Below are 139,932 nucleotides of genomic sequence, written 5' to 3' on the forward strand. Positions count from 1 at the left end.
CAGGCCTCCTTGCACATATACAGAAGTGAAGTGGACTGTGGGGAAGGACCCACAGCCCTCCTGCTCACCACTGTGTCCCCACAACACACACCACAGGGCTCAAGCTGAGGCTCAGGCTGCCAGCATTGTGGGTCAGCAGGACATCCACTGGTTGACCTCTGACATCTGCTAGCCTGGGCTCTGAGAGCTCACAGCTTGGTTAGACGTCATTCTGACGCCAGTGTCTGATAAAGCCCAAGAACAGCATGACCATGAGTGTAGGTATTCTAAAAATTTCTTGCATAACTGAGGTGCATGAAGCTAGCATAGTGGCACAGTGATCCAAGCTATAGCTTGTGACAGGGCATCCATATTAAAACTAGTTTGAGTGCTAGCTGCTAACTTCTTCTCAACCCCAAGTTGTAGGATCAGAGACCCCCAAGATCTCACACACTGGTTTCACTTTCACTCACTGACCTAAATCATTAAAAGCCTCCAGCTAAACGTTCTCTGTGTGAACTCTTTCCTATGCATTCCTAGAACAACACTGGGGCACAGTATCATCTACTGTCCTGTGATGGAAACAGGTAGACAGAGGTTGGGTAACTTAATCGAGAGATTATCAGTGCCCATATGGGATGCCAGCTCTAGCAGGTGAAGGATTAGCATGAAACAGCACTGAACCAACCCAAAAACTAATGTTTTACAGCAACAACCAACATTTATCTCTGACAGTCTTCCTGTAAGTCAGGGACGTGTCCACAGCCTAGCTGGATGGCTGTGGCCCAGGGTCTCTCCTGAATTAGCAGTCAGGTGTCAGCCCAGGCTGTAGGCACAGAGAGACCAGATTAGCGCTACAAGAACTGCCCCCCTCGTGGGTCACTCACCCCAGGCTGGTTGTTGGCCACAGACTCAGGTCTTCCCTGTGTGTGTCTCTCTTCATCCCTAACCACAACACCTAGCGTGGCACCCCTGAGAGAGAGCTGGGAGGGGACTTGAGCACCTTCTATGACCCAGCCTAGGGAGTCACACCCAGCACTGTGCTGTGGGTGAGAAGCCAGGCCCCAAAACCAGCCAGGCTCAAGGGGAGGGCCTAGGCTCCACCTCCTGCAAGAGGAGTCTCTAAGACTCTGTATGATTCTCTACAGATTCACCTATTTAGGTAAAAGACACAGGAGACAGAAAGAGAGCTTCCATCCACTGTTACTCCCCAAAGACAGCTGTAGCAGGGCCTGATCAGGCTCAAGGGAGGCACCCAAAACACATCCTGGTCTTCACATGAGTGACAGGACATGATGCTGGAGACACTGACCATTGCCTTCTCAGGGGCATTAGCAGGAAGCTGGATGAGAAGCAGAGCAGCCAGTGTTCCCAATGGGATCTCATATGGGATGTAGTAGTACCCAGAGCATCAGACACACAGCTGAGCCTCGGAGCCTTACGTAGGGAAACTGTGACACTGTTCTGGGGTACCCCTGTCTCAGGGCCACCTGCAGCCATGGCAGGGCCAGAGCAGAGAAAGGAGATGCCAAACCACTGCCTGAGGCCAGAGTGTGAAATGAGTGGCATTTTTCACTGTGGGGAGGAGCAGGAGGAGGAGTTGGAGGAGGGCCAAATGGGTTGGGATAAAAAGTAAAAAGTTCTGGAATTTTTCTGCTGCACCTGGCAGTCTCATTACACTGGTCAGAAGAGGCAGGGTTTGGGGACTCCTTCACACCCTCCTCCTATGCTACAACCACAGCGCTCCTGTTCCAGACCCTGTCTGCGGGGAAGACTTTGCTTCGCATCTCTCAGACCCAATCAACTCTCCTATTGGAGATCAAGACCATCCACCTACTGGTAACACAACTTGCACATCATCATCTTGGTTTTCTTGTGGGTCCCCACACTCCTCCATCAGGGCCTCCCCATGCTGCCTTCTGGGTTATAGATGCTGCTGCTGTGGTTTCTACTGTGGATGCTCAAATGGGGGCTCTCCAGTCCCCTAAACCCGGGGGACATGATGACCAGTCCAGTGCATGAGGACAGGCCCTCCCTGCACAACAGAACCCTTCACAGAGTGACGAGGGAGACCACTGACGAGGATACAGATATCGATGAATTCTACAAGCATGATCTCACCTTTGTGCGAATGGTGGACATCAAAAATGGTGAGCCGGGCAATCTGGGAGCATTACAGGACAAGCAGAAAAAAGGAAAAAAAAAAACAGAAGGAAAGAAAAACTAGCAGGAGGAGGGTCACTCCTCCAGAACAGGAAGCATGGGGGGCATGGATATCCTATACAAGGCTTCTGAGCTCTCTATCCCTTAGCAATGTGGTCTGGGACAGTGAGGCAAGTGGACAAGACCCACCAGGTGCTGGGGGAGGGTTCAAGGAGAAGCTGTGGGTGCAAGGCAGTGGCCTGCCTTAGGGCGCTTAAACTCCAGGGTCACCTGGAGGGAGCTGCACAGAGGAGCACCCTGTGGGCACAGGAGGAGCCCCTAAGTTTTGGGGAAGGGAGCTGGTGCAGAAAGCAGATGCAGAGTTTGAGGATTGCAAAATGGGAAGATTAAGGAGCAGAGCTGGGTGAGGGACCCCAGCAACGTGAAGAGCTGGGTGATGAACCCCTAGCAACGTGGACCCACCTCCAGGACGCAGGGAACCTGCAGCATGGCTAGCGCTGAGAGGAGAGAGGCGGCAGCCTGGGTGATGAATGCAAAACAAGGAGCATGAGGCAGGTGGGAAGGGGGAAGCTGGGGAGAAGAAACAAAGACCCAGGACGGGTGCCCAGGATGCCTGCCGGGGGTCAGGGTGTTTTGCACCAGGACAGCAAGGCACAGAGTTGGGAATTCCAGGAAATTGAGAATCCTGGCATGGGAAAGTGTTTCCAGGCAGGGGACCAACATGGGAAAGGGACAGTCTGGGGTCCAGAGGGAGGTTGTGGAGCCATTGGGACTGAATGGGTCCAAGGTAGAGCAGTTGGAGTAGGTCTGTGTATGCTGGGAGAAGTGAGTCACACAGCACCCCTCTGGGCAGATGGAGAGGGGTCCTCAGGCAGACGTGGTGTTAGGAATTATCCTGCAGGGCAGGGGGCACCCCAAAGGGGTCACTACAGCCACTCCCTAAGGCCCCAAGGTCCCTCAGCCAAGTATGAGAGTTCAACTCCAACCCTCTGGGCACAATCCTGGCCAGGGACGAACTGCTGCTTCCACCTCTGCTGTTCACCTGATGCCTCTCTCTGCTCCTCCACCTTCTAGAAATTTACAAACAATTCAGGAAGAGGCGGCACAGTGTGTACATGGTCTTTAACAAAATGGAGCTCCGAGAAGCCATGCCTAACCCATCGTTGCTGTCCCGGGCAGAACTGCACCTGTACAGGCGCAAGCAGCACCAGGAGCAGACAGTGGGGCTGTATGAGGTAAGAACGGAGCCTGAGCTGAGGCCAGGATGGGAGGAAGGTGCTGCCCTGCAGAGGGTGCAGGAGCTCAGACCAGGGTCTCCTGGGGACTTCAGAACTCTCAGACTCTCAATAGGATGTTTCAGTGCTCACAAGGTTGAAGGTGTAGGAGTTGGACCTTTAAAGAAGACAGGAGTCTCAAATGTGAAATCTCTGGAAAGCCTGGAGGCTCCAAAACCCATCTGCCCACTAGGGGACCCACTGGCACATACACTTTGCTTCACATGTAAATGGATGAGCAGGAAATGTTTTCAGGGCTCCCAAATCACAGAGATATTGCATATTATTTTGTAACTCATACTCTTTGAGGTTTCTGAAAAGATGTGCTTACTTCTTTGAGCAACTAAAGTATTTCTGAGTGACAGAAATAGAGACAGAGACAGAGGTAGGGGCAGAGCTGGAGGCAACAATATAGATAGAGATCTTGCACCTGTTGCTTCTCTCTCCAAATGGCCACACTGACTAGGACTGGGCCAGGCCAGAGCCAGGAACCTGGAATGCCCCCTGGGTGTCCCACATGGGTGCTAGGAGCCCAGGTACTTGGACCATCTAGTGCTGATTTCCCAGGGGCATTGTCAGGGAGCTGGAGCACAGGTAAGTAGCTGGGGCTCTCAGCTGTGTCCAGGGGGATGCCTGAGTCACAGGCCACAGCTCTACCCTCTGCACCACAACTCCAGCCCCTGACTTCTCTTGTCTGATTATGTGTTTGGGAGACAGGAAGATATGGATGGAGAGTGTGCCTGTGCTGGTTCACTCCACAAGTGTCTACAATGTGCAGGGTGGGGCCAGGCACAATCCAGGAGCTTGGGCCTCCATCCTGGTCTCCACCGTGTGTGGCAGAACAAGTTGCACATATTCCATTGCAAGCCCAGGCTCATGAGCAGAGAGCTGGATCAGAAGTAGAACAGCTGGACTCACACTGGTCCTAATATGGGATTCTGACATCACAGGCTGTGGCTTAGCTCTCTGTAGCACCACGCTGTCACCATGTCCTTGGAGCTGTACAGAATTGTTCTAGAACTCCTCAGGCTCCTAAGTGTGTCCTTCTTGGTCCTCATTAAGCACTGGGGTCATAGAATAAGGAATAACATAGCAGTGAGCTCTCAGGTACAGGCTGTCAGAACTGCCTACTATGTCCCCTGCAGACCCAGAATGCTGGCCCCAGGTGCCTGGCCTAGGAGGCTGTGCAGGTGGAGAGGGTTTAGCCTGGTAGTGGTGCCTGTGGTCTCAAGGGTTTATAACACCCCACAGCTCTAAGCCAGTGCAGTAGGTGAGGCAGCACCAAGGAGCCCAGGCCTCTTCTTTCTGGGGCACTGCGGGAGAGCATACCACATACTACAACATAGGTGTGAGGGTCAAGGGCTTGAGGCTTGCCTGGTGGCAGGTAGATTTGGGGTGCAGATCAAATGTTGTGTGTGTTGGCAAGTCTCTTCCATCTCAGGGCCCTCTTTTTGTCTTCCAGAAATATAGAAAGATTTGCTGGCACTACGTCAGCTATCGTCACCTGACCCCCAGCAATACAGCAGATTGGTTGTGGTTTAATGTCACTGAAGTTGTCCTACGGTGGCTGAACCAAGATGGTAAAGATCGTGGTCTGTCCCATCCTTGCTTCTCCTGGGAACCCCTGCCTCACACCCTGACCACTCTCCTCCCTCCGTGTTGCTATTAGACAGGGCAGAATGACACTGAGGGTCTGTTAGTGGTGACTCCATCCCAGAGCACCTGCTGTGCCTGCCCTGGGATGGGAGATGAGGAACAGACACAGCATGACCACCACAGCCCAGTCCTTGCTTTTGTCCCACACGTGCAGCATGGACTGTCCTGGTGTAGTTTTGTTTTTTACTCTTGGCCCTTGTCCCACAGCCAAGCCACTTCCTTTCCATGTGTATCAGGTACCAGCTCTGTAGGAGGGTCAGGGTGACTGAGTGTTCAAGGTGATGACAGCACAGATGAAGGGGCTAGGACACAGCATCTGGTCCTGTGGATTCTGCTGTTGATAGGCAGTTATAGGCAGTGGGGATGGAGACAGGTACTGTCCACTGGGTCTCTCCTCTAATGCTTCCTAAGATGCTTGTTTACTCTCTGAAAGTTTATCAGAGTCAGCACCGTTGCACAGTAGACTAAAGCTACTGCCTGTGGCATAGGTAATCCATACGGGTGCCAGATCAGGCCTTGGCTGTTCCCCTTCCAATCCAGCTTCCGCTAAATTGCTGGAAAAGCAGTGAAAGGGCCCATGTCTTGAGCCCATGCACTGACTTGGGAGATGCACAAGAAACTTCCCTCACGACACTGGACCGGCCCAGGAGCAGCACACTTTCCAGCCACCCCCGCCATTATGGAATGAACCGGTGGATGAAAGACCTGTCTCCTCCCCTCTCTCTTTGTGTTACTCTGTTTCTTTGAGATCCAAATAGAGACAGTAGCAGGAGACAGAAGGAGAAATCTTCAACTTGTTTGTGTACTCCCCAAGTTTTTGCCATGGCTGGGGGCTGGGTCAGGCTGAATCCCAGAGCCTGGAATTCCATCGGGGCCCCAGCACATGGTCATCTTGTGCTGCTCTTGCAGGTCCACTACCAGCAAATGAAGCTACCTTTGGGTCAGCATTCAGGCATGGTGGTTTAGGCTGCCTCCTGTGATGCCAGAGTCTTGCAAAGGGCTTCTGTCCAATTCCAGCTGCCCCTACCCCAGCTCCCAGCTCCCTGCTGACATGTCTGGGAGAACAGCAGAACTGCCCCCAGCTGGGAAATCCTGAGGATGTTCCTGCTTCAGCCTGGCCTAGTTCTGGCCTTTGAGGCCATCTGGGGAGTAACCAGCAGCAGGAAGGTGTGTCTCCCTTTTTTTTCTAGAACTCTGCCATTCAAATATAACACAAATAGTTAATATTTTTAAAAAGAGGAAATGGACCAGCTGGAAGGTGAACTGGTGCTCTGTGGGGTGCAGGCATCAAAGGCAGTTGGTATTCTGCTGCACCACACACTGGCACACAGGACTAACATGTCTAACAAGACACAAATAAGATATTTAAGTATGTCTACTCCGGTACATCATGTGTTGCACTGACATCAGGAGAGACAGAAACAGCCACATACCCATTCCATAGGTCACATGCTCTGGAGAAAACAGTGACATCATGGCCAGGAAGAGGATTGCACCCTGGAGGGCCCCTGTGAGGAGGTGACATGGGAGCTGAGACCTGAAGGGGGAGTTGCTGGCATGGCATGGCAGAGAGCTGGAGTGTGTGTGGTGGTGAGGGGTGTCCCAGGCAGGAGGAGCCCCCCTGGAGTGTGCTCCTTCCCTCCTCTTCCTCCAGGGGCCTGCCGAGCCTCACACTCACACTGGCGTCCCTCTCCTCACTCCCACAGATGAAATCGAGGTCTTTCGCCTAAGAACCCAGAGGTCTGCTAATAGCAAGAACAATACCCTCCAAATGGACATCACTGGTGAGTCCATGACCCTGGCCCATACCGTGGCCTTAATGATCTCTATGTGAGCACACATGTGCACATATACATGGCTGTGAAGCTGAACTGCTCCATTTATCTGAGAGTCCCAATGTCATGCAGGAATCACACCCAAGAGCCATGGTGACCTTTCTGATAATGACAGCATGCTCCGACCCATCCTGCTCCTCCTGACCTATCCGCCGGTGAAGCCTGAGAAAGTGAGCAGCCCCTGGTACTCCTGACCTGAACACCAACAGCTCATCAGGTGAACACAGCGGTCCTTGTCTGTGAACCTGCTTGGGGCTACCCTCTGCTGAGCCTCTCTTCAGAATGCTGGTTGTGGGACCTTGGTGGCCTGCAGGGTGGGTGGGTCTCAGGAGAGTCAGACAACAGCAGAATGTGGGGTGGAGACCTGGAACTCCATGTGGCAAGATGGCCCTATCACAGGGGACATTCTGAATGCTGGGATTCCAGATCTCTGGAGTCAGGGTCTGTGACTGGCAGTGAGGCCACTGGGGAGGAGGAAGCTGCAGTGTGGGGAACCTGGAACTAGAAGATGGTGCAGTTTTGGGTTCCTGTTACATTGCCAGATCAGAAAACCAAGGCCAGCCCCCCTGGCCTCCTGGGACACAAGGAACTGAATGGTGAGACCCTAGGCTGAAGTGGTAACACCCTGTGCCACTGCCATACACACATACAGGGCGCAAAGAAAATAGAAATGCTGACCCTGATGCTGCAGGGCTCCATGCTGGCATGTGGGTGTCCTGCTAGCTTGAGGTGGGACCTTGCATGTGCTGCTACCAGTGGGCAAGGCTGGGATGGAGGGTTGGATCATGGGATCTCAGGACAACCAGGTGCTGGAGCACCGGCAGTTAATGGATGACCAGGTTAGCAGTGTGCTGGGATACTGGAGTGCTATGAGCTCAGAGAGCTGGAAGTCAGCTAGGCCCGGAGCACTGGAATTCAGTGAGAATGGTGGCAGGAGTGTCACTGAGCAGGCCCTGGGACTGCACCCCTCCTCTGCTGAGAATCCCACAGTGGTGCCCTGGACTTTCAGGGTGTTTCCAGGGTTAGGAGTTGGCACCTTCCCCATGGCTCTCTCACCACCACATCTGACTCCCTGAGCCTGCACTCCCAGGGAGGAAGGGGCTGACATCCTGAGGGTTCTCCCCTCAGCAAGGCAGGCCAGGGACTCAGCACTGAGGCCATTGCCAAGGGCCAGACCTGAGTCTCATCCTGACAATCAATGCACCTTACTAAATTATGCAGCAAGACCACAGGGATGCAGCCCGCAAACTCCTGACCCTGGGAGACCAGAGCCAGGGAAGTCCCAACACACAGAGAGCAGGGATTCAGAAAGTTAACAGAGTAATGAAATGAAAGGCCTGAGTTTTTCAGATGCAAACAGAGTCTTGAATTCTATGCATAAACTATTTAAAATATGAACTTCCTATGCATTATGAAAAAAGGTCTGCAATTACTTTTTTTTTTTTTTTTTGCCCTGGATAGTGATCTATGTGTAGATACTCTAGGGCCCAGCTGTGTGGTGTCACAGGTAAAGCCTTCCCTCCTGCAGTGAGCACCTGCACCCCATATGGGCACCTGCTTGAGTCCTGACTCTTCCCCTTCTCATCCTTCTCCCTGCCACCAGGCCTGCAAAGCAGCAGAAGATGGCCCAGGGCTTGTGCCTGAGCACCCACGTGGGAGAGCAGCCTGAACTCCTGGCTCAGGCCTGGCCCAGCTCTGGCCCTTGTCTCCATTTGTGGAGTGAACCAACGGATGGAAGCTCTTTGTCTCTCTTTGTCTCTCCCTGTAACTCTTTCAAATAAAACAAAATAAATCTTTAATGCAAATAAATGAGTTAGAGAGCAAATGAATATTCTGTTTCACATACATGTAATAGTTATAAAGATGTAGATATAGAAATATATGTAGAACTATATATTTATCTCATATATATACATAAAAGACTAGAATAATTATACTTGCATCTAATTATACATATCAGTATATAAAGCATATTTTGAGATGGATGTAAACACATTATTAGAAAACCTGTTAAATATACATTGTTTATATACTACAAATGGATATTATGCTATGTATTATATAGAAATATAATGAGTTATTAATACACATATTAACTATAAGAGAACAGATGCTAGAAATTAAACTGGGATATTGTGTGCACATAGATATTATATATAAACAGATATTCTCTATGAAGGGAATTGCGGCAGAACTATACTTTTGCACGAATAGATGCCACCTGCTCCGTGGGCATCACATTGGGGTCTGGTTCAGGTCTGGCTTCTTCCCTGGAGATCATCCAGCTCCCTGCTCAGGGGCCTGGGAAAGCAGAGGAAGGGGGGCCAGATCCCTTGTCCCTCCTCACCCCCACCCATGTGGGAGACCCGGATGAAGCTGAGGCTGCAGAGCTGGAGTGTCCCAGCGAGTCCATGATGGACTTTAGGGTGTGAACCAGCTAATGTAAGATCTCTGTCTCTGTGTAAGTCAAATAAATAAATAAATCTGAAGAGAAAAGAAATGATCTGATATATATTTAACAAAACACAGATATGATATTGGATCTTTATGCAACTTAAAAAAATACAATTGAGGCAGTTGAGGCCTGAACCCTTGTAGGTGATGACATGAAGAAGCCTCAAGAATTCTCACCAAGTTCTGCCTGCTGTAAAATGCCTTCCATTTCCCCAGGTCCCACTCCATGCCACTTGCAAGGAAGCCTCGAGGCCCTGAGAAACTCCAAGGAGGGGCCCGCTGCCTCCCACAGCTGAGCGTCCCTGTCCCTGTCCCTGTCCCTGTCCCTGTCCCTGTCTGGAGGCTCCACGGTCTGGGATTTCAGGTGTCGCATTGGGCAGGCTCAGCGGGAGCAGTCTGAGGGAATATTCCCACCTCAGAACACCTCGGGCGCTTCCCACTACAGCTGCCATGGCTTCTGTGCCTGTGTGTGAGCCTGTGTCATGAAATGTCTCCATGTCCACACAGCTCTGGGCACTTGTGGGGAACAGGCAGTGTCCACTGTAAGTTTTTGACTGGATACAGTTTATAAATATATCAATTATCCACACTCATATATCTGATTTTGAGCTTATAAAATGTAAACTACTCTTCATGCATTTAATCAAAAAAGACCTCTGATTTTAAAAGATACTGCCTGAAATGCCTGCTCCAGTAGCCCCCTTTCACTTTCTGTGGTCCTATTCCCAACGTTACCCTCTCTACTCTGAAGTGGCCTTTTACTCTGAGATCATCACCGGTTGGGGCACCCCCGCTTGCACCTGGGAACCCTTGAAAATGAACGGGAAGCTTGGGGGCAAGCAGGACTCTTCTTGGAGACAGGAATGAGGCTTCCCCTAAAGGCACCCAGGGGACAGAGCTCTAGCCCGTCTGTCTCCGTAGGGTACTGGTAGGGGCTGGATTTGGGGGCTGTGGGGAGTACAGCAGGTGGGGGAGGTGGTGACCACAGGTGCCCACGCAGGCCCCTCCCACCAACAGGACAGTCCGTGAGAGTGACATGGTGTCCGGCAACGGTGACTCAGACTTGAGTGGGGACGCCCTCCTCTTCCCACTCTACCTCCCGAACACCTGGGCCTGGCTGGCTTCTCCTTGGCCTCCTGCTTCAGGAGGCAGTAGTGCGTGTCCCAGAAGGTCACACAGTGTGTGAGACCAGGAGGGGAGTGGGCACAAAAGGAGAAAACGCACAAAAGCCCCAAATTAGGAGTAGCTGTGGCTAGGGGTGGAGTGAGGGAAGGAAGGGGAGGGGACCCATGCAGAAATCCCAGGAGTGGAGTGAGGTGCATTTCAGAGGCTGCCTTGAACCAGAACTCTGAGCCTGGCTCTGCCCTCCAAGAGCTCAGGCAAGCCCCTTGTTCTCCCTGTGCCTCAGCTTTCCTCAGCTGTGTAATGGGAATGCCTCAGTCAGGGTTGTTGTGAAAATCATAAGAGGTCAAGAATAATATGCTCCTGTCAGTTTCCAGTGTTGGGCAGGCAAGCCCCATGCTGAGAACACAGGAATGAACGAATGAATGAATGAATGAATGAGTGAAGTTGGGTAGTGCAGGGCAAGGGCAGGGCCTGGAGTTCCGGGAAGCAAGGGGTTTGAGGTGATGCCATCGTCACCACTGCCCTCTGCCTCTGCTGACATCCAGGGGCAGGGGTTGCTTCCTGCTGGGATCCTGGCAGTGGGGCCAGAACTCTGCATGTATGTGGTCACTTTGGAGACCCTGGCCTCCCAGGACCCACACTAGTTGCCTCCTGTAAGCAAAGGCCAGCAGGGCAGCGCATCCTCAGGCAGGGTGGAGAATCCTGGTGGGTAAGATCCAGCGACAGTATCTTCCAGAAATGGGAGTGAGCGGGCAACCTTCCCTTCCTGGCCATCGTCCACCAGGTGGCAGCACTGACACTGGTTAAAGACCAGACAACTCCAGCCCGCTGTGCACAGAGGTGGGACCTGCGGGATGCCAGAGTCCAGGCAGGGACCTCACAGGTAGAGAAGGGGGGCAGCAGGCAGAGGCCCTCCTGGGATGGCAGTGGCTGGTGGGCAGTGGCTGACTGCCCGTTAGCTTGGCTCAAGCTCTGAGCCTGACTCTCTGGTGCAAAGTGGGATCCTTTTGCTCCAACCCTGGGCTGTGGTAAGGATTAAATGCGTCCCATGAAGGTATGAAGTCCACGGTGGGAGGGCATTTGTCCTGGTGGCCAAGATGCTGCTTGGCATGGCTGCATCCCGTATCACGGTGCTGGGTTCAAGTCCCAGCTCTCCACTGCGGGTCCCAGCTTCCTGCCAATGTGTGCCCAGTGAGACGGGGTGACGGTTCAAGTGCTGGGGTCCCAGCTTCTGGCTACTGTGTGCGTGCAGTGTGCCAACAGATGGGAGATTTGTATCTCTGCCCCTCTACCTTTCAAACAAAAACCAGCCTGAACTAAATGATTTTTCAAACTTTGTGATCATGAGATTTTTTTTCTTAATATGAAATTGCACCAACACTACACATAGAGATTTTGAAACTTTTTGCCCCTGGGATTGGCAACATGGCATAGCAGGTTAAACCATCACCTGTCATGCCAGGATCCCATATGGGTGCTGGTTCATGACCCGACTGGTCCCCTTCCCATCCAGCCCCATTGTGACAGCCTAGGAAGAGTATGAGCCAAGTAGTTGGGCCCCTGTGAGACATGGATGGAATTCCCGTCTCCCACCTTTGGCTGGCAGCTGGAGATCAAAGTGGAGACAGGAGATCTCTCTGCGCTGCCCACATTCTGTACCTGAGTGCCTGGTTCAAGTCTCAACTTCGCTGCTGATTCTGGTTGTCTGTTAATGTGCACCTGGGAGCATTTGTGTTCCGTCACCCATATGGGAGACCCCACTGGATTCCTGGGTCCTGGCATTGGTCTGGTCCAGCAGAGGCATGGGCATTTTGGAGGTTTATAAGCAGACAGACCTTTGTTTGCTTTTGAAAGAGCCCAGGGGATACAACAGCGACCGACGTCACAGGCAGTGCCAGGTCCTCCCCTGGCCCAAGGCCCCATGTGTACACTGTGCCCTCCCACTCGTCTCCCAACTCCCACCTCTCGTGCCCCAGCTCCCTCTACTTCAACCACACTGGCCACTTGTGGGTCCTCAACCCCAGGGGGATTTTCCCCACATACTCAAAGGGCTTACCCCATCCCCCTTGGAGTTCCCTCTGCCATCACTGCCACCTGTCCCACAGCCATTTCTTCGGGCCCTGCCACCTCTGGATGGTGTTGTGTGGGTCTTGCTCACTGCCTACATGTGGCAGGTGCAGCACAGTCACGGTGACTAAGGAGTGAGACCAACCGACTTGGTGACTGCAGATCTTTTTAATTGGACCCTGGCTAGGAGTCTCTGTCCCAGGGCCTGGGCGCTGAGGCTGCGCTGCCTCACCCCAGGAGTCCATGTGGCTGCAGGGCGGAGACTGGCCACACAGGGTTTCTGGTTCAATGCGCAGCCAAGGCTGTGAGTGGTGGCGGTGGCAGCAGCAGTGGAGGGCACCGGCCCCAGGTCCCTCAGCTCTTGGAGTAGCGCTGCAGCAGCGAGTCCCGGTAGAAGCGGAAGACGTGTTGCGAGGCGGCCTGGGCCGCAGCCAGGCACTGCTGAAGCTGGGCAGGGAGAGACAGGTCAGCGCCCAGGCATAGCTCAGCCCCCAGCCACAGCCTGGCTGCCTCCTCCAGGCAACGCTGTAAGGGGCTGTGTGCTTCTTTCCTTCTACGCCCTGAGTTCACTTAGTAGGAGGACATGGTCTCCCGGGGAAGACCACAGCCCCAGGGGACTGGGCATCCTGACACCTGGGCGGGCCCCCAGCCTCATAGGGGCCGGTACCTCAGCGTTCACAGTAGGCTGGGAGTTCTCCGCCCTGACCCTCCAGAGCCTGAAGTTAGCCCCCTCAGTTGCCAAACTATTCTTTTAAGATCAGGTAGAGCCAGGTACAGGGATCTCAGTGCCTTCACCCCACCCCACACAGGTACCTCAACATCTGAGTAGAGCCCCTTGGTGGTGGACATCAGCAGCTTCCGCTCCACGCTGTCAAGTGCGAAGGTCAGGACTGCCCGGGCCTCCTAGGGACAATGGGGAGAGGGTGGTGGGGGTACCTAGGACCCTCCCATGAGATAAAATCCCAGCGGGTCCCCAAGTGGGGGCTCCTGACCCCTTGGCCTCAAGGTCTCGCCTTCTCACAGTTAGACGCCCTGGCTACAGACCACGCTCTCTCCGCTCTCCCCTGGGCAGCAACTCCCACCTGCTCCCCACACTCCTCATTGCACCCCCAGATGCAATGAGGCCAGGTGCCTCTCCCCGACCTCTCCATGCTCTGTACTCAGGGACTGGAGCTGCAGAAAGACACTTCTCAGGATGCCGTGCTGGGGAGTGCTGCCAGGCGCCTGGTGTGAGACGGGGGGCAGCAAGCGCTGCGCCTAGGACTCCCGGACACAGTGGCGGCTGTCCTGCCAGCAACAAGGGGAGGATGGGTCCTGAGCCTGAGCAGCCAGGGCAGGACAGGGACATCTTTGCGCATCCAGGACTAACCGTGACGTCTCCAACGACTGAACAGGACCTGGCTCGCACAAGCATCAACACAAACACAAAGAACAGGGAACTGGAGCCAATGAGGGACGCTCTCTGTCGTCCCTTTTGCTTTGAGCCTCTTGCATGGACGCATGAAGCTGAGCCCCAGACCCAGAAGATGCTGAGCACATGGAACCCAAGGTCAGGAAAAGAGCAGGGGTGATAGGGCCAGGGTTGTCATGCAGCAAGACAGGCTGCCACCTGCGACATGGGTGTTCCACGTGGGTGCAGGTTCTGGTCCCAGCTGCTCCACTTCAGATCCAGCCCCCACGTGCAAGCCTCAGATGGAGTTCCTGGCTCCTGGCTTTGGCCTGGAACATCCTCAGCTGTTCCGGCTACTTAGGGAGCGAACCAGCAAAGGAAGATGTCTCTCTCTCTCTTTACATAACTGTCTTTCAAATGAATACATAATTAAATTGAAAAAAAGAGAGGCTCAACCGTCGGGGAGAGATAATACCAGGCAAACCGACAGGATCTGCGGCCCAGGCTCAGGCTAGGTTCTGCTCTCTGTCCATTTGCCAACAATACCCAGTACATTCCCTGCTTCGCTGACGCAAGGCAGCAGTGGGCTTCTAGCACCTGCAGCTGAAGGGACCCCAAGCAGCACAGCACGGTCTGTGCAAAGGAGTGAGGTGGCAGGGCCAGCGGATGGACAGGAACAGAGGGAGAGCTGTCTGCCCACAGCCCTTCCACCACCCCGTCTTCCCACTTCCCACCTACCTTCTCTTGTTTGACTGTGGGGTCCAGCACGAGGGTCCCATCCGAGTCCAAGGCACAGGTGACCCCGCAGAAGAGAGCCCGCATAGGCACACCCGCGTCCACCAATGCCATGCAAGCCGCATTCAGGCAACAGGCCAGAAGCTGACGCCACAGGGGGGCAGCGGTTAAAGAAGAGTTTCTACTGAGGGCTGGCTGGCAAGACACGCCCCCGCCACCCCCCAGCCTGCCCATGCCTAGGCAGACGTCACCAACGCTGGCAGAGGGCTTCAGAGTGGTTCCGGGATCAGGAAAGCCGGACCTGGCTCTGTCATCTCAGCTGTGTGATCTTCAACAAGCGACCCCCTGTGAGAGTCCCTGGATTGAGTGCTGAGGGGCTTCAACCAGAAAACAGAATAGCGTCTCTAAGGTGATCAAACGACAACAGCACGGTCCCAGTCAGCTAGTGCCTGTCAAACGTCTGGCAGAAGGTGTGTAAGGGACCCCAGAGCAGGGGCAATCAGGGAGGTCCTGTAGGAGGCGTCTTGGCAGCAAGGATACGGAGCCAGCATCACTGACGACCTGCAGCACCACCGTGATGGAGGTGCGGGGGTGCAGCGCCCCCAGCACCACCGCCTCGCACGTGCTCCGGATCAGCTGCTCCCGGCTCTTCTCCGCGACCCCTGGGGCAAGCCAGGGCACCTGTCAGGCACCTGCCCTTCCACCCAGGCCCTGCGTGATGACCCCCATCACACCCAGGGATAGAGTAGGCACTGACGTGGGTGGCACAGCAGGTCCACTATGAGGAAGGCAGGGCGCAGCTTACAGCTACCCACCCCACCCTGCCTTCCCCAGCAGGCAGCAAGGGGGCCACCCGTCCCGTGGGCAGCGGGGGAGCCAGAGGGCAAAAGGGGGTAGAAGAGGCGAGAGGGAGTGGAGGAGACTGGGCAGCAGGCAGGGAGAGGCGGGGCAGTGGGAGGTCAGCCCGGCCGGTTACCAGGCAGTCCGATCTTCGGCCTCAGGATCACCTCGAGCGTGGCTTTGTTGAAGATCTCTTTACTGACCTTCACCTCGGCCGGCCCATACACCCCGGCCAGGACAGAGGTATCACCTGGGGGAACAGAATCCCGTGGGTAACAGGGAGCACACAGGCCCTGTTGTGGCTCTGCCAACCCCTGGACCCCATTAACCACTGCTGATGGAGCCTGCCCCTCCCCTCCCACCTGGGGGGTCCACAGGGAGCTTCCCCACGCCCAGGACTCAGCAGTGGGGTGGGGGCGCAGGCCACAGCAGAACCACAGCAGGAGTGAACCGACAGCGAGAGGAGGGCCTAAAGGCTGAGCTGCGGGAGCGTCCATTAGAGAGAAACAGTTTCAGTTGGAATGGGTTGAGGTCGCTATAGTTTTTCTACACTGTGAGAGGGTCTGAGACCAGATGAGCCTGGGACCCACTTTGAAGCATATACATACTACATATAAATACATATATGTTATAAATATTTATATAAAAGGAAACTGCTAGCCAGAAGCCAGGAGCCAGGGCTTTCTAACAGGGCTCCCCCATGGGTACTTGGACCAGGTGCTTTCGCAGGGAACTGGATGGAAAACAGAGCAACCAGGATTTGAGCCAGGGCACATATGGGGTGCCCGCACAGCAAGCAATAGGCTAATGCACTGTGCCCCAGCCCTGATCCTCAGAACACACTCCTTGAAGGTTTGCCAGAGCTCAACCTTGTTTCACAGGGTCATGTGGTTTTGGAGTTTTATGCAGGGGACTGTGCAGTAGGTGTAGATGGCACGAAGGTGTGAAGAGAACAGCTCCCCTGCTTGGCAGGGCCCGGGGGAGCTTCCAGCTGTTTGGCAGGGCCAGGCGGATTTCTCTCTGACCACCTTGATGCAGTCTCACCACCCTTTTGCATAGACACTCAAGCACCCCACTAAGAATCCTGTAATCTATTGAGGCATTGTTTGCCCCTGTGAGATGGCTTTGGCAAGTAATATGAGCTTGAGAGTTAATGTTACTGATAATGTCTTGGTGAGTGGGCCTTTAACTGCGCACAGGAGTACAATTAAACCCATGCCATTTCTGGACACCTTGTTGTGTACCTACCCATTGTCCTGAAATCTGGCCCAGAAATATAGCATGCCTTCTGGGAAATGGCTTAATAAGAATTTTACAAACTAACAGAATTGGTGGGAGTATGAGTGGAAACTGCTATGGCAAAAAAAATATAGTTACTGTGACCTTAAAGGTTAGCCTGTCCTTGCAACTTTTAGAGCATAGAAAATGCAGCTGTTTTAGCCGTTTTTATAATTTTTTAACTAGAGGAAATATAGGGCAATTCTACTAACATCACAGAGATATACTTTTGATTATTGTTTAATTGTTTATGGGGTTGTAGGGTTTGCAGTTGTAGGGGGATTTAACGTTTGGAACTTTTTGCCTTAGATCCTTATGTTCTTTTTCTTTTGATGTATCTTTCCTATTATGTGATAGATAAGTTGTGAAAATAAAATGTAGTAGGTAGGAATGTTTTACTGATTAGTAGGTAACCATCTGTGCCTCGGCCTTGGACTTCTGGCTGTCACCTAATGGCTACTTCTGAAGAATGAATAATGGTTTACTTTAAAGAAACTGATTATAGTAACTTACAGAATTATCTTTAAGAGCACCTGGTTGACCATGAAGTAAAAATTAATTGAACATCTGTGTATGCTGTCTTAGTTCTAAAGTTAAAGATAAAAAATCAAACGTTTGTGCAGAGGCTAGTGATGTGTCTAAGTAAATAAAAAGGACAGCTTCTTTTGGAGAAAAGAGGCATATAGCAAGAACACACCAAGTGTCAGTGTCTGTGTCTTTCTTTATCGCCGACGCCACGCACCCTTCCCGAGCTCCGAACTCTCGGCTGGAGCTGGACTCCGGCAGTTTTAAAAGCATTTTTTAGATTTTGTGTATTTATTTATTTAAAAGGGAGAGATTTTCCCTCTGCAGGTTCTCTCTCCAGGGCTGGGCCAGGCTGAAGCCAGGAGCCACGGACTCCATCACGTCCCGCTCCTCCTCCCAGGCACATGAGCAGGAAGCTGTATCCCAGCACGGTGCAGGTGGGAGAAGGGGGCTGTGCGTGCACACGAGGGCATCATCTTGCAGCCCCAGGAGAACACATGGGGGATAGTATTTGCCCCCGTCTCGGGAGGGATTTCAGCACGGGGCCACGACTGGCTCCTCTACGCGGCGTTGATGCCAAGGGGCAGCGTCCACCTGGACCCCTGGGGGTGGGGGTGGGCGGACACTTTTCCCGCCTCCTGGAATATTCCTTTGTGGAGCAGACACCGGCCTTGTGGAGGGAGTGTGTAGCGGTGGATCTGCTACCACCACCCGGGAAACACGGCGTGCACCCGTGCCTGAGCTGGCACTGACCCGCCAGCACTGCACAACTCAACCCTGGCCCGGGTGCACTCACCTTGCTGGAACGACGCAGAGCCATCTGGCCGGGACAGCAAGCTCTGTTCGCAGACAAAGTGCCGGAGGCTGCAGCCGTGGCCCCGGGAGCCAGACTCCGTTCCCGTCTCGGCGCCGCCGTCCAAATCCGCAAGTACCGCCTCCTCCATGGCCCCTAGACCCCCACGTGCCAGCCCGGCCCGCAGCTTCCGCCCCGCACACTGCGCCTGCGCGCCAGCGGCCCGCCCAGTGCGCACGCGTACCTCTGCCGGAGGGCTCTTCCGACACCTGCACGTGGCCTAAGGTTTACAAACAACATGGCTCCGCCCACTCCTGCTTCCCAACGTCCGCAACGCCGTTGGACAACAGTGGAAAGGAGGCGGGTCTTGGCAAGGGCTCGTGCTCGTCCTACCTAAGGCCCCCGGGCCCTCCATCGCTGGGGCTAATGTTAGGTTGTCCTCTTCTTTGCCTGACGACAGGAACAACTACAATGAGGTGATGTGACTAATGTTGGCAACAGTGCCTAGTCTTTCTCACACATTTATGCGTCTGAGAGACAGAGGGACTGGAAGCAGGTGTTCTATGCCAGTGTCGCGTCGGCATTTGAGTCAGGCTCCTGACAGGGCAGCCCTCAGTCCAGGCCAGGCGAGGGGGCGGATCGATCACCAAGTGGGTAGTGAGTCAAAATGGCAATGGCGGCGGTGGCGGCACAGCGAGGCCTGGGCCAGCTCGCCCTGTTGTTCCTGCGCCAGCGTGGGGTTCGAGGACTGGCGGGATCTGTGAGTGCTGGGGGACCCTGCAGGTTTTTTCTCCCCGTAAAAGGACCGTAAAAAGTGGGGCATGCAGCCAAGGGCAGTCGTCAGTCACAGAAGCGAAAAAGATGTGGGAGACCGCTTGGAGGGTCGAGTGAGGAGAAGGGACGTGGCCGCTCCGTGAGCCTGAGGGAGGGTGGCGTCCGTCCTCCTGGGAGGCCCCACGGCGGGACGTGTCCCCTCAGGACTGACGGACATCGGGGCGGGCTGGCAGACCACCATGTTTACCTCAGTTCTACTTATTATTATTTTTTTTTTTTTAATGAGTTGTGTGAGGAAGTCCTCGGTTTCCTGTGTGCCCCGATCGAATGTTCGCAGACGGGAACTGGGTGCGCTTTGGACGCGGACAGAGGAGGGAAGGTGTTCGTAGAATGAACGAGGGACGAGAGGGCCGGACGGCGCGTTCTGCCCATGTTGAACTTTTATTTCGTGTCAGAAGGGTCCGCGTCTGCTCTAGCAGCAGCTGCTTCTAGATGAGTCGTGATGAAATGGGGGAGGGAGGGTGCCCGGGCCTCTTCGGCCGCTTGCTTTCTGGTTGCGAGACCCTCTATACAGCCCTACATTTTAGGGGTGTGCAGGTAGCTGACCTGCACCCTCGGGGCAGGAGGAGAGGGGGCACAGACGCCCCCCTGGGAGATGCGGGGAAGGAAGGAGGCGCCTTGATGGGGGAAGCTCTAGGGCTGGCGAGGCGGGGTCCGGTCTCCGCTCTGCAAGGGGAAGAGGGGTCTGCAGGAGCAGCCCTGGGCAGGGGGAGACCCAGGAGGGGGTCGCCCAGCTGGGGTGGGCACTGGGCAGAGGACAGCCGGAGCTGGACGACGGAGCTGCACGGGGGCGGAGCAGCCTCCTGTTCTCCCATGCCTTTTGTGGATTTTTTTTTTTTTTTTAAGCATACAGAGCCTCCAGTGCTGACCTCATTCTTGAGAGCCGGTTGACTGGGGCAAGTGGGAAGTGAGCTGCCCAGGACGGATTGGGGAAAGTGGTTAATTTAATCTGCTTCTGCTGGCACAGTCTCTCCCTGTTACCTTTACTCCTTCTGTTCGGCTTTTTTGGGGGGGAGGGGAAGGGGACCGGGAGAATGCTCCTATTTTTATTTCTAAATTTGTAACTTTTTAATTAAATAGTTAACCATATATGAGAGAGTTATAGAGGGAGAGATCTTACATCTGCTGGTCCACTCCCCACATGGTTGCAATGATGGGCTGAGTCAGGGGAAAACCAGGAGCTTCCTCCAGGTCTCCCACGTGGGTGCAGGGTCCCAAGCATTTGGGTGGTCCTCCGTTGCTCCCCCGGGCCCTTTATCAGGGACCTGGTTGGAAAATGGAGCAGCCAGGACTCAAACCTATATCCACATGAGATGCCAGAGTGTCACAGGCCTCAGCCTGACCCCCTGCACCGCACCCTGTCCCCAAGAACTCTCTGCAGCAGTTGGAGTGTTCTGTGCACCCGTGTGACATTGTAGGAAATATGGCTGAGGAACCTGTATTAATCCCTTATCTATTTTCAATTATTTGAAAGACTGCAAGATCTTCTATCCACAGATTCACTTCCAACTGCCACAACAGCCGGGCCAGGGCCAGCATGAGGCTGGGAGCCCCAGAATCCTGTCCCACTAAGTGCTTGAGGCATTGGCTCCAGCCTCTGTGGGCGGAGTCGGTAGGTCTGATACAGGATGCTGAGAGCAGTTGGCGCGTTCTCAGCCCCGACTGTGCCCAAGTCCCAGGACGTGTCTTAGCTGCTCTGCCAAATGGGCGCTCTGTAAGTGTGACTGTTAGCCACCTCAGTGACTGAAATACCTCATGTGCAGCTTTATGGTAGTGAGGATGAAGATAACATCTTAGGGGAAAGAATGTTGATGGGTGGCCCGGATGGGGCAGTAGGGGCAGTAGGGGGCACAGGCTGCCTTCTTGCCCTCCTCCCTCCACCCCTTTCCCAGCACACCTGCTGCCCTGGATGAGTTTGCCTGCTTTCCACCATCCTCTTTCCTCACTGCTCTCTTGGAGCATGGACATTTTAGTGGAAACAAATTATCAGGGAGTCCTGTGGCAGGTTCTCAGCCCCCAATCCCAGGCCAACTCTGACCCAAGCCAGTGGGGTGAGAATGGCCCTGTCCTGCTGGAGATGAGGGGCGGCTGGGCCGGGCCTGCGCCGTGACCAGAGCGGGACTTGTCACCGGGCTGCTGGGGCGGGTGGTGCCCGGGATGCATTAACTGCACTTCCCAAGCACTCGGGAAGAGCTGCAGCCGCAGAGCTGCGTGCTCCCCAGGGGCGTTAACGTGGAGCCATGGGGTCCAGTTCAGGCAGAGGTGAGCTCTCCTTCAGGGCCTGTATACCTGTGAAAGCCCTGGGTCCCTGAGGTTCTAGAAGCATGGTGCATATTCTCACTGCCATCCTGGGCACGGGAGGCCTTGTTCTGCCCGTGTCGGGGCAGCGTCCTTCGGGGCCTGGAAGGGAGCAGGCCTGGGCAGCCTTGGCTGACCTCAGGGCAGAGCACTTGTAGCCCACTGGCTGCACCCACTAGCTCCCATCTCTGGACCGTGTCTCTCTACCAGCCTCACCAGCCGCCTGCCACCACCATCATCACTCGTGATCTCTGTGCCCTTTGATAGGCCTCCTAGCCTCTCTGAGCCCCAGGTACCACCTCCCTTTGCCCAGGTGCCATGGCAGGGCCCGCTTCCCTCAGGCTGCACAGGGTCAGTGCGCAGGAGAGCGTCCGGCTGCGCCTGCACAGTGCCAGGCCGCGGGGTTTTGCCAGCCTGGCATGTTCTCAGCCCAGACTGTGCCTGCCACACCCCCGCCTGCCCTGCAGGGCTTGGCGCAGCACCCCTTCTCCAAGCAGCTTTTCCTAGTGCTCACTCTGCTGCTGGTGGTGCAGGGGACCTCCCAGCCCCATGGCAGGTACCTTGCCTGCCTCTCCACCAGCCTGGAAGTGGATGCTACCCTCTCCACAAGGGGAAGCGAGTTCACAGAGAAGGGCTCCTGCCCAGCGTCACATGGCTGGGAAGGGATAGAACTGGGATCAGATGCAGGCAGTTTGGCCCTGGGCTCCCTCATCCTGCCCTGCCCCACGTACTGTGTCATCCTGTCCCTCCTGGGGTCACCCTCTGGGTGGCCCCGCTCTCAGTCCCTCCCTCCCTCCTCCGGCCAGGGCCTGACTCGAACAGCTCTGCAGTGTCTGCCTCTCGGACAGCAGCAGTCACAGTTGCACCTGCCAGCCTGAGGGCTGGGCCAGTGCTTGCTCCGTCAGTTCCCTTGACCCTCCTGAGGCCTGTGGGGTAGGCACTCGTGCTGCCCCGGTGCCCGGGGAGTTCTCGTCACACAATGAGGCAGGTGCCCATGACCCTGGAACCTTAGGAGATGACTGCACAGGGGCCGCCCCAGGACCTGCTGGTCAGACCAGACCTGCCAGAGCAGGCAGTGGGAAGCATGTGACTTCCAGGCTTTGTGTAAATATGTGTAGCTCTGCCATTGTAAGTCAGCAGCCACAATCCCCTCAACCTCTCACAGGCAGAGGAGAAAGTGGGCAGGGTTGCAGTCGTCCTCTGCCTGGAGCTTGGCTACACTCTGCCACGGCCGTACTCTCTGTTGAGCCCTTCCTGGATCAGAGCAGTAACCCCAGGGGCAGAGACACCATGGACTCCACAGGCCAGGAAATCGGGCAGGAGGGCCCAGCCGTGAAAGGTGCCCAGGGGCGTTGTAGCCTGCAGAGACTCAGCCCTGCCCTGAGCCCTCAGACCCTGTGCTCACCCCTGTCGGCTCCCACCGTGTGTCTCCTCTCTCCGACACCTGCTCGAGCTGTGGACTGGTGTTGAAATAGAACATTCTGGTGCAGTCAGCCCTCCCCAATGCCTCTTCTGACCAGTGCTGTTTCCAAGAGGCAGTCACTCTCTCCTCCCACTCCCAGCTCCTCTGGGTTTGGTGTTCCTCCCTGCTACCCATTTCTTGACACATGAGAGAGACATCCTGGCCTGCACAGAACGCCCATGCCTTGTCTAGGCAGCTTCCCATCCAGCCCCATTGGCTTTGTGCGGGTGAGGAAACTCAGAGAGCGGTGTTGGGCAGCGAGCCACTGGTGACCTTTAGCATCCGGGTGGCCTGGCTGTGGAGCTGGCAAGCATCGTGGCTTGTTCACCCGTTCCGTCTGTAATGACTTGTGGCGTGCCTGCTGGGCAGGCCACCTGGACACCGTCCCTGCTTCTCTGGAGACACACATAGAACAAGAACTCTTCTAGACAGCCGGAAAGCTCTGGCCATGCCACGCCCGAGAAGGGGGAGACAGGAGGCTGCCGGCCTCCTCACCCGGGGAGGGCGAGTCTGTGCGCTGTGCGCAGGTCTGAACCCGCCCCGCCACTGAGAGTGTAATTTCCTCACAGCCACGAGGGCTGGCCGGCTCACTGAGCACGCAGTGTCAGATGGGGAAAGACTTCCTGTGGCAAACCCCAGCCTCCTGGGCTCCCACGGAAGCCAAGCCAGGGTCAGCTGCCTGACAATGGCCTGGGCTCGGCACTGGAGAAGGTACAGGTGTGTGCCGAGCAGGCAGGTGGGACCCTGAGCCCCCGAGCCCGGACCTGCCACGGCTTGGCGTTGTAGCTCTGTGTCCTGGTGCACCTCCCCTCCGAGCCTCATCTTCCCCGGCCAGACCAGGGCAGGAGCAGGCAGACACGCCTCACAGACGGCACACAGAGGAGCCGGCGAGGCTCTGCACACGTTGGCCTTGCACACGGGACCTGCCCTTGCACATGGTGTCCTTGCACATGGGGCCTGCCCTTGCACACGGTGGCCTTGCACACAGGGACTGCCCTTGCACACGAGATGTCCTTGCACACGGGGCCTGCCCTTGGACACAGGGAGACCTTGCACATGGGACTGCTCTTGCAACAACACTGCTACCTGGTCAAGGCTACTGGCTCAGGGCCAAGCATTCTGATTCCCTCACCCTACCCCCACTGAGTTTGAGGCCTCCACAGGCCTTCTGGGCTATCCCAGCCTGTCTGCTCTGATTGGAGGAAGTATGATGCCCCCATGGGCCTCTCCAGCTACTCTGAGCTCCTTCCGGAAAGTTCCCACAAAGGCCTCACTGTGTTCCCCTGCCCCAGCTCCACTGCCCCTCTGTCTCATGACTCCCATCGCTTCCTCTGAGAGGCCCCCACTGCTGCCCCCAGCACCCCTTACTCAGCATCTGCCCACCCTGCTAGGCGGCAGAGACAGATGTCCAACCTGCCTCAGGTTCCCAGAACCCTGCACAGGCCTGGAGCAAAACAGGTGCTCAAATATTTGCTGAATGACTCAGCCAGGGCTGAGGGGTGGGGGTGGGTTGGGGGAGGTGGACAGGCTTGGAGCCCTGGGGAGGAGGCCTGGCGACAAGGCAGGACAGAGATGGGGAGAAGGGACGCAGCCTGCGGGTGAGCGTTCCACATGTGGTCATGAGCTGTGCTCCATTTTACGGACAGGAAGGGGCCGCATGAATACACAGGCAGAGCTGCTTCCAGTGCCGTCCAGCTGGGGATGGAACCCAAACAGGCAGAATCATTTTTATTAGTTCATTTATTTGGTCCTGGCTAAATCCTCGCCCGTGCCAGGATCCCATGTGGATACCAGTTCATGTCCCAGCTGCTCCGCTTCCCATCCAGCTCCCTGCTTGTGGCCTGGGAGGGCAGTGGATGGCCTGAAGCCTTGGGGCCCTGCACCATATGAGAGGCCCGGGGTGGGCTTCTGGCTCCAGACTGGCCCGGCTCAGCTGTAGCCATTGCAGTCACTTAGGGAGTGACTAGTGGACAGAGGATCTTTGTCTGCCTCTCTCTGGATTTGCCTTTCCAATAAAAAAGTAAATGAATCTTTTTTAAAAAAAAAATATTTGAAAGAGTTAGAGAGAGAGAGCTCTTCCATCTACTGCTTCACTCCCCAGATGGGCACAATAGCCAGAGCTGAGCCGATCCGATGCCAGGACCCAACCCCCTGGGGTATACTTTCCTAGGGTATAATGTGCCTGCCTTCCCAGCCACATTAGCAGGAAGCAACCAGGACTCTAACTGGTGGTGACTTTTCTTGCTATGCCAGGCACCAGCCCTGCAGGCAGACTCTTGAATCCTGAAAGACTCAAGCTGTACCCTGGAGGCCCTCTGTCGGCGGCCGTGTGCCCGTGGCACTGTGTCCCGGTGGCCCTCTGTCGGCGGCCGTGTGCCCGTGGCACTGTGTCCCGGTGGCCTTCTGTCAGCGGCCATGTGCCCGTGGCACTGTGTCCCCGTGGCCCTCTGTCGGCGGCCGTGTGCCTGTAGCAGTGGTAGGGTGTTGAGCAGGGGGTGTATGTCACCATGCTGAGGGCCTCAAATGCCAGGATGAGTGTGAGTCCCTGATGGTAATGGGCAAGGGTGCCACAGCTAGTTCATGGGGGGCAGGCCGCTGGCCCAGCGGTTACAGCAACTTCCCTACTCCCACAGTGGGTGCCAGTTTGAGTCCCAGCTCCTCCACCTCAGACCCAGTTTCCTGCTAATGCACACCCTGGGAGGCAGCAGAGGGTGACTCGAGTATTCAGGCCCCTGCCGCCCATGGGGGACACCTGAGCTCCATTCTAGGCTCCTGGTTTTGGGCTGGCCCCACCCTCTCTGGCCGTTGGAAGGCGTTGGGAAGTGAGCCCTGGGTGGAAGATCTCTCATCTCTGTCACTACCTCTGATAGTAACGTGTCTTTGCAAAGCAGGAGGTATGTGGGAGCAGTCATGTAGCCCAGCAGGAGAGGTGCCCACCCCTCACATTGGGGTGCCAAACAGGAGAGGCGCCCACCCCTCACATTGGGGTGCGCAGCAGGAGAGGTGCCCACCCCTCACATTGGGGTGCGCAGCAGGAGAGGCGCCCACCCCTCACATTGGGGTGCCCAGATTCATTCCGCAGCCTGCCGTGAGTGCAGATGCTGACAGGCAGCAGTCACCACCCACCAAGTACCACCCCTGCCACCCTCAGGGACACCTGGTGGCGGTCCTGGCTCCTGGCTCCAGCCCTGGCCACTGGGGATGTTTGCAGGGTCAACTAGCAGGTGGACATCTGTCATTCTGTCCGCCTGCCTCTCGAGTAAAGAATAGCTAAGTTTATCTTGGTATAAACTTTTGTTGAAATCCAGTGCGTATTTTTTTCCAAAGTATTTTCCATGATTTTTGAAGGCCTCACTTTATGCATGGCTTTCAAATTTCTTTTGCAACCAATAAATGTTTTTTTATTTTCAGTTGGGTTTTTTTTTTTCTAAGAAATTTATTCGTTTTGAAAGTCAGAATGCTAGAGAAAAAGAGAGCAAGAGAGAGATCTTGCACCTGCTGGTTCACTCCCCAAATGGCTGCAGTACCCAGGGCTGGTCAAGGCTGAAGCCAGGAGCCTGCAACTCCATCCAGGCCTCCCACATGGGGGCGGCAGAGGCCCAGGCACCGGGGCGGCTTCTGCTGCCTTCCCATTTGCAAGCTGGGTAGGAAGCAGAGCAGCCAGCACTTACATGGGATGCCTGCATTGCAAGTGACTGCTCAGTACACTGTGCTACAAAGCTAGTCCCCCTCAAATCCATTTGAAGTCCCTCGTAGCATCCGGTTGTGTCACTGGGTCTTCCTGACAGCCATGTGGTGAGGAGGTGACTGTTTCCTCCCTGGTTTTAGAGGAGGAAACTAAGCTGAGTTGTAACCCAGAAGGCAGATAATGTGGGGTTAAGACTCATGGGTCGGGTCCCAGCGGTGCCCAGGGGCTGGGTGGCTCACTCAGGTGCGTGCTGTCCAGCTGCCTGGGGGGACCGCAGGAGGCTTGGAGCGGCTCCTGACACAGGCGTCCCGGCCTCCCGGCAGGTCCCCAGGCGGCAGCAGCAGCAGCAGTTCTCCTCCCTGGACGACAAGCCCCAGTTCCCAGGGGCCTCGGCCGAGTTCGTGGACAAGCTCGAGTACATCCAGCCCAATGTCATCTCTGGCATCCCCATCTACCGCGTCATGGACCGGCAGGGCCAGATTATCAACCCCAGCGAGGACCCCCACGTGAGCAGCTGCCCCCCATGCCCACATGGCCCTTGCCTGTGTCCCTCTGAGCTCAGCAGGCCCATATCTGTGCTTCCCTCTGCAGCTGCCCCAAGAGAAGGTGCTGAAGTTCTACCAGAGCATGACGCTGCTCAACACCATGGACCGCATCCTCTATGAGTCCCAGCGGCAGGTGCGTGGCCAGCTGGGGAGGGGTTGTTGTCCCACTGTTGAGGCCAAAGAAAGTTCCCAAGGAGGGAGGATGGGAGGGGGAGGGTGTGTGTATTGGGAGGGGGTCCTGCCCAGGGCAGGAAGGTGGGCCCGCTCACTGAGGACTGCCTGGGTGTGGGGACAATGTCCAACCCAGACTACTATGGGGCTCACTCACAGCTCTGAGAATCAGAAAGCACCCGGAGCCCATACCAGCTGGGATCTGATCTGTAGAGGGCTTGGGCTCAGGGGACCAGGGCCCAGGCAAGCCAGCGTCCCCAGGGGACCCGCTGACAGTAACCACGAGGTCACAGTGCCCCACCTTGAGGCGCAGCTGCTTCCAGAGGCTCAGAAGGCCCCCAGGCCTGCCCTGTCCGCCTGGCTGTGGCTTCCTCTGCAGGGTGGAGGTGGTCCCTGGGCACCCTCGGCCTGGGGAGAAGAGTGGAGAGAAAGGGCTGGGTGCAGGCCTGTGAGGTTCGGCTCCAGCCCTGGGAGAGCTGCTCCACAACCCCACCCCCGTAGCCCTGAAAGCCAAGGGTGGGGTTATCCCCGTGCCGCCAGCAGCCTTGGGGTGACCTCTCGCTGCTGCCAGCCTTGGGGTGACCTCAGTGCTGCAGTGGAAGCAGGACAGTCCCTCATGGGCCCGCGAAGGCCCCCAGCTGTGTTCACAGAACAGTCCCTCGTGGGCCCACAGAGGCCCCCAGCTGTGCTCACTGGCCAGGCTTTGACCACAGTCCCTGTACTGAACCAGTCATTGCAACAGACGGGCCAGCAACCGCACAGACTGAGAGCAGGGCAGGGCTTCCTGTTGGAAAGGGGGAAAGGATGCTGGGCAGGCAGCCGCCAGGTGCCACCTTCCTGCAGACCAGAGGCATCTGCATTTACATCAAGCCCCTGAGTGAGTCCCACTAAGGCACGACACCACTAGCAGAGGACAGGGCTGGGTGAGGCAGGCAGGCAGGTAGCCCACTCCCGACTTGGCACTCACAAAGCACTTGGTGTGGCTTCTCTGAGCCAGAAGGCACATGAGCTGGCCCCTGCTGTCCAGTGGGTCAAAGCCAGCCCTTTCTCACCACTCAGCCCCCTGCACTGTGGCCTCTGCTTGGTCCCCACCCCACTCCTCAGTGCTGGGCCCTGCCACTCCCCACCCAAGGACTCCCTCTTGCCGCTGCCTGGGTTGCACAGGCACAGCTTCCAGCCCAGTGGCCTCTGATCCATCACAGGTGTGCTGGGGGGCAGGTGCTCTCTGCTGCCTGCTTCTGCTTTCTTCCCATTAATGAGTGGGCCTCGGGGCAGGCCTTTGGTGCAGGCAGCATTGAGGTGCTGCTTGGAACCCCGTGTCCCATGCTGGGGTGTCTGGATTGGACTCCGGCTGTTTCCCATCCTGGCTTCCTGCTGATACTTGCTCTGGGGGTGAGCGGTGGGTCCCTGCTGCCAGTATGGGAGACCCAGAGGGAGCGCCAGGCTCCTGGCTCAGGCCAGGCCCATTTAGTGAACCAAAATGGATGGTAGATGACATTCGGTCTTTTACGCTTCAAATAAATTGGAAAAGTTGTTTTTGTTTTTGTTTTTGTTTTTAATTGATGTGTTTAAGGCAGAGATGCAAGGAATGAGGTCTTCCATCCGCTGACTCTCCCAACATGGCTGCCACAGCCAGGGCTGGCCCAGATGGAACCCAGAGTCTGGGACTCCATCCAGGGTGCGCACTAAAGCCACGGGGAGGCTACTGCTAGAATGCGTCCCGGGGCTGCGTGGAAGGTGCTTGGCTGACAGGACCCCCACAGTGGGACCCGCTGCCGCCCTCACTGCCCGGCCTGCTCATGGTTCTGGGGTAGCAGACCTCCACCCCGCTCCAGAAGAAGATCCCAGCAAGCAAGCAGATGGCTGTCCTAGGGACTCCTAGAAACAGCTGGGCTGGGCTGGCACTGGGGGACAGCTCCCGTCTCCTGTCCTTGTCTGCCGTCCCCAGCGCTGCCTTCTACCTTGAGGTTTCTCTGACTCCCAAGTGGCTGCTGGGGCTCCCTCCATCTTCTCTCATTCCAGGCAGGAAGTTGAAGAAAAGTGGGAGGTCATTCATGGTGCATCCTGGCCATGTGCACACTCCACATTTCTAGAACTTTCCAGGAGGTCCCACCCAGTGTGCCTGCCTGTCATTGGTCACTGCTAGCTGCAGGGGAGCCTGAGGAATGTGGTCTTTCTGTCTGGCAGCTGTCGCCTGCCCTGGAGGGAGCTCTGTTGGCAGAGGAAGGGGCTGGTGCCTTGGTTGCACCAGTGGGGTCTGCCGCTCTCTCAATCCTATTTCCTCAGCACGGGCTTCCTCAGGCCCCTCTCCACACTCACCTGACAGCCTCGCCAGCCCTCAGCACCCAGCCTCCACCCACCCACTTGGCACTGGAAAGCCAATTAACTTAATTGGCTCCCACTTAGAAAAAGTACTTAATCATCGGTTTCCCCCCAGGAAACTGCAGAACCCATGGGGGACACAGCTAGGCCTCAGGTGGACTGGCCACGGGGTCTTGCAGGGCCACCCCAGCACCCCACCTCATCTGATGGCGTGGGTGATGCTGGTTTCTGTTTGCTGTGGCCTCTACAGGCCTCCAGCCACACTTCTCCGAGCCCCATACCCTGGCGTGCCCTACATGCCCCACAACATGCTCAGCTTGTCTAAACTCGACCTTGAGTCTTCCTCCCAGACCTGCTGCTCTTCCTCACTGGGTCTTTTTCTCAGAGAAGGGCACTGCCATCCAGTCCCCCGCCCCCGACCCCAGCTCTCCCCCCATGTATTCCCGAGGAATCGCTCAGAGCCCGGGCCTCTCTCCTTGTTCTCTTGGCTTGCATTCTCTGCCTGTTGCGGTGTAGACAGGAGGCAGCCGTGGGCCCGGCTTTGTGGCCAGGTGTGAGCGGGAGGAAGGCAGGTGGGCAGGGACCCCAGCTCAGTGGTCCCTCTCACCCAGAGAGCAAGGGCAGACTTCCAGCAGAGCCTCTGGCCAGAGCGTGTCCCACGGGAACCTCAGCGGGGTTAGGAGGTGCAGAGGAAGGGGTCTTGCCTGGGCACCCCAGCACCCCAGCCCCCTGCTGCTCCTTGTCCCCTCACACTGCTGTAGCCAGGCCCTGCCCTCCTCCCTGGCTCTTCTGTCTCCTAAAACCCCAGGCTGCCCACGACGCTCCCTGGAGACCCGTCGCAAGGGCACAGCTGCAGCCTGCCCTGCGGTGTGACTGCCGCCTCCCTCCCGTCCCCGCCCCCTTCACCCCCGGCCTTTCTCAGGCCTCTGCCTGGGACCCTCCACCCACACGGCCCTTGCTCACTTTAGGCAGCCCTTGATGCCCTCCCTGGTGGGACCGGTCCCTCCTTGGCCGCTGTCCCAGAGACGCCAGCACCCAGGCTCTGACTAACTCGGCAGCTCCCCTGAAGGCAGCAGGCAGGCCCTGGCCCTGGCTGGCTTCTGGGGAGAGCTGGTAGTGGAGCCACCAGGAGTGGGCTGCTTGGGTTGGCTCTGTTACTGCACAGGGTTAACCAAGCACTCCCACACACCCCCAGGGCCGGATCTCCTTCTACATGACCAACTATGGCGAGGAGGGCACACATGTGGGCAGTGCGGCCGCCCTGGAGGACACGGACCTGGTGTTCGGCCAGTACCGGGAGGCAGGTACGTCCACCTGCACCTCGTCAGCCCACACGCCCTGCCAGGAGCAGCGGGCGCCATGAAGGTCTGACAAGCCAGGAGTGGCCGTGTGGAATACCGGGGTCAGCTCAGGCGGGGCGCTCACACCTGCAGTGGAGTGCAGTCCTAGCTCCGCCACCACGTGGAAGACCCCAGTGGAGCTCCGGGCTCCGGCTCTGGCCGTCGCTGGGCCTTGGGCATGAACCGAAGGTCGGAAAATCTCTTTGCTTCTCAAATGAAATGAAAATAAACACAAACATTTAAAAGAGAAAGCTCCACTGCTCCTGCAGCTTCTGGCACAGGTCAGCGCTGTCCCCCACCCTCTCCAGCAGGCCGCCTGTGGGCAGCCCTGGCACAGGTCAGCGCTGTCCCCCACCCTCCCCAGCAGGCCGCCTGTGGGCAGCCCTGGCACAGGTCAGCGCTGTCCCCCACCCTCCCCAGCAGGCCGCCTGTGGGCAGCCCTGGCACAGGTCAGCGCTGTCTCCCACCCTCCCCAGCAGGCCGCCTGTGGGCAGCCCTGCATCAGGCCTTGTCGCCCTCTCCAAGGACAGCACCCACCTGTCTGCTTTGCATGCAGCGTGGCCACCTTGGACCTGAGCATGTCTCCTGTCTTGACAGAGATCCCAGAATTGTGACATTTTCACAGCCATGTCAGTGACACCGAGCCCTGCACGTGTTGACGCCTCGGGGCCCAGTTAGCTGCTCAACAGGAGCGCGCCCTGCTCGCCCACCTCCAGCTTGGCGCTGACTTGTGCGAGTCTGCACTGTGCCAACTCCCTTTGCACCCTCGCTGCTTGCGGGCCATGGAGCCTGCTGCGGGAGCCTGCTGCGGTTTCCCCACCTCTGACCATAGAGCTGCTGTCTGCCTCCGAGTGTGGAGGTGACACTGGTGAGGTTGAAGGGGGTTCTGCGGCGCCCCAGCTGCCACTCAAGGAAGGCACCACTCACGGCTCTCCAGGTGTCCCCTGGCGCCACCCACAGCTGGCCGGCTGTGGACTCTTCCCCGCTTCAGGGAAAGAAAGGTGACAGGGCAGTTGCAAACACCCCCGCCTCAGCTTGGGGGCCCCTTCCCACAGCAGGCCCCGCGGCAGCCAGGTGGGCGCCCCAGGAGGCTGGGCCGGAAGGAGAGGCTTGGCTGCCATCACCAGCCTGGACAGTGTCCCGTCCGGGGCAGCCTTGGTCCGTCATGAGGGTGGAAGTGGATCCACTGGCGACACCTCAGGGTCTCGGAGTTTGTCATGAGGCCAGAAAGAGGAAAGGCGCTGTCTGCTGCTTTTTAACAAGAGCGCCCATCTGCTGGCTCACTGCCCGAATGCCCACCACAGCCGGGAACCCACTCCGCGCCTCGTGGGTGGCAGGGATCCGAGCGTTAAAGCCGCCGTCGCTGCCTCCAGGGTGCGGGTCAGCAGGAAGCTGCGGTCAGGCTGCAGCGGGGACTCGGGCCCAGGCACTCTGACCGGGCCGCAGGTGGCTGATCGGTGGGCCTAGCACCCACTCCCTCCACGTTCTTTGAGAAACGAGAAGGGGCTGAGCCTCGACCTGGCCCTCTGGCCTGCCCTGGTCATGAGTCTCCTGGGACCATGTGCGCTGGGCTCCCACCCCAGGGCCACTCCCTTGCTGTGCAGACTGGGACGTGGAAGCGGGAGGCTTGGCCCCCCACACACACTGACCTTAGCCTTTCCCTTCCCCCCCCAGGCGTGCTGATGTACCGGGACTACCCCCTGGAGCTGTTCATGGCCCAGTGCTATGGCAACGTGAGCGACCTGGGCAAGGGGCGCCAGATGCCCGTCCACTACGGCTGCAAGGAGCGCCACTTCGTCACCATCTCCTCTCCACTGGCCACACAGATCCCTCAGGGTGAGGACGCCCACCCCTACCTTGCCAGCCTTGTCATGCGCCATCCAGCCAGAGCTGTGCTGCAGACTTCACAGGGACCCTCCTGAAGAGGGTGATGTCCACACCCAACCTGGGCCCCTGAGCTGATGCGACCACACTCGAGCTTTGCCATACCTCTGCCCATTCGTGTGTTCCCGGCACAGCACCTTGGTCTCCAGCATTTGCAGACCCTGGGCACCCAGTGGTCCCCACCATCTGCCGGGCTCCGAGCACCCAGGGGATCCCCCATCTGCCGGGCTCCGAGCACCCAGGGGTCCCCACCGTCTGCCGGGCCCTGGGCTTGACAGTCTAGCTGACAGTCATTCATGACTGGAAGAGCAGGAAACAGAAGTCACTTGTGAGAGTTCCCCTTGGGATAGAGAACTGCAGGCCATGGACGGGGTGACCCCAGGGCCTGGCCCTGGCCCTGCACCCCCCACCTGACCCAGTGGCCCTGTTAAGGGGGTTTTCTTGGGATGTCTCTCCCTCTCCTTTCGAGAGGCACCCCACCTCCCGGCTTTCTCTGGGAGGTGCTTTTACCTTCCCTCTTTCTCCACTCACCTGGTCCCTGTGCAAATAAACTTTTCTGTCTGCAAAAAAAAGGTCAGGGGGTTGGGGGAGGACTGCTTGGGAAGCTGACCCACTGGGTGCCAGAGCTGTGCGCATTGTGCTTTGGGGCCTGCAGCCCTGTTGTGGGTTGATACAGCTGCTGCTGGCCCTGCCCCAGGGGCCAGCGGTGTGCCCCCACGCACCAGGAGGCCGCCAGGGGCGGGCGGGGCAGGAGCAGGGCAGCCTTCTCAGGGGAGGTGGCAGTCGAGTGACAGATGAGTAGGTTCCCAGAACCAGTCCTGACAGAACTGTTGGGGGGCCCACAAAGTACCTCCTTGAGCAGATTAGGGGTGCCCTCTTGCTTGGTGCCCCGCCATGAGCGGGGAGCACTGTGGCTGGGACCAGCCAGCACCTGGCATGGAGACGGCACCCAGAGATGGGCGTGAGTGCAGGTGAGGGGGTGTCATCAGCAGGTCAGGGAGGGACCCCCGGAGTGGGTGTCATGAGGCGGGTGGTGCTGAGGGTGTGAGGAGCCCAGCCAGCGTGGAGGCCGTGCCGTGCCTCTGGCAGCTGCAGCTTGCCCGGCGTGCTCTGTGTGGCAGGGAGTGAGCTGGCCGCCGTGGCTGTATTTTGAAGGCAGAATAGACCCCAAGACAGGCAAGGGGTTTGGTCTGAGCTCGAGCCCGGTGTGTGGAGCTGGGCTCAGGGCAGGGCAGAAAGGCCGCATCTTGCCTCCCTGGGAACCTGCGCAGCCCAGGGTGCCGGGGCCTGAGCTCTCCGTGTGCTGCTGCGTGCGCCCCTGCGTGCCCCTGCTCACCCCCGCTTGTGCCCGCAGCGGTAGGGGCAGCCTACGCCGCCAAGCGGGCCAACGCCAACAGGGTCGTCATCTGCTACTTCGGGGAGGGGGCGGCCAGCGAGGGGGACGCCCACGCGGGCTTCAACTTCGCCGCCACGCTCGAGTGCCCCATCATCTTCTTCTGCCGCAACAACGGCTACGCCATCTCCACACCCACCTCCGAGCAGTACCGCGGGGACGGCATCGGTGAGCACCCCGCATCCCGCACCTGCGGCCCTCCCCGCCCCGCCTCTGGGCGCCGGGCCCTGAGCAGCCACCCCTGTGCCCGCAGCGGCGCGCGGCCCCGGCTACGGCATCATGTCCATCCGCGTGGACGGCAACGACGTGTTTGCTGTGTACAACGCCACGAAGGAGGCCCGGCGGCGGGCCGTGGCCGAGAACCAGCCCTTCCTCATTGAGGCCATGACCTACAGGTGCGCCCCCTTCCGCGCTCTCCACTTCACGTCCCTCAACCTACAGGTGCCCCCACTTCTGCTCACTCCACTTCCGCCCCCTCGCTGACCCTGCCCTGCTCCCTGGGCAGGATCGGCCACCACAGCACCAGCGACGACAGCTCCGCGTACCGCTCGGTGGACGAGGTCAACTACTGGGACAAGCAGGACCACCCCATCTCCCGACTGCGGCACTTCCTGCTCAGCCGCGGCTGGTGGGACGAGGAGCAGGAGAAGGCCTGGAGGAAGCAGTCCCGCAAAAAGGTGGGCCAGGGCTGGGAGGCCTCGCGGTGACCCCGGTGCTGCGACCCCCGTGCGGCCTGGGCCAGTTGTCTGACGGGTTCCCAGGTGGTTAGGGTCTGTGGCCTGACCCCAGGAACTGGAGGGGTGGTGTCTGGGGTCAGGCAGCTGCATGTCCGACCCAGCCCTTCCTCGTCCCCAGCGAAGCCACATCCTGCGGGGGCAGCAGCCTGGGGCCTGCAGCGTCCCCGAAGGCAGCACAGGCTGGGGTGGGTTAACCCTCACGGGGCCTGCTGGGTGCAGGGCTGCCGCCCACCGTCCCACTTCCCGCAGGTGATGGAGGCCTTCGAGCAGGCCGAGCGGAAGCTGAAGCCCAGCCCCCGCCTGCTCTTCTCCGACGTGTACCAGGAGATGCCCGCCCAGCTCCGCAAGCAGCAGGACTCCCTGGCCCGGCACCTGCAGACCTACGGGGAGCACTACCCACTGGAACACTTTGACAAGTGAGGCCCGGCGCCCTGGCCCTGAGGCCATCACATGGGCAGCTGTGCCCGTGCCTTCCCCTCCAGGCTGTTACACTGGGGCCTTTCTGCCCCGGCAGCCCCTCACCTGCTCTGACGGTGCCTTCCTGGTGGGGCTGGGAGGGGCACCCCCAGGAGGGAAGCCCCTGCGTGGTGCAGGGGCAGAGAGGGTGAATAAAGCGGCTGTGCCCTGGCTCTGCCTGCTCTGCCCTTGCGGGGAGGCCCCCTTTGCACTGCAGATAAGTGAGGCAAGGCCGGAGCCCAACTGCCCAGCTATCTGCTTCCTCTCCCGCCCCTACTTCCCCCACCTCGGGCTTTCACAAGCTGGGGGAGGGGGGCTGCTGAGGCGGTGAGGCCGGCCTGGGCTCCATCCGCAAGTGTGTGAAGGTCAGGGTGCCTGTGCCGCTGCCAAGTCCCCCAGACGTAGACACAGCCCAGCTGGTGCGGGCAGCGTGTATTTATCAGCCACAGAATGAGGGCCGGGTGGTGCCCCAGCCTGCCAGCCAGGAAGACCCAAAGCAGCTCATGCTGTTCCAGTTCTAGCGGCGTGTGCGCACCCAGGCCTGGAGGGAGGGGGCTCAGCACTGGAGCTGCGGGTCGTGCAACTGCTTCCAGAGCCCGATGCCGTCCTGCGGGCTGAGGGGCTGCACTAGCAGCAGGTCACGGAACAGACAGGGGTCCAAGGCACGCTGGGCCGGCCAGGCAGTGTGGAAGCCTGGGTGGGCCCGGGGCACCAGGCCTAGGGCGCGGAAGCAGAGGCCAGTGTAGACGTCATCGAAGGGGAAGGGGGCCACCCGGGCGGCCGCCCGCAGCAGCCAGGGGGCCAGGCGCCCTGCAATGACGTAGCCGCCCCCGCTGGCGTAGGCTGGGTAGTGGCCTTCAAAGAAGGAGTTGGGCACGTAGAAGGGCCCTCCAGGTTTGCGGAGGGGCCTGGCCTGGGCAAAGATCTCACCCAGGTAGAGGCCCCGGGCCCAGGAGGGCGGCAGGGCCCGCAGGTGGCCCAGCAGGGCAGGGATGTGCACGAAGGCGTCATCCTGAACCTGCAGCACAAAAGCCACGTCGGGGCAGTGGCGGTCCAGCCAGGCCAGCAGCAGCAAGTCCTTGAGCGTCCGGTTGAAGGGGACGTCGAGGAAGTCCCAGAGCAGCAGGTCATGGTGGCGATGGCTCTCCCAGGCGACCAGCGAGCCTAGATCAGGCCCCCCCTGTCCTGCCGGAGACCCCAGCAGGAAGAGCAGCCGGATGCCAGGCGCTGGGCTGCCCCACGTCTCCCTCACGGCCTGTCGCTCTGCAAAGTGCCCTGGCTCCGATTTGACAGCCAGCAACAGGTAGGGGACGTCCTCGGCGGAGCAGCCGGCCACATGGCCGACACCGCCTTCAGGCAGCCACCGTGGGAAGCTCCGACAGGTCGCGGACAGCAGGAAGCGGCGGAGGTCCTCCGGGTAGGAAGCAAAGTCGGGGATCTGGGCAGCTGCGGCGGCCCCCCAAGCATGGCAGTCCCCGGCCTCAGCGCTGTCCCCACTGGGCAGGGCCCTCAGCCGCCACTGCTGCTGGTTCCAGTAAGCTGGGGACAGCGGGCCAGGCTGGCCCAAGCGGGCGGAGAGGTTGGCAGGCAGGGTGGGCTCGGAGCTGGCCGAGGTGGCGTCTGGCAGGGTGCCCCTGGGTCCCGGGGAGTCCTTGCTGAGCTGGGCCTCGGAGGTCCACTCGATGTACACCTTGAGGCCCAGGAGCGTGAGCAGCGCTGACAGGCAGAGAAGGCACTTGGGGCAGCGCATGACCCGCCCGTGGCAGCTGCAGGGAAGCCACAAGGGAGCCAGAGGCCTTTAGGGTGCAGGGCGCAGCTCCCAAGGCCGCTGTCTCCCCAACTGCTCCTGCAGCCAGCGACCCAGCTGTTTCCCGTTCCCACACCTGGGAGCCCCCACTCCAACCTGGCCTCCCTCCACCTCCCAACAGCCCACTCCCCAGCTCACCCAGGGACGGCCCACCATTCCCATCTCTTCTCCATTCATGCCCCCAGTGCCTTCCTGCCACCAGGGTCAGCTCCTCCAGGGTCTTAGAGACGCTCCCTCTCTCCCGCAGCCCCACCCGGTAGGGGGAAGCAGGGGTCCAACCCCCCTTACCTCTGGGTCCAGCTCCCACCAGCCCCAGCACGGCCGGGCGCTGCCCTGCTGCCTCTGCTCTGCCCTGGCCCTAGCCTGCGCCGCCGTGGGTCTCAGCCCGGCCCAGCCCGGCCAGGGGCGGGGAGAGCGGTGCCGCGGGAGGCGGCTGGGCCCCTGGGGCCGGGAGGAGCCGGGGCGGGGCGGGGCGGGGCGAGGCCGACCTGGCGGGGCGCTGGCATGTTAGGGCCGGTTTGCTGGGAGGCGGCCGGGAAGGGTGCAGGCGGGGTCACAGCCATGGATGGAGGACCATGCGAGGGAGGGCGAGGCCGGAGGCCCGAGCCCAGGCAGGGTGGTGTCAGGCCGCGGGCCAGGGAGACACGGGCTGGCGCCGGGCCACCGGGAGGCGGGTGGATGCGCCGAGTGGGAGCAGATGGGAGCCACAGATATGGGGGAGGGGGAGGCAGGAAGGTGGACAGGAGGGAAACGGAGGCAGGGAGTGCTGCCCTGGCAGGGGGTGGGCGCCCCGGGGGAGACTGGCAGATGGAAGGCAGAGGGAGTCAGAACCCAGCAGCAGATCCAGGAGAGGCAGAGGGCAGCCGGGGGTCTGCAGAAGGGGCAGGTGCATGGGGTGATGGGCTGGTGGGTGGGAACCCACTCCTACCCAGGTGCCCACGCCCCACGGGGGCTGCAGTGACTGGCGCACCAACCTGTGGCCCCCTGGGACAAGCCAGGGTGTCTGTGGTGTTTACGGCATCGCCCTCGCCCTCCAGGGACCCGCAGCAGCCGAGGATGGGGAGGCATGCCGACCTCCGGGGAGGAGCTGACCCTGCCCTGTGCTGGGGTGTGTGGAGCCCGGTCAGTCAGCAGCTGTTTGTCTGCTCAGCCCTGATTTCCTCCCAAGTCTGAATAATGGAGCCCTGGGAACAGCTGGGGGAGGAGGGGAGGAAGTGGTGAGAGCTAATGGCCTGGAAGCTGGGCTGGGAGTGATGGCAGGGCCTGGGGGCAGGGACAGGATCACCACCTGGACCACAGCACAGGCACCCTCCACCAGGGCCCACACTGCCCCTCCCCACAGGCCGGGCGGTTTGGGTGTGAAGGGGGAGCCACAGATCTGACTGCCCTGGCGTCTGTCTGCTCCACCCAAGGCCCCCATGCAGCAGCCGGACTGGGGAAGTTTCCACGGATGCCTGCGGGTATGTGACCCAGTGGTTAAGCACTCTTTGGGTTCAAGTCTCCCTCTGCTCCAGCTTCCTGCTGACACGCACCCTGGGGGCAGGGTGACCTCACCCACGGGTGGCAGCTGGATTGTGATGCCAACAGTGCAGACACAGCTGCACAGTTCAGGCTGAGCCGGGCCAGAACCAGGAAATGAGCATCCCACACATGAGTGGCAGGGACTCAAGACCTTGAGCCATCCCTGCTGCCCCCGAGGGTGCCTCCCTCTGAGCCACTGCACTGGACAGGCCCATGCCCGCCAGCGGTGGGACCACACCAACCCCCAGTCCCAGCCTAGGTGACAGTCTGCCGGGACACTCAGGCACATGCTGTGTTCATACGGATGCAGTCAGAGAACACCACACAAGCTCCACCAGAAAGGGTTTAATGTAAATGACACTGAATTAGAACAAGACTGGGGTGTTCCCTGGGGGTGCTGCCCAGAGCCAGCCACAGCAGTCCCTGGGAAGCCACTCGGTGGGGGCTGCCCGGGAAACCCCGTGCTGGGGGACGCAGACAACAGGTGCATGGGGGCACAGCCGGCTGGCACCTGCCGTCTGTCCCACCGTGTCCTCCAGCGCCCCCTACTGACAACAGGGAGCACACAGAAGAGCTGAACTGGGAACCCAAGCCAGTAACTGCCCACACCAGGCACCCAGCCATCTGAGCCTGGTACCACAGCACCTGCTGTGTGCAGCAGGAGTCCTCGAAGGAGTGGGCAGTTCTGTGGGGCTACCAAAGGGCAACGGACACCCCAACCTCACGCCTGCCTTCTCTGATATGCCAGTCACTGCCCAGCCCATACACATGCCCAGGCTAAGGAACCCCAGCAGCCTTCCGGGAGCCCTAGGTGGGCTGGGGCTGCAGGCTAAGCAGGGATGGGGCTGGCTGCGTCCCGGGGCTGCTCCTCAGACCCCAGCCTCAGGCCCTGGGCCCAGTCAGCCCCTACCACCTGGCAGCCAGGCAGCATCTCCTCCACCAGGATGCGCGTGAGGCCCGGGTTGGACACAGCCGGGAGATCCGAGATGTCCAGCCAGCGGAGGTTCCTGGAGGGCGGGGAGAAGGGCAGGAGGCCGCTGCGAGGGCAGTGGTCAGGTATGCGCGGTAAGGGGTTCTGACCCATTTCAACCCCCTGGCTTTGTGAAATAAGTCACTCCAGGAACGTGAAAGAAACCCTGTGCTGACCAGACACCCAGCCATGCCCATGTCCTTGGTCCCAGTAACGGAGGAACCAGGCGTCAATGGTCCTGGCCACTCACTGTGACCCTGGCCCACCCACCACCCACACCCAATTTGTGATGGAGCGGGAACCCCCTCCCTATGTCTCCTGCACCTGGGCTGGGTGGGGGACACTACCCAGGGCCCGGCCTGAACCCAGGTCTCACTGGAGGTGGTGGAGGCAGGCAAGGCCTCGCTCCGAGACCCGAGGGCAGCCGGCCAGCGAGAGCTCCTCCAGGGACGCGGCCAGCGGGTGGAGGCGGCTGAGGCACCAGTCGTCCACGTGGGGGCAGCGCTGCAGCGACAGGGACCGGAGCTCCCTCAGGGGCACTGCAAGGGGAGAGGACATGTGGCCCAGGGCCGTCCCCCTCAGCCCTGCAACCCCCCAGCCAGCACCCCACGCACAGAGACTGCCCAGGCCCTCGTAGTTGATGGCACAGCCGCTGGCATCCACAGCCTCCACAGACACGTTCTGGGACTTGAAGAACTCCAGGGAGAAGCGGCCGTGTTTGCTGGGCCGGATCCACTCCTGGTCCCGGAACCTGGTGGGGAGAAGGGGTGTGAGCGCAGCGCCCCCCGTGCCCCAGGATCTGCCTCTGAGAGCCCACCCAGCCCCGTGTGACAGCAGGCTGTGGGAGCCCACGCTGAGGGCTGGGATCCCGACAGCCTCCCTCACTGGAGGTGTCACTGCTGTACCAGCCTGGGCCCGACCAGAGCGCACAGCCCAGAGGCGCGATGCAGGGTCCTGTGGGTGGGCAGTGTGGGGACAGCTCACACACACACAGGATGAGTGCCTGGCGGCTGGTTCACTCCTGAGTGCCCTCGGGCTGGGACTGAGCCAGGTCTCTGCCCGTGGTGGGAACCCAATTACTCAGAGTCTGAACGAGCAGGAAGCTGCAATGGGAACAGCCGGGAATCCAACCAGCCAGGGTGTGGGCATGCTGACTGGCTGTCCTGGCTGCCCAGATGCAAGCTTTAACTGGCACAGCCGGTTAAGCTGCTGCCTCTGCTGACGCAGGCATCCCATACGGGCGCTGGTTTGAGTCCCAGCTGTGCCACCTGTGATCCAGTTCCCTGCTAACAGCCTGGGAGAGCGGCGGTCTCAAGTGCCTGGCCCCGGCACCCCGGGCCGCTTCCCGGCTTTGGGGGAGTGAACCAGTATAAGAGTCTCCCTCCCTCTCGCCCTCACACTGCCTTTCACGAAAACAAAAATACAGAAAGAAAGAAAATGAAATGTGTGGGAACAGGGTCTCATCAGGAACATCCGGGGTAGTGAGGTGCGGGCACCACCCCTCGGTGGCACAGACCCGCGCCTGCCCCACCCCGCCCGACACCTGCCGCCATACTTGACTGCGCCTCCCTGCTTCAGGACGAAGAAGGCGCCCGCCACGGACGGACCGTAGCGCTCCTCCAGGGAGGTGAAGGATCTGCAGGGAAGAGGGTGACGGAGGTGAGGCCCTGCAGACCCCCAGGAGGCCCACCCCACCCCGGCCCTGACACTGCTGAGGGGCACACGCCCCCCGCTGAGCACTGTCCAGTACCACAGCGGACAGCACCCCAGGGGCACCGACTGGGGAGGCCAGGGGAGTTCAGGTGTGGAGAACTGCTTCCCGGGGAGGTGATACCTCAATGGCGGCAAGGAATGTGAAGCCAGAGGGCGGGAGAGTGGCGACTCAGAGCCTCACGCTGGGGCGGCTGCCAAGCAGGGGGTGTCCCTGATAGGGGCAGCACGGCTGGAGGCTGTTAGCAACGTGACAGGAAGTCATGCTACTTTCCTAAGTGCCTGGGTGCTCTGCAGACCCCCAGGAGGCTGGGGGTGGGGGCTGAATGCTTGGACGTTCCTGGATTTTATCAGTGGGCTGGGAGGGTGTGGAGGGCAGAGAAAAGAGGAAACCAGAATGGCTCCTTTGGAGTTGGCGCTGGAAAGCAGGACAGCGGGACCGTCGCTGGGATGACGGTCGGGGGGGAACTGGCCATGCTGGGCTCCGTGTGCTGGGGGGCTTACGAAGGCGGCGGGGAGAGGGACCCCCCACGGCTGCTCACCGATTGTCCCGCTGCACTTTGAGCACCTGCTTCCGCAGCAGGTACTGCCTCAGAGCCTCCACGTCATAGAAGTGGTCGGTCAGGAACTGCAGCAGCGCCCGCCACCTCTGCTGGCTGCCCCGTGGGGGCCCCGTCCCACTCAGGCCGTGGACGCCCCTGACGCTGCACACAGGGCCCACCAGGCGCAGGGGCTGGGGAGGCCGAGAGCGAGGGAGGGGATGCTGGAGCCCCAGGTCTGTCTGCTTGAGCCCAACCCTGCCTCCCAGCTCCCCCAGAACTCCCACACCCTGTCTCTGGGATCCCAGAGAGGTCCGCATGTTTCCCCCAAGTCCTTCAGTGGGCACTGACATCTCTCCTTGGTTTACCCAACATTCCCTGGTTCCCGCCTTCTTCCCCAACCCTTCTCTTCCTCTCAAATCCTCCTTTATCTGACAATCTCCCACATTTACCCTCTACTTTAAAAATAAATTTCATCAAAAATATAAATTAAAAAGTAAAAGCTATCCATAATAAACCATTTTTTGTTTATATAAGACAGGAGCTACAGAGAGGGGCGCCGGTTCTAATCCCAGTGGCCCCAGTTCCATCCAGCTCCCTGCTTGTGGCCTGGAAAGCAGTCGAGGACGCCCCAAGGCCTTGGGACCCTGCACCCGCGTGGGAGACCCGGAAGAAACTCCTGGCTCCTGGCTTCTGAAATGCTCGGCTTCGACCACTGCGGCCGCTTGGGGAGTGAACCATTGGGTGGAATATCTCCCTCTCTGTCTCTCCCCTTCTCTGTATACCTGCTTTCCCAATAAAAATAACTAATTTAAAAACAGTTATGGAGACCGAGATCTCCCATCCGCTGGTTCACTCCCCATGGCCACAGCAGCCAGAATGGCCAGGGGGAAGCAGGGAGCGTCCTCCGGGTCTCCCCGTGGGCGCAGGGCACCAGCCCTTGGCTCACCCTCCAGGCCTCCCGGGAGCTCAGAAACTCGGTGCAAACCGCACGGACGCGGGTCGCCAGCGCTGCAGGCGGAGCTGAACCTGCTACCTGCACTCCGCGGCGCCTCCCGTTCTCCCCAGGGCGCTCCTCTCCTCACGCACCCACGCCGGCTCCCGGGAGGCCGCTGCCCTGGAGCCCAGCACCGACCCAAGCCGGCTGCTCCCTGCCCGCCCTGCCCGGCGCCCTGCCCGGCGAGGCCGAGGGGCGAGCCCACGAAGGGGCCCGGGCCTCCATCGTCCACTCGGCTTCACGGGGCCGGCGGGGGCGGCCATGAAGAAACCCCAAGAGCGCCCAGCTCCTCTCCCAACCCTCTTCCTCTGCCTCAATCTCCCCTTTGGCCAAATTCTAGAATCCACACATTCTCCTGGTAATGTTCGCATTCCCAACCTCCCTTCCCGGTGACCTCTCACCCCTGGCCTGATTGGCTGGGCGCCCTCCAGTCCCGCCCCCGCCCGGTCCCACTCCCGGCCCGGAAGAGCCGCGGGTCCGCGCTCCCGGCGGGGCGCCTGGCGGGGACGCGCCTGCCCTGCCCGCTCTGCGCGCCCGGAAGGCGTTGCAGGAGGACCTCGATTCCGGGGGCTGCAGCAGCTCCGGTCACCTACCGCCCTGGGCACCGCCATCTTGCTACCGGGACGGAACCGGAAGAAGCCGGTCTTTTTTCCAGGCCACACACCTGGTTCAGGCGTGAATTTCTTCCCCCTGGGGCCACGCCCCCTGTTCGCCATCCCTCCTCTTAAAGGCGCACACACTTTTTCTTTGGCTTCTGGGACCTGGGGATTAACCGGACGCCCTGGGACCGCGTGGCCAGTCCTTCCTGCGCGGGGACCTTCCTCTCTGGCTGCAGTCACGGAGCGTCCTCCGGCTCTCATGCCATACTCATATTACGAAGGACTGACTTATTGGAAAGGCGGTTAGAGAGCGTTCTTCCCCCCACAGGCTCACTTCCCAAATGGCTGGACTAGAGCTTCCTCCGGGTCCCATTCCATACTTTTATGATTATTTTTTTTTATTTTTTAAAGACTTATTTATTTTTATTGCAAAGTCACATATACAGAGAGGAAGATCTTCCGTCTGATGATTCACTCCCCAAGTGACCGCAACAGCCAGAGCTGCACCGATCCGAAGTCAGGAGCTAGGAGTCTCTTCTGGGTCGCCCACGTGAGATCAGGGGCCCAAGCACGTGGGAAGTGGAGCAGCTGGGACTCGAACCAGCACTTCCATGGGATGTTAGGGCTGCAGGTAGAGGTTTAGCCCACTACACCACTGTGCCAGCCTCAAGTGCTTTTCTGGTCACACAGCTGGGTCACCTTGACAGGGATGAGGCTGGACAGGTGCAGGGAGGGCAGAACTGCTCACGGGGCCAGCAGCCTGCCCTGCCCCCTGTTGTCCTAGCACCTGGAATATGACCCTGGACCTCGGGGCTGCTGCTGAGGAGAGCCTGGGCTAGACTGAGCCAAAGAAGACAGGCAGGGATGGCGCTGAGGCCAGGCCAGCCTCAAAGGGAGCCCAAGAGAGACGGCGGGAGTGGGAGGGACGCAGGGGACAGCAGGCACCAGCACACGACCTCCACGAGAGCTAGGCTGGGCCAGGTGAGCAGAGCTGAGGTTAACCTTCAGAGAGAAGCTCCCTGCTCGGCCGCGGCTCCTCACCCTGGACTGGACTTTGCGATGCCTTGACCCGGCCGCCTTCCCCTCCGTGCTGCCCTTTACTCCCCTGGACCTTGCCACTTCCTGCTCCTAGCGGCCAGGACTCCGACGATGGAGCTGTGGAAGCGGCTGGAGCAGGCTGGCCTGGCCCCCCCGGGGCTGGGCCCACCCCCCAGGGCCCTGAGGGGCGTCCCCCCGGTGGAGAGCCCTCGCCAGACCCTTTTGTCCCCCACGGAAGACCCTGGAGGTGCCAGCCAGAGTCTCCTGTGGATCTGGGAGGAGCTGGTGAGTGAGGGGTTTGGAGAAAGAGAGAGAGAGAATGAATAAAAATAGAACAGGCTGGAGGTTGAAAGACAGGAACAGAGGAAAAGACAGCGCAGAGATGCAGACGTGGGAGCCAGATCAAGAGAGAACACAGATATTAACAAGAACGGGCTGTGGTGGTGCAGCAGGGAAGGCCGCCACCCACACACTGTCCATGGGTGCTGGTTACTGTCCTAGCTCCTCCACTTATTTTACTTTTTAAGTGTTGTTTATTTTTATTGGGATGGCAGATTTACAGAGAGAGAAGGAGTGACAGTGAAAGAGAGAGAGGTCCTTCATCCACTGGTTCAATCCCCAGATGTCCATAACAACTGGGTCTGGAGCTGAGCCAATGTGAAGCCAGGAGCCAGGAATATCTTCCAGGTCTCCCACGTGGGTGCTATCCTCTACTGCTTTCCCAGGTTACAAGCAGGGAGCTGGATCAGAAGTGGAGCAGCTGGGACTAGAATTGGTGGCTATATGGGATGCCGGCACTTGAAGCTGGAGGATTAGCCTGTTGAGCCACAGTGCCAGCCCCCAGCTGCTCCCTTCTAGTGGCCTGGGGAAAGCAGTGGAAGATGGCCCGACCGCTGGGCCCCTTTGGCTTAGCTCAGCCCTGGCCTTTGCAGCCACTTGGGGAGTAAACAAATCGATGGAAGATCTTTTTGTGTCTCTCCCCCTCTCTCTGAAACTCTTACAAATAAATATTTAAAAGAAAAGAAAAGAAAAACAGAACAGAGGCAGATGCCGTCTGAATGTGCACGGGAGAGATGGAGCCAGCCAGGGGCGGAGCAAGAGGAACGGGGAGGCTGAGATGGGGACGAGTCGGTAACGGGAGATGAAGTGGAGGGACAAGGACAGGAGACCCGAGGGTGCAGGGACACAGGGCCCTGCTCCCACCCAGCCCCGGGGGACCCCTTGCCCTCGGTGGCGACGTGCCTGTGACACCCCCTCCCTACCGGCAGGAGAACATGCGCCGAGTGGATGTCCAGCTGCTGGCCCAGCTGTGCAGACTGGGAATGGAGATGGGCGCACTTTGGGAGGAACTGGCGGCCATCGTGGAAGAAGAGGAGAGCGGCGAGGAAGAGGAGGAGGACAAAGAGCCCCAGGAGAAGCAGGGGCAAGGACACCAGGGACCCTCCTGGGTGGACTTACGGACGCCTGACTTTGAGATGATAATCTGAGGCCCTGCCTGGGCGGACACCTCAGGGTGACACACAGATGAGATGCAAGAGGGGAGGTGTCCCGGCCAAACCAGGCCTGACAGAGTCTGCAGGGGTGAGACTGGGCCCTGCCGTGAACTGGGACGGGGGGAGGGGCAGGGGGTGGGGAGAGGGGTGTCTGCCGACAAGGAGGGGTGTGTGTGTGATGAGGGAGGTGCAGGGGGAGCTGCAGTGGGGTGTATGTTGCCCACAGATGTCTGCAAGCATGGTGGGGACACCTCGGGTGAGGTCTGGCTGGGGTGGACGCTGTCCCGTTGGCAGCCGCCACCTGCACATGGCTCTGGGCACCTGAGACAGGGTGAGTGTGAATGGGATGTGCTGCGGAGGTGGGATCCAGCCCGAGTCTCAAAGGCTGCACGTGAGAAAAACAACGGAAGGCTTTTCAATACTTCCATGCTGAAGTGGTCGTGTGTGTGGTCGTGCACTGGGATAAAGTTATTGCTGAAATCAACTTCACTTGTTTTTAGCTGAGGTTCTGTCTTGTCATTTTAACCAGTTTAAAGCGTGATGTTCATGGGCATCCATTGCAGTCACACGGGCAGCCACCCCCCTCCAGGGCTCCCCACCTGCAGAGCTGAGACTCCCCTGAGCTCCCCGTGCCCGCCCTCGGCCCTGGCGCCCGGCGGGCTGCTGTCTGTGTCTGAGCACGCCGGGCTCACAGAAGTGGCGTCACAGGGACCTGTCCTTTTGTGCCTGGCCTGTTTCACTCAGCATAAGGTCTGCGTGTCCATCCGTGCTAACCTCAGGTCAGAATCCTCTCCCCCCCTTTGAAGGCGTGGCACATGTGCCCACGCTTGGTGGGGCTGGCTTTACCCATCCCTGGACACTCAGGCTACTCCCGCCCTTTTTGGGACATGTTGTCATGAACATGGGTGAGCAGATGACTCGGACAGGCCCTGCTTTTGATTCTCTGGGTTGTGCCCAGAAGTGGAACTGCCGGGTCAGGTGGAGACTCCAGGTTTATAGTTTCAGGAGTGGCCATGTCATTTCCTGTAGGAGCTGATTCAGTTCACATTCCAGACATACTACACAAAGGCTCCAATATCTCCCTCTCCTCGGCGGCATATACATTTCTGACATCTTTAATAATTTCACTGATTGCGGGGCTGGTACCATGCTGTAGTAAGCCTGTAGCACTGGCATCGCATATGGGCACTGGTTCATGTCCCAGACACCCCACTTCCCATCCAGCTCCCTACGTGTGGCCTGGGAAGGCAGTGGGGGACGGCCCAGAGCCTTGGGACCCTGCACCCGTGTGGGACACTGAGAGGAAGCTCCTGGGTTTGCATCCGCTCAGTTCTGGCCGTTGTGGCCATGTGGGAAGTGAATCAGTGAGTGGAAGACCTCTGCTCCTCTCTGACTTTCAAATAAAAATAAACCAAACAATTTTACTGTTTTAAATTTTTAAAATTCACTTTTTGATGAAAGGAAGGCAGAGGGAGAAGAGGGGTGAGAGAAAAAGGGAGATCTTCGATTCACTCGTACACTCTCCCATGCTACCAGCAGACAGGAGCCCAAAACTCAACCCAGCTCTCCCCCATGTGAGGCGGGGAGTAGCTGGACTAGAGTGGAGGAGCTCTCCCCCATGTGAGGCGGGGAGAAGCTGGGCTGAGTGGAGGAGCTCTCCCCCGTGTGAGGAGGGGAGAAGCTGGGCTGAGTGGAGGAGCTCTCCCCCGTGTGAGGAGGGGAGAAGCTGGGCTGAAGAGGAGGAGCCAGGACTCAAACCAAGTTCTCTGGCCTGGAGCGCTGGCATCCCCATGGCATCCAACCACTGTGCCAAATGCTCGCCTTTTTTTTCTTGTTTTAATAAAAAATGCAGAATTGTCGTGGTTTTGCTGAGTGATCTGAGCATCTTCTCTTGGGATTACTAACCTGCTGTCTAAAATACAGTGTCTAGGGGCGGACCTTTGGCCTGGCAGCCGGGATGCCGATCAGGACACTCGTGTCCACACTGAAATGCCTTGGTCCAATGCCCAGCTCTGCCGGCTCCTGGCTCCAACTTCCCGCTGGTGCACACCCTGGGAGGCACCAGTGACGGCTCAACATGCTCTCTGGTTATAAAATGAATAAAATAATATTTTATATTATTTTATATTTGGCTGTCAGAACATTTAAGTCATAAATGTGACTCACCTTGTATTTCACTTCAGATGTTCACCTCATTTGAAAACAGAACGTGACGGGGAGTAGATGAGCAAGGAGGGGTTACAGGTGGGTTCCGGGGTGCACCGCAGCCTGTCACAGCGCCACCTGCAGGAGACAGGGATCCCCACAGGTCTACCTTCAGAAGAGACGCCCAGGCAGCAGGTGCCCAGAGGCAGAAGTGTGGGGTAGTAGGCTAAGCCTCTGCCTTTAGCACCAACCAGTGCTCATACGCCAGTCTGAGTGCTGGCTGCTCCACTTTCAGCCCAGCTCCCTGCCGTTGTGTCTGGGAAAGCAGCAGAGCACGGCCCAAGGGCTTGGCCCCTTGCCACCCACGTGAGAGATCTAGAAGGAGCTCCTGGTTCCCAGCTTTGAGCCCTGGCCATTGCAGTCATTTGATTGAATCAGTGGATGCAAGATCTCTCTCTCTCTCTCTGTATCTCCTTGTTTCCATAACTCTGCCTTTCAAATAAAAAACAGATGAATCTTTAAAGAATAAAATTCCTATATATGATACAATGCGGAGGGACCTTGGAAACATTGTGCCAAATGGAATAAACCAGAAATAAAGTGCTGTATTAGCCCGCCTGTGTGAAATATCAATAAACAAACTCACGGGGAAGTGGAGGAAGTTACCTGAGACGGGGGCACAGACATGGGTCCTCACTGCCAAGTGGACAGTTCCTATTTCAGGTGAGGAAAGGTTTCAGGAAAAGAATTAGTGGTCTTGGTTGTTTAGCATTATCAATTTAACTGATGACATCTAGCTCTCCAACCTAACATGGTTTAAAGGGCGCATTTTATGTCACAGGTATTTTCCCACAGTTTTTAAAAGTCACATCAAAAGAAACCCAGCATATAAACCACACATACCCACACACATGTTGGCCGGGACCGAAGGATTTGGGGACACAAGAGAGACGTGAGGTTGACCAGGCCACACACATGTGCGATTTCCATGTGTTGGCACAGAGGGTTAAGCTGGAGGCACAGGCCACAGGACACCCAGGACGCAGACCCTTTCAGGGTTTTCACTTTCTGGCCCACTGTCCAGACCTTCCCGGGGCTTGGGAAAGGGGAGATCATGACGCCTGTTCCCTGTCTGTGAGCTCTCTTAGGATCCTCCATTGCATTTCCACACACAGCTCTGACCATCTGGGCACTGTAATGAGGACCTTACACGGGCTTGGGGGTAACAGGCTTGGGGGTAACACGGGAGAACCAGCTACGGAGAGGAACATGGCTGGGGGAGCTGGTTGATGACACTGAGCCAAGTTACTACCGATCACAGGTGCCCCCACTGTGGGACATTCCCCCTTGGGATCCAGGCACCACGGGGACATGGCTTCTCCCCAGGGCTCAGAAGTCCTTCCTGGTGTGACATCAGGGTCCCCGAGCTGCCCAGGCTTCGAGGTGTCTGGAGAACGCAGCACCATGGAGAAAAACTATGCAGATGTCACCGGTCCTCTCTCACAGGGATCGGGGTTCACAACGGACAGCAGAGGCCAGTGAGGCCAGAGGCCATGAGGAGCTGTGACATCACGCACAGCTGCCTGGAACAGGAGCAGGTGGGCCCTGAGGCGGCCAGCGAGGTCCAGGAGGAAGTGGTGCAGGAACGAGTGGGACAGAGGACGACAACAGGCTCTGTGGTGTGCCCAGCGTGGGGCTGTGGGGGTGCAGCCCTCTCAGGACAGGGCGAGTCTCCATTCACAGCACCTGTGGGTGGAGAGGCCCAGAGCAACCTGAGTCACCAAGGACAGAACACGTGAAAGTCCACCCTGGGCACTGTGGGCACCTGAGGCCAGGTCCTGACCAACAGGGGCAGAACCTGCTCCCTCCTCTGCTGACCCAGGGACACAGGTGTGTGCTGTACTCAGGGTCAGGACCCCCAGGCCCTGGGAGCGAGCAGTGGGGTGGGCTTGTACAACCCTGTCCTCCTGCTGCCACACACTGACCTTCTCCTGACACACAGTTTACTGACCTGCCCTCAACAAGGACCCCGCATCACATATCACGGCCACCAGGGACACAAGGTGTAACCTTCTCAGACAAGCTCACAGACGGTCACAGCTATTTGGGCTGGGGACGTCTCACTGTGGGGAGAGGGGGATAATGTTCCTGGAAACAGGGACTTGAATCCACATGGTATGACATCACCACGACAGGTGACCCACAGGGAATGTGTCCAGAATGACACTGATTAAAACAAGCAGCCCAACGTGGTGCCTTGGCTGTCCACACTTTCCTCGTTGGCCACTAGAGGGCGGCGATGTCCCAGCCTGGAGCCCGGCGGACCAGCAGCCCATGTCCACAGCCCAAAGCCCAGAGCCCAGAGTTCACAACCCTCGCTCAGGAGCGGTCCCACCGATTCCTCCAACCCTCCTCCCAGCCAGCATCTGCAGGCAGCCCCTGACCACACACCCTCCACCTCCCCAGGGGACATCCAGGCCCAGGGCAGCTCAACTCAACGCAGCTGCAGATGTCCAGGTACTGGCCCTCCTCTTTATCTTTAGCCATGATGTCCCCCCAGTGCCTGTCTCCCAGGAGATCACATTTGTTCATCTCTCCACAGGACTCCCAGGTCCCAGGCCAAGGCCTGATACCCAACAAATCTTCCATAATGTTTGCAAAATGGATGTGGAACTCATGGCAGAAGCACATCACCTCAGTGTGCCCCCTGAGGTCAGGGCATGTTCTTTGGGGGCACAGGACCACTGGCCCCAGCCCAGGGGGAGCCCTGCAAGGACCTGAAGCTGTCTAGAGACAGGTCTCCCTTCTCACAGCCTGGCAGAAGTGGCAGGGCTTCCTGACAGAGCCAACTCCCGTTCCCCATCTCCAAGCTGTGACACTACATTCCCGCAAAGGGCCTGCCATCCTGGATGGAGTTCCCACAGTGGTGAGGCCTGAATCCCACACGGTCACAGAAGAGGAAAGGGAGAAATTCCTCAGCCCTGGTGATCCCAGCGCTGTGCAGACACCTGGCTACGCTCCCCTACAGAATACCACAACCCAAAGACTCCTGGAGAACAAGGGCCACTTCCTGTGCAGCACGGGACAGGATAACCCAGGACCTGCCTTAGTGTCCATCTCACAGGTCTGAGGGTCCCGAGCTTCCTCTCCTACCAGAGGAACCCATGTGGATTCCTCTACCAGAGGTGCCCTGGCTCAGTGCCCAGGTGGGAGCTGTTCTGGTTCCTGAGCTCCATGGGGAGATCTGAAGCAGGTAACAGACAGAGACTCAGATGACCTTGAACCACACCCAGTAGTCCTGTGGAGGAGGAAACACAGAGCATGCTAGGACCAGCTCCAGGACTGGGGTCTTCTGCTTTAAACATCAAGAAGCAATTCAACCTTCCTTTGAAAGCTCGGGGTCAGAAAGTCCTCCTGAGACTGCACAACTCTGTCCTCTCCATGAGCTCACTGTGTGGGTCAGAGTTGGGAATCTTGGGGACACACACAGAGCAGAACCCAGATGACCTGACTCAGCCTCCTGTAGGTCACACCCCACCACTGCCCAGAGGTCAGGGCCAGCTTATCCCACTTGGAGCCTGGTCAGCATCTCTGGTGTAGTCCCTGACATCGTCTGCAGGTCTCATCATGCCCAGCAGGGGGCACCACCAGGACACACAGACAGCACTGGAATTTAACTGAGACCAAGCCTGGCTTTGGCTCAGAGGTAGACACCTAGCCTGACTTCCATCCGTTGCTCCAACAGACCCTCAGGGTCTCAGGGTCTCTCCTGTGTGCCCACTGTGTCTTACTCCTTTCTTGGCCACTGAATAACCCACCGTGTAAGGGGTCTCTGGGCAGCCCCTCTCCCTCTAGGCATCACTCATAGGCAGAATGACCCAGGAGAATCATCTGGTCAGAAGATAGAGGTCACCCCGGACAGCCAGGGAGGACATGGACAGTCCTGAGCCACAGCTAAGCCAACATACATGGGCAGGGAGGAGCTTCTAGAACCCACAGAAGACAACACGGTTTGTGACCCTCTGATACCCTTCTCTTCAGTCATCTCCTCCCAGGACAGGCAGGACGCTGCCCTGCACACCCAGGGCTGCAGCTCCTCCCGAGACACCTGCTCCCTGGGGCAGAGGTCAGCGGACCACACTGAGGTGGAGGAAGGTCCCCTTAGCTTCTCATCACTCAGCCAGCTCCTGTCCAGCTCCCAGAGCCGCCTCTGCCTCCTGCTAGACTAAATCCCAACTTCCCAGAGCATTCGAGAACATGGGGAAGACCCTGATGTACACTCAGGTTTCTATGTCACAAAGGGAACTAATTCAGTAAGTTCGGGGACCCCAGGAGCTCTCTCTGTACTGCTGAGAGAGCAGACCCAAGGCCTGGACACAGCAAGTCTGTGCTAAGGTGGGCAGCTTGTCTGTCACAGGACAGCCTTGCTTGTCAAAGCGTGATCTGGGAAACCCAAACTCAGAGTTAAAGGAGAAGGGTCAAGGAGGCAGGACTGAGAGGGACGGGAACAGGGAGGCCTCCTGGGCAGAGGGCCCGCCCCCAGCCCATGTGACCCTGTCAAATGCTCCTGTTCTGGAAGGAGGCTCAGTGCAGAGGCAGGCAGGACAGCAGAGCTGGGAGCAGCTGGAGCAGAAGCTCCTCTCCAAGAGGGAGGTCAGAGCAGACAGCAGACACCATGGAGAGCCCCTCAGCTTCTCCACACAGAGGCCGCATCCCCTGGCAGGGGCTCCTGCTGGCAGGTGAGGGGATGGGCAGGGGGCTGGGGTGGGTGAGTTGGGGACACAAAGACCAGTTGGGGTCTCTAAGGAGGATAAGGCTCTAAGAAGGAACACAGGGTTTCCCTCTGGAGCTGAACGGGGGGAGCTTCAGCAACAGGAAGCTGTCAGTGAAGTGGGCCTGGGAAGGGCCAGGGGAGCCTCAGCTGCTCTGTTTTCCTGGTTAATCATCACTGCCCCTACATTTTGAAAAATGACAATAACAACAGTTAAAGGGTGATGCTCCAGATAAAAACACAGCAGAGGCACAAACACCATCCTCAGTCACCAGCCTCAGAAGTTAACAAATGCTTGCCTGGGTGTGCGGGGCCCAGGGAACACTCCGCAGTTCTCCCTCAGCAGTGTTCAGCCTGTTCAGGCACAGGGGCTCCAGCCCACATCTGGCACATCCTTGTCCTCAAGGAGCTCCTGTCCCAGTGGTGTGGAGACAGATGAGCAAAAAATGATCTACAAGATGAGGCCAGATGTTGACAAGAGCCTGGGGGGAACCAGAGCAGAGAAAGGTTAGAAAGTGAAGACCCTGGGTCTCTAGAGGAGCTGGTCAGGGAAAGGGGGCTCCTAAGACCCCCTGACCATGAGCAGGGATCCAGGGGCAGTGAGGGGTACAGAGCGCAGAACTCTGGGGAGGAAGGTTCCAGAGGAACCGGCAAGTTCAGAGGCACTGATGGAATGGAGATTTTGTTGCTGATCTTGATCTAGTAGGAGACAAGGCAGACAAATTCATGCACACAAATACATATACACTCAAACACAAATATACACATTCACACATACAAATGTACCCCCACACACTCAAACACAGATACACACTCATCTGTATATGTAGACTACACACTCACACATAATGCTCAAGAGCCAGGACCCCATATTTCCACACAATTAGAAACGCTCCCCCATGGGGCCTGATTTCTCTCCCTTCCTTCCTAGTCACACTTCCAACTGTCTGGATCCCGTCCGCCACGGCTGACCTCACAGTGGAAACTGTGCCACCCATCGCTGCTGAAGGGATGAATGTGCTCCTCCTTGTCCACGATATGCCAGACAAGCTTATAGCCTTCTTCTGGTTCAAGGGGGATAAAACAGACACAGATTTTATTATTGCAACATATGTGCCACCTGAAACTATTATTTATGGGTCTGATAGCTCAGATGAATATACAGCATTCCTCAATGGGTCCTTGCTGATCCAGAACGTCACCAAGAACAACACAGGAAACTACACCCTGCAAGTCATAGGAAGCACTGGTATACCGCAGCAGACATCTGGACAGCTCCACATGTACCGTGAGTGCCCCTCTGACCTCTGGGTGCGTTGGGGGGCGGGGGCAGGACATTCACTCTACTTCTCACACACAGGGTGGTGAGGCCTGCACGAAGCCTGCCTCCCTCCCTGCCTCACATCCTGTACTGGGGTTTGAGCATTTACTGCAGGACACACCTAGGAGGACAAGCCTGTGGTTCTTTGCTAAGAGAGAGGGACAATGACAGAGGAACTCAGCAGAGGGGCAGCAGGCTCAGTTAAGCCCTTAGACCCCCAATAATAAACACAGTCCTTAGAAAGACCCTACAGGACTTGGTCAGGCCTGGCCTGAAGGACTCCTGGGATCAAGAGGCTCAGCCCCAGGAAGTACCTTTCTCAGGCTCCTGAGTCAGGTGGCCCTGGGGATCCTGGCCAAGGATGGGTTTTGGCCTCCTAGGCAGGGTTAATTGGAGCAAGGATTTATCAACTGAGCCCTGTGGTTCTGGAGCCCTGTGGTCACCAGCAGATAATCTCCCCATTTACTCATTCACACTGCAAATGTTAACAGCAGCCAGGTCTAAGCTAAACCAAAGCCAGGAGCCAGGAGCCAGGAGCAAGGAACTCCCTTCAGGTCTCCCACATGGTGGCAGAGGCCCAAGTATTTGGGCCATCTTCTGCTGCTTTCCCAGGTGCGTTAGCTGGGAGCTGGATTGGAAGTAGAGCAGTTGGGACTAGAACTGGTACCTATATGGGATCCAGTGCCACAGGTGGAGACTTAACCTACTACAGTCCCAGAAATATATTTATTGAATCAGGGTCTTACAAACCATGACTAGATCCGAGGTTTGCCCAGTTCTGCCTGAGCTGTAGCCCTGTTCTCCCCACCCTGGCGGCCTTAATGGGTTTCTAAGGATCTGAGACCAGCATTGGTACAGGGCTTTTGTTGCTGCTGTTTGCTTATTTGTTTGTGTTTGCTTCTTTGAGAGAGAGAGGGAAGGGGACAGCACTAGAGCTCCCATTAGCTGGTTCACTCCCCAAATGCCCACAGCAGCCAGGCCCTGAAGCTGGGAGCTAGGAAATTCAGATCTCAGAAACCCAGTCCCTTGAGCCACGACTGCTACCTCCCCAGGGTGAACACTGGCACAAAGCTGGAGTTTGCAGTGGGCAGGTGATCAAACCCAGGCACTCTGGTTCTGGGATGCAAGTATACTGACATCTTAACTGCTAGGTCAAATGTTCACCCCTCGGGACACCAGTTTTAGGTATCCACAGCTTGGAAGGACAGATTCTGGTCTGTGTAGAAGGAGCATATACAGAGTTAATTGGATTTTACTCTAGAACTGCATCAGCAAAACCTCAGTCCTAGGAATGTCCAGGCCTCCCCCTCAGATAGACACTGGGGGGGGGGCGGTCTACATCCTCCTTCAATGACCTTGAACCTATGTATCTGTTTGTGATGTGCTGGAGTCCAGCATGGGCCCAAAATGCACTTGACACTCAAATGCTATTTGATAAAGGAGGGAAGGAATGAAGTGTGAATGAATGAACGATTCAAGATAGCTTCATGGACTGAACCTGGATGCAGAGTGCCAGGGGATCTGGCCACACCTGGGCCCTCTCTTCTGACCACTTGACCCTAGAGCTGCCTGGGGAGCTGAGTCTCAAGTGCCTCTGAGGCTGCTCAGGGTTCTCCAGGATCCCTGGATTGGTTTCTAGGATATCAGCTGACCTCTGGATATTTGGGGGTCTCTGAAGTCCCTGTACCCCACTGCTCCCTGCCATGAGCATTTCTGGCTCTGTATGCTCCTCCACGTGTCTCATCTTCCTCTTCCCTTCACTCTAGAAAGAACAGACCTGCCCTGCTCAGCTTCCCCCACCCTAACCTTTCCCAGACACCTCCTCCTGTTCTTGACCTGCTAACGTTTGGGTCGAGCACACCCTCCTGAGCAATACAAGGCAGAACGATCAACTGAAGCAGTGTCTCTATCATGAGCCACTGTCCTCCATCCACCAGGAGAGCCTCACCTATGACCCTGTCCAGGACTGTCCTCTATGATACCAATGGCTTCATATGGCAGGAATGATTGGCTCCTCCATATCCTTCCTACACTGACCCAACCAGGGGTCAGAGGCAGAAGGACAGGCCCATGATCCCTGTAGACCACTGCTCCTTCCATTCCTTGGCTCCTGACCCCTGGTGTGGGGCTGTGTGCCTCCAGAGGTTCCCAGGACCTTCACCCAAGGCGGAGCAGACCAGTGCCATCCCCTAGACTTACCGTCCATTCCACATGGACCTGTGACCACATGGTGACATCATTATCACAAGGTTAATTCTTGCAGATGGGAACACTGCGGTTTCACTTAGACTGCCCAGTGAGGAGTCATTTGATCCAAGTCTAGTGTGCTGCCTGAGGCTGAGAGAAGAGGAAGCAGGCGTCTTCCACATCTGTGTTGAGTTCCTTTGCCTTCCCGTGACTTTCCTCAGGCTTCGCACAGAGAGCGCTTGTATGTTGATGAACACAGCAGAGGTCATCTGCACTGATGTGGCCCCATCCCTCCCTCAGTGTAACACCTCACACGATCCCTCTGACCACTTCTTCTTCTTTTTTTTTAAAGATTTATTCATTTTATTACAGCCAGATATACAGAGAGAAGGAGAGACAGAGAGGAAGATCCTCCCTCCGATGATTCTCTCCCCAAGTGAGCCGCAACAGGCCGGTGCGCGTCGATCCGATGCCGGGAACCTGGAACCTGCTCCGGGTCTCCCTCGCGGGTGCAGGGTCCCAATGCATTGGGCCGTCCTCAACTGCCTTCCCAGGCCACAAGCAGGGAGCTGGATGGGAAGCGGAGCTGCCGGGACTAGAACCGGCACCCATATGGGATCCCGGGGCTTTCAAGGCGAGGACTTTAGCCGCTAGGCCACGCCGCCGGGCCCTCCCTCTGACCACTTCTATCCTCCTAACAGGACTCTGCTTCTCTGGACCCAGGGAGTCACCATTTTCAGTCCAACATCAGTATCTTCCTTTGATCATAGGGTTATTTTTTGGCTGTACTTCAGGGCAGTCTAAGAACTTACCATATTTCCTAGAGAAATATCTTTTTCAGCAATTGCTCTTAGATGTATTAATAATTATTTTTCAATGTGGAAAAATTTAGTTTCTGTGTTAGATCCACCAAACACATGGTCCAGAGGGGCTGGTTTTCAGCAGATGTCTGCCTCCCTCCCTGTTTCATCAGTCACCCTTTCTGTGCTTGCAAAATCCTTGTGTATTTCAAGAAGGTCTCTTAGTCTTCACTGCCCTCCACAGTGAGAGAAGGGACAGTAAAGGCCCAAGATGGAGCCAGCCAGTCTCTGCTTGTCCCCCTCACTTCATTCTCGATCATTTCCTGGACTCCACCTTTTAAAAATATCTATTTTCAAAGGCTTTTAAATTTGTTTTTACTTGAAAGATTTACAGAGTAGAGAGATAGTCCATCTGCTGGTCCATTTCCCAGATGGCCAAAATAGCTGGAGCTTAGCCGATCCAAAGCCAGGTTCCAGAAGCAGCTTCTGGGTTTCTGACTTGGGTTCAGGGGCCTAAAGACTCAGGCCTTCCTCTGCTGCCTCTCGGGTGTTATAAGCAGGGAGTGGCACTGGAAGTGAAACAGCTGAACTCAGACCAGCTCCAAAATGGGTGCAGTAGGTGGAGGCCTAGCCTACAAAACCATGGAGCCAGCCGCTGGACTCCACCTTTGAGATGTTCAATGGTTCACGTCAATCACCACCCAACATTTGGCAGAATCTCCCCACTTTGGGTCCCCACAACTGCCTGGCTGCTCCTGGTCTCCAGGTGTTATTTTTACTCACCCCTCACCCCACCTCCCATGCTTACTACGGTGCATCTCTAAGACGTTGTTGAAAAACAAAGCCTTAGAGAAGAAAATCCCACCTGGGCTGGGCAATGTGGGATCATGCACTAGAGGGACTCAGCACCCACACCTACCAAGCAAGGATTCTCACCTGGGCCAGGTGGACAGCTGGTGGTCAGCAAGGATCTGGCAAGGCACTGGGGGAGAGGGGTCTCTAACTCCAGGTCCTGGCTTTGTTCATGACAAAATGCAGCTGTTTAATTCATACCTGACAAAGTCTGTGTTTCTTCCAAGCATGGAGCACATGGGTGTCACTTTCCCCGACGACCCAGGTTGTCATGCAGCACACTCTCCCTCATAATGCAAACACACACCTGCCTGGTTCTTTTAGGACTCAGGTTGGATGGGCGAAAAGAGATGCCAACTTTGATAGAAGGAGGCTTTCAGAGGAATCAAAGAACCCACACAGGGTGATCTTCTTTGTTCCTGCACAGACATCCAAATTATCAACGATTCCAAGCCCATCGAGGGCAAGGAACTTGTATTAACTTGTGAACCTGACATTCCGGGCGTGACCTACCTGTGGTACAAAGATGACCAGGAACTCCAGGAGATCCCTGACAGGCTGCAGCTGTCCTCGAACAACAGGATCCTCACTCTACTCAATGTCACCAGGGAAGACACAGGAATCTATGAGTGTGAAATCAGGAACTCAACGACTGTCATCTTCAGGAACTCACACACCTTGGATGTTTTCTGTGAGTAATGTCTCCTCCTCCGTGCCTGGCCTGCTGGCCCAAACCCTCACAGCTAGAGCCCAGGACACTCGGGTCCATCGCAGCTCCAACAATAAAGACTCTCATCCCTGGACACTCTGGCTGGCAGTGACTTCCTGTCTCTGGCAAACATGGACAGGTTCACTCGAGCTGAGAATGGGGAGGGGGCTATTCCTGCCTGGAGAGGCTCTGGTCACCCATCTGTGGTGCAGAAACAAGTGACCATTGCAGGCCAAGGCCCAGTGAGCACAAGGGTTGTGGTTGGGACACGGCTCAGAGGGGTAATGGGGCTTCTTCAGACCAGCAGTGTCCCCTCCCCTCTGATGACATCCTGTGTGGTTCTATTCTGTTCATTCCAGATGGCCCGGACACCCCCACCATTTCTCCCTCTGAGGAGAACTACTGTTCAGGAACCAACCTCACACTCTTCTGTGAAGCAGACTCTAACCCACCTGCAGAGTATTCTTGGATCATCAATGGGCAGAACGAGGTACCCAGTCAAGAACTCCACATACCCAGCATGTCTACAAGTGACAGTGGGTCTTACACCTGTCAAGTCCGTAACTCCATCACTGACCTCAGTAACATTGCTGTTAAGAACATCACAGTCCATGGTAAGTGGACGCTGCATGGTCTGTGCTAGGCCTGGGGATGGGCAGCGGAGGCAGAGGGTATGGTTAGAATAATGTACGGTGGGTTTGTAGAGAATAGCCTAGAGAAGTAATTTCCCAGTTTGTGTCCACAGGCACCCCATACTTCCTCTGAACCCAGCCCTCCCAACTCCACCTCTGAGATGCTCACCTCCCCTGGTTTCCCTAACTTCTCATGGCTAGAATGAAGTGGGGTGGGGGGAGGGGTTCCCTCAGCCCCAGAGATGCCACACTGTGGGAGTGGCTTTACAGGGAAGAGGGGAGAAGGGTCCTCAGTGACAGTTACATCTGCCACCAACTCATCTCTTCCTGTCACCTCTTGGTTTTGTTTCACCTCCTGCATGAGCTACAGGGAACATAGGAGGCTTTGAAATGCTCTCACCAAGATGGGGTTGAGCTGCCCCGAGCTCTGCTCCCTGCTCTGCCCTGCTCACCTGGAGACTGGCTGTGCTCAGACTTCATCTGCGGTGGCACTGGGAAGGGTGAAGAAGGGGCCGAGGCAGCCTGGAGCACCCCCCGGGTCAGGAAAAGTCTTAGGGCAGACACATCTGCACTGTATTCTGGCTCTGTGGTCACAGCACCCCTGCTGTGGGTGCCAGCACATGGGATGCAGCACAGGGGAGTGAGTGGTGCTCACTTGGGGAAGCTCACTGTGGAGTCTCCCTTAGGTGAAGCAGCAGTGCCAGAAACTGTACAATTCATGAAGAGGGTGAGGGTGAGGGTGAGGGTGCCCTCTTCTCTCTGAGGCCTTCCTACCTCCTGGTACTCAATGTAAGGTTAGGAAGTAAAAGGGAAAATCATTTAGATTACAACCCCTCTGGGACCCAGAGTATACTTGGCTCATCAATGGGCAGATCTGGGGATCCACTCAAGAACTCCACATACCCAGCATCTCTGTGAATCACAGTGGGTCTTACACCTGCGAGGTCCATAACTCCAACACTGGACTCAATAACACTGCTGTTAAGAACATCACAGTCTATGGTAAGTGGGCCTAAAGGGTCTTTGCTAAGCTTGGGAATGGTGTGGTGGGGGTAGAGTGATCTATGGTGGGTTTGTAGAGAGTAGCCTAGAAGAAACCATTTCCCAGTCTGCTCACAGGCACAGGCCACCCCAGACCTCCTCTGAGCACTCTAACTCTGCCTCTGAGACTGCACCCGCCTCTGACTTATGGCTGGAAGGTGGAAGGTTCCTCCAGCCCCAGAGATGCCACATTGTGGGAGGGGCTTTACAGGGAAGAGGGGAGAAGGGTCCTCAGTGACAGTTACTTCTTTCTGCCACCAACTCATCTCTTCCTGTCACCTCTTGGTTTTGTTTCACCTCCTGCATGAGCTACAGGGAACGTAGGAGGCTTTGAAATGCTCTCACCAAGATGGGGTTGAGCTGCTCAGAGCTCTGCTCCCTGCTCTGCCCTGCTCACCTGGAGACTGGCTGTGCTCAGACTCCATCTGCGGTGGCACTGGGAAGGGTGAAGAAGGGGCTGAGGCAGCCTGGAGCACCCACCGGGTCAGGAAAAGTCTTGGGGCAGACACATCTGCACTGTATTCTGGCTCTGTGGTCCCAGAGTCCCAGGCTGTGGGTGCCAGCACATGGGATGCAGCACAGGGGAGTGAGTGGTGCTCACTTGGTGCTAATTTGCTGGACTCCAGATTTTTTTAAAAGATTTATTACTTTTACTGCAAAGTCAGATATACAGAGAGAGGGGGAGAGACAGAGAGGAAGATCTTCCGTCTGATGATTTACTCCCCAAGTGACCGCAACAGCTGGTGTGCACCAATCTGAAGCTGGGAGCCAGGAGCTCTTCCAGGTCTCTCACACGGGTGCAGGGTCCTGAGGCGTTGGGCCGTCCTCAACTGCTTTCCCAGGCCACAAGCAGGGAGCTGGATGGGAAGTGGAGCTACCAGGATTAGAACTGGTGCCCATATGGGATCCTGGCGCGTTCTAGGCAAGGACTTTAGCTGCTAGGTCATGGCGCCAGGCCCTGGATTCCATATTTTTTAAGTCTGTATTTTTAAAGGGTTTTTTTTGAATGATTATTTGAAAGACAGATTTACAGAACAGAGAAAGGTAAACTCCATCTGCTGGTTCATTTCCCAGATGGCCACAATAGCTGGAGCTGAGCCTGGAGATCCAAAGCCAGGATCCAGAAGCAGCTTAGGTTTCTTACATGGTGGCAGGGGCCTAAAGGCTTAGGTCCTCCTCTACTGCCTTCCAAGGCCATAAGCAGGGAGCTGTATCAGAACTGGAGCAGCCAGGACTCAACTGGGATGCCAATGCCACAGGTTGAGGCTTAGCCTACCACACCATGGAGCCAATCCCTGGACTCTAACTTTGTGATGTTCACTGGCTCATGTCAATCACAATCAAACACTTGGGTCCCCACGGCCTATTAAATTGACCACTTGACTTGCTCCTGACCCCAGGTATTGTCTTTACTCACCCCATATGACTGCTATGATCCATCTCTAAGGCATTGAAAAGCAAAGCCTCAGAGAAACCTCTCTGGACTGGACAATGTGGGATCATGCAACTAGAGAGACTGTGTACCCAAACCTTCCAGGCAAGGATCCTGAGCTGGGTCAGGTAGACACCTGGTCAGCAATTACCTGGCAATTCTCTGGGGGAGAGGGGTCTCTAACTCAAGGTCCTGGCTGTGTACATGACAAAATGCACGTGCTTAATTCCTATCCAACAATGTCAGTGCTTGTTCCAGGCATGGAGCACATGGATGTCACTATCTCCGACCACTCAGGTTGTCATGCAGCGCGCTCTCTCTCTCTCTCTCTCTCTCTCTCTCTCTCTCTCTCTGACACACACACATACACACACACACACACACACACACACACACCCCTGCCTAGTTCTTTAGGACTCAGATTGCCTGGATGAAAAGAGATGCCAACTTTGATAGAAGGAGGCTTTCAGAGGAATCAAAGGACCCACACAGGGTGATCTTCTTTGTTCCTGCACAGACCCCCAAATCATCAACGATTCCAAGCCCATCGAGGGCAAGAAACTTGTATTAACTTGTGAACCTGACATTCCGGGTATGACCTACCTGTGGTACAAAGATGACCAGGAACTCCAGGAGATCCCTGACAGGCTGCAGCTGTCCTCGAACAACAGGATCCTCACTCTACTCAATGTCACCAGGGAAGACACAGGAATCTATAAGTGTGGAATCACAAATTCAGAGACTATTGCCTTCACGAATGCATTCATCCTGGATGTTTTCTGTGAGTAACGCCTCCTCCTCCATGCCTGGCCTGCTGGCCCAAACCCTCACGGCCATAGGCCAGGCCACTCAGGTCCATCCCAGATCCAAGAGTAAGGACTCTCACCCCTGGACACTCCAGCTGGCAGTGACTTCCTGTCTCAGGCAAACATGGACAGGTTCAGCCTTGAGCTGAGAATGGGGAGGGGGCTATTCCTGCCTGGAGAAGCTCTGGTCACCCATCTGTGATGCAGAAACAAGTGACTGCTGCTGGTCAAGGCCCAGTGAGCACAAGGGTTGTGGTTGGGACACGGCTCAGAGGAGTAATAGGGGCTTCTTCAGACCAGCGGTGTCCCCTCCCCTCTGATGACATCCTGTGTGGTTCTATTCTGTTCACTCCAGATGGCCCGGACACCCCCACCATTTCTCCCTCTGAGGAGAACTACTGTTCAGGAACCAACCTCACACTCTTCTGTGAAGCAGACTCTAATCCACCTGCAGAGTATACTTGGCTCATCAATGGGCAGATCTGGGGATCCACTCAAGAACTCCACATACCCAGCATCTCTGTGAATCACAGTGGGTCTTACACCTGCGAGGTCCATAACTCCAACACTGGACTCAATAACACTGCTGTTAAGAACATCACAGTCTATGGTAAGTGGGCCTAAAGGGTCTTTGCTAAGCTTGGGAATGGTGTGGTGAGGGTAGAGTGATCTATGGTGGGTTTGTAGAGAGTAGCCTAGAAGAAACCATTTCCCAGTCTGCTCACAGGCACAGGCCACCCCAGACCTCCTCTGAGCACCCTAACTCTGCCTCTGAGACTGCACCCGCCTCTGACTTATGGCTGGAAGGTGGAAGGTTCCCCCAGCCCCAGAGATGCCACATTGTGGGAGGGGCTTTACAGGGAAGAGGGGAGAAGGGTCCTCAGTGACAGTTACTTCTTTCTGCCACCAACTCATCTCTTCCTGTCACCTCTTGGTTTTGTTTCACCTCCTGCATGAGCTACAGGGAACGTAGGAGGCTTTGAAATGCTCTCACCAAGATGGGGTTGAGCTGCCCCGAGCTCTGCTCCCTGCTCTGCCCTGCTCACCTGGAGACTGGCTGTGCTCAGACTCCATCTGCGGTGGCACTGGGAAGGGTGAAGAAGGGGCTGAGGCAGCCTGGAGCACCCCCCGGGTCAGGAAAAGTCTTGGGGCAGACACATCTGCACTGTATTCTGGCTCTGTGGTCCCAGCGTCCCAGGCTGTGGGTGTCAGCACATGGGATGCAGCACAGGGGAGTGAGTGGTGCTCACTTGGTGCTAATTTGCTGGACTCCAGATTTTTTTAGAAGATTTATTACTTTTACTGCAAAGTCAGATATATATAGAGAGGGGGAGAGACAGAGAAGAAGATCTTCCGTCTGATGATTTACTCCCCAAGTGACCGCAACGGCTGGTGTGCACCAATCCGAAGCTGGGAGCCAGGAGATCTTCCAGGTCTCTCACACGGGTGCAGGGTCCTGAGGCGTTGGGCTGTCCTCAACTGCTTTCCCAGGCCACAAGCAAGGAGCTGGATGGGAAGTGGAGCTACCAGGATTAGAACTGGTGCCCATATGGGATCCTGGCGTGTTCTAGGCGAGGACTTTAGCTGCTAGGTCATGGCGCCAGGCCCTGGATTCCATATTTTTTAAGTCTGTATTTTTAAAGGGTTTTTTTTGAATGATTATTTGAAAGACAGATTTACAGAACAGAGAAAGGTAAACTCCATCTGCTGGTTCATTTCCCAGATGGCCACAATAGCTGGAGCTGAGCCTGGAGATCCAAAGCCAGGACCCAGAAGCAGCTTAGGTTTCTTACATGGTGGCAGGGGCCTAAAGGCTTAGGTCCTCCTCTACTGCCTTCCAAGGCCATAAGCAGGGAGCTGTATCAGAACTGGAGCAGCCAGGACTCAACTGGGATGCCAATGCCACAGGTTGAGGCTTAGCCTACCACACCATGGAGCCAATCCCTGGACTCTAACTTTGTGATGTTCACTGGCTCATGTCAATCACAATCAAACACTTGGGTCCCCACGGCCTATTAAATTGACCACTTGACTTGCTCCTGACCCCAGGTATTGTCTTTACTCACCCCATATGACTGCTATGATCCATCTCTAAGGCATTGAAAAGCAAAGCCTCAGAGAAACCTCTCTGGACTGGACAATGTGGGATCATGCAACTAGAGAGACTGTGTACCCAAACCTTCCAGGCAAGGATCCTGAGCTGGGTCAGGTAGACACCTGGTCAACAATTACCTGGCAATTCTCTGGGGGAGAGGGGTCTCTAACTCAAGGTCCTGGCTGTGTACATGACAAAATGCACGTGCTTAATTCCTATCCAACAATGTCAGTGCTTGTTCCAGGCATGGAGCACATGGATGTCACTATCTCCGACCACTCAGGTTGTCATGCAGCGCTCTCTCTCTCTCTCTCTCTCTCTCTCTCTCTCTCTCTCTGACACACACACATACACACACACACACACACACACACACACCCCTGCCTAGTTCTTTAGGACTCAGATTGCCTGGATGAAAAGAGATGCCAACTTTGATAGAAGGAGGCTTTCAGAGGAATCAAAGGACCCACACAGGGTGATCTTCTTTGTTCCTGCACAGACCCCCAAATCATCAACGATTCCAAGCCCATCGAGGGCAAGAAACTTGTATTAACTTGTGAACCTGACATTCCGGGCATGACCTACCTGTGGTACAAAGATGACCAGGAACTCCAGGAGATCCCTGACAGGCTGCAGCTGTCCTCGAACAACAGGATCCTCACTCTACTCAATGTCACCAGGGAAGACACAGGAATCTATAAGTGTGGAATCACAAATTCAGAGACTATTGCCTTCACGAATGCATTCATCCTGGATGTTTTCTGTGAGTAACGCCTCCTCCTCCATGCCTGGCCTGCTGGCCCAAACCCTCACGGCCATAGGCCAGGCCACTCAGGTCCATCCCAGATCCAAGAGTAAGGACTCTCACCCCTGGACACTCCAGCTGGCAGTGACTTCCTGTCTCTGGCAAACATGGACAGGTTCAGCCTTGAGCTGAGAATGGGGAGGAGGCTATTCCTGCCTGGAGAAGCTCTGGTCACCCATCTGTGATGCAGAAACAAGTGACTGCTGCTGGTCAAGGCCCAGTGAGCACAAGGGTTGTGGTTGGGACACGGCTCAGAGGAGTAATAGGGGCTTCTTCAGACCAGCGGTGTCCCCTCCCCTCTGATGATATCCTGTGTGGTTCTATTCTGTTCACTCCAGATGGCCCGGACACCCCCACCATTTCTCCCTCTGAGGAGAACTACTGTTCAGGAACCAACCTCACACTCTTCTGTGAAGCAGACTCTAATCCACCTGCAGAGTATACTTGGCTCATCAATGGGCAGATCTGGGGATCCACTCAAGAACTCCACATACCCAGCATCTCTGTGAATCACAGTGGGTCTTACACCTGCGAGGTCCATAACTCCAACACTGGACTCAATAACACTGCTGTTAAGAACATCACAGTCTATGGTAAGTGGGCCTAAAGGGTCTTTGCTAAGCTTGGGAATGGTGTGGTGAGGGTAGAGTGATCTATGGTGGGTTTGTAGAGAGTAGCCTAGAAGAAACCATTTCCCAGTCTGCTCACAGGCACAGGCCACCCCAGACCTCCTCTGAGCACCCTAACTCTGCCTCTGAGACTGCACCCGCCTCTGACTTATGGCTGGAAGGTGGAAGGTTCCCCCAGCCCCAGAGATGCCACATTGTGGGAGGGGCTTTACAGGGAAGAGGGGAGAAGGGTCCTCAGTGACAGTTACTTCTTTCTGCCACCAACTCATCTCTTCCTGTCACCTCTTGGTTTTGTTTCACCTCCTGCATGAGCTACAGGGAACGTAGGAGGCTTTGAAATGCTCTCACCAAGATGGGGTTGAGCTGCCCCGAGCTCTGCTCCCTGCTCTGCCCTGCTCACCTGGAGACTGGCTGTGCTCAGACTCCATCTGCGGTGGCACTGGGAAGGGTGAAGAAGGGGCTGAGGCAGCCTGGAGCACCCCCCGGGTCAGGAAAAGTCTTGGGGCAGACACATCTGCACTGTATTCTGGCTCTGTGGTCCCAGCGTCCCAGGCTGTGGGTGTCAGCACATGGGATGCAGCACAGGGGAGTGAGTGGTGCTCACTTGGGGAAGCTCACTGTGGAGTCTCCCTTAGGTGAAGCAGCAGTGCCAGAAACTGTACAATTCATGAAGAGGGTGAGGGTGAGGGTGCCCTCTTCTCTCTGAGGACTTCCTACCTCCTGGTACTCAATGTAAGGTTAGGAAGTAAAAGCTCTCTTAGGTTGGAAAATCCTTTAGATTAGAACACTTCGAGGAGCCAGAGTTATGGTATCATGGGTAAAACTGCATCATATGGGTGCCAGGCCATATTGATCCCAGCTTCTCCACTCTGATCCAGCCACCTGATAACTGTGCTTGGGAAAGCAGTGGAAGATGGCCCTGGTCCTTCAGCCTCCGCACCCATAGGAAAGATCCTGAGGAAGCTCCTGGTTCTTGACTTCAGACAGGCTCAGCTTTGGCCACTGTGGCCATTTGGAGAATGAAACAGTGGATGGAAGATCTTTCTCTCCCTCTCTCTGTTACCCTACATTTCAAATAAATAAAATAAACACTTTGAAAAAGATTTATCTTTATTGGAAAGGCAGATTTACACAGAGAAGGAGATAGAGAGATCTTCCTCCATCTGCTGCCTCACTCCCCAAGTGATCACAGTGGCCAGAGCTGAGCTGATCCAAAGCCAGGAGCCTGGAACCTCCCCCAAGTCTCCCATGCAGCTGCAGGGTGCCAAGGCCTTGGGCCATTCTTTACTGCTTCCCCAGGCCAGAAGCAGGGAGCTGGGTGGGAAGTGGAGCAGCTGGAACTCAAACCAGCCCCCAGTGGTATCCCAGCACAGGCAAGGCAAGGATTTAGCCATTAAGCCATTGCACCAAACCCAAATAAAATAAATCTTTTAAACAGAACTCTTGTAGTCCCTAATGTTGTGAAGATTGAATAGGTAATCTTCATTTCCTAGTAACTCATTTAAGAAAAAGGAAACATCTTCTCTCTGCATGTAAAGCCACAGTACCAGGAATAGCCACGATCACTTTTATTATTTTTATTTTAAATTTTGAATTTTACGGCATAATTACTGGATCACCTTTTTAAAAATATTTATTTTCAAAATAGACTTACAGAAAGGCACATGTGTGCGTGTGCATGCACACACACACAGAGAGAGAGAGAGAGAGAAAGAGAGAGAAGAGAGAGAAGAGAGAAATATCTGCATCAGCCAAATGGCTGCATCAGCCAGGGTTGGGCCAGACTGAAGTCAGGAAAATAGAACTCCATTCAGGTTCCCATATGGGATGCTGGCATCATGGGCAGCAGCTTTATCTATTTTGGCACAACGCTAACCCCTAACTTAATCTCTTAGAGTCATGGAAGGTTCTAGCAAAAGTCCCTGGAGAATCATTGTGCTTGACCATGAAACTGCTGATGCCATAGGCTGAGACATTTCCAGTATGGACACTATAGGGCTATCCAGCTGATCAGGTCACTCTGGGAGGTTTGGGGTCAGAGGCAGGGACAATTCTCCCCTTACAGATCACCTGAAGAGACACGTAGCCTCTACAGAGGGTCAGAGCTGTCCTCTGGGTCACATCTACACGCTCACTCTGCATTCAGAGAGTCTGCTGAGATCTCTGAGAGGAAGGGGGTTCAGATCCCAGGCCCACCCTCACCCAGCCCCTTCCTCTCTTGTCCATAGGAGCAGTTATCCAGGTCAGCAGCACCACAGTCAGAGAAAAGGACTCTCTGGTCCTGACCTGCCTCACAGCTCAGCCTGGACTGTCCATTCAGTGGATCTTTAATAGTCAGAGTCTGCAGCTCACAGACCGGATGAGCCTGTCCACGGACAACAGCACCCTCACAATAGACCCCGTCATGATGGAGGATGAAGGGGAATACCAGTGTGAGGTCTTCTACCTGAACTGTTCCAGCAAGAGTGACTCTGTCAGCATAACTGTGAAAGGTATGTGACCCCTCAACCCCTCTGGCATCCCACTGGGAAGATGACTCTAACAATGCTGTGTAAAATGGATAGAAGTCCCAGGGACAGAAATTCTATTCAGAGAACCTTATAGTTAAGAGGCCTGCTCTGAATCAAATACACTTCATTTCTTAGCCCAGGACTGGCATTTCCTGTAAGACCTTACACAAGATTCCTTTTTCTTTTTTTTCCTTGTTTCTTCTGTCCTTCATTTTGGTGAGGAAGGTAAGCTTGTGCTAAATCTATATGAAATTTGCCAGTTAGTCTTTTTTAAAAGATTTATTTATTTTCATTGGAAAGCCAGATATACAGAGAGAGGATGGACAGGAAGGTCTTCCAGCCATTGATTTACTCCCCAAGTGACTACAATAACTGGAGTTGAGCTAATCCGCAGCCAGGAGCCAGGAGCTTCTTTTGGAAATCCCAGGCAGGTGCAGGGTCCCAGGCTTTGCGCTGTTCTCGACTGATTTCCCAGGCTACAAGTAGGAATCTAGAGGGAAAGTAGAGAAGCCAGGACATCAACTGATACCAACATGAGATCCCGGGTGTGCAAGGCGAGGATTTAGCCACTGAGCCATCGTGCTAGGTCCAGAATTCTTTCTCTCTTTTTAAAATAAACCCTAATCCTATGACTAGGAAAATTTGTTTTCTTAAATATTTACTTATTTTTCTTTGAAAGGCAGACTTACAGAGCATGAGAAAGAGAAATAGAGACAGAGCTCCTCCATCTGCTGGTCTACTCCCCAAATGGCCACAACACCTGGAGCTGGGCCAGCCCTAAATCAGCAGCCTAGAGCTTCTTCCAGGTTTCCCGTGTGGGAACAGAGGCCCAAGCACTTGGGCAATTCTCACTGCCTTCCCAGGCCATTAGCAGGAAGCTGGATCAGAAGCGAAGCAGAAGGGATTCAAACCGGTGCCCAAACTGGATGCCAGCACAGTAGGCTGAGGCCTAACTTACTAAGTCATAATGCTGATCCCACACAAAACTCTAAACATCTGTAAACCACAGATTCTTCAATTGAAAACTGGAGTAAGACTATCTACTTCATTATATTGCTTTAAAATTTAATGTGATAATCCTTCAGCAAAATGATAGAAAATGTTCCATAGATGTTAGCTTCTATTATTAATACTACAATCACTAGCCTAGGAGAAAGGTGGGTTCTAGACCCACCTCTTACTAGCCATATGTCTTTGGGTAAGATTTTCGGCACTCTAACCCTTTTTCTTCTTCTTCTTTGTAAAATGGAAACAGCCTACCTGACAGAATTATTGTATGGATCAAATGAGACACATGAAAAGTTGTTTGGATTCCCCAAAGGTGCATCCAAAATGGAAATAGACATGCAAAATATGAATTAGGGAAGATGTCTGTGCAGAAATGGGTCGGGAGTGGGAGGAGCCTGGGAGAACAATGACACCAGGACGCAGATCCAATCCCTCTGAAGCAGAAACAGAAGAGGCCGTAGACTGCAGTGCAGTTTATAGTGGAGGTTGTTGGGGAGTCCCTAAGCCAGTCACCCTCAGAGGAAATCTGTGTCTGTCTGCACTGGGCTGGCTTTTATCCTTACACTGGGAGCACACGGGAAGTGTGGTCCCTGCACAGAAGGTGGTGAATTCAGAAGCAACAGCCATGGTCTTGAGTGGATTAAGTCCTTGACATACAGGCCTAAGAGGCACATACCTATGGCTGGAACACCAAGAGAGATGCAACCATGACAAGGTAGGAAGCTACAACAGGCAAAAGCAGCCATCAGCCTTTCTCATATTCCCAAAGCCTTCAGAAACATCTATGTGCAGAAAGACAGAATTAAGGGAGGCCTGATGACCACTAAGAGAGAAAATGACAAGGACTCCGTAGTCTCAGTCATCCTCCCAGATTATTCCCTGAAGGACAAGCTGTTGCTCAGGGCATGCTCACAGTGAAATAACGTCAGATTTCACCTTCATCTCTTTTTCCCCAGCTCTCGAAAGTGAAGATACTCACCTGCTGCCTGGGGCCATTGCCGGCATCGTGATTGGAGCCTTCGTTGCCCTGGTCCTGCTCTGCATCCTGGCCTACTTTCTGTATTGCAGCAAGACCCGCAGGTAGGACAGCCTTTCCTCCTGTCCCATGTCCTCCAAGGCTAACTGCCAAGCTGGGAGAGGGAAAGGACTCCTTCAACTCTCTCTCGGGGCCTGGGTCTCCCCTGCTTCTCTGTGGGATTCCTGCAGGTGTCTTTTTCACTGGGTCTTCATGGCCACTGAGCCCTGCTGTCTCTTCCGCCCTCGCCTGTGCTGCTGCTCCATCCCCAGTCACAGAAGGAAACAGAGCAGGCAACAAAAGCAGCAGCAGGAGCAAGCGACTCCTATGCTCTGCTGACCAGCGCCCCAGGAGGGATAGGACAGGAAGCCAGCCTCAAGGAAAGCAGTTTGGAGAACAAATAAAGTAACAAAAAAATATAAAGAACTACCCCTGGAAGAACTAAATGGGGAAGACCATAGGGTGGAAGCAGCCAAGAAGCGCACCTGAATCTAGCAAACGGGAAAAGAGTGAAGGACAAGATGGGGTTGTGTTTAGATGGAAGTGAGCCCCGAGAAGAAAGGCAGTGACCACTATTATGTCAGCAAACCAGCGTCCACGACCCCTTCCCAACCCAGGTCCTCTGCTTAGGAAGAGCAGTCACAGTGTTTGTTCAGGGCAGGTGACCAGCGCCATCTCACACAGTACAACCCCTCAGCCTCCAACCACTCACCCAGTAAAGCCACTCACCCAGTGAGGACTGGGATGTTCCCACTCACCCTGTCCTCGCCGGGAATCTTAGATTCCTAAACCATTGGATACCTTCTGAATTTGTACAAGGAGGTCTTATATATTATATAATAATATATTATATATATATATAATATATATTTTTAATTCTTGACATTGATCATACAATTCTGTATACTCTGGGATTCCCCTTCCCCACCCCCATTTTCTGCCACCCAATTAATTTTTTCCATAATGTCACACTTGTCCCAGCCTTAAGTTGACATAGGTCATAGGGCCTCATACCCTTCTCAGTCACATTAGTCCCCTGGGGCACTGCCCCTCTCTGCCTGGGCCAGGCAGGTCTGAGAAAGAATCCTGCTTCTGGAAGCCATTTCCTCATCCTTACTCCTTCCCCTCCTGCCCGCGTTATGGGTGTGGCCCTCTCCCTTCGGTCCTGTTCTGCTTTGGGGGCTGTGGACTTCGATGCCTTTCCCCGCCACTGCAGTATGCTGCTGAGGAGCAATCTGGGCAGGAATCAAGGCCTGTGTTAGGCACCTCCAGAAGTGGCCTGGAGCCTCCTGTGGCTCTGCCTCTGCTCTGCGCTGGCACTGGTATGCGGGTCTGCTCCAGGGACAGATCACAGGCCACCTTCACCACCACCACAACTGCCCACCCCCCTGCCACCTTCTGTCTCGGGAAATCATAAGGTCTCAGGTCAGCTTTGCACTTCCATGCAGTAACAACTCTTTTCTGGCTTCCTTAGGTCAAGACCAGTCTGACACTTCACCTAAAGAGGTAAGAAAAAGCCACGTTCCCTGGCTCATGTTCTCATGGAAATGCCCGAGTAGAGTGTGTAACCCTTGAAGACACAAATTTGAGACCAAGCTTGGGTCATATTCCTCAATGCAGCAACAGAAAGGTGTGGGTTAATCACTCCTACGAGTCTGCCTCATAGCAAGAATGTGCACTTTGGAATTCTCACACCTCAAGTTGAAGTCCTGCCTGTGGCTTGTGGAAACCTGATGACTCTGGGGAAGGACCTTGACCTGTCTGAGCCACAATGTTGGCATCTGTAACTCTGACTCTCTAGCTACTTCCAGGAGAGGCCAGGGGGATTAAACAGGATAATGGTGTAAAGCACCTCTATTCTCAGCCTTCAAAGGGGTCAGCCCCACTCAAGGTGCTAGAGGGCTGGCCAGCTCAGAGAACATGGAAGTGCCACCCCAGCTTGCCCTGGGTATCCTTCCAGTTTCTGACCTCTGCTGGTTCTAATAAACCATTCAACAATTTTTTTTAAAGAAGGAATAATTTCCATTCTGGTGGGCTTGTGTACTTTATTGCATAATGTTACGCATTTTTCCTTACTTTGCCTTCTTTTTTTTACTTTGCCTTTCAATAGTGTGCATGTATGTTCTGAAAACTACTGCCATATTAAGTTTATTTTCACAATGTATAATCTCACAAGTTGAGTACACACACCCATGTAAAATACACCAATGTAAAATACCAAAAAGCATTGCAGGAGCGCACCCAGTCATAGCCCCCCAAAGAGTAGCCGTTCCCCTCAGGATGGGGCTCCAGACTGCTAGGAGTAACTCAGCACATCCTTATACTTGTCTGGCTCGTTTCATGCCACACTGTTTTATGTAATTCATCTATATTGTTGTATGTATTGATAGTTGGTTCATTCTCCTTGTATCGTCATTTTTCACTGAACTCCAGCCCTTCTCCAAAGTTAAACGTATCAAAGAGGTGACTGCACGTGGTGCTGAACCACACGGAGCAGGGGAGGCATGGCCTCTGGCAATGATCTAACTATGGCTGCTCATGCTTTGCAGATCCATGAAGTCGCATATCCCTCCCTGAACTTCCATGTCCCGCAACTTAAGCAATCAACGCCAGCCTCCCTCTCCCCAAGAGCCACAGACACAGTTTATTCACAAGTCAGGAAGAAGTAAAGGAACCTTTCCTGCCCACCCTCCTGATGCACGGGGTGTCAGGAGCTCTGTCTATCCTCAGTGAACACAGAACCCCCACTCCCACCCAGCACCACCACCACCAGGGCCGGCACGCTGCCTGGTCACAGCTCCTCCCTACAGCATCAGCAGATGGGAAGGCACATCCGGAGTCAGTAGGAAACCAGTCTCCCTCACCACTGGAACTGGCAAAGCTGACTTTGGGACAGAGTTGCCAGGACCTCCCCGCCCCCTCCCCAATCTAGATTTACTTTAATTTACCTTCTTAGACCACCCGTTTCCTTCCCACTTAGTCCCGTCCTATCAGAGTCCACCTTGGATCTGCTGCTACCTTGAGATTCTGTCCTTTTCCCTGGAAGTTTGTGTGCCAGGAACAAAGAGAGAGAGAGAAAATGAAATAGTGCCGGTTCTTGTCATCTCTGCACAGGCTGGAGCTCAAGTGCCTTGCTGCTGAGCGGGAACACCACCTAAGCCTCGGACAAGTCTGTCTCCAGAGAACACCACTGAAGCAAACTGGGAAAGCTCTGTCAAGACCCACAATGGACAACACAGACCTGCCTGTGCCTCTTGATACCCTCACAGGTGTTAGGTGCCCAGAAAGGGAGCAATCAATTACAGCTTCAGGGGGGATCAATTTGTAAAACACACAATCAACTAGGAAAAGAATCAGAGAGCTATAGTCAGAGATCATTTAAATTATGGTTAAAGAATGAACAATTTGGGGTGCTTGTTTTTCTCTTTCCTCTGAGACATTCTGTCATTTTCATTTTTGTAACTGCTTATTTCTATGAAATAGGGGAGTTACGTAAGCCAATCTCACTGCCTTAGACAAAAGAAGCCACCAGAACCCTGTAGGTGCCCTGGCCTGCAGAACCTCAAGGCTTTGTCAGGTGCTGCACACAGAAAATAGTAAGAGGTTTTCCTCCTTCACACCTGGAAATGGACCCGATTCGGTTTCTCAGCCTGTCAGGCTCGCGATCAAACACTCTTCCACTGCTCCTCCCTGCCCGTGTGTTTCCTGTCTGCCCCACTCACTCTCTCAGGAAATCCTGACCTCAGTCGTGGTGGGAGGGCACACTACTGTTCACATGGGCAGCTTGTTTACAACCAGAAAGCTGCCCTGGTGCTGATGCCCGCTCGAGGAGTTCTAGCACACAAGCGGGGATTATTACCTGGAGTTTCAGTGCACTTTAGGACTGGAAAAAGAAGCAAGCATACTTCTCATCAGGCTGCCGCCACAGAGGGATCTGTTTGGGGCTCCTAAGAAAAGGCTCTGTTCGATATTGGCCACTTTACCTCACACCATGCTCAGGGGCCTCCTCAGCAGAACTAGTTGGCAGAGCTCCACACTCAGGGACCTCTTTCAGGGTTTCCTAACCCTGACATGGACTGTAAATATTTCCTTCATCCCTGCCGTGTTGTGTTATTTAATTTTCCCTGGAATTATTTGCAAAATTTGCTCAATATTTATAATAAAGATTATATGTCAGATATCAACATGTTGTCTCATGAATGACATTCCTTCAGATAACGTAATCTTTACAGGCACAAGAAAAGAAAATGTTCCTTGGGAAGTCAGAATAAGCCCATTTCTACGACTACAGAACTTCGATCTAGGGACCAGAGAGTCAGCTAAACTCATTTGCACAGGGCAGGCACTATGCTGCCGCCTGAAGCGCTGGCATCCCATATGGGCGACGGTTTGTGATCTGGCTGGTCCACTTGCAATCCCACTGCATGCTACTGCACCTAGGAAAGCAGCAGCAGATGGCCCAAGTACTTGGGCCCCTGGACCCATGTGGGGACCCTGGCTCCTGGCTACAACCTGGCCCAGCCCTGGTTGGTGTCACTATGTGAGAAGTGAACCAGCAGATATCAGAGATCTCTCACACACTTTCTCTGTCCCTCCATTCCTCCTCCGTCTCTTCCTGTTCTCCCTCCTGTAACTTTCAAATAATAAAGTACAAGACATCCTGTCTTGTCCTTGTTATCAGTTCTCTCTGCTCTTTCTGAAGGCCAGATCTCATCTGCAGTTATTAAGTCACCTGTATGTGCTCTGCTGATGAGGGTGACAGACTGAAGCAGACCCCAAACTAGCTGGTGCACACAAGAGTTAGACCTGCGATCACCCCAGGCACGGTGTCTTGCAGGAGTCCCCAGCTAGACCGCTGGATTCAAACTCTGGCCAAGGGGAAAATCACAGGCAGTGTAGTCCAGTCTCGGAGTGCATGTCTCAATACTGGGCCGCCAGCTGCTGAGGCCTGTAGGTGGACAACATGCCCAGATGCACATGGGAAACATAACGGCCAGCTCAACTAAGCCTGCAGAATATGCCGGATACCTCTTCAGAGGGTAGAAAGCAGAACAGGCTGGAGACTCTCCTGACCAAGCTTCACAGCAAGTGTCTGAATGTGGGGCTCCACTACGGTGGACGTTGTGAACCAACAGACCTTGGAAAGATTTTCTCAATCCTGGTGCAACAAAGATAACCATGTCTCAGAACTATCAAAACCACTCATGTGACACCCTCAGAACACTCCTCCCCACATTGGAGTCTCTAAGATGACATCAAGAGACCGTCCCCCAACCCTGAGTACTGATGTAGTTTGGCAGCAAGGAGCAGCCTCCTCCTCTCACCGTTGCAGAATCAGGGATAAAACAACCTGGAAGCATTTGTCCCACCTTCCTTACTCCATACGTTGACCCTGTCCACCCTAATCAGTGGCCCACATGGGCAGACGCCCTTCCCAACTATGTAAACACCAAAAATAATATAAAATACTAAAATTTAAAGTATTGACACCATGTGAAAAAAACATCCACTAAGATTCAACCTGCGATTTGATTAATTTCCACACATCCAGGGTACATGTGCTAACTTCCCTGTTCCTTCTCTACTATTTCTGTCCTTCACACGATAGAGCACAGGAAGCAGCTCACACCCGTATCCATCTCTTGGCCAACTTCAAAGGTATTTTCTTTGTCCTCACATTTCTCTTCCACATCTAAGACAACAGACAACGCTTTCCCTCTAGAGTGTTCTCCTTGGGTTCCCCACACAGCAGTTAGTCTCAGGCCCTGCTTGTCTTCCTCCACCCCCACCCTCTGTCCTCACACGCTTCTCCACACAATTCACCAGGAGCTTGAGCCCCTTCCACTTCCCAGGACTCTTGTCTCTTACATCCAAATGCTTTCTGAAATTGCTCCTCATTTAGACTGCTCTCCTCCATGACTCACACATTTCTCTCCATGAAACCTCAAACGTTCCCCGGTTTCTGCTCTTTTGCTTCCCAGATCCAATACCTCATCAAAGGTTCTTTTTTTTTTTTAACCTTTCTCTGTTGTTTCCGTTTCTCCAATCCCATAAACCCTCAACAACTGCTGCCAGCATCACTTAGCTTCTCATCTCCAGTCTCTGCTGAGGCCTTCCTGGCACACTGCATCTTCCCAAGAACTCCACTTTCCTCCTCCTCAGGAGTCTACGGTGGCCTATCACATAGGGCAGATTTCATGATCATTCCTGCTTTTTTTTTTAACCATCACTTGCTGATAATTCTTCCACTGTAATTAGATATGGCTCTGCACTCATCCCTGCCCCTCTACCCTACAGATACTTACAGTTCTTGGTCCTGACAGTATACCTAAAAATGAATATCATCATGGCCAGCACAGTGGCATAGTGAGTTAAAACTCCATATGTGGCCGGTTCAAGTTCCAGCAGCTCCATTTCCAATCCAGCTTTGATTACAGCCTAGAAAATGCAGCAAAGGCTGCTCCAAGTCCTTGGGTCACTGAGCCAACACTGGAGACAAGGAGGCTCCTGGCTTCAACCTGGCCCAACTGTAGCCATTATGGCCATTTGGGGAGTGAATCAGCAGATGGAAGAATTGTCTGTATCTCTGCCTTTCCAATGAGAATAAACAAATCTGTATAAAAATAGACATTTCAAAAAACCAAATACTAGTCAGACACACTTCTGTCTATTATCTGCACTTTGGAAGTATTTACACCCTTGCTGACAAACAACTTTTGACCTAATGGAAGACAAGTACTCTAGCATTAATGCTTGAAACTGTAGCTCAGAACACAAACTACGCAAGGCTGAGAATGCTCCATGGTGATAAATTCATGAGCTCACAAAAAGCACAGGAATGAGTGAGATAGGATCCTTGACCCCAGGGAGCACAAAGCCGAAGAGAGAAAATAAGACATGAAAAGTAATAATACAAAACAGGGATATGGGCTTCAAGAAAACCCCAGATAAATCTACTGGAAAATGTGACTACATTGGAAACACTGGGACATTCATTAAAGGAGCAATTGATGCCCAAGCCTACTCTGAAGTGAAAGACCTAAAGCGAGACCCAGGCATTGGTAAACCTTCCATGTGCTTCTGGCACGTGGCCAGCACAGAGAGGTCCTACTACTCCAGTCAGAACTGGAGCCTCGGGCACTGGCATTTTGCTAGGGATATCAGAACTACCTGGGAGCCTATTTCAACGTGACAAAAACCTATGCAAGACCCCTGAAGAAGCAGATGCAGCAAGTCTGTGCTAAGACTTGGGCTGGTGTACTCAGAAAAACTCCCAAGTGAATCTCATGCAGGTTCCATGATCAGAAAGTGAGCTGACACACAGATGAAAAGATGAAAAGGAGTTGCAAGCACATCATTCTACACAATCAGCACAGATCAATAACCTAATTCAAGACACTGTGGTGTACTTGAGAGGAAACTATGGGTGAAACCCTGAATTCTGAGACTGATAATACCGAATGTTGTGAAGATAGTGAATAGCAGATACTCTCATATTTGGCTGGGTAAAATACAAATTGACACAACCACCCTGTGAAACAGCCTTGAATGTGTCTTATGTAACTATAAGCAATCTTGGAGTGAGTCAAGATGGCAAAACAGGGTAAGGACACTTTTAAACAGATGGAGAAACATTATCCAGTGTGAAGCAGAGAGGGCACATCCCAGGAAATAGCACAGGACAGAACAACCACAGAGGGATACCTGGGGACTGACAGACACGGCAAAACAGCAGAAACAATGGTGGAGTGCTGCAGGGACCAGTGCCCCAGTGCCATTCAGCAAATGGTGATTTCAATTGCAATTGGAGCCGAACGTCCACCAACAACAACATGGGAAGGGATGTTCACTGGGAGCTCTGGAGATGAACCCAAAGACCTGCCCATTTTGCTGGTCTGTTTGATTTGACCTGGAGCAGAAACAGAGCAGCAGAACCCAGATAGTTTGTGCGGGAACACGATGGATTTCACAGCCCAGTCCACCCCCTGAGAGATGTACTGGGTGCCATTTTGTTTAAGAAAGCAAAGGCTATGACAGTACTGAGCATGCACTGAGCTGGGAGTGAACTCATTTCTGGCTCAATGAACTGCAACAATGTGGCATCTTATGGGTTTCACCCAAGATAGGTCCAGGATGCCCTCAGACCTGAGAGTCAGCAGATCAAGAACTTCAGTAGTGGAACATCAGGTTCTTTGCTACGGTGTGGCAAAGAACTTAAGAATGCACAACATCTGGACAACAAGATGCTGGACTCTATGCATGGTACATGCTTGCAATGAAAGAAGCATGACTGGATTTGAACTGTAATACTGCAATAAGGTGGAATAATCTACCATGGGGGGAGGGTACGAGGAGGGGTTGGGGGAACCTCAGAGCCTACAGAACGGTGTCATAAAATGAAATGTAATAAAAAATAAAGGAAAAAAGAATGCACAAAAAAGTGAGCTGCACATGCATTGTGCTGGTTCCACAGGAAAATAATACCAACTAAGGCAGTGTATGGATCAAAATAGGTCCATGTAGCCCTCACGCTAACAGCCAACAGGTTTGTACAAGATCACCACCACCAACAACCTAGCTATATAGGACATTTGGTGTCTCCCTAATCCTGTGACCTGCTACAACTGGAAGTGGGAGAAAAGTTGTACAGACAACGGTGTAGCCTCAGCACAGTATCACAGGAGATGGAAAGTGGTGAGCCAGGAGCTGGGGCTACAGGGACCATGGTGGAAAACATAAGAACCCAGACCTGAAACCTGCTGGAGGGAGTGGCACAAATGACTGCAAAGAGCCATGTACCAACTGCAATAAGTAAAATCGAACTGTAGACCTGTAGATGACTAAACATGAGCCAAGGAGAAGAATCTGATAGCCAGAAGTACAATGACCAAGAGCAAAAGAAGAGAAAAAGGCACAATATTAATGAAGACTTCCCTGCAAAGGAGCAAAATCCTTTGCCAACCTCAGAGTTAACTGAGGAAGACATCAAGAAAATGGAGGATACAGAATTCAAAACACCTATTATAAAACTTCATTTTTTTAAAAAAATGGCATTTGCTTTTTTAAAAAATTCATTTTTTTGCAAAGTCAGATATATAAAGAGCAGGAGAGACAGAAAGGAAGATCTTCCATCCGATGATTCACTCACCAAGTGATCACAACAGCCAGAGCTGTGTCAATCCGAAGCCAGGAGCCAGGAGCTCTTCTGGATCTCCCACATGCATGCAGGATCCCAAGACATTGGGCCATCCTTTTCTGCTTTCCCAGGCTACAAACAGAGAGCTGGATAGGAAGCAGGACTTCAAGGAAGAGGTCACACTGGAAATGAATCAAATGAAAGCTGATATATCAGAAATGAAGAATACAGTGGTGCAAACTAAAAGTACAGTGGAGAGTCTACAAAACAGAATGAAGGAGGCAGAAGAAAGAATCTCAACATTACAAGATATTTCCTGTCGCCTGGGTTAGACCAAAACAGCATTCAGGAATTGAAAGACACTATTAAAAAGGCCAAATATAAGAGTTAAGGGAGTCCCAGAAGGTGCAGAAAGAGAAACTGGGTTTATAAAAGTTTTTAAATGAAACAAGGGGAAATTTCCCTCATCTAGAGAAAGAATTGGGAAACATCAACCAGGAGGGGCACAGAACTCCCAACAGGGTTGACCAAAACTGATCTTCATCACAACACATGATCATCAAACTTTCTTCAATCAAACATAAGGAAAAGATCCTTAAATGTGCACGTGAAAAAGATAAATTGACATATAAAGGAATGCCAATTAAACTCACAGGAGACCTCTCACAGGAAACTCTACAGGCAAGAAGAGAACAGAGCAACATATTCCAGATTCTAAAAGAAAAAAATTGTTGACCCAGGATAATGTATCCAGCAAAGCTTTCCTTTGTCTTTGAAAATGAAACAAAATTCTTCCACAGTAAATAAAAGTTACAAGAATATGCCTCGGGCCCGGCGGCGTGGCCTAGCGGCTAAAGTCCTCGCCTTGAAAGCCCCGGGATCCCATATGGGCGCCGGTTCTAATCCCGGCAGCTCCACTTCCCATCCAGCTCCCTGCTTGTGGCCTGGGAAAGCAGTTGAGGACGGCCCAAAGCTTTGGGACACTGCACCCACGTGGGAGACCCGGAAGAGGTTCCAGGTCCTGGCTTCGGATCGGGCGCGTACCGGCCCGTTGCGGCTCACCTGGGGAGTGAAACATCAGATGGAAGATCTTCCTCTCTGTCTCTCCTCCTCTCTGTATATCCGGCTTTCCAATAATAATAAAATCTTTAAAAAAAAAAAAAAGAATATGCCTCTTCCAAACCTGCCCTACAAATCATACTTACAGATGTTCTCTTGGCAGAAAAAGGAATAGTGCCCACCAAAACCAAAGGCAAACGGAAAGAACATCCCAGTGAAATAACAACAGAAGACTAAATCAATGAACAACCATTGCTAAAATGACAGGACCAAATTACCACCTATTCATATTAAGCCTGAATGTAAAAGGCTTAATCTCATCAATGAAATGTCATAGATTAGTAGACTGGATTAAAAAAACAAAGCCCATCTATTTGGTACCTACATGAAACACATTTCACCAACAAATATCAGCAGAAACTGTATCTCATGGATTTTGATTTTTTTTTTTTAGTTTCATCTCTTCAAAGCACTTTCTTAGATTATAGATCTTAGACTCCTAGATCATACAGTAGCATCATTTTCTTCAACAAGCTTCTTTATTTTCCTTTACATTTCTTCAGTGACACATTAGTCATTCAGTAGCATGTTATTTAACTTCATGGTGTTGTTACTATCTTTTATTTTCTTCCTGTTATTGGTTTTGTTTTGTGGCTTTTCATTTAAGGGGATGTATAGCAATTGTGTAATGAAACTATCAATTCCAGATGTGACGATACAATGCAATATGCATCTCTGCTTCCAGATCAAAGATGGACTCCTAATGAAACTGTAACTGTATCTTGACATAGGATGCTGGACTCTCTGCCATTGTCCATGCCCACAGTGATGGACATACGACTGTTTATGAAGAACTATACTGTAGTAACGATATAGAGGAACTCAGTGTGGGAGGGGCAGAATTGAGGAGGGGATTAAGGAAATTCCAGGGCCTATGAAACTGAATCATAGAATGAAATAATAAAAAGAAGTAACGTTAAAAAAAAGTAAAAAGGGAAAAATAAGAATTGAAAATCTTGGGGCTAGACTCGGGCTGCTGGTGGTGGGCTTGCACCTGTTGTGGATCAAAAGGCAGGCCACTGGGATCTGTTACCTGGGACTCATGTGGTGGAGGCTGCAGCTGCTAGACCTGGCTGGCCACAGGCACTCGGAGGTCATGGCGAGCATTGCAGTGAAATACGTGGAGCAAGAGTTGGCCCAGGCCATGGACGAGCAGCTGTTTAACCAGTATCAGTTCAGCATGGATCAACTTATGAAGCTGGCTGGGCTGAGCTGTGCTACAAACATTGCCAAGGCATATCACCCCACACCCATATCCAGGAGACCCCCTAACGTCCTGGTCATCTGTAGCACTAGGAGTAGTGGAGGTGATGGCCTGGTCTGTACTCGGCACCTAAAACTCTTTGGTTAACAGCCAAACTTGTATTACCCCTAAGGCCCAATAAGCCACTCTTCATTGCACTGGTCACCCAATGTCAGAAAAGGTCATTCCTTTCCTTGGACAAATGCCCTCTGAGCCCATGATGATCGATGAGCTCTACCAGCTGGTGGTGGATGCCATCTTCGGCTTCAGCTTCAAGGGGAGGTCCAGGAGCCGTTCTGCAGCATCCTGAGGGTCCTGGCTGGACTCACTGTGCCCATTGCCAGCATCAGCACCCTCAGGATGGGATGTGAAGGAGGGATCCAGCCAGACCTGCTCATCTCCCTAACGGCACCCAAGATGTCTGAGATCCAGTTTACTGGCCACTACCATTATCCAGGGGAAGGGAGGGGCATTTTGTGCACCTGCTCTAGAAAAGAAGTACCAGCTCAACCTGCCACCCTACCCAGACACCGAGAGTGTGTACCATCTGCAGTGATGGAAGGTGGCACCATCTACCCCCACAGTAAAGACTCAGTGCCTCTCCCCAAGGATGGTGATGTCCTGGGACTCATCTGGTGATAAACGGTTTGTGGGTGATGGCAAAAAAAAAAAAAAAAAAGTCCTTGGGACTGGCACAATGGCTCAATCAGATAATCCTCTACCTGCAGGTGCCAGCATTGCGTCTGGGTGTCGGTTTGTGTCCTAGCTGCTCCACTCCCCATCCAGCTGCCTGCTTTTAGACTGCAAAGAGCAGTGGAAAATGGACCCTGAACCCATATGGAAGACCCTGGAGAAGCTCCTGGCGTCAGGCTGTGGATCAGCTCAGCCTGCAGCCATTTGGAAAGTAAGCAAGCAATGGAAGATCTTTCTGTATCTCCTTCTCTCTGTAAATCTACCTTTTCAATAAAAATATACAATTTTTTTAACAATTCAGGAATCTCTTGGGGGAGTGGAGATGAAACAAGAAAGGTAACTAGCTTAGAATCATGATTTGGAAGCCACATTCCCCAAGCTCTTTGTAAGTCCAACCCACTTATCTATTAAATGACACCTCCCTTAGGCATACTTCCCCTCACAGGGAACTTGGGATGGGATCTTGATGCCACACACCTTCCCAAGATCATATGAAGACTGACAACACTGCAACCTCTCTTACAAGGACACACAATGGAAGGCAGAGACAATTCCCTTCCTCCCACCTTTCCCCTCTATACTCACTTCACCACACAACATGGCCATGGTATCTGTGATCGCCTCACCTTTTATATTAACTTTAAAAAAATAATTCAGATTAATGCTTGGGTATTTCATAGTATTAAGGAAGCACTAATTTTTTAGTGGTTAATGATATTTTATTTTAAAAACTTACATTTTACCAGCAAAATAAAAATATTTACAGATCAAAAATTTGATGTCTTGGATTTGCAACAAAATAATCCATGCTTGGAGAGGAGGATACAAAACGAATGGAGTGTATGTGAACAAGATTGGCCTGAAGTTACAGTTGATGAAGCTGGGTGATGAATATATTCATTATGTCATTGGCTCTACTTTGGTAACCCTTTGAAAAGGTCCAAGAAAATAAATTCCTTGCTCTCCTAAAGCACATAACCTAAGCAATCAGATACCCTAACAAATGAAATTGAATGTAGTCAAAACACACAAAGCACCAGGCAAGCTCCAAGTGGGACTCAAGACATCAGCCCCTCCCAAACAGATGTGGATCCATCTCCCAGATCGTTTTTTTTTTTTTTAAGTTTTTTTTTAATCTATTTTATTGTATTGTTGTTGACAATCTTTACATAGTTAATTACAGTTAAAGGAAAAAGAAGAAAAAAAAGAAAAAAAAAGGTTCAGGGGGATAGGGAAGTGGGTAATGCTATTATGTCCATATTGTTTCCATCATGTATCTGAGGTAAAGGGGGATATTGAGGGAGAAGCCCCACCCGGTTTCCCGCCCACCCCAAGTCCCGGATGTGGGGCATGCTCTGAGATATGTGCTCAAGTGGTGTTAATAGTTCTCCAGTTATGAATCACTGCCAGTTTCGCTCGATGAGGTCGTCCACTGATTGATATGGTCCATCATAAAGTCTCCGTTTGCCCCATATTTCGCTGCCAGCATATAGCTGACCCACATCAGTTTTGTATCCACCTGCCTCAGTCCAGCCGGAGCGAGTAGTGTTCACATCCTTTCCACAGGAGACTCGCGACTTCCCCTTTAGGGACTTCCCTAAGCCAAGCTCAGGCCCAGAACAGCCCAATGCCACCAACAGATGACCTCCCTGGCAAGGTGGGAAGAAGCAACACTGCCACTCTAAGCATGTGGTGTGCAAGAGGAGGAGCCACACCCTGCACAGGACAGTGAGCTGGGTGCAGTCGGACACGCCCTGGCGAGGGGAACTGCACACCCCTACACCTGATAAAAATCCCCTCCCAGTTCCCTGCACTGAGCTAGTTGGCCAACCTCTTCCCACAACACTGTCTCTCTGGTGCTTCAGTTGAAATCTCCAGTAATCGTCGGGTTGCGTCTTGGCCTCTTGTCAATTTCTATGGCAAGGCAGTTAAAGGACAGCCTCACGAGGACAGTGAATTGCCCTGTGATGTCAAAGGCATCAGAAATGTTAAAGAGACTGCCTCAGTCAGTCTTCAAGGAGGAAGAAGGGCAGGGGCCAAGGGCACACAGGTGTGTTCAGACGCACAGGGACACAAAGCGGCAAAGCTGCTGCACATTCTGGATGACTTACTAGAGGCTGTACCCTTGCAAGTTCATGGGAAATGGGCCTAAAAGAAATTTACACTCTTGAGTTGCCATTTGGGGATGTCAGGGAGATGGAGGCAATACCTCTGTGCCTCAGGTTCTCTTCCCATAAAACAGGGATCAGAGCTGTATATACTTCAGGGGGCTGGTGTCAGGGGCTGCTGTGGAGCTCCTCCACATCCAACACTTCACACTGAGTGAACAGTGAACACCAGCAGTCAGCAACAGGAGCCTATCCCAGCCTATGACACAGTACCACACAGTGGACAATCTCATCTAATCCCTGCCTGATGCTTATCCCTCACCATAATTTGAATATGAGTTGGCCACTAAACTCAAGCAGAAATGTAAACCCTGAAGTCTTAAGTTAATGGCAGTACGAGGGCAGAAGCCTAATCCAGTTGTGTGGGGTGCTGGAGCCTGCGGGAGGTAACTGAATCAGCCCGGGTCATCAGGTGCAGCTCCTGTGATTACACCCTTGGACCCTGGCAGGTGCCTGGGCACTCTGTCAGCAGCGATGCCATCACCACTGCAGGGGGCCGGGGGGGCCCACCTAGCCTGGGATGGGAACCTTTTCTCATTATGTCACTTCTAACTGAAGCCTCAGCAGAAGCTCTGGCTGCTGTGGTGCTGCGAGGCAACATTCTGCCAAAGCAGGTGATCATCTTGGCGATGGTCGCTCTAGCAGCAGCAGAAGTTATGGCACTGGCAGAAGGCTTTGACAATTGCCAGGAAACGGCTGAGCAGGAGACGAGAGCCAGACAAATCACAGAGAAGTTATAAGTTAGTACAGATTTGTGAACTCAAGCCAACAGCTGGTGACAGGGTCCAGCTGTTACTAACAAGACATGTTTTAGACAACACTCAGGTGTATGCACACACACACAAAAATAACTTGAGTACTGTATTTGTGACTAATTGTGCAGCAAATTACTTTAGTTTCTGTTGTATGGAAACTGCAAAGCATTCCAATAAAGGGCTTTATTGAAGTTTTTCTTTCCTTTTTTTTTTTCTCTTTGTACCTATGCTATTGATGGCAAAATGTGATGGATTGACCATGAAGTTGAATAAACATGGCTTAAAAAAATGTTTGGAGGTCTAGTAGCTAAAGCCCTAGCCTTGTTTGCACCAGGATCCCATATGGGTGCTGGTTCATGTCCCAGCTGCTCCACTTGCCATCCAGCTAACCACTTTGGCCTGGGAAAGCAGTGGAGGACAGTTTAAAGCCTTGTAACTCTGCATCCACATGGGAGACCTAGAAGAAGCTCCTGGCCTCAGATCAGCTCAGCTCTGGACATTTTGGCCATCTGGGGAGTGATTCAGCAGACAGAAGATCTTTCTATCTCCCCTTCTCTCTATAAATCTAACTTTCCAAGAAAAATAAAATAAATAAATAACCTAGTAGTCTCGGGTATTTCAAAAAAGTAAAGAAAAGCAGACTAATACAACTCCATTGTCCCAGAATACAAATCTGAAAAGCAGGGACTCAGTGTTATTTTTGCCATATCCTCAGAACCTAGCCAGAGGCCACCAGCCCCACCTCAGACCCTGATCCGGCCACTCTTGCCAGTGGCAGGCAGGGGCAGCCTCAGTGCTCCCTCCTCATCTCCCTACTACACCCTCCACTGCTATCATTCCTCGGCTGTCTCTAGTTTCCTTTCTGGGGTCCACTCTTCCCTCTGCTCTGCTGAGGACCCCTGGCATGTTCCAACATTTCAAACAGTCTCTATATTACTTATTCCGCAATTAGTGAAGGCTGAATTTCTACCCATTTGTGAGAAGTAGAATCCACTGGAAAACAGAAAAGTAAGTAAGATGGTAGCCAAAACATAAAACCTTCAAATGCAGCCCCAGTTTTGAGAAAACTGTATACATATTTGGATAAACAGCAAATATTCCCTGTTGTGTTCTGAGGGTTCAGAAATTACTAGAGGAGGAGGAGGCTGGATGAGCATGGAGCCCAGATTTCTGAGAATTTTTGCTTTGAAAATCTGAGGTGAATATGAGGATCCAGAGTCTGCGAAGTGCACAGATGTACACTCTAAGGCTGAAGCAGGATGATCAGACGGAGGCCCTGGGACGAAGTGCCCTCTGCCCTGAGCCATGTGCTGGGGCTGCAGCCTGGTAGCAGATGATTAACTACCTGCTGGAGCAGAAGGAAACAGAGACCTCTGCTGTGCCTCTCCCTGCCCGTCCTCGCCTAGCTTCCTCTGAGAGGACAATTCAAAGCTAGGTCGACGGGCCTACGTCTAAAGACTCGGTGCTATAGAAAAGGTGGGGGATGAGGTAACACAGCAGAAATCAGACACTGGAGTGAACACACTAAAAAGGTGCCTTGAGCACACTTTGCTGAAAAGTTAAATTCATGGAAAATAGCCAATTTCTCTTCACTACCTGGGCTTTACATGACATGAGTATTGCTGCGTACTTGAAGACCCACATGAACCCAGAACCTATGCTTGGGATTAAAACAAGAAAGGGAAAGGAGATTATGGATAGAAAGTCCAACAATCACAGAGCAGCAGCTGATGAAAAGGAAGTGATGGCCGACACAGTGACCTAGTGGCTGAAGTCTTCGCCTTCGATGCGCCGGGATCCCATATGGATACCAATTTTAATCCCAGTAGTCCCATGGGCAGCCCCGCTTCCCATCCAGCTCCCTGCTTGTGGCCTGGGAAAGCAGTAGAAGACGATCCAAAGCTTTGGGATCCTACACCTACATGGGAGACCTGGAAGAAGTTCCTGGCTCCTGACTTTGGATCAGCTCAGCACTAGCCATTGCGCTCACTTGGGGAGTGGGACATTGGATGGAGGATCTTCCTCTGTGTCTCTCCTTCTCTGTGTATATCTGACTTTGCAATAAAAATAAATAAATCTTTAAAAAAAGAAAAGGAAGTGAAACTGGGGTTTTTTTTGTAGGTCTTAAACTAGTTTTTAAAGCAACACCTACCTGGTGAACAACACCATTCATGTGAAACATCCAAAACAGGCCAATCCCTAGACAGAACTTGGATCAGTGTTTCCCAGAGGCTGGAGGGAGGAAGCTGGCCAGCGGGGGAGGGGGCACCAGGATAGAATGGGAAGTGATCACTCATGAGTCTGAGGTTTCTTCTCGGGGTGATAAAAATGTTTTGAAATTGATTTGCTCAACTCTGAATATACTAAAAACTACTCACCTATATTCCTTATTTCCTTTAAAGATTTATTTGTTTATTTTACATTCAGAGCTGAAGAGAGGTAGAGACAGAGAGAGAGATCTACCATCTGCTGATTCACTCCCCAAATGGGATGTTTGGGGCTGAACCCGGGCTGACCCAGGCCAAAGCCAGGAGGCTGGAAATCCATCCAGGTCTCTTGCATTAGGTGGCAGGAGCCCAAGCACTCAGATCATCCTCTTCCATCCTCCCAGGCACATTAGAAGGCCCCTGGATGGGAGATGGAGCAGCTGGGACTTTTACCTTCGCGCATGTGGGATGCTGGCATCGTGGGCAGCAACCTAATCCACTGCACCACAATGCCAGCCTTTCAACCATACACTTCATATTGCTATCTCTCTCCCAAAAATCAACCAGTGGGTGAACTACATGGTTTATAAGTTAAACCCCAATAAGGCAGTTACGAAAGAAAAAAAAAGCACCTTAAAGTTTGCACAAGGGCTATGTAATAGCCCATAAACATCAAGGCCCAGACCTGGCTCAATGGCTTAGTTAATCCTCACCTTGCATGTGCCTGGGTCCCAGTTGCTCCATTTCCAATCCAGCTCCCTGCCTGTGGCCTGAGAAAGAGGTAGAGGATAGCCCAGAGCCTTGAAATCCTGTGCCAGGGTGGTAACCCACAGGAAGCTCCTGACTCCTGGCTCCTGGCTTCAGATCACTTCAGTTCCAGCTGTTTCAACCACTTGAGGAGTAAACCAGCAGACAGAGAATCTTTCTATCTCTCCTCTATGTGTATCTGCCTTTCTAATAAAAATTTTAAAAATCTTTTTTTAATTTAAAAACATCAAGATAGAAGCAAATATGAATAATTGCAAAAATATGAACTTTTGCTTTAAAAAACTAATATTAAGACCTTGGATCTCATTTCTGCTCCTTTGCTATCACCTCTGTACCACCTGCTCATTCGATTTAATGAGAACTGTGTCCAAAATACCCATGCTAACCCATTCACTGATATCCCAGATACAAGCATCTGGTATGTGGCAGGTACTTTCCTAGGCCCAAGGATTCAACAATGGGGCATGGAGTCTCAGTGTGCGAGATGCTTACATGTTATTTTTCAGGTGATTTCCAGAGAACCCGGTCAGTGCTGTTCATACAATATGGGCGGTCACCTAACAGTGTGATTTGGGCTTGGAATGATGTCATAGTTTTCAGTATTTATTTATTTCCTTGAAAGGCAGCCACAGAGAGGGAGATCAAACAATCTTCCATTCCCTAGTTCACTTCTCAAATGGCCCCAGTGATGGGGTCTAGACCAAGCTGAAGCCACAGCCAGAAATTCCACTGGCGTCTCCTGCGTGGGTGGCAGGGGCCAAAGCACTTGGACCATCTTCTGCTGCTTTCCCAGGTTCATTTTCAGGGAGTCTGATAGGAAGTGGAGTTGATAGGATTCAAATCAGTGCTCACATGGGAGCATGTTAGTATCACAAGTGACGGTTTAACTCACTCTGCCGCAGTACTGGAACCTGGGCTGGAGTGTTGTTACTTTTAAAGACTAGCTTATTATTTGAAAGGCAGAGCTACAGAGAGCAAGCAGGATAGACAGAGATCTCCATCTGCTGGTCCACTCCCCAAATGACCACAACTGCCAGAGCCTGGAACTCTATCTAGGTCTCTCCCGTGGGTGACCAGAACACGAGCACTTGGACCATCAACTGCAGCTTTCCCAGGCACATCAACAAGGAGCTGGATCAGAAGGGCGGCAGCTGGACTTGAACTGGGCACCCACATGGGAGGCTAGTGTGCAGCAGCACAACTCGTTACATCATGACATCACGACGCTGGCCCTTGAGGCTTGGGGTGTTAACATGAGATCACAGAAGAAGTGATGAACAAAGCAAGGCCAGAAGAATAAAGTTGGTAAGAAAATCAAGAGGCCTGGCCAGAATGTTCTAAGCAAAAAGAGTAAGCACACAGGTCCTGACACAATAAAAAGGAATTAAAGTGGTTTGGTTGCTTGGAGCACAGAGGTCAAGAATGGGGCTGCGGAAGGGTGAGGTTGGCATTAAGGGATGGACACGTAAGAAACACTCAGAGTAACGGCTGGAGAGTAACAGAAAGCCCATCAGTTCCGGAGTGCGGCAGTGCTCTGACACAGCAGGTGAGCTGAGGGTGAGAGAGGCTGACTGCGCTTTATCACAGCTTCCCCACTCACGATCTTGGTGACAGCAAGTCTGGTTGCACAACGGGGAAGAAACCTACCACGGGATGCTGAGCAGCAGACCGGAGATAAGCACATGGAGACAGCGACTATAAACTCTTAAGGAACTGGTCTATAAAACAAACAGGGTGAAAGGGCAGAAGCCAAGAAGTAGAGTTCACATTTTTAATATGAGAAAGACCAATATATTTAAATAATAAAATATCCAAGCCAAAGCAAGCAGTTTGTAGTTGTCCATTATAATCCTGACCTAAACACCCTCACAGAAATCTGGACGGGAAGAAGAGCTACCTGAAGAGGTGCTAGATGCTAAATATTTTTATTTATTTATTTTTAATTTTTTTTATATTTTTATTAATATTTTGCATTATGTGACAGGTTCATAGGCTCTGGGAACCCCCCTCCCCTCCCCCTGATGGATTCCTCCACCTTGATGCAGCATTACAGTTCAAGTTCAATCAAGATTCTTTCCTTGCAAACATATACTAAGCATGGAGTCCAGCTACTTATTGTCCAGATGGGTTGAACAGTTTCTTGGGGAGACCATTTCTGGTCCGAAGTTAGCGCTGGTAGAATATCATCACAGTCAATTAAGAGTCCCAATATAACATCAACAGCAATTTGCAATATTATGGAATTGACATGGTTTTGAGTAACCAGTATGTTAAAAAAAAAAAAACAAGTCCTAACCACAACCTATGATTAGCTCATTGACATCTCAATTTTAGTTTATATACAGGACCGGCTGCTATATACCTTAAAAAGGCTATAGGGTACCATTCAGCTGTCTCGTGTCTATTTCATTTTAGTATTTAGCCATTTGTTGTGTTGAAGTATAATTTTGTTGATCTTGGCAGATTTGGGGATAATCTAGACTGGCTTGTAGCTCTAACAAGATATTTGTCAACATTTAAGGTGCAGAACATTTTTTTTGGGGGGGGGGCGGTGTGCAGGAAAATCCTCAACACCATGGTGAGGAGTGACTAATCTTTGTGTCCCGCCCAGCAAGGCATGAGCCAATCCACGCCAGCTCTTTCCTGTCAGATTTCAAGCTCTACTTTCTGTTGTTTGTCTATTTATTTTAGGTTTTTTTTTTAGTTTGTATGATTGTTTGTTTGCTGTGAGGGGTTTTCGAAGCGATCCTGATGGTCACTGCGAGGGAGGGCAGGGGTCCAGAAGTGGAGCCAGGCTCGGACCACAGAAAGCTCTCCTCCCTGGTCCCAAAAGACATTTATTGTTCTTCTGTGTCTGCGGACCACTCAGGGCTTCTGGTTGTCTTTCCGATGACGTTGGTTTCTGCGCGGTAGTGTTTGGACTTCTTCCATCCCCTGGGGAAGCTCTGGTTGGGGGTTGGTGACCTCAGAGTACTCGGCCTCCGAGGGCATCCAATTCCCTGTGGCCTCCTTGGCAGTTGGGATATAGTCCTTGTTGCTCGTATTAATAGTTTGTGGTGAAGGTCTGGGAGTCTTCATGGTTGGGATCCAAGCTTCCTCCTTACCACCTGCTGGAGTGCCCCCCTGCTCCACGCACATGACCTCCTGTTAAGAGGTTGTCAGGATCGCACCCGATTCCCCCTCATGCATTGGTATAGTAGTTTTATTGTTGTGTAGTGCCGCTTTGAGTCTGTTGTCTATGAATTACCAGATTTGACCTTGATAGGCTATATTGTACTTTTTTTCTCACTCTTTTTATGGTCCTGAAAGATTTCCCTGCACTGTAATATTAGTGCAATCTCTAACAACCTGTATCCAATGCAATAAGATAACGCGATATAATCTATAAACCAACAATCAATGTCAGAATATTTAAGATCTACATCGTAAAACTGTAAAACCTACTATACCCTCAATACGCTATGTTAACCGATGCTAAGTATTTAATGCCTGACAAGCTTCATTGCAGACTTAACGAACACTTCCCCAACATGGCACCTCTAACACCTCCACTAAAATCTTCTCTCTGGATCAGCACTGTGGTACAATTTTATGTACAATTACATAGGATCTGAGATACCCCCCAAAATTCCCACCCCCGGACTGATTTTCCCCATATTGCTACAGTAGCATAGTCCTTCGTAACAAGTTATAATTCCATCAGTCTGTGAATCTTCTCTGGTGGCGTTCTTATTTGCTACTGCTTTTGGAGAAGCCACAGTTTCAGAGACAGAAAAGAGAACCATCCAATACAGTAGGTGCATAGTTCTGCTAATCCTGAGACTGACTCACAGGAGCGTGTTCTGCATGAATATTGAGCAACTATTACTCTAATGTGCCCCCACCTGGCCCAAAATGCTCATCCCAGCTGATCAAAGTACATGAAGCGTCATCCATTCCTTCCAGCAACTATTATTCTGAGGTTATAGAACTTCTAACTACACATGAATCACTGTACAAATTGTTTTCTCCCTTTACTGCCACCCACTAGGTAGGGATCTGTCACAGTGAACCCGGAACTTTGAGGGGTAACAGTGGGGAAAGGACTCAGAAACAAAAATCAAACCATAACTGAAGAAGAAGGCACACCTGAGTCAGACATTATAGTAGAAAGACAGCTAAGGGGAGCATCAAGTTCCTGTGTGCCCCAAATCTAACATGATGACCAGTATCTAGTAAGTATCCAAGAAACAAACACTAAGGGGTAGAGTGGATGAAGGATTTCAAATTCATGTGTGAGAAACAGAAAAGTCAATTTAACCTATATTTCTGGGTTGCCTAAGTAGTATCTTGCCAGATGATTAAAAAAAAAAAAAGACAATGTCTACCTTTTGTTTTTTCGAATTTATTTTATTTTAGCTTATTTGAAAGGGGGGGGGGTGGGAATCTGCTGGTTCATTTCCCAATATCTACAATATTCTGGTGTGAGTCAATTTGGGAACTCCATCCAGACCTCCCACTGGGCTCCAGGGGTTCAAGTACTGGAGCAATACCTGCTGCCCCCATGGTGCACACTAGCAGGAAGCACAGCCAGCCTCAAACATGGCACTCAGCTATGGGATGCGGGCATCTTAACCACTGAGAAAAAGGCTTCCTCATTTTTTTACCTTTACGCTGTTTTCAGAGGAGTGTGGAAGATGTGGGCTCAGATGAAAAACAAGACGAAGTGATAATGCAGTGAGCAGTGTTAAAGTAACAAGGACTACAGAAGGCCACTCTAACCTGGTTCTGGAGCTGTTAGGCCAGCCTAAGAATGGATCATTCCTACTTAGTCAAGAGGATATTTTATTTTAGTAGGAATTAACAATAAGACCAAGAAAGAAGAACATACAAAATAATTTTTTTAAGATTTATTTTATTTTTATTGCAAAGTCAGATATACACAGAGGAGAGACAGAGAGGAAGATCTTCTGTCCAATGATTCACTCCCCAAGCGGAGGGTCCCAAGGCTTTGGGCCGTCCTCCACTGCTTTTCCCAGGCCACAAGCAGGGAACTGGATGGGAAGTGGAGCTGCCGGGATTAGAGCCGGAGCCCATATGGGATCCCGGGTGTGCAAAGTGAGGACTTTAACCACTATCTTTTTAAGACCAAAAATTTTCAGCTAACAGTAACTGAAACTTAACCAGGAAAGTCTCATGGATTCCTTGTGCCTTCGTGTCAGCTTCCCAAGCTCTGGCTCCTCGGGCCCTTGATTTGCTCCCTATCAGGTCTGGCGGTGCTGTCTGCAAGCTCAGCAGGCCCAGAGGGCTGGGAGGCAGACCCTTCTCTCCACTTCCAGGCTCCACCCTGAATCTGAACCTGAGCTGAGGATCCTTCATGGCAAGTTCCTTTGCCCTCTGAGGGGCAGCTCTCATTTTAAGACACTGAGATTTCTCCCCATGTTAAATTCTTCCTTTTCTATATTTTTATATTTATATTATAAATATTTATATTTTTATTCTTCCTTTTATATATTTTACCTTCCTGGAGCATACACCTTGGCTTGAACTTTTGCTCTTTAGGGAACGGGTGGGGAACATCCGGTCTGCAGGCTGTTACAAGGCTCAGGAAATCATTTGCTCTGACCCTGTCAGTGCAATTCAATAAATCTATAGCCATTTTTTTAAGTTTACAGTTTTTGTATGGCCTACACAAATGCTGTTATAAACATCCAAATTGTTCCTTGACAGAAAAAAAAGTTTCCCCACCTCTGCTATATGATGTCTTAATACTTTTCACCATGGCAACATCTGGGCTAGGCTCCAACGTTTCTATAGCCACGGCAATAGAAAACGTTTCCGTTCCTATTTTAAAATTCCTTATTCATCTCCCATAATGCCAGTGGGAATATAGACCATTTTAACAATTTGCAGGGAAAAGGGGGAATTTTGTAAACATTTATCAACAACCCAAGTAACTCCACTGATCAAATTTTTTAGTCAAACTTTCAGAAATGTAGCCTAAAATAACTAAAAAGAAAAAAACAACACAAAAGAGAAAAAAGACAAGATAATCCAGGTATCAAATAGTAGGGAAATTGTTACCTAAGCTATGAATTATCCATTATAGCCCGAGAATTTCGAAATCTGAAATGTTTCAAAATCCAAAACTTTCAGATGTCTACATGACACCAAAAGTGAAAAATGCACACATAACTTAGGAGCCAAAATGCAGGCCAAAGGAGGGTATCTGGTACAGAAGTGAGGTCCCATATTGGGGCGCCTGGTTTGGGTCCTGGCTGCACTGCTTCCAACCCAGCTCCTGATAGTGGGCACCCTTCAAGGCAGCAGACAGACGACGGCTCAAATAGGTGGATCCCTGCCACCCATCATACCGGAGTCCCAGATTTAGGTCCGGGTTCTTGGCTTCAGTTTGGCTTCAATTTGGTTGAATCCTGGTTGTTGAGGGCATTTCAGAAGTAAATCAGATTCTGTCTGCTGTTTATCTCTCTCAATTATTTTTCTCTCTGTGCCTCTTTCTGCTTGCTTTCAGATAACATGAAAATAATTTTTCTAAAATGTAGGCTAATAATACACGGCTTATTTAGTATACCCAAGGGAAAAGACATCAGCCCCCTTCAGCCATAATGTATCTTTTTCACTCATGCCCAACTGGTTCCAGCAAGCACACCCCAAAAGTATACGAAAATGTAGGTGTGCATTGCTTCTCAGCACTTTGGCTGCGATCAAGTGTAAACTGTATGTGTGCAGAACCGACCTACCACAAGTTCTCCATAGCGCCCCCCTTGGGGCCAAGACATCTGTGCATTATTGTGCTTTTGCTGCCCATTCTTTCCCTTGTAAATGTAGCTGATAATGTCAAAAGGTCTGCAGATATCCCTGGTCAATAGCAACAAGAAAAAGAAGCATTTCTGTTTACCTACAGCACAGAACATCAAACTACAGGACAAACTGGATAATGGTGCAGTGTCGAACTGTGGAAGTGTACGGTGCTGGAAAGCTCACCACATGTGATCTAAAGAAATAAATCTTGAAAGTGCTAAGAAATAAAATGTGTGAAGCTCTAAGTGGAAAGTGATGCAAAGAAGTTAATGAAAACAGAGAAGAACTGCATGAAACTAAACCTGAAGATCTCAACTGTGTATTGGTAGGGTGGATCCATCCACACTTTGGTAAACACAGGCACACCTGGAGGTGTGCTGATCACGAAAATCTATCACAATGAACTGAAAAATCCATAGGCCTTGGGATTTCCCTTATCCCTACCTCAAGTCCTCTCCCCCCTCCATTGAGTTTCCCTATATTATTCCCCTATATTAGTATTATAGTATAGTTCCTTTTTTAAGATTTATTTATTTTTATTACAAAGTCAGATATACAGAGAGGCGGAGAGACAGAGAAGAAGATCTTCCGTCCGATAATTCACTCCCCAAATGACCACAACGGCTGGTGCTGTGCTGATCCAAAGCCAGGAGCCAGGAACCTCTTCCAGATCTCCCACGCGGGTGTAGGGTCCCAAGGCTTTGGGCCGCTCTCGACTGCTTTCCAGGGCCACAAGCAGGGAGCTGGATGTGAAGTGGAGCTGCCGAGATTAGAACCGGCGCCCATATGGGATCCCGGGGCGTTCAAGGCAAGGACTTCAGCCACTAGGCCACTGCGTTGGGCCCGTATAGTTCTTCATAAACAATCATATGTCCATCACTGAGGGCATGGGCAACGGCAGAAAGTCCAGCATCCTATGTCAAGATATAGTTAACAGTTTCATTAGTAGTCCATCTTGATCTGGAAACAGAGATACCTACTGCATTGTATCCTCACATCTGGATATGATAGTCTCCATTACATAATTGCTACACATCCCCTTAAATGAAAAGCCACAATACAAAATCAACAACAGGAAGCAAAACAGAAATTTACAATGCCATGAAGTTCTTAAGAGGTTTTGATAGTTCAACATTCCTGAATTGCTGTCGATCTCGCCACTACAATTGCGATGAAATCTCTCCAGAATCCACCATCTGCTACAGTCCACCTTAGTGTCTCCGTCTGCCCAGATACTCACTGCCAACACTTGGCTAAAATAGTTGATCAATTTACTCTGTCCTCCATCCTCTGCCATGGTACCAGGTGTCCTCTGGAGACTCCAATGCACTGCTATATCCTCCATGTGAACCTGAATATGCTGTCCACTGCTCTATTCAGCCACTGAGAAGGCCCAGCTCTGACATGCACTCCACAGTCAGATCATGTAAACCGCAATTTTCTCCATGGTTGGGGTTCTGAGTCCAGTGGTTCAATTGGTAGGGAATCATCAAAGAAACCTCATCTGAGGCCATCCCAGACCTGATTCTTATGTGTGTTTGTCAATAGAGACTCAAGCACAGTCCATCACCCAAATCAGCCTATGCATATGTTAGTGGTTGCAATTGCTGGGTCAGTTCTGCCTCCAGCCCTGTGTTTTATGCAAACCAAAGGATGCTGGAGTCCTACCCAATCCTGCCCACCACATACTTGAACTTCACGCAAACCAGTGGGAGCTGCAGCCTAGTCGGAGCAACCTGCCACCAGGCCTGCCCCTGCCCTGGTTCCTGTGCTTGCCAGTATGTACAAGAGATTGGTCTCATCTGTCCCACAGCTCTCCTACATGTCAATGGGCATCAAAGCCTAGTTCATCCCAATCAGCCCGACTATCCAGTCCACACTGGTGCCACCATCTGTATAGCCATGTCTGTGCCTGACAAAAGTTGCCCACCATGCCAGCATCTGCCAGATGATGCTATGGCAAAGCCCAACCCATTAACATCCACCCTGGCTTATGCATGTACCAGAAGGTACAGTCATCGCAGCCTGGTTTTTCCCTGATCCAACTCACATGTAGGCCATCAGATGTTGTGGCCCTGCCTGGCCTGGTCTGCCCCCATCCCAGCTCATGCTCACCAGTGGGAGTAATGGCCCAGTAGGGGGGGTCCCCACAGCACCCCATTGGGTCCATCCCCAGCACCTCCCATGTTTCACATGTGCTGATTGGGTGCTGCAGCCCAATCTGGCACAGTCTGCCTCACCTTGGCATTTGCCAGTGAGTGCTATAGGCTGACCAGGCCTGGTCTACCCCTCAATTTCAGTTCACGCTGGTGGGGGCTACAGCCTAGCCCAGCCCAGCCCTGCCAGTACCCAGTACCAGCCCTAATGTGGATGGGTTGCTATTGCATCCCGACCCTACCTGACCCACACTCCATTCTGGCACTCAGATTTGCCAACAGATGATATGAACTGCCCCAGTTTGGCATGGTTCACCCCCAATCTCTGCCAATGTATTCCGGTAGGTACTGTTCCCTGACCTGGCCTGGGCTGCTCCCTATTGTGGTTCTTGCACTTACCTGCAGGGAGTTTCCCAAGCTCCTCCATTAGAACTTCTCCCAAAGCCAGACCTCGCACACACCGGTGGATCCATGGGCCAGCCCTACTTAGTTCACCTCCTGTCCTGCAGGAACAGTGGCCTTTCCTGACCGACCTTCACCCATATGGTTCTTGTTGGGTGCTACAGCCAGCCAAGCCTGGTCTGCACTCAGCAGGGACAGAGACCTAACCTAGTCTGTCCTCTACACCTATCCTGGTTCTCACAAGCACCAGTGAGTGCTGGAGTCTAACCTAGTCCTGCACATCGCAGACCCAGCCCACACCCATGCCGAGGGACCCTGCAGCCATATCAAGACCAGAACGCAGTCCCTACCCTGGCCCTCACACTCACCAATAGGAATCACACCATGGCCAGTGCATCAGCTTTGCTCCCCAACCAGGCCTGTTCCCATTCAAAGATCTCATGCATGCCAGTGGTTGCTCTGACCCAGCCTGGCATAGCCCCTCATCTGTCTTAGCCTTTGCCTTCAGATTCTGCAACCTGGCCTAGCCTAGTCAGCCCCTAGGCTCAACTCTCACTGGCAGGTGCTGCAACCTGGCCCTGCTCAGTCTGCTCTAACATCAGACCATGAAATCTGCAGTTTTCTTCATGGTTGGGGTTCTGAGTCCAGCTGTTCAGTTGGGGGGATCCCCAAAGAAACTTCGTCTGAGGTGATCCCAGACCTGATTCTTGGGTGAGCATGCCAGTACAGGGCCTGGCACAACCCATCGCCCCAATCAGCTTATGCATATGTTGGTGGTTGCAACTGCTGGGTCAGTTCTGCCTCCAGCCCTGTCTTCCTCACAAACCAAAGGGTGTTGCAGCCCAGCCTGATTCTGCCCACCACACACTTGACCTTCACGCAAACCAGTGGGAGCTGTAGCCTAGTCGGGGCAACCCCTAATAACCCTCCTCCAGGGCTGCCCCCCCCGCCCTGGTTTCCGTGTGCTGGGGTCCATGTGGTGTGTGTGGAAGACAGGAAGGTTTAAAGAGAACTGTTCCATTGCAAGCAAGGCCACAAGGAATTTCCCGCTGCATCGAAAGGCCCTGTGGATGTCTCTGTAACCACCTGAAGGCAGTTCCACCTCCCTTTGCATGGACACTAGACCACTCCACTGAGAATTCTGTAATCTATTCAGGCATTGTTTGATGAAGAGTTGGTTTTTACTATCAACGAGCTTGGAAGTTGATGTTGCTGATAAGTCTTGCCAAAGGGCCTTTTACTATTTATGCTGTCTCTGTCTCTGCTGCCCACTATTTATGCTGTCTCTGACCATTCTTGATCTTTAGGTTTCCCTTTTTTGTGTGTGTGATGCATTTCCTCCCTTAATTGATTCAAGATTTAAGTTGTAGAATGAGGATTGTAGTAGGAATGTGTTACTGATTGATATACTGAGAACTTCTATTGAGAGCTTTAAGGTGACACAAAGGGCAGAATTATCCTTGGAAACACCCACTTGACCATGACGTAAAAACTCTGCCAGGGCTTGTGAATGCTTCCGTATAAATAAAGAGGACAGCTTTCTTGCATTGTCCATTATGATCCTGAAATTGTAGTGGTCCATTTCTTTTCTCTCTACACCTATTCCATGCACCCTTCACAAGTTCCGAACTCAGCTGGAGCTGGACTCCGGCACCTGTGCTTGCCAGTAGGTACAGCAGACTGGTTCAGTCTGTCCCACATCTCATCCAGCTCTCACACATGTCAATGAGCACTGAAGCCTAGTCCAACCTAACCAACCCCACTATCCAGCCCACACGCATGCCAGTGGGTGCCACTTTCTGTCTAGCCATGCCTGCCCCAGTCCTGGTTCTCATGCTCACCAGTCAGAGTAGCAACCCAAGAGCGAGGTGTCCACTGTTTCCCTAATGGGCCTACTCCCATTCCCAGATCATGCACTCTCCAGGTAGTTCTGCAGTTTAACTTGACAGAATTTGCCCCCAATGTCAGCACCTGCCAACTGATGCTGTGGCAAAGTCCAACCAACCCACACCCACTCTGACTTATGCTTGCACCAGTAAGAACAGTCAGTCCAGCCTGGCTTTTTCTTGATCCAGTTCACATGAAGCCAACAGGTGTTGTAGCTCTGCCCAGTCTGGTCTGCCCCCATTCTAACCCACACTCTCCAGTGGGAGTGGCGGTCCAACAGGGGAGCCCCATGCAGTTCCCTTACCGGCTTTGCCTCCTATACTCTGTGGGTCTCACATGTGCTGGTTGGACGCTGAGGCCCAGTCTGGCACAGTCCACCTAGCCTCAGCATTTGCCAGTGGATGCTATATCCTTATCAGGCCTGGCCCACTCCCAATTCCAGCTCATGCTGGTGGGGGCAAAAGCCTAGCCCAACCCAGTAGGCACCCAGTCCTGGTCCTCATGTGTACTGGCATGTACTGCAACCAAATATGGCCCAACCCACACTCTACTCCAGCACTTGGATTCACCAGCAGGTGATGTGAACTGGCCCTGCCTGGTTCACCCCCAACCTGTGCCAAATGTATGCCGGTGGGTACAGTTTCCTGACCTGGTCTGGTATTGAGCTCATCTGCAAGGACTATGTCCCGACAGAGGAGTTTCCCAGGCTCCTCCATCAGAACCTCTCCCAATGTCAGATCTCACGCGCATCAGTAGGTCCATGGGCCAGCCCTACTTAGTCTACCTCCTGTCCTGGCAGGAACATTGGCCTTTCCTGACCAGCCTTCAACCCATTCCAGTTTTTATTGTTGGGTGTTACAGCCCAGCCAAACCTGGTCCACATGCTGACACAGCTCATGCCTGGTTCTGCAGGGGCAGAGACCTAGCCTAGCCCATCCCACACCTATCCTTGTTCTCACAATCACCAGTAGGTGCTGCAGTCTAGCCCCGGTCCACACTAATGCCGAGGGACCCTGCAGCCATATCTAGACCAGAACATAGCTCCCACTTCAGCCCCCTGCACTCACCAGTGGGAACCACAACCCAGCCAGAGTGTCTCCTTAGTTCCCCAACCACGCCTGATTCCAGCCATAGATCCTGCAGGAGGTTGCCAGAGGTTGCTCTGACCTAGCTTGCCCTAGTCCCTCATCTGTCATGACCTTTGCCTTTGGATACTGTAGCCTTGCCTGACCTGGCCTACCCCAAGTCCCACCACTTGCTGGCAGGTGCTGCAACCTGGCCCTACTCAGTCTGCTCCCATCCCTGGCTCATACAAATTAGTAGATGTGATGCCCTAGCCCGGTATGACCTATACTCCAGCCCGGTTTCTGCACTTGCCAGTGAGCTAAGGTTTGCTCAGCCCTGCCCGGTCCACTCTACTCTAAAACCAACCCACATATTAGCCAACAGTTGGAGCTGCCTTGCCCAGCTTGCCTGACCCCCAGGCTTGGACCTCCCCCAGGAGCATTAACCCACTATGGAAGTTTCCCAGATTCCCCCACTTGGCCCACTCACAGACCCAGACTTCATGCATGCCAGCAGGTGCTAGGCCCAGTATAGCCTGCCCCTCCATCTTGGCCTTTGTATGAGCTGGTGAATGTTGCAGCCTGGCCAGCCCCACACCATTTTAGGATGCACGCAGGTGCTGCAGCCTGGATCTGCCCAGACTGTTCTTGTGCCTGTACCCATGAGTGATGGCAGGTTCCATGATCACACCCAGCTCAGCCCATCACTACCCCCAACTCTTGAGCTAACCAGTGGGACTTGTATTTACACAGGGTTGGGCTCACTTATCCCCTGCAGAATTTACCCCCGGACCTCATTCTCTTGCATGCTGGTTCGTGTCATGGCCCTGTCTAATGTAACCCGTCCCCTGTTCCAACACTCAATCAAGTACTTGGATCTCGCTCTAGCTTTCACATGGTCTGCAGTGTGGTGGTCAGCAATGTTCCATGCTAACAGCCCTATTCAAGAGTCCCATATGGGCTGGTGAATCAGTCTGACCCATACAGATCTTCCAGTCTCTCCTCTCCAAACCACCAGGTCTCAGTCCCCTCACTTACCTACAAGTACAGTAACCTTATCATTGGGAGTCCCTCAGGAATCATTCCTCACCTACGTGCTCAGTGGCCTTATCCATGGATATCCCTAGGCAGTAATTCCACACCTCCAAGACCCCAGAGTTCACTGCCGGGTGACCAGTGGGCAAGCTGGCAAGCCCACAAGCTCAGGATTTGCCCACCGCCTGGTAGCAGTAGCTGGGGCTGGGGCCTCAAGCACTGAGCCCAACCTGGCTCGGGTACCCCCAGCAGCCGCCACACTGCTGGAAGCCCCCACCACCCAAGGCCCGAGGTCGAACTCCCTTAGATCCCTCCCCCCACAAGATGGTGGTGGCTGGCTGAGCCAGGGACCGAACCTAGCTCCCGAGGGATCCCTTCACAGTGTACTTACCGTGAAGGGAAGAAACTTCTCGGGCCCAGGCAAGGCTGGGACTCACTCACCGCTTGGCAGCAGTGGCTGGGGCTAAGCATTGAGTCCGACCTGGCTCAGGTTCCCCCAGCAGCCACCACGCTGCCTGAAGCTCCTACCACCCAAGCCCCGAGGTCCTAGGGTATTTTCTTGTTTATATCCTTTCATTTCATTCTCAGAAATGAAATGAGAAAGCTGTAAGAAAGAAGATAAATGAAATTTTAAGATCACAAAACTAAAATGCAGCAGATCTATGACAGAATTTAGACTTCTCAGCCTCTAAAACTCCATTAGCCACAATCTTTTGCTCTAAGCCAGCTAATGTCTTGAAGAAGGTAGAGGTGCTGGAATGCCTTGTTGACCAACTGGACAATGCCCAGGGCCAGGCAAAGAGCCAAGGTACATACATCAAGGAACAGAATGTGCTCCATGCTCCTTTCCTATGCTCGCTTCCTCTAGAATCACATCTGGGTTCCCCCAGATCCCTTCAAGAACTTATTAGCTTGCTGACATTAACCCTTCACCCCAGGCCAATTTAGGCAGCAACCCCACTCCATTCCACAAAGGGCTTATCTGGTACCCCTAACCAAGAAGGTCACACATCAGGAAGTAAGCAGAGTCAGGAAAGTGATTCTTGAACAACTAGTTCCCTGGGAGGGAGCCTCTCCACACAGTCACCCTGTTTCAGTTCCGGTGTTTTCCTTTCGGGACCTGTCAGGCAACTTTGGCAATATAACTTTTGCCCAAAAAAAAAAAAAAAAGAACCCGTTTTACATAGCTGGTTTGCAAACCCCAGGTCAGCAAGAGGACTCATCTCTCTCCTGTCTCACTCAGACCCTGAGCCACATTTTCCACACGCCTATATGGAATCAAGCCTGCAGAGCAGGCTTTTCCATTATGTGCTGACAGTTTCCATTACTGAGTGACCACTGTATGTCAAGCACCATGCCTGGCACATTCCTCCACATGTCTTTTTTCCCATTTATCCTTTTTGGCATGCTGTAGACTACACAGTTGAGTGCAGCCATTAAGGACACAGGCTCTGGGCTCCACCTGTGGTCAGAATCCCTGCTCCAACAACACGAGTTCCGTTGACACAGGCATGCTACCCGATTTCTCTATGTTCACTTTCCTCATCTGAAAAATGACAAGCCTGGTAAGAGCTAACCTGTAGAGCTGATACAGATGAGCTAGAGGAGAAAGTATAGCGTTCTCAATACACATTAGCTATCGTAATTATCATGTGGGTAGCACCTTCATTTCTGTTTCTCAGGCAGCTGGAGTCAATGTCCAAGGTCACAGTCAATAAAAAACAGAGTTTATTTAAATCCAGGTCTAGTCTATCTGAATCCAAAGATACTAGCCACCCAGTATTTGATTGCTTGATGTTTCTCTTTCTGTCTTTCCACAACCTCTCACCCCTTGGGCTGAACCATGATTAGGATGCAGATGGGCTGGTCAAAGAGCTACAGCAGTTCTCAGCTAGAAGTAAGTTTCCAGGGTTACCCTGGAGAAATGGAAATGTAGAGAGCCCCGAGCCCACACTAAGAACATGGCACTGGGGAACTGGTGTGTGGTACAATGGTTAAGGCACAGCTTAGGATGCCTGTGTTCCATGAGAGTACCTAGTTTGAGTCTCCGTTACTCCACTTCTGGTCCAGCTACCTGTTAACACATACCCTATAACCAGCAGGTGATGGTTCCTGCCACCTGAGGGGAGATTTGCATAGAGTGCTAGCCATCTGGCTTCAGTTTGGCCTATTTCTGGCTGTTACAGGCACTTGGAATATGAATTGGCATATGGGAGATCATTATGTGTGTATGTGTCTGTCTCTTTCTCTGTCTCCCAAACAAAATGACAATTTAATAAGAGAATGTGATGTCTGGAAATTTACTGCTCACCGTACTCTCAGTGATTTTATATGTCGGACTAAAACAAAAAGTGTTAAAGGAGGAAAGGAGTCACAAAAGGGCATCTAGAATCCTGAGGATGGAACATCAGGGGTAAGCCCCAGCTCTGAGGTCTTGGTGCCTGGGTACAGGAACAGGCACAGCTCAGCATGTGGGCCTCTGAACAAAGTCTGACTCCAGCAAATCTGAGTGTTCTTCCATGCATCTTTTTGCCTGTGCTACTCTCAGCTTTGTTTAATGTCCTCATCTGACGGAGTGAAGTAACTGTAGCTCCCTACAGACAATCCTGCTATTCATTGTTGATGCAGCTGCTAAGAGTCTTCAGGAACCCCCCAGAAACAAGAAGAAATAGCAAATTTGGAAACAATGAGTACACCCAATTTTTCCTAAACCTCAATCCTTCCCACCCTGATCCACCATGTAATCATTACAAAAAATAAAACTTATTTAAAATTTTTTAAAAAGAGTCTTCATGGGCCTGGCGCGATAGCATACCAGTTAAAGTCCTCACCTTGAATGCACCAGGATCCCATATGGTCACCAGTTCTAATTCTGGCAGCCCCACTTCCCATCCAGCTCCCTGTTTGTGGCCTGTGAGCGCAGTCGAGGATGGCCCAGAGCCTTGGGACCCTGCACCCACGTGGGAGACCTGGAAGAAGCTCCTGGCTTAGGATTGGCTCAGCTTCAGCCATTGTGGCTGCTTGGGGAATGAACCATCGGATGGAAGATCTTCCTCTGTCTCTCCTCCTCTGTGTATATCTAACTTTGCTATAAAAATAAATAAATCTTTAAAAAAAGAGAGTCGAAGAATCACGATGGCAGAATAAGGTAAGGACACGTTTAAATGGATGGAAAAACATTTAATCAGGATGAAGCAGAGAGGACATATTTCAGGAAATAGGAAAGGACAGAACAAGAGCAGAGGGGTACCTGGAGACTGACAGACACAGGAAAGCAGCGGACACAACAATGTGGTGTTGCAGTGACTGATACTCCAGCGGCATTCAGCTAACAGCAATCTGAACTCCACCAGCAGCTGGAACTCCACCAGCAACCAGGAAAATAATACCGACTGTGGCATCATACCGGTCAAAATAGGTCCATGTGGCACCCAGACCTAATGTCCAACAGGTTCTGACAAGATCAGCGCCACCACCAACCTAACTATATAGGACACCTGGTGTCTCTCTAATCCTGGGACCTGCTCCAACCGGAAGTGGCAGAAAGGTTGCAGAGACAACGGTGCAGCCTCAGCACGGTATCACAGGAGGTGGAGAGTGGTGAGCCAGGAGCTGGGGCTGTGGAGACCACGGTGGAAATCTGACATAAGAACCCAGACCTGGAACTCGCTGGAGGTTGTGGCACAAGTGGCTGCAAGCAAAAAGTTGTGTACCAACTGCAATAAGTAAAATCTCATTGTAGACCTGTGGGTGACACAGCTTAGAAACCTGCCCCAAGGAGAAGACTCTGCTAACCAGAAGTGCAATGACCAAGAGCAAAAGAAGAGACAAAGGCACAATGAATATTACTGAAAACTCCTCTGCAAAGGAGCAAAACCCTATGCCAACCTCAGAGTTAACTGAGGAAGACATCAAGAAAATGGGGGACACAGAATCCATAAAACTCATTTTAAAGCTTCTGATCAACAATGAGAAGCACATGCAAGAGTTCAAAGAATTAAAGGAAGCAACAAAGCAAATCAAGGCTGATATATCAGAAATTAAGAACACAGTACAGCAAATTAAAAGTACAGTGGAGAGTCTCCAAAATAGAATGAAGCAAGCAAAAGAAAGACTCTCAGAATTGGAAAATATTTCCTGCCATCGGGGGAAGCAAACAAAAAGCTGGAAGCAGAGCTGGGTCAGGCCAAAAAAAGTACTCAAGAATTGAAAGACACTATTAAGAGGCCAAATATAAGAGTTAAGGGAATCCCAGAAGGTGCAGAAAGAGAAGCTGAGTTTGCAAATGTATTTAATGAAATAATAAAGGAAAATTTCCCTAATCTGGAGAAAGAATTGGGAAACAAGATCCAGGAGGGGCACAGAACTCCCAACAGGCTTGATCAAAAGCGATCTTCACCAAGACACATGATCATCAAGTTCTCTTCAATTGAACATAAGGAAAAGATCCTTGAATGTACACGTGAAAAAAATCAATTGACATATAAAGGAATGCCAATTAAACTCACAGGAGATCTTTCACAGGAAACTCTACAGGCAAGAAGAGAATGGAGTGACATATTCCAGATTCTAAAAGGAAAAAATTGTCGGCCTAGAATAACATATGCAGCAAAGCTTTCTTTTGTCTTTGAAAATGAAATAAAATTCTTCCACAGTAAAGAAAAGTTACAAGAATTTGCCTCTTTCAAATCTGCCCTACAAATGATACTTCAAGATGTTCTCTTGACAGAGAAGAGGAATAGCACCTACCAAAACCAAAGGCAAATGGGAAGAACATCCCAGTAAAATGACAACAGAAGACTAAACCAATGAACAACCCATTCCTAAAATGACAGGACCAAAGTATCAACCATGTATATTAAACTCTGAATGTAAAGGGCTTAAGCTCAATCAAATGCCATAGATTAGTAGACTGGATTAAAAATCAAAACCCAACTATTTATTGTCTAGAAGAGACACACTTCACCAGCAAAAACCAGTGGAAACTATATCACATGGATTTTGTTGTTTTCTGTGGGTTTCATCTCTTCAAAATACTTTCTTCTGATTAAATCATTCAGTGACTCATAGATCATACAGTAGCATCATTTTCTTCAAGAAGGTTCTTGATTTTCATTTCTTCAGCTACACGTTAGTCATTTAGTAGCATGTTATTTAACTTCATAGTGTTGTTAATTTCTTTTTTTTTGCCTGATGTTGATTTTGTTTTGTGGCTCTTCATTTAAGGGGATGTATAGTAGCTGTGTAATGGAGACTGTCATATCTAGTAACATGTCATTTAACTTCATGGCATTGTAAATTTCTATTTTTCTTTCTATTGTTGATTTTGTATTATGACTTTTCATTTAAGAGGATGTACAGTTGCTGTGAAATGGAGACTAACATCCAGACGTGAGGATACAATGTAGTATGCATTTCTACTACCAGACAAAGATGGACTTACAATGAAACTTTTTACTATATCTTGACAATAGGATTCTGGACTCTCTGCCATTGTCCATGCCCACAATTATGGGCACAGGACTATGTATGAAGAACTATATGTTAGTAATGATATAGAGGAACTCGGGGCCCAGCAGCATGGCCTAGCGGCTAAAGCCCTCGCCTTGAACTCACGGGAATCCCATATGGGCGTCGGTTCTAATCCTAGCAGCTCCACTTCCTATCCAGCTCCCTGCTTGTGGCCTGGGAAAGCACAATTGAGGATGGCCCAATGCTTTGGGACCCTGCACCCGCGTGAGAGGCCCAGAGGAGGTTCCTGGTTACCGGCTTCGGATCGGCACAGCACCGGCCGTTGCGCTCACTTGGGTAATGAATTGTTGGATGGAAGATCTTCCTCTCTGTCTCTCCTCCTCTCTGTATATCCACCTTTCAATAAAAATAAATAAATCTTTAAAAAAAATGATATAGAGGAACTAGGTAGGGGGGAGGGAATTGGGGAGGGGATAAGGGAATATGGAACTGTATCATAAAATGATAATAATAGTAATAAAATGTAAAAAAAAAAAGAGTCTTCAGGAACCAGTTAAATCCAGTTTGCAGTCCCTGAGGAACATGCACTCGTGCCCTGTTTCTGGGAAAGCTTGCAGTCAGGCCCTGGTGCCTTTGGACCTGAGGGATCCCTGCAGTTATCAGCCCCATCACAGCGTTTCCTACCTTGCCAGGCTCACTGTGCCACTGAGAGGAAGAGTCAGAGAGTGACACATTCGCAGCCATGCCTAATGCCTTTCATCAGCTACCTCAGCACATGACCGTGCCGGTCTGGTTCTGAGAGTTCCCAAAGACAGACTGGGGAACAGAGGTGGGCATTGGTGGCATTTTCCCTAGAGAAAACAGTTTCTGAGGATAGAAATCATAGTTCATTTGTCTGAAAATTTAACATTTGGTCCTTGGTTGGTACATGATAAATATCAGTAAAACTGAGCTGTTTTGAAAGATCAGAATATTTTAATACTGACTAGAAATAAAATCTCACCAAGTACCTGCTTGTCTACCTCCCTCTAATCTTCCCAGGACAGGAAGCTATCCCTGTCATAGAAACTCTGCAACCTCTGGTCCTACTCACAACCCTGAACATGGAGATGAATAGTCAGTCTAATTCCTGAGAGCTGACCTCAGACCATTCTTCCTCCACATCTCCAACTCCTCAAAGGACACACACTCAAGAATACAATGAGGTGGACTTCAGGTTGCATGAAGGAAACTTCTAAAATTCTTTTTTTAAAATAATTTTAATAATTTTTTTAAGATTTATTTATTTTTATTACAAAGTCAGATATACAGAGAGGAGGAAAAACAGAGAGGAAGATCTTCCATCCGATGATTCACTCCCCAAGTGAGCTGCAACGGCCAGTGCTGTGCCAATCCGAAGCCGAGAGCCAGGAACTTCTTCCAGGTCTCCCATGCGGGTGCAGGGTCCCAAAGCATTGGGCCATCCTCAATTGTGCTTTCCCAGGCCACAAGCAGGGAGCTGGATGTGAAGTGGAGCTGCCGGGACTAGAACCGGCACCCATATGTGATCCCGGCGCGTTCAAGGCAAGGACTTTAGCCGCTAGGCCACGCCGCCGGGCCCAGAACCTTCTAACATTCTACCAACCTGATGACACAAGCTACCAGAACACTGTGCAAAAACCAGAAACAGAATCGCTTGCTCCTCAGCACCAACTGCCCTTGACCTTGCCTCCCAACCCTAGGCACACACAATACACCCATCATATTCATAGTACCCACCCGAAACTCTTAAATGGCAGTGACATACAGACACTGGATGTCACATGGGATGTCATGTATGTGCCAAAGGAGCTTCCCAGACAATACTGACCAACCCATGTGACTAACCCCATCCCGTCATCACCAGACAAAAATGCTAAGACCTAGAGCTTGTATCCCTCCATGTCCTGTGTGCTCTGTCAGGTGCTATAGGAAAAACAGATTCTGATGGCTGTAAAAAGAATTTCCCGCTATTTGCTTCAGGGGAAAAATAGGCAGGAGACAGCCAGAAACTTACCAGAATAGTCCCACCACTCCTGAGCTGAATGTGGCATTCAGCAGAAGGCTGTAGAAGAGGTGGGAGAACTGGAAGAAAATCAAATCAAAGAAAACTTGGAGAGAACTGATAACCTGCTCATCTGAGGGAGGGTAGGCCCACGTGACCACAAAAAGGAGCCACGCCTGCTCTGCCTCTCTGCTACCAAACACAGGACTGAAACTCAAGAGCAACAAGGAGCAGGAAAGAGCATGTCACCCAAATCCAACAGTTTCCAGATAAGAAGCTCAAGTGGGCAGGCAGGTTTCTCATGGCAGCAAAGGATGATGACAGCTCAGCTGACACAGAACCAGGTCTCGTCGGCCCTGGCCCAGGCCTCCCCTCTTTTCTGTATGTACCCAGGTCTGCAATGTGTGAACATCCCTGCAAGCAAACTGCAGACAATTCTGATGAAGCAACCATTTGGTGCAGGGGCTTGTGGTGTTTCTTGGCCCTTATCAGAGTTCCTGGGTTAGACTAAGAGCTGTTCTACTTCAGGGCCTGGCATGGTGGCCTAGTGGCTTAAGGCCTTGCCCTGAATGCACCGGGATCCCATATGGGTGCCGGTTCCAATCCCGACAGCCACACTTCCCATCCAGCTCCCTGCTTGTGGCCTGGGAAAGCAGCTGAGGATGGCCCAAAGCTTTGGGACCCTGAACCTGCGTGGAAGATCCAGAAGAGGCTCCAGGCTCCTGGCTTCGGATCAGCTCAGCTCCAGCATTTGCGGTCACTTGGGGAGTGGGACATTGGATGGAGGATCTTCCTCTCTGTCTCTCCTCTGTGTATATCTGACTTTGCAATAAAAAATAAATGAATCTTTAAAAATAAAAAAAAATTAAAGTTAGACTAAGAGCTGTTCTACTTCAGATCCAGTTTCCTACTAATGCATCCCCAGAGGCAGCAGGTGATGGTCCAAGTTCTTGGGCCCTTGCACCCAAATGGGAGAATCACAAAAAACTCCCAGCTCCTGGCTTCAGACTGGCCCAATTCTGCCACTGCAGCCATTTGGGTAGTGAACCAGTGGATCAAAGAGCTCTGTCTCTCTGTGTTTCTCTCTCTAAGATTTATTTATTTACTTGAAAAGTAGAGTTACAGAGAGAGGAAGAGACAGAAAATGTCTCCCAATCACTGGTTCACTCCCCAGATGGTTGCAATGGCCAAAGTTGGGTCAATCTAAAGCCAGAAGCCAGGAGTTTCCTGAGGTTTCCTAAATGAGTACAGGAACCAAGGACTTAGGCCGCCTTCCTTGTTTTCCCAGGTGTGTTAGCAGGGCACTGGATCAGAAGTGGAGCAGCCTGGACTCAAAGCAGCACTTACGTGCCCCTATTCTCTCTTTCAGATAGAATGAAAACTTCACTTTAAAAATATAAATGAAATGCAAACTACAGTTTTCTCTTTTTAATTTTTATTTATTTTTATCGGAAAGACAGATTTTACAGAGACAAGGAGAGACAAAGATCTTTCATCTGCTGGTTCACTCTCCAAGTGACCACAAAGACCAGAGCTGAACCGATCTGAAGTCAGAAGCCAGGAGCTTCTTCCAGGTCTCCCATATGGGTGCAGGATCCCAAAGCTTTGGGCCGCCCTTGACTGCTTCCCCAGGCCACACACAGGAAGCTAGAATGGAAGTGGAACAGTCGGAACACAAATCAGTGTCCATATGGGATCCTGGCACATGCAAGATGAGAATTTAGCCACTACCATACTAAGCCCTGTTTTTCTTTCTTAAAAATAAACAAGCAAATTAAAAAACTCCAAGCAAAAACAAAACTTTCTGATATCCTCATCCAAGTTAAGCTGTACACAAGAAACTGGCCTCCTAACTTGCTACTAACTTGCTAGTGGATGAAATAGAGGGAATTTTGTTTTTGTTTTTGTTTTCCTTATCCCACCTCATCTGGCTCAGAGTCCCTAGGAGATGAATGCTCTGCTCTGTTTCACAAAACATGGGGATGTACCCAGGCCATTGTCCTGTGTGCCAAGTGTGGCAGGTCTCCACTTTGCATCCCAGGATCAGCTCCCATTATTTCTTTTTTTTATATATAAATTTTATTTTTTTAATAATGATTACATGGTTATATCCCCCTTTACCTCAGATACATGAATGAAACAATATGGAAATAATAGTCTTACCCACTTCCCTATAGCCCTTGAACCTTTTTACTGTAATTAACTATATAAAGATTGTCAAAAATATAATAAAAAAATAATGATTACATGGTGGATCAGGCTGGGAAGGATCAAGGTTTAGGGATAACTGAGTGAACTCATTGCTTTCAAATATGCTATTTGTTCTTGTTGTTTCTGGGGGAAGGGGAGAAACAAAGGGGGAACCACTCATGACTTTCCACATGTCCCAGTACCCAGGGATGAAGAACTGCCACCTCATATCAATCCGGAAGGGCTTCATGTGTCCATATTCCGAGGGTTCTGTCCAAGTGGCTTGGATAGTTCTGAAATGCTGCCGATTTCACCGATCCGAGGATGATGTCACCCTCCCAGTGTCCACTGGCTCCATTCACCGATATCTTTTGCTGTCATCGTTTCTTTGAGGTAGTTGTCCAGTTAGTTCTGTTCTTCTTCTGCTACGGCACCAAATGTACTGCCATGTTCTCCTTTTACAACAGCGCCTGTGTTCACTATTCCACCCTTTTCATTAACTAGGACATGTTCTTGCAGGTGAGTCCAAGAACCCAGGCCAGGCCCCAAGCATCGCCAGATCCCCCACCCCTAGGGCTCACAAACCCTACACCCACCTACAAGGCAGGCTTCAGGACCTGGGCCAGGCAATCCAAGCCCCACCAGTTCCCCTTGGACCCAGCCCCCACCACACAGGTGGGCCCCAGGACCTGAGCCAAGCTACCCAAGCCCAGTCAGATCCCCAGTCCCTGAGACTCAGGAACCCCACCCCTGCTGTGCCCAAACTGGCATGACTCACCTCACCTCAGCATATGCATCACAGCAGGACTGTGTTCTTATCTGTTGCTTCTCTCCCTGAATGCCTGTAACAGCTAGGGCTGGGCTAGACCAAAGTCAGGAGCCTAAAACTCAATCCCGGTGTCCCACTTAAGTGGCAAGAACCCAACCACTTGAGCCATCATCCTGCTGTCTCCCCTGACCATACACTAGGCAGAAGCTTGATCCTGGATAAGAAGCAGAGTGGGACTCAAACCCAGGCATTTTAACTCTTTGCTAAATACCCAACCCTTAATATCAAAAGTTTTTTTGAAACAAACATCTCAGGTCATTCCAGTGGTGGTTGGAAGATCACTCCATGAAAAATCCTACCCTAACCTTTCCCCAGCCTTCCTGCTGCAAACCTGGCTGGCTGTCCCACAGCAACACTTCCTCACCTGAGCTGAATCTTATCAGTGACTTACCTTAAAGCAAAGTAAAAACAAAATAGAAAATACAAAAATAGAAAGTAGGGAACTACACTGAACTGCTGGGAGGTTAAGAATCGCACACTGAAAGCCCCCCAGGCAGCCCACTGCTAACTCTGGCTCTCACACAAGAGCTTCCAGGCCATGGACCAATGCCAAGTCTCACTTCCTCTGCTTGTAAAATGGGGATAATTAAGGTACCCACCTCATTGACTGCTGTGAGGATCAACTGAGGCAATCTAGTTTCAGTGGTTAGCACCCTGCCTGGCACATACTAAGCATACAATATTTGTTGGCTCATAACTGTACTACAAGAACACAACTAGTTGGCTACACAAATGTACTAATTGTAAGCACACAGTGTTTGCTGGTTATTAGTATTCTGGTTACAGTATGAACATGTGCAACTCACTCCTTACTCCCAGGAGACCAAATGGGCCAGGTAAAATTTAAGCTATAGGGAAAGCCTCCCTGTGTTGCCCTTCCTCTACCTGGTTATGGGCACCATGTTGGCAAAAGAACTTTATGTTTATATGGTACTGTTTATAATGAGTGCCAAAGTCCCCATGTCTTTCTCCAAAAGTCCTTTTTTTCCTCAATTCTCCATTTTTGCCTCTCCTCTCATCAATTCACAGCCCCATTTTCAGAAAGACTTAATGGTATTTGATATGTGATTCCAAAGCAAACAGATAAACCAAAAAAACTATCAGGTCTAAACTCTGAAAAATCAGTGTGGTTAACAGAGAAGACATTGAGGACACTGCCATGTACCTTGTGATGGAAGGAGGCCAGGTGCCCAGCAGTGACAAAGGTCCCAAGGACTCACTCGCTGGCTTTCTCCTCAGTTTGCACCCCTCCCTCACTCCAGCCCCAGCCTCCTAGAGTTTGGGCTATATTCTTTCCACCTCCCACACAGCAGTCCTGCCAGTAGGGCTCATAGACATTGTAAGTAAACACACCCCAAACTGAAGTCTAGTGTCTCAGTCCTAACCAACCTAACCCCCATTCTTATCTCAGGGCTAATGACATCTCCTCTACCCCAAAGCAAAAGGTAGGCGCAGCTCAGAAGCATCCTCCCCTCCTCTGTTGCCAATCTCAAATGCCTCTCTTGTTCCCTGCTCTCCCATCTCCCAATTCAAATATGAATCTCTCATGTGAACTCTCCACAGGCCAGTGCTCTCAACACATCAGCCACAGAGCATGTGTCCCAAAATATAGATCCGAGTAGGTCACCTCCCACCTATAGCCTCTGGGGCACCCCACTCGACAGGAGTCACACACTACCTTAAGCAAGTAGGCAAATATGATTAAGACTCTACTCTTGCTGCTACCAAAGAATCCTGAAACAAGACCTGGCCAGAAATACCAACCACTCCGCTCTAACCTAAAAGGTCAGCAATGACAGCATGGTCCTCAAAGGGGTACAGGGTACCAGAAGAGTTAACTCTCATAGAGATTTGCCGATTTGATTGTATCTTAGAGAGGATCCCTAGGCCCTGACAGCATGACACACACTTCAGTGAATAGCAAAGAAAACACATAGCCAGAGAGGTTAGCTGCACGTCTAAGTTTCATGTTTTCAAACTCCATCTTGCAGAGCACACATTGAAGGCCGAGAGAGGCAAACATACTGACTCAGGGCTCAGGTCCAGGCCCATATCCAATAAGCCTAAAGATTCTTTCAAGTACAACTGTCTAGGGTCCTGACAACCTTCTCTGGACACAATTCAAGACTCCCTGCCTCATCCCATTAGCCTGTAGATCTGATAGGATCTGGAGGGATCAGAACAGAAAGATGTGAGCTTTGGCATCAGTTCAGGGTAGAACTCCACGAACCAAACATAAGGGCCTTTGACTATAGGAAAAAATAGACCCATTGTCTTGGTGGGTGGAACCCGGCCACAGCAGGAGCTAGTAAACCACTTCCTTTAACTCAACAACGAGGACTTGGCCCTAAAATATTAAGGTGGAGAAGGGAGAAGAAAGAAAATAATATATACTTTAAGAAAAGGAGAGCTATGCCAGGAATTGTTTCCCCCTTCTGAGTTCTGTTGACATCCTCATACGGCACACTACATGCCCTCTGGAGTTCCCCAGTATCTAAGAGAACTGGGGAAAGGTGTGGCTACCTGGAGAACAACTAGTCACAAAAAAAAAAATTTTAAAAAGCGCCTCAGAGCTACATCCCACCCTTCAACAAAACCAACAAACCCTTCTGCAAAACACAAAGAACTGGTTTAGGGACTGGGGCCCTGCCCACCTCAGTGAGAAACAGCAGGATAAAAGCAAAGCTTTAAACAAAGATTTGCTGAGCACATCCTCCCCTGCCACCACAGCCAAGCCACTTGGCACTGGTTTCAGGGGGCCAGAAGGTTTCAGTTCACCTGACCAAGACACTGACCACACTCACTGATGACTAGAGACACATTCTTCCGAATGTGAGCCATTGAAGTGACGGACAACGTTTAGACTTAAGGACAGGGGTGGGGAACTGGCCCTCCTTTGGAGGGAATGTCTGCATCCCAAATTGGATTTCTGAGTCCAGCTTCCTGCTAACATAGACCCTGGAATGTAGCATGTTGGTTCAAGTGAGTGCCTATCACTCACATAGGAAAACTGGATCGAATTCACAATTCCTGGCTTCAGTCTGGCCCAGGCAACTGGGGAGTGAACCAGTGGGTAGGGGAGTTCTCTTTCTCCCTCTCTATCTCTCTCTCAAAAAAAATGTAGAATGAAAAAGTCTCATACTTGCCCCCAGGACAATGACCTCCCTTCCTGCCTTTGCACACAGGGCTCCTCACTTGTAACAAAGTCCCTCATCCTCCCTCCTTATCAAACTCAGCCTTAAACTCAAATGACTCCCTTACAAATCTTCAACGGACCCCCTAAGCACACTGAACACACCTCTATTTATAATCTCAATTATCTCTAATTTTTTATCTTGATTATTAATAAAGTATAAAAAAGAAACTAACCATCACATGTATTTCACCTTGTATCCACAATCTACAGTTAATTACATTTTTGTAAATTTCTTCCCACCTACTTTCTGTGTGGTGATTGTAATATTCTGGAAGGCAGACCGCATACTTACTCCTGATACATACAGTTCTGGAGGTCAGAAGTCCAGCATGGGTCTCTCTGGGCTAAAATCCAGGTATCAGCAGAAACGGACTCCTGCAGGAGGTCTGAGGGAAGAACTCTCTTCCTGCTGACCCAGCTGCTAGCATCAGCCCACACTCCTCAGCTCACAGTGCCGGGGACGCCAGTGGAGTCTTTCACACCCTGCACTGTAAAGCCCCTGACCCTACTGCCTTTCACTTTTACCTTAAGGGTCCTTATGATTACACTGGGTCCAATAAGATAATTCAAAGGAACTTCTCCATCTCCAGACCCTGAATTTATCACACCTACAAAGTTGTTTTTGTCAAATGAAGTAACACTTGGGGCCCACTTCGTGGTATAATGGGTTAAGACATCACTTGTGGGCCTGGTACAGTGGTGCAACAGGTTAGTCCTCTGCCTGCAACTCTGGCATCCCACATGGGCAAAGGTTCATGTCCCAGCTGTTCCACTTCCCATCTAGCTCCCTGCCTGTGGCCTGGGAAAGCAGTGGAGGCTAGCCAGAAATCTTGGGACCCTACACCCACGAGGGAGACCTGGATGAGAGAGACTGGAAGAAGCTCCTGGCTCCTGGTTTCAGGTCAGCTCCACTCTGGCCATTGCAGCCATTTGGGGAGTGATTTAGCAGACAGAAGATCTTTCTCTCTGTCTCTCCTTCTCTCTGTATACCTGCCTTTCCAAAAAAAATAAATAAATCTTTTTTAAAAAGGCACTACTTGCAACACCAGCACCCCAGATCAGAGTGCTAACTAGAGTGAGTCCTAGTAGCTCTCTTCTGGTATTCAAGTGTTTGGGTCTCTGCCACCCACATGAGAGTCCGTGGTGGATCTAAAGGCTCCTGGCTTAGCTTTCCCTGTTGCTGCCACTTGAAGAGTAAGCCACCAGACTGAAGATTCCCTCTCTCTGCCTCTTTATCACTCTTTCAAATAAATGAAATAAAATATTTTCAAAGTAATATAGGTGCTAAGGGTTAAGATATGGACATTCTAGGGAGGCTATCATTTTGCCTAACACAGACACTATTTATAAATTACAGCCAGCACAAAAATCCACTTTATCTTCCTTTTACTTTCCTTATGCAGAAATAAGAACACAGAGCTGGTATTGCATTGCCCAGGGGATTAAGCCACTGCCTGTAATGCCAGAACCCTACACGAGCCTCACATTCAAGTATCAGATTCTCTGCTTCCAATCTGGCGCCCTGCAAATGCTCCTGGGAAAGCAGTCCACTGCACCCACGTACGAGACCTACATGGAGTTCTAGGCTCCTGGATATGGCTCGGCCCACCCCCGCTGTTGTCATTTGGAGAGTGAGCCAGAAGATGAAAGATGTGTGTGTTTGCATGCATCCTCTCTCTCTGTAGCTCTGCCTTTCAAATACATAAATCTTTTTTTTTTTAAAGATTTTTTTTTTTTTCATTACCAAGTCAGATATACTGAGAGGAGGAGAGATAGAGAGGAAGTGGAGCTGCCGGGATTAGAACCAGCGGCCATATGGGATCAAGGCAAGGACCTTAGCCACTAGGCCACGCTGCCAAGCCCACAAATACATAAATCTTAAAAGAAGAAAACAAACCCCAAGGTAAAATCCACTAGTTCTGTCATGTTACGATGTCCCTTGACCAGTCACCTCCCCTGGTTCAGCCCTTTTTCACTGTAGCCCAAGGGTAAATCGTATAGAATCTGAAAACAGCAGAAGAGGAGATTAAGGTATGAGAGCATTGCTTCAATCCTTTCTTCTTTCACCCCCTTTTCTCTCACCCTTGCCCGTTTTTCTCCCTTGTCCACCTCCTCTTCAGCAACTTCGTGAAACCCAGCATTCAGCAAAGAGGGCCACACCATCCAGGCTCCCGTGACTGCTGGGATGTCCTTGTGAGGGACTCTGCCACCTGCTTCCGGTAGCCCACTATATTTATACAGAGAGGTCTGTTTAAAAAAAGAAGCCTTTTTATATTCACATAAAACTTCACATGCTTCTTCTTAATGCCTACCAGTCCCAATTCTGTCCTGTTATTTTCATTCATTTCCGTATTTCATCCTTCTTCAGTCTTTGGTCTTTCTCTTCATGCCTTATGAAGAAAGATAGCATGGTGGAAAAATTAATGACTGGGGCCACAGTAGGGAACTTCTTCAGCAAGATGAGTGCTACTCGCATGACACTCTCTGAAGGCTCTTTCTGTGTTCCTCTTTCAGCAATCTGCTTGATTCTAGGACAAGGCCCTAGACCCAGAAGACCACAGACATGACAGAAGGCATACCACTCTGGCTATTCCTGTTGTTGGGCAAAGGTTTTTTCACAGAATGTTGTGCGCGAATGATTGTCCCCCCATCCTTTTACTCTTTTAAGTTGAACCACCCCTAGCTGGCATGCCAGGACGTTGATTGGAAATACTTCTCCACCTCTGCCTGGACACACAAGTACAACAGCTCACACTTTCTCAGCACTCACTATGTGCCAGGCACCATCCGAGAGCCCCACATGTGGCTACGGTCCTCACAAAAACATCCCGTGAGGGCTGTCATCCCCATTGGTACACACTCAAAGAGCCGAGTCAGCCAGGCTGAGCAACGCACTCACCACCACGCATTTCTGTAACTTACCACCCCCACCCACATCGCCTTGAGAATTCTGAGGACTTCGGAATAAAATCTACCTTCTAGAATGATCCTTGCCTTTTGTGTTTTGTTGTTGTTGTTGTTTTGTTTGTCATCATTTCTTTGGGGGTTTTTTGCTTCTGTTTTGTTTTGTTAATTATCTGAAAGAGAGAGGGGGAACTTCCATCTACTGGGCCAGGCTGAAGCCGGGGCCTAAAATTACATCCGGTCTCCTATGTGGGTGGCAGGGGCCCAAGCACTTGAGAAATCTATTGCTGCCTTCTCGGGCACATTAACATGAAGCTCGGAGCAGCCAGGACTCGATCTGGTGCCCATGCAGGATGCTGGTATCACAGACAAAGCTTAACCTGCTGTGCAACAACACCAGCCCTTACTCTCAGGATCTGAAAGACAAGTGGCATTTTGTTTTCTGACTTAACCTTCATTCACACACCTGTTCCCTAACATCACACTCATGATGACACAACCCTTCATAAAACCTTACTTTTATGAACCTCATTATCTTTAGGGAAAAGGTTTGGCCAGGTTCCCAGTCTCATAAAAGTCTTTTCTATTGAATTGTCACTGTTTGTACAGCCATTCTCCAACCATAAAATGAACGTATCAGCGAAAGAAAGTGTCATGAGAGGGAAGTAGCAAGAGGGAAAATCCCTGAATGGCCACAGAGGGGAAGGAGATTCCAAATCTAGAAACAGTTGTAAAACACACCCAGAATTTGTGGCCTTCAAACAATGCCAGCCCCACCTTTCTATTGCCTACTTGTTGCCATCTAGCCTCCTTCTCAGCTGCCCCTCCTGATCTCACTTTCTCAGACCAGTAGCAGAGGCTTATGGGCTGGGGCCAGACCAGCACATCAGCCCAAAGATGCCAGAGTGGAGGAAGCAGTGCAGGGAGAAGAGTATTTAATTCACAAGGGGACTGACTCACCCATGGACACATCATTTAGGCCAGGACTGGGTTAACAAAGGACTGTCACGCAGGACAGTGGTTGAAGGAGCTGCTCTCCTCAATGCTGCCTAAAGAGCAAAGCGGTGGGATGTAGTTTCCTCCCACTTAGAAGGCCACTACTTCTCTCTCTCCCCATCAACTGAGTTTCATTACATAAACAAGACCATTTGTTTACTGAGTTGTGTCCTCGGATGAAGGTGGGGAGAAATCTCAGATTTCTTAAAGTCCCAAGTTCAGTTCAACTCAAGAGAGTCTGCCATCCTGACAACAACCAGGCACAAGTAAGCTTAAGCTCTGCAGGATTTATTTTATTTTTTAAATATTTTAGAAAAGGCTTATTAATTTGCTTATGTGAAAGGCAGAGAGAGAGGTCTTCCACTCACTGTTCACTCTCCAAATGGCCTCAACAGCCAGGACTGAGTCAGGCTCAGGCCCCTTATGAATTGAATATCTGCCTTTCCAATTAATAATAATAATAATAATTTTTGAAAAGAAGTAAAGCAGCTATGACTCAAACCAGTGCTTCGATATGAATGTCAGAGTTATAAGTAGTGGTTTAACGCACCATGCCACAACCCTGGCCCCAGGGTTAAAACTTATTTATTTATTTATTTATTTATTTGAAAGGCAGTGATATAGAAAAGAGACAAATAGACCAAGACCCTGCATCTGCTGGCTCATTCCCCAAGCACACACAGCAGCCAGGGCTGAGGCATACTCAAGTCAGGAGCACAGAAGCAGTTTAGGTCTTCCAGGTGGGTGGCAGGGGCTTACACACTTACATCACCTGTTGAGCCCAGGGCACATATTTGAAGGAAGTTGGAACTGGGAGACTGAAGAGATAACTCAAATCCTGACAGTCCAAATGCATGTGTTCCATGTGACAACCCAACACTATGCCAAACACCATCCCCTCTGCAGAAATTTTAGTAATAGCTTTTGGGGACCACTCTCAAAAACTAAGAAGCAGCAGCTTACTATGTGCTGGGAACCTTTAAGTTTGCATCATCCAAAGCTTACAATGACCCTCTAAGGTAGGTGTTTTCCATAAACTCACTTAACTTGTCCCTTATCTCAGAACTTTAAAAGGAGGAGCTGTGATTCAAATACACATAATTTTCTAAACTAAAGCTCCTACGTGCACTCCATTCGATCACCAACCATAATTCAAAGAAAGCAGGCATGACTTCCTGCCTCGGGAGGAAATTCTGAAATGGATCTTAGAATGAAGGTTCTGAAATGGATGTTAGGATAAAGAGTAATTCAGGAGGCTAGACATGAAGGCAACAATACAGAAAGAAGGGAAACAGAGTAAGCTTAGAAGTGAAAAAAATAAATACAATGTGGGTCAAGTCCTGCTGTTTGGTCAAGGTAACAGAGCAGGGTCATGCTTCCAGGAACCTGAACGGCAGCCTAAGGAATGTCAGCCTTGTCCTTAGATCAGAAGACACACCAGAAACCCCTGAGGAGCTCAGAAACAACTCAACAATTCTTGCAAGATCACCCACCAGCACCAGGAAAGAAACCCAGAAACTAGGGAAATGGTGCTTAACTTTGGCAACCAAAATTAAAATTTAGAATTATCTGGAAATCTACTTTTTTTTCCTTCAAAAATTTTTTCAATTTGAAATAATTGCAGACTCTCAAAGATGTCCCCAAAGTAACCAGAGTCCCTATATATCTTTCACTCAATATCTCTAAATACTACTTTCAGAAATATTCCAAACAGTCATCAAAATCAGTAAATTATCCCTTATATCATGCAATGAACTATCTACAGGCATTACCGAAATTCTACCTTTCAGCGTTCTTTTTGTATCAGTTTCAATGTAGAATTACAAATTATAGTTATCTGGTTTATCTCCTTGGTGTTTTTAATCTGGGACAGTTCCCTGGAATTTCTTTTGCCTTCATAACTTTAACATTTTGAAAGAATATCAGCAGCTATTTGGTAAAATGACCTTCGGTTTGGGCTTACTTCACCCTTCCTCAGGATGAAACAGCATATCCACTTCTGGCAAGCACACCACAGAAGGGGTGCTGTGCCTGCTTAGTCTGCCACCCAGGGAGGCCATGCTGCCACAACTCCACATGCAGAGCTAAAGATCCTCTGCTCCGCTTGGAAGCCTTCTTGGGTCACCCATGCTCAGCCTACTCCATAAGCCAATCAAATCAGACTCCATAGGTAAGGCGCAGACATTTGTGTCAAATGCCCCATAGGTAATTCTAATAAGAACTGCAAACCAAAACAGTGAAGGTGAGATCCTGGTATGTCTAACTTAGAGCCCACGCCATCACCACCACTGCCGCTGAGAGAGGGCCCAGCACAACCTGTGCAGGGAACAGGAAAGAGCAAGAAGAGATGATAACGAGAACTGAAAAGTTAGGGAACTTTGCTCAGGTGGGATGACACATTGTAGGACCAGGAAAACTAGACAAAGACTTTGAATCTGATTGGATAGTCTTGTGATTGATTGGAGAGCCAAGTCCAGACAGGCAGTGGAGATGGCAGCACTGGGTTCCCACTGAGAGTAAAGGGAGCCACACGGAACCAGAAATGGACTGGAAATCAGACAACCAGGGCTAGAAAAGCTTGCACCAAGGTCACAGCTATGTTAGGCAAGTTGTGTTCTTTCAGGACTTCAGAATTTCATCAAGCAGGTACAGTGAGGGTTAATCTCTACATGAACGCCATCAAAGTGCAGTCGCCAGCCAACAACAGTGGTGTCATCCCGAAGCTTGCTGGAAAGGCAGACTCTCAGGTCCTGCCAATCAAGCCAGTCTACTTAAACAAGGCCCTGGCGAGATTCAAAAGCTGGAGCAACATTTCTGTGAAGTGTCTGCCTGTTCTAAAATAAAGTTATTGCACGCTTGCCTCAATTCTGTCCCTCCACAATAAGTGAGGGTGGGAATGGGGTCGGGGGAGAGTTTCCCTGATCTCCTTTGGTCCTCTTTTCCTGATCCGGAAGCCACCTGGCCCTGCCCACCCGAGGTTGGCGCATGTTGCATACACCAGCAAGGCTTTGCTGCCACCTTGTGCCATGGTTAGGAAACACAGTGAACTCAGTTGCATTCACTAACAAGGGAGATCTGTGAGGGCTGGGGGTGGTCAGGAGAAACCCCAATCACAGATCACACCAAAGAATCACAGCTGCCCACAGTGTCTGGAAGGAACTGCCACACAGAGTCAGCACACCATGGAGCAATGTCACATTTTAAAGAGCAGTTTTTAATAACATCTTTTTAAATAACAGGTGACATCAATAGAAAATATGCAACCTTAAAAATCACTGGAACAGGTATTTTCAAACATCCAGACCCTGCCTGAACTCTGCCAGTAAACTTTTTTTAAAGATTTATTTATTTTATTGGAAAGGCAGATGTACAGAGAGGAGGGGAGAAAAAGAGGAAGATCTTCCATCCGATGATTCACTCCCTAAGTACCGCAACGGCCAGTGCTGTGCCTATCTGAAGCCACAAGCCAGGGACTTCTTTCCGGGTCTCCCACGCGGGTGCAGGGTCCCAAGGTTTGGGCCATCCTCGACTGCTTTCCCAGGCCACAAGCAGGGAGCTGGATGGGAAATGGAGCTGCCGGGATTAGAACCGGCATCCATATGGGATCCCGGCACATTCAAGGCGAGAACCTTAACCATTGTGCTATTGCGCCAGGCCCTTCTAGTAAACTTATAATTTTTGAAGGAAACTCACTTTACTACGACCGTTCTTCCCCATCCTCAGCTGCAAGGTGTCTGATACCAACCCTCCTCTCTAGAGGTCCCAAAATCAGTACAACGCCTTTTGTTAAAATTTCAGATACTGTAAACAGTCACCATGCACTGCTCTCCACCACATGCAATTTCCCAAACGACATAATTGGGGCCAGGCACTGGAATAATGGTAAAGCCACCACCTGTGGCACTGGCATCTCAAGTGTCCCAGCTGCTGTGTTTTTGACCCTGCTCACTGACAATGCACCTGGGAAAACAAAGGTAAACGGCCCAAGTCCTTGGGTCCCTGCATCCAAATGGGAGACATGGGAGAAGCTCCTGGCTCCCAGCTTCAGACCAGCACTCCAATCACTGCAGCCTCTGGGGAGCGAACCAGTGGAGTCTGCCTCTATCTGTAACTTTGCCTTTCAAATAAATACATAAATCTGTTTTAAATGACATAATATAAAGCCCACTATGCTCTTCTGTCACTTTCAGGGGCAAATTAAGTGATACAACCACAGAGGAAACACCAACTCCAACAGTGCTCCAACAGAGCTACAAGGCTGTTTTTCCATTCTGGTACTGTCAACACCCATTTAGAGAGCCAAATACTGAGGCCAACACAAAAGCTCAACTGGCTAATCCTCTACATGCAAGCTCCGAGATCCCACATGAGTACTATTTCTTGTACCCGGCAGCTCCACTTTCCATCCAGCTCCCTGCTTGTGGCCTGTAAAGCAGTCGAGGATGGCCCAAAACCTTGGGTTCCTGCAACTGCATGGGAGACCTGGAAGAAGCTTCTGGCTCCTGGCTTAGGATCGGCTCAGCTTCCGCTGTTGCGGCCACTTGGGGAGTGAATCAGCAGATGGAAGATCTTCCTGTCTCTCCTCCTCTCTGTAAATCTGAGTTTCCAACAAAAAATAATAAATCTTTAAAAAGCCAAATACCCCATCAGCTCATCTGGGGACACTGCTTTTTCCTACTGTACTGCTCAATCTTCCCATGCCTTTTTAAAGGTCTATTTTGAAGATAAGAACAAGAGAGAGATCTTCTAACCATTGGATTACTCTCCAAATGGCCAGAGCTGGGCCAATCCAAAGCCAAGAGCCAGGAACTTTATCTCAGTCTCCCACTTCAGTGCAGGGGGCTAAGCACTTGGGCCATCTTCCACTGCTTTCCCAGGCTCATGAGCAGGGAGCTGAATGGGAAGTCAAACAGCCAGGACTTGAACCAGCACTGATATGGAATTCTGACATCACAGGCGGCGGCTTAATATATTAGGTCATTAAGGGATTGTAAAACTATTTAATAGGGCCTGGTGCAACAGCCTAGTGGCTAAAGTCCTCACGTTGCATCCGCCAGAATTCCATACGGGCACCAGTTCAGGTCCTGGCTGGTCCACTTGCCATCCAGTTCCCTGCTTGTGTCCTGGGAAAGCAGTAGAGGATAGCCCATAAGCCTTAGGACTCTGTACCCACATGGGAGACCCAGAAGACGCTCCTCGCTTCAGACTAGCTCAACTCCAGCCACTGCAGTCACTTGGTGGTGAATCAGAGGATGGAAGCTCTTTCTCTCTGCCTCTCCTCTCTGTGTATCTGCCTTTAAAGTAAAAACCTTTAAAAAAAAAAAAAACTATTCAATAAGGAGCCACAGGCTGAGGCAAAGTGGACTAAGCCACTGCCTGTGATGCCAGCATCCCATATAGCTGCCAGTTTGAGTCTTGGTTGTTTCACTGCCAATCCAACTGCCTGTTAATGGACCTAACAGAGCAGTGGATAATGGCCCAAGTACTTCGACTCCTGTCACATACAACAGAAATTTGCATGAATCTGGGCTTCAGCCTGGCCTAGCCCAGACTTTTGAGGCCATTCGGGCAGTAAACCAGCAGACAGAAGGGGTGTGTGTGTGTGTGTGTGTGTGTGTGTGTGTGTGTATGTAACTCTGCCTTTGAAATAAACTTTTTAAAAAATATATTCAGGTTCAGCACAATGGCTCATTGGCTAAATCCTCACCTTGCAAGCACACGGGTTCATGTCTCAGCTGCTCCATTTCCCATGCTCCCTGCTTGTGGCCTGGGAAAGCAGATGGCCCAAAGCCTTGGGACCCTGCACCCATGATGGGAGGCCTGGAAGAAGTTCCTGGCTCCTGGCTTTGGATCGGCTCAGCTCTGGCCATTACAGCCACTTGGGGAGTGAACCAGCAGATGGAAGATCTTTCTGTTTCTCCTTTTCTCTGTAAATCTGATTTTCCAATAAATATAATAAACAACAAATAGCCCCTGACCCTTAAAATCCCCATTCAGGGCAAGCATTTAGCCTAGTGGCTAAAATGCCAGTCACGGTGCCCAAATCTCATATTGGAGGGTGTGGGTTTGATTCCTGGCTTTGCCCCCAGTTCTAGCTTCTGCCAATGCAGACCCCGGGAGGCAGCAGCGACGGTTCAAGGAACTGAGTCCTTGCCATCCACATGCACCACCTAGATTGGATTCCCAGCTCTCAGCTTCACCCTTGAGCCCAGTGCTAGCCATTGTTTGTACTTGGGGAGTGAGCTGGCACATGGCAGCTCTCTATGAACCTGTTTGTCTTTCCGCCCCTTAAGTTAAAAAAAAAATCCATCAGGCTAACTGCAAAGAGCACCTCTATTGCAATGCACTCATACTGCATACTTCCCCCTCTCTGACCTCTGAACCTCAACTCTAGCCCACCCCACTATACCTAGCTCAGCTTCTACCTGGCTCTGGGTTCCTCTCAATCCTCAGTAAGCTGCCATATATTCCAAACTTAAAGCTCTGACTTTATGGTGTGCTTGTCATCTCCCTGGCGAGACCTGAGCTTCATAACGACAGAGATCATTTTTAGAATGTTCCAGAAAGAAGCCACATTGGTGGTTTCTATCTGACCAAATCTAAGTTTCAGTTCAAGAACAGCCTCCACCGTCTAGCCCAACTGTCCAACTGCCAACAGGATGGGAAGGACCAAACAACTATGAAAATGGGTTTAATCCAGGCCTTGCCTCTTTTTTCCTCTTAGGGAAACAAAGTCACACCACATTTTTCTCAATTCCACCTGGAAGCTTCCAGAAGGATACCCTTGCCAACACTGCCTTTCACCCTGAAATATCGCCAAGCACCCAAATTCAGCCTCTCCTCTTTATTTACCAGATTTCTAGCATCTCCAGAAAAGAAATCAAGTTTAGGCAGTTCTGATGTGCCATGACCGTTAATGTTTACTCTAAGTATTATTACCTTTCTTCCTTTGCCATGGCCACTCCCAAACAAGATTTGCTGCCAGCAGCCCTGATAGGCTGAGCAAACACACTTGAAGGTCTCCTTCCCTCCTGTGGCTGCCCGTTTCTCAAACCCTCTCAGAATGGAAGCCCTCGATGCCTCCCTCCAACCCAGCTCTCTCTCCTTTTGACTGTGGTGAGTAAGCTGCAGTACCTTCCCGATGAACGGTGAGGAGGCTGGGTTTTGTCCACCACTCAGGACGAAGGGAGGAATGCCTTTACTCCTTGGCCGTGGCTCTGCTGCCTCCTTACATGACTGCAGGGTTGAAGGGAACTGAGAACAGGGAGCACAGGCCAACAACACTGTGTAGTTGAGGATGGAGAAGACAGTGGGTAAGCGGGCCATACCATTTTCTATTCTGCCAACCATGAGTATACATCTCCTGCCAGACACTCAACTATAGAAAAACAGAGAACTGCTAAGGGGCAGAAATAATCCAAACAAGAAAAAGGCTTAAGGAAGAAACCACAAGTGCCAGGGTGGGGACATGAAAAGGAATATGGGAATAGTGCTGCTGCCAAGTTGCCAGCCACCTCCTTATGTTCTCAGAGAGATTGCTTTTCTTTTATTTGAACAGTTTCACCTCCCAGATTCTGGTAAAACAAATGTGACCCAGCTTCAAGGCCAGTGTGGTTCCCTATTCTCACTCTGGGATTAAAGCACAGTCGGCTGGCCTGAGTATCAGCCTGAGGTACTGCAGGAAGGCAGCAGCGTGACCAGAGCAGCCTGCAGCAGCCATGGTCCCAACAAAAGCTCTAATCTCTTCCCTCCTCCTGCTGCTGTCACTGACGCTGATGCCCGCCGTCTTCAGCAGCCCAAATTCAGGTAAACTCGACTAACTTTCTATAAGGGGAAGAAACTGGGAGAAAATGTGGCAAATCAACCCTCACATGCATAAAAATGCAGCCCTTGTTATTTAACTGCAGGGGTTTGGGGCATGTTAGCCTTTCTTAGTGTGTTTCCTCATTTACTAAAAGGAAAAAACTGTACTTCTAGCTGAAGGGTATTGTGCCAATCAAATGGGATATGGGGTACTATATGTTAACGTGTCCGCAATGGTAGCTGGAGAAATATGCACACACAGGTTCTCACACACCACACCAAGCTGCACACTCACACACACATTTCAACAAAGAAATACAATCTTACTTCCTTCCACAACTCTTTTCAAAAAGAATAAAGAATATCCTAGGGACAAAAGTGGTGGCCAGTGGTAGAGGGGTTTGATGGGGATTGCACATTCTTTTCTTTTTTGAGACTTTTTTTTTTTAAGATTTATTTATTTTTATTACAAAGTCAGATATACAGAGAGGAGGAGAGACAGAGAAGAAGATCTTCCATCCAATGATTCATTCCCCAAGTGAGCGCAACGGGCTGTGCAGATCCGAAGCCGGGAACCAGGAACCTCCTCCAGGTCTCCCACACGGGTGCAGAATCCCAAAGCATTGGGTTGCCCTCGACTGCCTTCCCAGGCCACAAGCAGGGAGCTGGATGGGAAGTGGAGCTGCTGGGATTAGAACAGGCACCCATATGGGATCCCGGTGCGTTCAAGGCGAGGACTTTAGCCGCTAAGCCACGCTGCTGGGCCCAAGATTTATTTATTTATTATTTTTTATTGGAAAGTCGGTTTTACAGAAAGGAAAGACATAGAGAAAGATCTTCCATCCGATGGTTCACTCCACAAATGGCTGCAATGGCTGTAGCTGAGCTGATCTGGAGGCAGGAGCCAGAAGCTTCCTCCAGGTCTCCCATCGTAGGTGCAGGGTCCCAAGTCTTTGGGTCATCCTCCACTGCTTTCCCAGGCCACAAACAGGGAGCTGGGTGGGAAGTGGAGCAGCTGAGACACAAACCGGCACCATGTAGGATCCCGGCATGTGCAAGGCAAGAACTTTAGCCACTAAGCTACTGAGCCAGGCCCATGCTTACACATTCTTAGAAAACCAGTCTTGGGCCCAGCTCAGTAGCCTAGTGGTTAAATCCTTGCCTTGCATATGCTGGGATCAAATATGGGTGTCAGTTCGTGTCCCAGCTATCCACTTCCCATCCAACTCCCTGCTTGTGGCCTGGGAAAGCAGTTGAGGATGGCCCAAAGTCTTGAGACCTTACACCCATGTGGGAGACCCAGAAAAAGCTTCTGGCTCCTGGCTTCAGATTAGCTCAGTTCCCATCATTGCTGCCACTTGGGGACTGAACCAGCAGATGGAGCATCTTTTCTCTGTGCTTCTCCTTCTCTCTGTGAATCTGACTTTACAATAAATATAAATAAACCTTTAAAAAGAAAGAAAGGCAGTCCTTATTTGCATCCCAAATAATACACAAGACATGCCAAGCCCATCTTTAAGACTATTTAAAGGAGATGTAGCACACTGGAAAAGTCTAATCTAGTGCTAGCCTGTGCTGCAGTGTTGGCTGTACCAAGCCCTGTTTCACAGCTCACACGGTTGGGGGCAGACCTTGGTGTTCACCACAGCCAGAGCGGCCCAGCCCTTCACAGAACCACCACATGGAATTCAGCTCTTGCCCAGGTGTACTTCAATGTGAAATCACATTCTCCCCAAGGACTACCTTAAAAGGGGCCCTTAAAAGGTTCATGGAAAATTCTTATGGAAAAACAAAAGCTATGTTTACAGCAAAATGAACTTATCCTTTAATTCCATTCTTTCATTGATTTTTTAAGTACCCTCAAAGCTTTGTTATATTCTCAACATCAATTTGGTCCTAATCAGAAGGCCAACTATTCTGTTTCAAGTTCAAGTTGTTTCTCCTTTTTAAAGAATGTCTTCTGGAAGCCACTGAACCCCATTTCCCCAGGGCCTGATCACCATTCTGGAAGGAAAAGCTTTCCCATGGCAATGACAGTCTTTAGCCTGGAGGCAAGCTCTAGCTCTCAACCCAGGAATGAATTCTGTGCACTACCCAGAAGTAGACAGCTTGCTATGCCCTGTGCAGGTCCTGCTTTCCCGCTTGTGCAGCTTCGTTCACACACCCAACCCAAAACTCTTTCCTCCCACAACCAGAAGTGAGCCCTCCATCTCATGGGTGTACTCACACTTCATATAACTCTTTTTTGCACTTCAACTCTGACTTGCACTGAAGGTGCTAGAATGCCTCTCCTATGTACACTGTAACCTCCTCAGGAGCACACACCAGCCACTGCTTTTCATACACCTCACGCGATCCAGCATAGTACACAGTAAATATTAGGTTCCTGGACAAATAATTTCAAAACTAAAACACTGCACCTCTAAGACAACACCAAGGTCTGACAGCCGCTCCACCGACACGTGAGGCTGATCTGATTAATTCTCAGTGTGGGAGCCATGCAAGGCTGTTCAGCAGCATCCCAACCCTACCTCAGTTACGAAAGCTAGAAATATTTCCAGACTTTGCTAAATGTCCCCTGGGAAGCACTACCAGTGGAGAACCTCTTCTACATGCCAGTAGTTCTTTTTTATTTTATTATTTTTTTTAATTGGAAAGGTGGATATACAGAGAGGAGGAGAGACAAGGAGAAAGATCTTCCGTCCAATGGTTCACTCCCCAAGTGGCTGGACCTGAGCCAATCCAAAGCCAGGAGCCAGGAGCCAGGAGCTTCCTCCAGGTCTCCCACGCAGGTACAGGGTCCCAAAGCTTTGGGCCGTCCTCAACTGTTTTCCCAGGCCACAAGCAGGGAGCTGGATGGGAAGCAAGGTGGCTGGGATTAGAACCGGCACCCAGATGGGATCCCAGCGCATGCACAGCAAGGACCTTAACCACTACACTATTGCGCCAGGCTCATGCCAGTAGTTCTTAAACCTGACTGCATGTTTGGACTCACCTACACATTTCTCTTGGCATTGGCATTAGGGGGACCTGGATCCATACTCTGGATCAGCTGCTCACTCTGCAACTCTTAACTAGTCACCTAATTGTCCTGAGGTTCAGTTTTATCATACTGAGATAAATAAAATGCCACATATCACATAAAACACACTGTTAAATAAACTGGTTTATAATGTTGACCTAAAAGGGTTCAGAAAAGGGTCAGGGTAAAACTTCAAGGGTGATGAATTGGGACAAGCTTGCTTTGCCACCAGTAGCACTGGCACAAACTCTAGGGGCTGGATGGTAGTCAGGCTAAAGCCTTGTTTCCTAGCCAACCATAACTTTGAACTGATTAGTGCTAAAGGAAATGATACCCTCACCTATCCACAAAAAAAGTCTCAAAATAAAACCTGATCTTACTTGGAGAACTTTTCTATATAACCTTATCTTTTAATTCCATGTTAGCATGATTTTTTTAAATATATTTGTTAATTTATTTGAAAGGCAAATCTACAGAGAAAGGAAAGACAGAGAGAGCGAGTGGGAGAGAGATCCCCAGCCACTGATTCTCTCCCCAGATTGCTGCAATAGCCAAGGCTGAGCCAATTCGAAGCCAACAGCCAGCAGTCAGCAGCTTCTTCTGTGTACAAGAGCCCAAGGCTTTGGCTTACCCTCTGCTGCTTTCCCAGGCCACGAGCAGGGAGCTGGGTGGGAAGTGGAGCAGCCGAGACACGAACCAGCACCTATATGAGATGCCAGTGCTGTAGGCAGAGGATTAGCATGCAACGCCACCATGCAGCCCACTTATTGACCATAAGTTTTTATTTATTGATTTTATTTGAAAGGCAGAATTACAGAAAAAGAGAGAAAGAAACAGAGAGATCTTCTACTGACTGGCTCACTCTCCAAATGCCCACAATCATCAGGGCTCAACCAGGCAGAAGTCAGGAGCTTCCTGTGGGTCTCCCACATGGGTGCAATGGCCCAAACACTTAGACTATCTTTCATTGCTTTCCCAGGCCATAAGCAGGGAGGTAAATTAGAAATGGAGAAGCCAGGACTCAAATTGTTGCCAATGTGGCTATGTCACAGATCCATGAATACTTAATATCTTTATTGTTTTTTAATTTTGTTAAATATTATTTACGTAAAAGGCAGAGTTACAGAGACAAAGAGGCAGAGAGAGAGGGCAAGAGAGAATCTTCTGTCTGCTGGTTTATTCCCCCAAAATGGCTGCAATTGCTAGGCCTGGGCCGGGCCGAAGCCTGGAGCTTTATCCGGGTCTAACACATTGGGTGGCAGGAGCCCAAGCACTTGAATCGTCTTCTGCTGCTTTCCCAGGCACATTAGTCAGGAGCTGGATGGGAAGTGGAGCAACTAGGGTTTGAACTGGCTCCCATTTGGGATGCTAGTGCCACCGGATACAGTTTAATCTGCACAGTACTAGCCACGATTTTTTTTAAATATTTTCATTTTATTTCAAAGGCAGAGATACAACAAAAGAGACAAAGACAGAAATTTTCCAACTGTTGGTTCATGCCTCAAATGTCTACAACAGCCAGGGCCTGGCCAGGCCAAAGTTAGAAGTTAAGAACTCCATCTGGCTCTCCCTTGGGGACCCGAGTACTTGAGCCATCACCCACCACACTAGGAGGAAGCTGGAATTAGAAGCAGAGCTGGGACTTGAACTCAGCACTCTGATATGGGATGCCGCCATCACAAGAGGAGTCATACCTGCTGTGCCAAAGCCCACCCCTAAAAGATACCTTTTAAAATAACCACATGAGGGCCCAGCACGCTAGCCTAGTGGCTAAAGTCCTAGCCTTGCATGCACCAGGATCCCATATGGGTTATGGTTCTAATCCCGGCTGCTCTACTTCCCATCCAGCTCCCTGCGTGTGGCCTGGAAAAGCAGTAAAGGATGGTCCAAAGCCTTGGGACCCTGCACCCATGTGGGAGACTTGGAGGAAGCTCCTGGCTCCTGGCTTCAGATCAGCTCAACTACAGCCATTGTGGCCACTGGGACGTGAACCAGTGGATGCAACATCTTTCTTTCTTCATCTCCTCTCCAAATATCTGACTTTTCAAGAAAAATAGATAAATCTTTTTTCAAATGTCAAAATAATAGCTACATAAATGCTCAACATGTTTTTTCCAAGAAGAAAGGAAAAAAACATGTGACAATATGTGAAGATATTGGGAAATGAATGACATATTCATTTGTTAACTATATTGCTGACTTTAAATTATATGATAATGGCTGATTTTACACCCCAGGTATCATTCTAAGTATTTCACATGTATTATCTCCTTTCTACTTTCAAAGAAAACTAATATTTTCTTAACTTTCATTTTTTCAGCCTTTCAAAAATGTAGAAATAGAGTTCCAGTACATTATCCTTCATCCAAGTGTTTTCAAATAACATCTTACATAACTGTAATACAATTACCAAATCAGGAAACTGGCACTGAAACAATAACATGAACGAATCCAAAAATGTTCAAGTCTTGTTGATCGCTCCACATTAACGTCATCTGACTGCTCCAGGGTCCAGTCCTCGAGTCAGTGTAAATTAACACTGTCACATCTCCTTGGTCTTCTCCAATCTAGGATACTTTCTCAATTTTTCCTTGTCTTTTGTGAGTTTGGCATTTCAGTGCTTTTCTAGAATGTCCTTCAACTGGGGCTTGTCTAATCTATTTTTGTTAAGAAGCCCACAGAGGTGGTATATCCTCATCACAGTACATCAGGGGACCAGGCATCCCCCCTCTCATTCCTGGCCAACTTTCAGCACTTGGATAAGGTGTTGTCTGCCAGGTTTCTCTAAAGCTGCCACTTCCCTCACTAATAAGTATCCTGTGGAGATAAACTTTTAAACTATGCAAATAGCCCAACTCTTCTCATTATACCTTTACCAATTAATTTGTAGAATTCATTAATAGCTCCTGCCTTCAATTATTACAGCCTATAGCTTAATCAACTAGCGATGTTCTATTTCCATTCTTGTGTATTTATTAATTGGAATTTTACTAAAAGGAAAAGCTATCCCTTTTCCCCCTTGACTTATTCAGTTACTTATTTATGTCACTATGGGCTCATGGATACCTACATGTTATAATTTATTGTTAGAATCATTCTGTATGTTGCTCCCGCTGCTAGCGGTGTTGTTACTGCTAGACCCTCTAGTGGACAGACCTGGGAAATACATGAGTACACGCATGCCAAAATGTGAAACACACACACATAACTCCCTCATAGTAGGAATTTCTCATGAACTTCTAAAAGACTGTTTATTTGGTAGGCAGAGAGAGTAAGCTCTCACCTGACGAAGCAATCCCTGAAATGCCTGCAATGGCAGAGACAGCCAGGCGGAAAACAAGGATCTAGGGTAACAATCCCGGTCCCAACATGTGTCCTGAGTGGCAGGGACACAACTACTCCAGTAAGCCGTTCCCTGCTGTCTCCAAGGGCATGAATGAGCAGACAGCCGGAATCAGGGAAGAGGACTGGCACAGGAACCCTGGCACCCTGATACGGAATGAAGGCATCCCTAGTGGCATCTTCATCTCTCTGCTGAGTCACCGTGCCTGCCCCCATACGACTGCTGGCCACATTTTACAAATCAGGACACTACGAGGGGAAATAAGTCATGTGTCCTAATGCATAGTAAAATGCAAAGATGATGTACATTGGAAAGCGATAAGAAAGGATCTTGAATGTTTTTACCCCCATGAAAATTATAAAAAATTTAAAGAGATTAACATGCTTTTTCTGATTTGAACATGACACTAAGAATATATATGTGCATATCAAATATCAAAGGATTCTTTCTAAATATGTGTAATATTTATATGTCAATTCAGAAGATACAATTAGGTAAACAAAACAGAGAGAAGTTCAGCAACTTATCCAAAATCCCAAATTGCACATTTAGTGGCAGTGGGAAATCAAAATAAAGATAGACAAGCCACACTGCAAGTCCAGAAGCACAGAAGTGACTTCGTTACAAACACATGTCAGCAGGAAGCCACGAGCCTGAGCAGCCAGTGCCGGCCTTCTCTGGAAACACACCGATAGCACCATGTGCTCAGTGCCGGCCTGGCCGCCGGGCACCCACTGCAGCACTGGAACTCCCATACGAGACACACTGCAGTGCTCACCGTGCACAGCAGGGAATCAAGAATCAAGAAGCTTAAGTGACAGAATCAGTGTTTGACCGCACACCTATCTGTATATACAGTCCATTCTTATACCACATACCAACGCTTCCTAAAACATGTTGTACATGTAACATAAATCAGCATATTTTAACAGTTACATGTTTATTTTAATTGCATTTACTTAGAAAAAATCTAAGTATATAACAACTTTTTATATCAGATATAATACTACATAGAGTGAGGCTGCTTCATAAAATAGATGTAAAGAAAAAGTATGAAGTAAATAATAGTAGAAGCAGAAAAAATGGGCCATAAATGTTAGAGGCCGTAGGAGATGTAACACTATAATACTGAGCAGCTTCTCTGTCATGCCCAGAAAATCACAGCCGCAGAGAGAACAACAGACCAAGCCTTGGGACCCAGATGAGTTTTCACCCTGGATGTGTCATCATTACCTTCATGAACTTGCATATTTCATTTGATGTCTCTGAACTTCAATTTCTGAAAGAAAAAAAGGGAATATGATCAAATTAATATAGCCCTTTTGAAAGCAATTTGAGAACAGAATCAAAAAAATCACAAAACTATTTGTTTCAGTATGTACTTTTTTTATTCAAAAGGCAGAATTGCGAAGAAAAAGAGAGAAAGGGAGAGAAAGAGAGAGACAGAGAGAGAGAAAGAGAGAGAAAGAGATCTCCCATCTACTGGTTCACTTCCCAAATGGCCGTAACAGCCAGTGCTGAGTCAGGCCAAAGCCAGGAGCCAGGAGCTTCATCCAGATCTGCAAATGACCCAAGCACTTGGGCCAGCGCCCATTGCTCTCCTAGGTACATTAGAAGGAAAACTAGATTGTAAGTGGAGCAGCTCAGATTCAAGCCAGAGCCCAAATGGGATGCCGGCATTGCAGGCAGCAGCTTAACCCACTATGCCACAACACTGGCCCTACCAAATTGTTCCTAACTTTTGACCTGGTAGTTTCCCTTTGAGAATGCTCTACCAAGAAAATAACTCAAAACTTGGAAAAAGATTTTCAAGAACAAAGAAATTGAGCAATACTATATCTCAAAATAAAACAATCTAAATATACAAAGTAGAACAACTCAATAACTAGGGATACATACACTTGGAGCAAGTATTATGCAGTCATTAAAAGTGCAGTGGGGGCAGGCATTTGGTGACTCAACTATGGCACCACTCAAGATACCTGCATCTCACATTGCAGTGCCAGTCCCAGTCTCAACTCCTTTACTCCCGACCCAGCTTCCGCTAACGCCCAGCCTGGGACGCGGCGGATGATGCCCTAAGCACTGTCCCTGCCGCCACAAGGGAGATGGTGATTTGAGTTTTGCCTCCTGGATTTCGCCTGGCCCATCCCTGGCCTTTGCAGTTGTTTAGAGAGTGAATCGAGAGATGGAAGATTCTGTCTCTGCTTCTCTCTCTCTCCACAGAAAAATGAAAATTGACAACATTTTTAAAAATGTAATATCATAAAAAGATATCAATGTGCATATCAAGTTAAAAGAAATCTGTTCACATTAATATGGCAACTGCCATTTACAGAAAGACAGATGTAAGTAACAAATATACCAGAATACCAATTGTTAATAAGAATAATGATCTCTTTGCATTTTCCAAATTGTTTTCAATGTAGTGAGATTATAATGGAAAGGATGAAAAGCACCAGGCTAAGGGATTCACCTATGTAATCTCCAAGATTGCTTCTGGCTCTAATATTCTGTGGCTTTTCTCTGGAAATGGGAGTGGAGATGAAGGAAGAAAACATCAGAGTTTAGCAGCAGGGACTGTGCCTCTTCAAGTTATCTTAACAACACTCCAGCATGAGGACATCTGAGATGGTGCAACCTCCCCATCTGAGTGGCAGAAAGGGCACGAGTCCGGGAAAGAGGAGACCTAAGTTGAACCAGACGATCCTGAGGGACCATGAGGCCTAACCATGAGGCTGGATGATCACTGAACCATTCCTTCAGAGTAGTGAGAGAGAAGATTGTGTTCTCATCTTCTACGGCTGCTGAAACGAAACACCCCAGATCAGTGGCTTAAGCATCAAGAACTCATTCTTTCACAGTCCTGGAGGCTAGAAGAGGCTAGAAATCCAAGAATAAGCTGCCTTCAGGTTCGGTTTCTCTTCCCATGCAGCTGTTAACTGGGTACAACCTTGCTCAGCTTCTGGGACCAGAGAACAGGCATGTTCAGTGCAGGGTTGCCAGACTGGCCTCTCTCCTTGACTTGGTCTGCTGATGTAACAGAGAAGACCAGATGACTTATGAACGACAGAAGCTCACTCCTCACAGAGTGTCAGCACACCTGGGCTGTGGTCAGGGTCCTCCTCACTGAAACCCCTGGCTTGCTCCTGCATCTTCACCTGCCAGGAAGACAGCGACAGTGCTCTCTGGGTCCCATTCATGAGGGCACTAATTCCCTATAGGCGGGCTCTACCCTCTGACATAATTACCTCCAAGGCTCCTACCTCCTAATGCTGTGCCACCAGAGGTTAGATTTCAACCTGCCAACTTTTAGAGGGACACATTCAGGCCACAATGCTGGCCTCCAAGCTACATCCTCACATTGTTGTTCCTCTGCACTCACACTCGTCTGGGGTCTCTCTTGTCTAAATCTCCCCTTGGAAGGACTCCAGTTGGAACAGATCAGGGCTCATCACAACAGTCTCCCTTCAACCTCACCATCTCTTGACAAGCCCTATTCTGAAGGACTGGAGATGAAGGCTTCAACATGTGATTTCGGGAACACACAATCCACTTCATCACAGATGTCCTCAAATTATAAACTGTAACTGTGTAATAACAGAGCTGTGTTCAACAGGATAGAAAACAGACGAAAGCATAATAAATTCTGACAGGAAACATCAGAAAGAACCACACACAGGAGAAGTATCGGGGCCCGGATCCAGTGTGAGGACTTCAGGTTTACAAACCACCATCCTTTTTAAATATCGTCAAATGGAGATAAGATGGACTCAAATAATAAAACAGCCTCAGACAGAGGACAACATGGATGTATTTGTTCTAGAGAAACAGCGATCAATTCATGCCTCTTATGGCTAAATGGAGATGGTAGATTGAACACAGCAAGTTGGAGCCAAGTGAAAATCTTGGCTCAAATGCTGATCTGCTCCCTTCTCTTCCTCCTTAAGTCATGACAATTTTTTTATTAATTATTTTGCATTATGTGACAGTTTCATAGGCTCTGGGAATCCCCCCTCCCCTCCTTTCCTCCCCTCCCCCCGGTGGATTCCTCCACCTTGATGCAGTATTACAGTTCAAATTCAATCAAGATTCTTTCCTTGCAAACATATACCAAGCATAGAGTCCAGCTACTTATTATCCAGATGGGTTGAACAGTTTCTTGGGGAGACCATTTCTGGTCTGAAGTTAGAGCTGGTAGAATATCATTACAGTCAATTAAGAGTCCCAATATAACATCAACAGCAATTTGCAATATTATGGAATTGACATGGTTTTGAGTAACCAGTATGTTAAAAAAAAAAAAAAAAAGCAAGTATGAGAGCAGTGGGGAAAAGCATAAGATCTTCATAAACTTCCTAATTTGTTCTCTTCTACCCAAAAACTATTTTCTCCATTTGCCTTCAACTAAGCTTTCTATTCTAGGTCAGATTTTAAGCCTCAATTCCATTTCCATTTAAATACTCACTCTTTCTTTCTCTCACTACCTTTCAAATAAATAAAAATAATTTTTAAAACAAAGAGATCTTCTATCCATTGGCTCACTCCTCAAATGGCTGTCATGCTCCAGCTGTGGGCTAAGCTGAAACCAGAATCCTGAAACTCCCTCCAGTTATCCCATATAGGTGACACAGGACATCTGCTACTGCTTTCTCATGAATATTAGCAATGAACTGAATTGAAAGTGGCACTTACACAGGTGCCACTTACATTGAAGGTGACAGCTTAACCCACTGCCAGCATCTCCGTTTAAATTTTCATTTTGCTTGAAAGGGAGGGAAGGAGAAAAGAAGAGAGAGAGAGAGAGAGAGAGAGAGAGAGAGAGAGAGAGAGAGAGATTCTCCATCCACTAGTTCACTCCTCAAATGTTTTCAAGACTCAGGTCTAGGTCAGGCCAAAGCCAGGGACCTGACATTCCATTTGGCTGGGATCCATCCACATGGGTGGCAGGGATCCAAGCCCCTGGTCCATCACCTGCTGACTCTCCCCAGGGTATACCTTAGCAGGAAGCTGGATCTGAAGAAGGGCCATCAGCATTTGAACCGATCCCTCCAACATGGCACGCAAGCATCCTAAGAAATGACTTAGTCGTTACACCATATGCCTGCCCAAATATTCCTCTCTTGAAAGAACCTAGATTTCTGATGTGAATAAGGAGAATCTGACCTGTGCTGCCCTGGGTTGCTCGTTTCCGTGGGTCTTGTCCCTTTCCAGTGCCTGGGAATGACCTGTTTTCTTCCAACAGAGGTCGCCAGAGGCCACAAGGACCAGCGCCAAACTTCTGGGCGGTGGCTCTGGGAGGATGGCCAAGAATGTGAGTGCAAAGGTCAGTAACAAGGCATCAACAACAGCAATGGTATCACCATGACCCTGGCTCTCTCCCTCAAGCCCTCTGAGACCAATGCAGATGTTATCTGAACTGACTTCAGCCACCGTCCTCCACCATGCTCAGGACCAACACCTGCTTCCCTACTGAGTCTCAGGGTCTGCAGGAGAACCATTGAATCTCAAGATGCCCCCTCCCCTACTTAAGCTTTTCCTGAGAACCAGGGCTCCTTTCCAAAATGCTTTCCGAAAGCTTCCTTTCACTCACAGGGAAGAATGAAAGCAGAGAGGCAAGATGGCTGCCAGAGATGAGGCAACCCCTAAAACGCAGACACCAGGGTCTGACTCCCGAGTTTTCTTGCCAGTCTTGCGTTATGCACCCTCCAAATCGGCCAGCAAACCCCTGCTCACATAGGTCACTAGGCCCGGGAGTTCACGTAGCTGTACGTCCCCATTCTTCTGTGTTGAATCTGCTGCAGGCTGAGAGGAAATGGAGGCAGGGAAAGCCAGCCTCCTCCCTACTCAAACATGCGGGCGCTCCCGTCTAAACAGGGTTATCTGTCATTTCAGGCTGGTTCCTGAGAGCTCCTAAAAGAAAACTCATGACGGTTCATGGGCAAGCAAAGAAACACTGTCCGTGTGATCACTTCAAGGGCACTGGGAAGAGAACCAGTAAGTTGTAAGGGATGGCCTTCATAAAGCAGAGTCTTGTGAAATCA

The 139,932-nt window shown here is 51.4% G+C and overlaps 7 protein-coding genes and 1 pseudogene across 10 annotated transcripts in view; 5 read left to right on the forward strand and 3 right to left on the reverse strand.

Annotated features, from left to right (window-relative positions):
• Positions 1-12,706: 12,706 nt before the first annotated feature.
• On the reverse strand, positions 12,707-18,332 carry EXOSC5 (exosome component 5). Its single transcript, XM_004597997.2, has 6 exons — positions 18,118-18,332; positions 15,655-15,768; positions 15,219-15,340; positions 14,682-14,822; positions 13,367-13,456; positions 12,707-13,000 (listed from the first exon to the last, which is right to left on the reverse strand). The coding sequence occupies exons 1-6, from the start codon at positions 18,263-18,265 to the stop codon at positions 12,908-12,910; spliced, it is 708 nt and encodes a 235-aa protein (XP_004598054.2). The 5' UTR covers positions 18,266-18,332; the 3' UTR covers positions 12,707-12,907.
• Positions 18,333-18,781: 449 nt separating this feature from the next.
• On the forward strand, positions 18,782-35,220 carry BCKDHA (branched chain keto acid dehydrogenase E1 subunit alpha). The gene is made up of 9 exons (XM_058674066.1): positions 18,782-18,874; positions 26,720-26,902; positions 26,988-27,074; positions 30,630-30,738; positions 32,449-32,610; positions 34,013-34,219; positions 34,305-34,446; positions 34,557-34,728; positions 35,038-35,220. Exons 1-9 carry the CDS (start codon positions 18,782-18,784, stop codon positions 35,206-35,208), a joined length of 1,326 nt encoding a protein of 441 aa, XP_058530049.1. The 3' UTR covers positions 35,209-35,220.
• A 15-nt stretch (positions 35,221-35,235) lies between these two features.
• On the reverse strand, positions 35,236-37,617 carry B3GNT8 (UDP-GlcNAc:betaGal beta-1,3-N-acetylglucosaminyltransferase 8). Its single transcript, XM_058674067.1, has 2 exons — positions 37,340-37,617; positions 35,236-37,010 (listed from the first exon to the last, which is right to left on the reverse strand). Exon 2 carries the CDS (start codon positions 36,992-36,994, stop codon positions 35,801-35,803), a length of 1,194 nt encoding a protein of 397 aa, XP_058530050.1. The 5' UTR covers positions 36,995-37,010; positions 37,340-37,617; the 3' UTR covers positions 35,236-35,800.
• Positions 37,618-39,127: 1,510 nt separating this feature from the next.
• On the reverse strand, positions 39,128-43,491 carry DMAC2 (distal membrane arm assembly component 2). 3 transcript variants are annotated; one of them, XM_058674070.1, is made up of 6 exons: positions 43,382-43,491; positions 41,795-41,985; positions 41,086-41,178; positions 40,157-40,293; positions 39,919-40,046; positions 39,128-39,579 (listed from the first exon to the last, which is right to left on the reverse strand). In XM_058674070.1, exons 1-6 carry the CDS (start codon positions 43,397-43,399, stop codon positions 39,472-39,474), a joined length of 675 nt encoding a protein of 224 aa, XP_058530053.1. In that variant the 5' UTR covers positions 43,400-43,491; the 3' UTR covers positions 39,128-39,471. The 3 variants fall into 3 exon arrangements, with proteins under 3 accessions (XP_058530053.1, XP_058530052.1, XP_004598050.2); XM_058674069.1 differs by having other exon boundaries at positions 39,919-40,081; positions 43,382-43,489; XM_004597993.2 differs by having other exon boundaries at positions 39,919-40,081; positions 41,098-41,178; positions 43,382-43,488.
• Positions 43,492-44,318: 827 nt separating this feature from the next.
• ERICH4 (glutamate rich 4) lies at positions 44,319-47,050 on the forward strand. Of its 2 annotated transcripts, XR_009246793.1 has the most exons (3): positions 44,319-44,710; positions 45,694-46,006; positions 46,448-47,050. XR_009246793.1 is itself a non-coding variant. In XM_004598066.2 (2 exons), exons 1-2 carry the CDS (start codon positions 44,537-44,539, stop codon positions 45,910-45,912), a joined length of 393 nt encoding a protein of 130 aa, XP_004598123.2. In that variant the 5' UTR covers positions 44,320-44,536; the 3' UTR covers positions 45,913-46,060. The 2 variants fall into 2 exon arrangements, 1 of the variants encoding a protein (XP_004598123.2); XM_004598066.2 differs by lacking the exon at positions 46,448-47,050 and having other exon boundaries at positions 44,320-44,710; positions 45,694-46,060.
• Positions 47,051-52,723: 5,673 nt separating this feature from the next.
• CEACAM1 (CEA cell adhesion molecule 1) lies at positions 52,724-73,418 on the forward strand. Its single transcript, XM_058674068.1, has 7 exons — positions 52,724-52,802; positions 58,422-58,685; positions 59,063-59,317; positions 68,372-68,635; positions 70,618-70,741; positions 72,151-72,182; positions 73,226-73,418. Exons 1-6 carry the CDS (start codon positions 52,739-52,741, stop codon positions 72,164-72,166), a joined length of 987 nt encoding a protein of 328 aa, XP_058530051.1. The 5' UTR covers positions 52,724-52,738; the 3' UTR covers positions 72,167-72,182; positions 73,226-73,418.
• An 8,606-nt stretch (positions 73,419-82,024) lies between these two features.
• LOC101529163 (NAD(P)H-hydrate epimerase-like) lies at positions 82,025-82,730 on the forward strand (annotated as a pseudogene).
• A 43,982-nt stretch (positions 82,731-126,712) lies between these two features.
• Positions 126,713-139,932, forward strand: part of CXCL17 (C-X-C motif chemokine ligand 17) — a 19,724-nt gene continuing 6,504 nt past the window's right edge. The window contains exons 1-4 of the mRNA XM_012930594.3: positions 126,713-126,836; positions 127,279-127,526; positions 139,134-139,214; positions 139,784-139,885. Coding sequence (XP_012786048.2) covers positions 127,439-127,526; positions 139,134-139,214; positions 139,784-139,885 — 271 coding nt within the window. The 5' untranslated portion in view covers positions 126,713-126,836; positions 127,279-127,438. The remainder of the gene's footprint in view (positions 126,837-127,278; positions 127,527-139,133; positions 139,215-139,783; positions 139,886-139,932) is intronic.

The sequence above is a fragment of the Ochotona princeps genome, chromosome 16 (genome assembly GCF_030435755.1).
Source record: "Ochotona princeps isolate mOchPri1 chromosome 16, mOchPri1.hap1, whole genome shotgun sequence".
NCBI classification, from domain to species: Eukaryota; Metazoa; Chordata; class Mammalia; order Lagomorpha; family Ochotonidae; genus Ochotona; species Ochotona princeps.

What these genes read in the sequence shown, in the direction of transcription:
- DMAC2 (XM_058674069.1), bottom strand. An exon ending in GCAGTCAAGTATGGCGGCAG is followed by an intron (nt 40,294 to 41,085) that starts GTGTCGGGCGGG and finishes TCTCCCCACCAG; the next exon opens with GTTCCGGGACCAGGAGTGGA. An exon ending in CGAGGGCCTGGGCAGTCTCT is followed by an intron (nt 40,082 to 40,156) that starts GTGCGTGGGGTG and finishes CTCCCCTTGCAG; the next exon opens with TGCCCCTGAGGGAGCTCCGG.
- EXOSC5 (XM_004597997.2), bottom strand. Translation starts at nt 18,265, where the DNA reads ATGGAGGAGGCGGTACTTGCGGATTTGGACGGCGGCGCCGAGACGGGA. An exon ending in CTCTGCGTCGTTCCAGCAAG is followed by an intron (nt 15,769 to 18,117) that starts GTGAGTGCACCC and finishes CTGTTCCCCCAG; the next exon opens with GTGATACCTCTGTCCTGGCC. An exon ending in TCGTCAGTGATGCTGGCTCC is followed by an intron (nt 14,823 to 15,218) that starts GTATCCTTGCTG and finishes CTGTGGCGTCAG; the next exon opens with CTTCTGGCCTGTTGCCTGAA.
- CEACAM1 (XM_058674068.1), top strand. Translation starts at nt 52,739, where the DNA reads ATGGAGAGCCCCTCAGCTTCTCCACACAGAGGCCGCATCCCCTGGCAG. An exon ending in GCAGGGGCTCCTGCTGGCAG is followed by an intron (nt 52,803 to 58,421) that starts GTGAGGGGATGG and finishes GTTCCTGCACAG; the next exon opens with ACATCCAAATTATCAACGAT. An exon ending in TGTCAGCATAACTGTGAAAG is followed by an intron (nt 68,636 to 70,617) that starts GTATGTGACCCC and finishes CTTTTTCCCCAG; the next exon opens with CTCTCGAAAGTGAAGATACT.
- ERICH4 (XM_004598066.2), top strand. Translation starts at nt 44,537, where the DNA reads ATGGAGCTGTGGAAGCGGCTGGAGCAGGCTGGCCTGGCCCCCCCGGGG. An exon ending in TGTGGATCTGGGAGGAGCTG is followed by an intron (nt 44,711 to 45,693) that starts GTGAGTGAGGGG and finishes CCCTACCGGCAG; the next exon opens with GAGAACATGCGCCGAGTGGA.
- BCKDHA (XM_058674066.1), top strand. Translation starts at nt 18,782, where the DNA reads ATGGCAATGGCGGCGGTGGCGGCACAGCGAGGCCTGGGCCAGCTCGCC. An exon ending in TTCGAGGACTGGCGGGATCT is followed by an intron (nt 18,875 to 26,719) that starts GTGAGTGCTGGG and finishes GCCTCCCGGCAG; the next exon opens with GTCCCCAGGCGGCAGCAGCA. An exon ending in GGCCACACAGATCCCTCAGG is followed by an intron (nt 32,611 to 34,012) that starts GTGAGGACGCCC and finishes TTGTGCCCGCAG; the next exon opens with CGGTAGGGGCAGCCTACGCC.
- B3GNT8 (XM_058674067.1), bottom strand. Translation starts at nt 36,994, where the DNA reads ATGCGCTGCCCCAAGTGCCTTCTCTGCCTGTCAGCGCTGCTCACGCTC.